We start from the raw sequence: 144,179 nt of genomic DNA on the forward strand, positions 1-144,179 counted from the left end.
ACAAACAAACTAGCAAAATAATTTTTCCATTCATAGTATTTGTACATGGTTCCTTCCAGGAAAACCCTTCTATTTGTTAAGCTCAAATGAAACTAGTTAGGAGGTAAAAAAAAAAAAAAAACAAAACAAGACACCCAAAAACAGAACAAAACAAAAAAAGAAAAAAAAAATCCAAAACCTAAAACAACTGAACACAAAACCCCACAAATTTCCCCCCAAACTCCAAAACAACCAATATGAGGGTTATACAATTGTCAACACTGAAAACAAGAAAACACACCTTTAGCAAAACCCCACAAATAAAAGTACTTTCCCAGAACACTATTTCCAGGGAGAAGAGAAAATCTTCTTCAACTTCCATGTCATCACTCACTGAAGAAAAATTTTATAGAAAATTTTATTCAACATACAACATTTTCCAGCAAAAAAAGGCAATATACAGGAAGAGTTGTTGTACACTGCGGCTACAGAAACAAAATAAAATACTGGAAAAAAATGTAAAATTAAGTGTGGATTGCTGATTCTATCTTTACTGCACTCAAAACTAGACACGCGGCTGGCATTAGCTCCAAAATAAAAGGAAGCAGTCTGGGGACTGAAATAAAACTACACACAATGAATATCAACATCAGTGAAATTCACTTGCAGACTCACCCAACAAAATTAACCTCCAAGTGTTAAATTGTACATGTTCATTCATTAAATATACAATTTCAGTTTTTCTTTTTTTCTTTTTTTTTTTTCTTCCTTTTTTATACAAAGTCAACAGCTTACTAAATACTAGTGAGCATGCCCCTCTGTGCTAAAAGGCTATTTCTTGTGTTTTCCCCATCTCTTCCCATGTTAACTAAATTAATGATATTTATAATCCTTTCACTTGCTTTTGCCAACTTTGAGTGTCATTCTGTTTCCCAGAAGATGGCATAATAAATTGCAACTGTATTCAACAATGGTTGATAATTTAATAAAAAGACCCAAATATCTCATTTTAGGAGTCAGGGCATCCACTTGGCAAAACAGGATGCAAAGTAGTGACTAAATTAAATGAAAACTAGTTCATTAAAAAAGATTCTATGCAGCTGGAGGAGACAAAAATCCCGAATAAGTGCCAACAATGTACACAATGAAGTAGAGATTGCTATTTATTGATGATGTGAGTTTTTTGCATTTACAAATGCACAAAAATGTCATTTAAAGTATAACTGAAGGAAATAAATCTGATGTGAGTCTAAACATAAGACTTACTAGCTGCAGTGATGGTGAATACCATACCAGGAAGGGCAGCCAGCCAGCTTATGCCATCTATAAACGTACTACAGACAAATATTTTGCCAATGTCAACTGTTCTACTAAACTCTTCCCTCATTATGCTGACAATTGCCTTGCATTACGTTTACCATAAAATAACTCTCATTGGCATCCAAGCTTTATAAAAACACCTTCATTTTGCTCAAAAAGGGCAGTCAATAGATACAGAGAAGCCAAACTGAACAGCCTCAACAAAATAAAATTAACATCAGCAGCAAATCCTCTTGCTGAAGACTTCAGATATAGTGCACGTGTACCAAAGTTCTACAGTTGTTAAAAAGGTGCACACACACACTTATTTTTGTCCCTTGCCTTGACAATCTGGTTAAGTAAGTCAGTTATGGATTTTAATAGCTTTTTCAAGGTAAGTGTAGCGACTTCTCTTTGGGGCTTTATTGAAATGGTCAAGCCCTAGCCATGGCCTTGGATGAGACATGTTGCCTAGAAAAGAAAAGAGAAAAAAAATGAAGTTTTTAAGAGTAAGTTGAAAAGACTCCTTTACACAAACTACTCATGCATGCCCCTGTTCAGTTTGCTAGGAATCATACAGCATGGAAGAGGGCTGCAGAACACTCTTATAATCCCCAGCCATAACAGCTGCTTTCCTGACCACAACTTTCCTCCCAGTAATATTTCTACAACTGTTTTCTGCATCAGGTAGCTTGTTTTCCTCCTCTTCAGTCACTTACAGGAGTTTATAGCAGTGAAGTATATGCTAAAGTTAAAAAACAACAAAAAACAACCCTTGCTTTTGCGATTTATAGCTAGAAGCATGCCAATTGAAGTCAACTGGAATACCACCTTTCACAGAAGTGCTAGGCGGTGCTTGAAAGAGGAAATCATAATCTAAATATGATAACCTATAGTATTTGCCACAGTATAAGTGATTGCTGCTGTATTAAGCTATTCTTATCACCTGGTTTAAGTAGGAACATTCTTAAAAACATGTAAAACGCAAATTATGAGTTTATTAAGAAATCATGTAACCGACCTTGTACTCATTTTCTGAGAAAAAAATTAGTCATATTTGGACTATGCAGAAACCATACAAAATTTTTCACGTGTTCAACCCAATATTGTTTTTACCTACTGCTAATTTTCATGAAAAAACACATTCCATGTACTTCTTGCAAATGGAAAATACTCCCTTTTAAAATGTCTTCAATGGAGAGCATCAAATGTTCTTTGAAGTGAAATGATAATGGCACAAACTAAATAGCCCCCCAGCAAGAGAGCACACTCCTATATTTCAGGACATCATCTGCAATCACTAAAGCATAAAACACTTGACCTTTCTGGTTGCCTGCATCTGCATTTTTGGTTGTATTTTCTTCAAATCAAAATAATTTTCCTTTTAGACGTAATGGTCAATGTCCAATGTAAAAGTACTGCCAATCTGGCTGAGATCACCTTAATGTCTTTTAAAGAAAGAAGTGAAATCATACGCTGTTAGCACAATTGTCATTAGAGTGCATCTTTACAAATGGAGAGGGACAGCATTGATTGACACCAACTATGTTGATAAAATTAGTGAAAGACAAACCTTCAGTTCAGTAAGTTCAGCACATGTTAAAATCTGGTATTTGTAGAAACTTGTGAGCCCTACACCTTGAAATACTATTTAGATAAGAAGTCATTAGGACATCATATCACCCAACAGGAGAATCTTGTGGGGAGTTAATTCTATCAAAGTTTATAATACCAAAAGGGCAAGTCTCAAATGGAAGCCCATTAGTCTCAGATTCCCTGCAGCTGCTTCAAACACTAAGTTCTCCCCTTTCCAATTTCTTCCATGTTTTGTACTTTTGACCTAGTTACCTAGTCTTTCACATTGCCTCAGCAATACTGGCTCTAGCTTTGCTCAGAAAGTCCAATAACTTGTTTTGGACTATTGCCTTCCCTTTCCCTGCACTCAGAAAGATGACTTAGAACAAAATCAGGACTCTGCCTGATCTGAACACACAAGAAAGGGCTTATATGCCCACTGACAAATGTCTACTTCTGAGTTAGTCATCCAGAGACCCCCCACAATGCGTGCAGAAAACCAGGTCCCCCCAGTGACATCAACCACACTTCCCTCTGCTCACTGATGGCCTGTTCACATGGAGACATCCAAAGTTTTGGCAAGTCCCCTCATATTCACAGACGTTAGCCTTAAACCTGGCTGTATGACATACCAATGAGATGACTTCTTGCTAGGTCCCTATAAAGTACTCATTAACACTACAGGCCTAATTCTATATGGATTTTCAAATAAATGGACAGTCACAGGAAATCTTTACAACTGTTATATAAGTCCAGAGCTTGAAAAACATCTGAGCAAATTTGGCAAATTTGGGGGGGAAGACAACTCATGACTTTCAATACAGCCCTAACTGCAATTTCAAGGATGTCATTTCCAACTAAAACTCCCCAAAGATGACTGTGATGAGACTCCTCAATGAATAACCTGGTTTCTTGCATGTGTATATTCCTCAGAGAATAACGCTTTAAATATCAGTTGAGTAAATAAGATGGTAGACCACCTCCACTGACAAATTCAGAACAGAGCCGAATTTGTAGTTTGGTGAATCTTGTCTAAAGAATCTAAAGAGCATCCTAGTCACATATGTAATATTCTTGTTAAATTCTACAGATTCGTTAAAGGTATCAGGAAAGAACAAGAAATGTCTTCAATGAATATGAGAACTCAAATACCTCTTTGTGGCACACTTAAGGAGCTTATGAGGATGCACCTTCTTATGTTTTAGGAGTAACATGAGCACCTACTCCAATAACAATGTGAGAATCAAATATACAAAGGAGAAGATGGGCAATACAGATACAGTGCAAGTAACAGAACTCTCTTCTATAAAGTATGCTGTATGGATATTTGACCCATTTGGTTGCTCAAATGCTGGTTGTTCAAACGCGAACTTTTAGCTCACAAGCAAACACTATGCAGTAATTTATATGTCTACAGAATACATGTATATATTCTCAAGACAAACAGTTAAGTGTGAATACAAGTATAGGCAAACACTTGCTTAGTTACTATATACAGTGTACTTGACATACAAAGAACAACTGATCTGTTTCTGCATTCTGAGTTAAGGATAACTGCCTTATAACTGGCAAACCTGACTTCAGCAGGTCAGAATAATAGTCAGACTGAGAACAACTCACCAGGTTGGGGCTCAAAATCTTTCAAGTTCACTTCATACTCATCTTCATTGAGATACTGGTGTCGGCCCATCATTACAATTGCAAATTTAAACTATGAAAAGGAAGAAAAATGTTAAGATACTGTACTGAAATAAAGCCTCTAAGTCTAACTTCACAGTATAAAACACAGCTGGTTATGAGTGGTATTCTTCAGGGGCTGATACCAAAGTCAATCCTGTTTAAGATCTTCATCAGCTACGTAGACAGCAGGATAAAATGAACAGTCAGGAAATCTTGAGACTGCATCTGGAATATTGTGTCCAGGTTCAGGCCCTCTAATGAAAGTGAGTTGGAAACAAACTGCAGCGGTTCCAGCAAAGGCCAGTAAGACAGTTAGCGGGCTGTAGCACGAGGCATAGAAGCAGCTAAGGGAAACGTTTATTTAACTCAGAGAACTAAAGGCTAACAGGAACATCCAGTCTTCCACCAACTGAAGGGTGATACAGTGAAGACTGAGGCAGACTTTTCCAAGAGGTGCACAGCAAAAGGACAAGAGGCTACTATCACAAGCTGCAAAAATGACAAATTCTGATAATTCTGATCTCAAGTAAGAAAAAGACCTTCACAATGACAGTGATATAGCTCTAAAATAACTGCTCAGAACATGGCAGAATTCCCACTCTTGGGAATATTTAAATTGCAACTAGGTAAAATCCTGAGCAACCTGACTTAACTTTAAGCTAGTTCTACTCTGAGCAGAAAACTAAAGTGCATGGCCTCTTGAGCTTCTGTACTATCCAAACTTTTTATAGGTTGTTCAGCTATTTTGCTTTTACACAGTACTAGTCCTACATGTTCTGCCTAATTATTCTCAGAAAGGTCATTAGGGCAAGCAACTGTTCTACTGATCAACATCTACACTTATCCCTAATTTACAGTTTTCCAACTTCTTGAAATAAACTTAAGAGTCTGCCTTCAGCAATAAAACTTCTTCCAACTTGCAATTACCTTTTCAAATTCTTTTTCTTGTATGTCCAGCATTGTCTGAATCCGCTTCATAACTTCTCTGAAGTGTTCACCCTAATGATTACAAGATTTTTAACATCAAAAAACAAAAGGGGTACTGTAAACATGTCCTACTTCAAGCTACATCAGAATACATTGCATATCTTAATCTCTCAGTTATTACCAAAATTACTGAAGTGTCAACACTACTACAATAGAGTACATACAATGTACAACTTTCTGTAAACTCGGCATCTGCGAGTCTTATCAATTCATCTTCATGCAATCTATCCCATAAATTGACTTGCTCAATATATACAAGTCAGGTTAAAGTTAAGAAACAAAGTTAGAAAATTAGCAGCAAAATAGGGATTTAAAAAATAATAATATGTACATTCTTAAGTGATCTTTCCTAAGCATATTGCTTCTTCAAACCTCTACAGCTGTGATGCTTCCCCTCAACTGGTAAATTTTATAGTATTTTTCTGCATGTTGTGTATATAAGCTGCTTGAAATATAATACCAGACAGTGTTAACTTAAAGATCAATAGAGCTATCTTAGGGAAATGCAGTCTCCACCAAAAATTAACACAAAGATTTTACTCTACATTGGTCAAAAATATGGAAATATGGTAAAATGACACAAAGATTCAGAGATTCATTTCTCACTCCAAAACTTTTATGAAACTATGTAATTTTCATATACACTAGCAAACAAAAACCAGAAAAATTATTTAAAAGCACAAGTGCTAACTGCCTTCACAAAAACACTTTCCTATTGAAAGAAATAGTGTGACACTTGGTTAGAGTAGCAACACATAAAAATTTAATATAAATTAAACTTTCAAAATTAGCTTTCATTCTTATATTAACTTCCAGCTCTGGAAGATAAAGCATACCAAATTATTAAAGTTATGAAATAAATTATAAAACGCAGTCATCTTAGAAAATGTTCAAGAAAGCAACCTCACTAATTTGTCATAATCATTTGTCTCAATAAGAAGCCGAACAACATTGGCTTCACCACTTCTGCCACTAAGTTTACATCGGAATTGCTAACACAGTATTAGAAATCAGATTCTACTTTTATTTTAATATTACATATACAGCATGTCAATCACCAGCTTGATGTTCACGACCTAAAAAGGCTCACTGAAACACTGAACAATCTGAGGACAATCAAAGGAGAATCAAGACAGTAAGGGATTTAACCACAAAAATGCATGTATGAGGCAGAACTTTTTTTTTTTCCCCTTTTTTTAAACAGGAACAATTTTTACGAACTCTATTTCTTTTACAGTATTTTAAGAAACATCAGAAAGATTATCACATAAGGAGAAAAGGGAGGCATATGTACCTGGTGTATCCTCAGCAAGAATGGAATTCCAAATGTCCCAAAAACCTCTTTGTGGAAATGTGCCACTGTGATTAGCATCTCATTTTCTTTATCTATATCTACCTGGTCCAGAGGAATTTCCTAGATACAGACATAAAATTAAGACTGCAATCAGCTAAAGATTCCACTAAAAAACCCAACATATTAAGTAACTAAATGCACAATTAATGTATTGTTACTGATGCAAAACAAGTCTATTTAAAAACAATTAAAGACAGACCTTTTTTTGACAGTGTCATCTCCCCACCCCCATTCATCTCTGTCACAACAACACTCGAGCTTCCCCTATTCAGTAAAATACTCTCTTGGCTTTCCTGGATGGCTTTTTTGACATGAAATCTTCCATCATCTGTAGTTATAAAAATATTACAGACCTTCTCTTGTCATCTTTTCATGACAGCTTTACATTGGAAGCTTACTATTCTTTTTTTTTTTTTTTTTTTTTTTTTATCTTTGAGGCAAGTTAACAGATTTGCAAGATGAAATGTTTAGAAAAATCACACTAAGTAACAAGATTTGACTTCAGAAGCTCTAACTTAAAAAGAAAAGGAAGCAGTCTTCTAGGATACGATTCTGCATATCAATGTGGGTTCCAAGCATGAAAATTTGCATGATGAGTCCCCATACAAATCTTGGAATTAATTATTGCTAAGAAGGCAAATGTTCTCAAGACAGGCCCTTGCCAATTGTTCATGTTTTGTTATATAAACATATGTAAAGATTGAAAGAATGGAACCATTACAGGGTAGGAGATGGAACAGAGATTTTAGAAGGATCATTTTTAAAATATATATGTATAATCATGTATTCTTGCTTGCTGCAAGTTGTCACAGTATTTGAAAAACAGAATCTAGGAAAAGACAATAACCACTTGAGATAATTTCTTCTTTCAAAGTTTTAAAGTTTCTTAAAGAAAGTAGTATTTACCTCTATTCGAAACGTTCGACTTGTTGCAGGTGACAAACACTCTAACAGCTCGTCTTCCTGATGGACACCAATTATTTTGTAACTTACAATTTCTAGCAGCCTTAAAAACACATGAACAGAAAAAAAAACATTAAAAGGGGAGGGATGAAGGGTGGTGAGGAAAAGACAAAAAACAATGCAACATTAGTTTCTCAAACCTTAAGAATTAGTATAGTCAGAACGTAAACAGATACTAGGATTGAATTTTCAATTTTAGCAGTGCAAGGGTTTTACTAATTTTTAAACTCTCTTTAAATGATCTCACTTTTCTCTCCTGAAAAGTGAACAGCATGAATTGGAAACAATTATTAAATTGTGAATTAATAGTTGAGATTGATGAATCTTAAGCATCTCAAGAATTTATTTTTTATTTCATGAACTTACATAGCTATGTAAGATTCCTATTTGTATTTAATAATAATTATCTTAAATGGGACTCCTGAATCTTTTAATTTTTTAACACAATATTAGACTTCATTACATAATAATAGTTTTCACAGTATTTTAAGTTCTATGGATACTTTTCTACATACAATCACATAGAGGAAATACAAAATCTTCCAGCTTTACCTTAATTTCCCTGAACCTTTTTCAGAGAGTTCTACAACTTTTTTACATTCTTCTAACAGGTCCCGCACACACCCATGCTTATCTGGATATACTGTTATTTCCTAGGTGGTATTTAGAACAGAAAAGTGATTAGAAAACCTGAAAGTGTAAACAACCATATTAAAGCACAGAAAACACTGGATTTTTCATCAAAAATCCATATTTAAAACATAAAAGTTACTGAAGTGAACAACTGCTTCAATATTTTATTTTTTTTTGTTAATAACTGGCATTGTTTTCTATAAGGTGCATCTCTGTTCTAACTTGGTGTTCTTCAGAGGCAGCAGAATGTACGAACATTCTTCTACAAAGAAATTATAACAAACAACAGCCAACCTCACTCACCTCTTCCCTAAACTGGCTATTTAGCCATATGCATTTAAAACTTCTTCTGTTTTCAAAGTCAGTTATTTTCATTTTGAGCTTAAAGAAGAAAAGAGAAACACTTTAGGCATACTTTGTACAGGGCAATTTTTTATTATTATTCACACTAACAAAAACAAAAAACTCGTACCTGTTGATAGTAAAGTTTTTTAGGTTGCCTAGGCTTGAAGAACTGCAGAAGATCTCTTAAAGTACCTTCATAATTATGCCTAAGAGGATTGCCAGGGCCATCCCTATAACTACAGAAGAAAAAAAGAAAAACAAACATCTCTTTGCAATCCATTGCTGCTCAGTAAATCAAAGTACCAAGAACATTTTTATTCCTGGCTACTAGTTTCACGTAATTGCTAGTACAGGCTAAGCAGCATTATATCCAATGCTTTACTGATTTTTAGAAACAGGCAAGCACAGGGCAACAGAAATACTATTGCTGTACATGTTAACTCACTTGGATGTTTAAGAGTTCACCTTTAATCCTGCAGAGTGGCAGACCTACATTCCTCTGAAACTACTAGTATAGCAGCACTGAAGTCACCTGATTTAGATTGTGAAAGGTTAATTTGTGGGGCCATATGACACAGCAAAATTCCAGAGTGACCGAAGCCCAGTAAACTACAGAGCTATCCATACTGATACAGGCTCCTTGATGAGGAAGGGAGAGACCTGAAGGTTTAACGATTCAAGAGCACTCTACATTTACATACATACAAAAAGTTTATACAATCTGTGTGCACGTTATTCCTGCAGAATATACCTATAGCTACTAGTATGCTGTTTTCTGCTGCAGTTGCAGTTTTCTATAGATTCAAATCCAGTTTTACACAACTGTGCCCAAAACCACCACTTCAAACAGAAACAACCCTTTTAGCAGCTCTGTGGGATCACTGTCATTGTACAGGGTCTGGACAGGATGAAGTTATCTTTCCTTATTTGCAGACTTCCAGGAAATAAATAGTAAAAATAAAAGTCAGAAACAAGTAGCTCCTGCATTTAAAGCTTTAACAGCAGCAAAAATCCTGCTTTCACATATGCACTTATTTCTGGCGTCCTCCATTCTAGACATCTGCATATTCTGAAATAGCACTTCCATTAGTTTAATAAACTTGACCCATACCATAAAGGCTCTGAAACAATTAATAATTTCAGAAATTTTAATTAAACAACAATTCTTTAAAATGCTTTTTTTTTTTTTAATTGTACTTACTACAATTCTTATAAAATGAACAATTCATGGGGTCTCTAGAGCCAACCACTGTAATAGTGAATTGTCTATGAAACTTGCTGCGTGGCCCGGAATGTTAACATTATAACGATAAAAAATTAGTTTACAACATGAAAAAGCTACAAATTAACTGAAACCTACTTATTTTGGGGCTAAGTATTTTAAATAATACTTTAGACGCAGAACACCAAACTAGAAAATTTGTCTTACCCTTGAGACTTGAAAAACTGTAATAACATTGGATCCGTATTAAGTCTTTGTGCAACTGTCTTTGCAACCTGCAAACAAAAATTTGTTTAAGTTCTGTGTTTTTTCAGACAGTTGTGGCACTGCTCTACAGTCATACAACCACAGAATGCTTAAGGTTGGAAGGTCATTTTTAAGGTTGGAAGGTCATTTTCTAGAGGTCATTTGGTCCAACCCCAATCATTCATTATTCTACTTCAAAAATGTCATGCTAGAGAAATAATGGGAGAGACCCACTATGTCTACTCCAAGAAAAGAAGAAACTACTATTGCTAGCTTCTGAACAAGTGACCCAGAGTAAGAAAGAAAGGGAATGGGAGGGGAACATGTCTCTAATTACAATAAATCACTGTCACCAAAGGGCCACAACAATAGCTGTACTCCTCTTGTTTTTCATTATAATATTTTTTAGGAAACCTGTATTCTTTGTTCTTTGAAGATTTTCACTGTTCTTTAATTCACTCAAAGGAAATTTGCTTGCTGTGTTATATCACCATGTTGTTCCCATCAATATTTTCATGCCACAGCATGAACTCCAATTAATAAAATAATATTATTATTATTTTTTTTTTTTTTTTAAGTATTTTCTTCTCAGAAGCATTAGTGGTTTTCTTATTTTTTTTTTCTTACCATAATGCAAGAAGTGTACAAGAATGTATCTACTCTTCCCTAAAAATATTTATAACATGCTTTTGAACTAATGCAGAAGTCACTTCCAGCACAAGGAAATAAATGCAAAGAAACAAATAGGGTACGTGCCTGAAAGTAGTTCATTCTATTGGATAAAGTAACTACAAAGCCAGGGTCATTGGGGATGGTTTTATCACAGAAAATGACATCCACTCGATGATAGAGGTCTCTGAAGTATTCCTTAGCTGTTGGTAGTTCACTGTTATCATTTTCTGGATCGTCCCTACAAGAGCAGACAAATGATAACACCATTACACATTACATTGTTATAGATACACGTAGCTAGGGCTCTTAAACAGGTTCTACAGTAAATCAGTGACAGTTGAGAAATACAGAAATAAAGTTAAGAAACCTTTTTAAGGAGCCACCACTTGTACACAGTATAATTAATACAGTCAGTAGTGACTCACACCCTTGAGTATTTCTGTGCAGTGCACGAGTCAATGCACTTGCACACCGTGCTCTCTCATTTGGCAATCTGGCAATAGACACTTCCACTCATTTCACAGCAGCATTCTAACAACGCTCTTCCCTCCCTCTCCACCCTGGCACATTAGTGTGTGTCTTTATTAATGCTGCCAAAACTTTCTGTATACCCCTGTATCAATTGCTTTGCACAGAGGCCAGATGTACAACAGCACTCCTTGAACCACAGAAGCAAAACAACCTGCACAGATGCTGGTTTGGGTCACTACTGACCGGTACCCCTATCTTCTCAGCAGAGAAATAGCACCAGGGTACAAGCTGTGCACTTACCCAAAAGTCAGCAGCCAGCCAAAGGTGCATAACACCAACTGGGTCAACAGGGAATGCGAGTTCCAAGGCATGACATGAGAAATACATTCATCTCACATAATCTGGGGTAAGAGTGCTGAAGATAGACTAGCTGGCTTCCACCCACTGTCAGCCCATGGAGAGAAACAGAGCAACACAGTTGGGTGTGACCATCAGGAGTGAGAGCATTGAAATGCTGATTTATAGCCCTGACAAGCTTAGGAAAGATCCCTTTAATGTATAAAGAAGCAGGAGTTCTCCTGTTGCCTTAGAGAAAACTCCAGTCGAAGCACCAGTACACCCAAGAGTTGCATACACTCAGGCAAACTGGGAGCATCTCATCACCGCAGACCAATATGGAACTTAAAGTGAGCATGAATAAAAGGAAAAATGGAGAGGAGTTCAGTTCTAAGTTGAAAGGAGCTCCAAGTCAAGAGCCTTGTACAGCACTGGTGGTACAGAACCCAAGGTCTGAAATTCTGGTAGGCTCTTCACTGTTTGGGTTACAGTGGCTCCAAGTAAAAAGCTGCAGAACGCAGAAGTAATGCTGAACCACACTCTTTGGTAATAGTGAGATGTATTTCAGTATTTATGAGCATTAGTTTTCTAAACTAGGATGAATTTCCTTAAATTATGTAAAGTTATAATTAAACAGCTATTGATATTTTTTTAATTTCCCCTTTGAATGAACAAGTGAGAACTGCTGAGAATGTCTACTGCTGGAAAACTATACTTTTCTCCTGTTAGAGCACTAAATTAAAGGAAGTTCTGTTTTCAAAGTGAACCAGGTGATTTAATTCCAATCATAAGCCTGCCCCTTAAAATACATACTTCTGAAACACTATGATGTCACCATCCATGAGTTCATCAAGGGCTTTATCAAGAGATACATCATAGTCTTGAATCCTTTCTGTTAAATTGGGTTTAACTTCCTGCAACAAAAAAACAAAAATTGTTTATCACACAGAATGAACAAGAGACAAAAACAAAAGTCACAATAGTAAACGTAATCAGACAAGATAAAAGTTATCTTCTTTCAACTGAAAGAAGTGTGCGTGTATACTTTTTTTTTTTTTTTTTTTTTTAATTAAATGCAATCTTAGGTAAGGTTCACAGCCACCTCATTATTATGGATGAAAATGCTTATTTTACCAATACTTTACCTTAGGATTCTCACTCAAGTTATCTTAAAGTATTTTATCATTCAGTATTATTATACCACTGAAATTTTGTAAATTTCAGATTAATTTTCTACTCATGCAGCTTCCAGAAAGATTGGAGAATACTAAGCATGCTTACTAATTTTAATAATACAGTATTTTTGTAAAGGAACACACACAAAAAAGACAAAGCCCAAACAAATGTTTATATTATAAAATTATATATATACATATTATTTTTACTTGTAGGATAACCTCCTGAGATAAAAGCACCTGCCTATAACTAGAAACAAATGCAACCCTGACCAGTAAAGGAGTAAAAACGTTTTACGTATTGTAAGGTGCATGTGATTTTTGAAAAGAAATACATACAGCAGTACCTGACAGGTCTGCTTTATAGCATGGAACTGCATGTGTGCCCCTGGAACCACCAGAGAGAACAGCAGGACAGCTAACAAAACAAAAAACCAGTTCCTTGTTCTTACTATAATAAGAACTTTGCCTTGGCAAGATCTGTACCTTCGGTACTCATTAAATACAGCAGTTGCAAAGATTTGTTAACATATTTCTATTACAGAAATAGTAAAGTATTTTGTCTGCTGACTTTGAACTTGTGGAAGGAAGGAAGAAGATGCAACATTTTCTCAACTCATCCGTCTAAGAGGGGCACTGAAAATACAACGGCCAATAATGTTGGCATCATAGCTCCTCTAACACTGAGATTTGGAGGATATGCACAGATTTAGTATTAGCAAAGTTGTACATGTAGGAGTTTGTGTAGAGATTTTTTTTTGTTGTGGTTTTTAAAGCCTCAGACTTCTAGTTTTCTAATTTTAAATCTGTTCCAAAGTTCACTATCTGCTGATACTCTCTTGCAGCACTGTAGACCTCAAAACTACTAGTTAGAGTACTTATGACTTATAAATTATTGCTGTTTTTTTTTTTTTTAACCAATAAAACTTTTTTTTCCCCACCCTCTAGCTACAGAATGTAAGGGACAAAAATGGTAAATCATAATACTTTACCACTTTACTTGATCAAGTCAAAATATTCATCCCTTCAGTTCTCAGGAAAAATGTATTGGTTTGACAGAACCTTGTTAACAGATTTGTGCCTCACAGTGTATTATAACATACGTGTACATTATTAGTCACTTTTATGCACCTTTTAAATATTGAGCTCCAATTTTCAAGTAGTGTTTCACCATTTGGTTTCTTTTAGATTGACCGGTTTCTTTTAAAGAGTTGGGAACACTAGTAATGTACTTAAGTATATAAGATAACACAGTGAAACAGATGTGCAATATCAAAAGTTCAGAAATGTGCATTTTGATTCATGGAATAATTTTCATTTGAAGGAACCACTGAAGGCCTTTAGCTAAACCTCCTACTATAAGCAGAGATAACTTCCAGTTTAGAGCAGTTTGCTCGAGGCCTCATTCCTTCAGGTGCTGGAAATGTCCCAGATTGCAACTCCACAGACTCTCCTGATGCAAGTGTTCCCTTCTGTGTGAATGACTGGATTTATGAGTGACAGAACTGTGTCTGTGTTGTACATGAAAACGTTAGGTCACAACTGCCATGCTAAGCTTTGCATCTCAACCTACTTGGTTATTTCTTTGTTATTATCCACAATTTAGAACATTATCAAACAGTGGTCCATCCTTAAGAAAAAGACCCCAAAATTTGCTACCGGTACAGCAATAATGATTTTTACAATAAACAAGTCTATTGATCCAAACCTCATAGAGGATAAGGTTAGTTTCTTGTGGAAATCCTGCTCTCTCACACATAACTGGAAGCAAGTCACCTAGTGGAAAAGAAAAGGAGTGTGAAATGCATTGCACTGTAACTGCTTGCAAGACCTATCTGTGAAGTAACAGAGAATCTATTTTCTTTTGTTCTGGTTAAATAGTTTTAAAATGCCTTTCTAAGGAATGGAACCTTCTAGGCTAAAGCTGCCCCAGATATTTAATATCTGGGTTAAATATTGAAATTTAACCCAGAGAGAGATTTTAAGGTTTTCTTCCACTTCATCTGAACAACAACAACAAAAAAATGTGCAAGGCCATCCAAGATCAAGGAAATTAAATTACAATATTCCTTCTTCAGAGATGGATTTTTATTTTTATTTTTATTTTTTTTGAAATCACATGGATAAAATGCAAAAATATGAAGCACTGTACAAATCAACAGAGTGCGATATTCAAAATGACAAAGTATCTTAACTTGGTGGCCACTTGTTGAATTCTTTAAATGGATCCATATGAAAACCAAGGCTCACAGCTAAGTAAACCCAAGCAGCTATTCTCAGGCTACCATTGTGACAATGAGTACAAGAGTACTCAGATTGCATATGACTATTTTAAGAGTGATTGCAAAGGTCCATTCAGCAAAATAACCTGAAATAAAAAAAAAACAAACTGAGGAGCAATATCATATCACAAAACTTTACAGTAAGTCTGAAACAACTTTTTATGTTCAGCAACACCTGAAGAATACTGTTAAACTAAAAAAAAAACAAAAAAAAAAAACCTGCCAGCCAATGCTGCGTTAAGGCAAAACTGTCAGGCTTGCAGAAAGTTTGTTTCACTGACAACACGGGAAAGAAAACCGTACCAGAGAACCAGCACTGGTGTTGGAAGAAATCAAAATTCCACTCTGTGGCCTACATTTGACTTCAACAAAACAACTAATTATTAAAAATAAATTAGATATACAATCCATCGTCTCTAAAATTTTTCAATTATAATAATGAATTTGAATTTCAGAACTCACGTATTTTACAGGATATAGGTGTGTAGATATGTCCACAATAATTCAAACTCCGAGTCTTCGGATCATACATTTTCAGGAACAACATTACATCATCTAGAAATTAAGACAAGATTTATTTTTTTTTCTAAGGAGTATTTGACTATGTTTGGAAATAGTCACCCAAGTACTTTTCTTTAAACAGCAAAGTGTGTCTTTCCTTTATTCATTTAATTAATGCCTTTAAAATATTCTTAAATACTGAATTTATATAAATCTACCTGCATTTATGAAAAATTATTCAGTGATTCTAAAAGCATTTGAAACACACCTTGCACTTAAAGAAGAATCAAAGAAAAAAAAAGCACAAGACAAACTAATTTCAGCACTGTAGTTTGATGGGTACATCATTGACATCATTGAAAAACACAAGTACACAAGGTTTCTTGACATAATATCCGAAGTATTTTGCATTTGCTCGAGTTTTAGCATATATGCTTACGATCTTTATCGAACTTGGGTAATGTTGCTCCAGTAGCAGCCATCTCTGGATCTACTGTTTCCAAAAATATTGTCCATGGATTTTCATTGTCACTGAGCTCAATCATCTATGTAGATGTGGAAGAAGAAAAAAGTCTCTAGAGAACGTAATATAAACTAATATCTGCATTTTCATCAGATAGGAGAACTTTCTGACATACTTTATGAGTGAGATTTTTTTTCTTTTAGCTGCACTAGTGACAGAAAGTTTATGAGAAGAGAAACAATAACAGAAAAAAATTAAAGAGTTTTAATGAAGCACAAATGATAGGTTTTACTTAAAATGGAGCTATTTCTTTTTCATTTAAAAGTATACCTACAGTCATCTCTGTTATAGCAAGAAAATTACTTCACTCTATAAAAATAGAGGACAGGGAAACCAATCCCTTTCTTGTGGCATTTAAGCACAACGTTTTACATCTTAAGTGATACATTTTGTTAAATCCATTGCTTCTGCCCAAATAATAGACGACTAAAAAGACATTTATGTTTAAAATCTAGGATATAAACCATTATCATGTCTTTTCTTCATGGAAGAATTATGCACCACAATCCCCCTTTCCACCTCAATCAACCCACTATAGCCAAAATCTTCTCAAATATGAAACTTTACCAGACAAAGGCTAAATTAAAACGCTTAAAAATCTGATGTCCCAAAGTTAGAATCTGAAATCCAAGAATCATGGACGACATACATGTTACTTATCAATGAATACTTACTGTTTTATTGCCATCTGCTTCATTATCTAACATTGCAGGTCTTTTCGTTCCATTGCTTCTTGCTTGCATTGGCCATAATCTGATCTGATCCTGTGGAAATCCCTGCAATAAATAAAAGTTGTGACAGGAAACAAAAACGATTAAGATATTTTTATTAAACCAAACAGAACTTCTATTTTAAAAGGTCTAAACTATGACTGCTGCTAATACATGGAGAAGATAAAAACTAACATATCATAATATACTAAAATAGATAGCCAGTCACAGAAAGCTTACCATTGTTTGAGAGAGGTTTTGAACAAATTCCGTAAGCGTGGAGTTTTTTAATACTTTGAAAACAGTATACTTCACTTTTTCTTCATCGTACATATCATTGCCTTGGTGGCCACAGAACTGATCCTCTGCTACTATCTGAAAAATTACATTTAAAGGTTACTATTTGTATTACTCAGCTCCACAATACAATATTTTCTTTTGATGCTTTCCTATGCAGTGTCATTGACTCTATTGTTGGCATCACATTGCTGACACTATTTGTGTTATCATGAAGAAAATTTGAAAGCATACAGATTACAATGGAATTTAAAAATTGTGAATCAAATCAGTGTAAGTAATCAATGTACAAATCCTGAACAATAAGACACCAGTTGCACTTAGATCCCAATCTTGGAAACATGTACATGTTCTAAAAATTCTAAAAATGTTGGCGCTTAAAAAAAGGCTTATTTTTATTTTGTGCAATACACAGAGGATGACCTAAAACATTCCCTGCATCTGCTACAACTCCCATGTATTCTTTTTTAACAGAGAAAGTCCACACAACTCTGCTAATCTCTCCACTGGAAATAGCTCTAGTGTAAATGTAGTATGGAACAAGCCAACCTTTACCAATAGCTCTACATAAGAACTCTAGAAAGAACATGCAAAGAAACATGGAAGCAAATGGAAAATGGGTTTTATTTTCTTCTGCCAGATGGGCTCTGGAAAGAGCCCTAAACAGGGTTCCTTAAGGCAATTCATAACAATCTAGTCCATCTGGCTTTTCCAAAGAGATAATTGCAAATATAAGCACTCTCTCCTTCTGCTTCTACTTGATGAGCTGAGTTTGGCAGAAGTCCAGCCTTGCTGCCTATGGCAAGATACATTCTAATTTTAGAAAATAATTCCTGAAGGAGATAAAAGTGCAGTGGCAGGGCAGCCATTTAAAATAACCTACTCATTTTCCTTTCACCTGAACTTACTATTTTTCCTTGCAAGTAACTTTTCACAGCCTTCTAGAGAAAACAGAAGTGCCTGTAACATGCTTTTATTTCCCAGCACTGTACAATTTGTTTCATCAGTACTCAGTGCACATGTAAATATACTTACAGGCACTGAAATTATTTCAGTTCAAATGCTACTTCCAACACATATTCAAGAGTTGAAAATATTCTGAATTTATTTGGAAGACAATTGTAACTTGATCTATTTCAAAAGCTGACCTGCACTTGCATGTAGAGATGAGCTTCCTGCCTCTCCTTCCTCTTTTGAGCCTCTATTCTTTTCTCTTCTTGTAGCCTTTCTACAAGTTGTTGAGGAATATCATGGTCCGTAACAGGCTGCAAAACTTCACCTACAAGACAAATTTTGTTATGTCATTCTGAAATTTACATCAAACAGGGTTTTCATGCACAATTGACTTTTCTCTGAAGAAAAAAAAAAACCTGCCTTTTTCATCTTTTAATTAAAAACATGATTTGATATCATCATGTTTTGGCAAAATAAGTATTTTCTATCCTGAGCCAAAATGCATGATTTCCATGAAATATGTATCACAGACTTCTGAATTAGATATTCACTTCAGGATTAAAAAAAAAAAATTTACCACCACCTGATTGTTTTTAATATACATATATCTACATATTTATAATGGATTGGATTTAATTTCCATGAGTCACTGATTTTTCATCCTATAAAACAATTAAGGATGAAGCACTCTGCTGATACACAGTCTTGTCTTACTGTGCTAAGACAAGATGCTGGAGGATTAGAACGCACTTTCTAGAAGTGAGAGAAAGTCTGGTCGATCCCCACAGAATCTATAGATGCCATCTATAACTAATGGAGCCCCTTTGTATAAGAAGGCTGTCAACAATTCAGAAATCAAATACATATCTAAATCCCTCTACCCTATCTAATTTGGAACACACACAGGGTATACATACTTAATTTTGATTCCCTGATGTAAACCAACATGTACGCATTAGTACAGTGTCGTACAGATAAGTCATCATCATGGCCTCCGTAGTTGTGTTCAATCGCTTCTTCCTTTGTACATCTTGATACAACATCATCATCAAATTTACACCACTAGAGAGAAAATTTTACATAAATATAACGTTTTACACAAAAACATGTTCTTGAATGATAAATTAATCCTATTTCTGGCATGCCTTTCAGCTCCAAGTAATTAAAATTTCTCTTCAAGCATCAAGAGTTTAGAAAATTCTACAGTTCGCTGTAATTTGTGTTACCTGCTATCTGCACTCAGCATAAGGGAGGCCATAAGTACCTCCGACTCATCTGAAAATCTTACACTGAATATCAAAAGCTTTTAGCCAGATAATTATACAAAGGATTCATCTCAAGACTATTCCTGAAGTATTTCACATTTCTATATGAAGTTCAGATAGCTGGCCTTATTTTTATTAAATAACACAATGCAACGATGCACCAAATACCTGGTAATTATTTGTAAATTTGACATAGTTTACAGGAAATTTTAAATAAAACCAATAAAACCGATTAATAGTGAAAAGACAAATAGAAACAAATTCACAGTAAAACCTGACTGCTCATTTTACTGTGAACAGTCATAGACACACAAAACCAGTAAGCTCAAGGGAAGAGGCACCTGACCCATAAACATCGAATCTGATCAAGTCATCTAAACCTGTAACAGACATGCAAAGACACTGAATTTATGAGTCACAGAAACATTAGGAAGACTCATATTTGCTTCAGCATTAAGTCTGAGAAATGCTGGATAAAAGTTGCTCACTGTAGAAATTCAGCACACAGACAGAAGACTGAAGGGCTTCCCTTAGTCTTTTGCCAAAAGCCAACAGCAAATATAAAGGTGCTCTCTTAATAAGGCAGGTGATGCCTCCAAATGCAAACTTCTCCCCTAAAGAGCAAAAGAAAACTAGACATGAGGGCTGCTGCTTTGTCTTTGTAAATCCAAAGCAAGTTTCCCAAATATGTTAGAATAGAAACAACAATGACAAGTATCAACCTACAAACTACATCAAACAGAGATATGACTTCACTAACTGACCATGCCAGTACTCTCTTCTGTTAGAGAAAGAAGAGCTGCAAAGTTTTTCCCATTATGAAAACTGCAAGGATCTATTTACATCACACAAATGTGTTTAGTTGTTTTTGAATACTCACTTTGCCATCACCCTTTGGATTTAAGTAAACAACATAATGTCCACCATGGTTATCTCCACTGTGTACTAGAACTGCATGAAGAATGTAATTTGCAGGATCTTTAGGATCTGTTTTTTGCAAAAATTCATCTAGTGGCAACTGTTCAGGGAACTCAAACCTAATTTTGAAGAAGAAAAAAACTACATTAAAAAACTACATTTGTTTGCATTATGTTTAAAACAACAGCTACAAATGGCAATTACAGTTCTGAATGACAAATTCAACACTTTAACATTCAATTCGGGGACCTCTAACATATGCCTGGACACACACCTCCCCCTTGGAACTGATTCAAAAATAGGATTTTGCCCTTATTAATTATTATTTATTATTATTATTGTTTACAAAAATACATTGGCTGGTCTAAATTCTACATCCAAAACTAAAAGCACATGAAGAAAAATGCACCAAAAAAATCCACCCCAAACTCACCTATCATTTATCTTGATGTTCTGGTCAGTCTGAGGATCATACATAAATCTCATGAGCTGTAGGTGTAATACTGGTGGCAATGTGAGAAACTTCACACCCTTCTCTGCCTCCTAGACGTTTTAAAGGAAACAGAGGGTTGAAATTGTAAGATTTTTAGCAATTTGACACACCTGCCTGCTGAAGATATTTTTCTTTAAACTTTTATTTTATAGACTTGACACCATAATGTGCAAAGAATAGTTAACTTCCACCCCAGTTTTGAACCATCTTAATGCTGCAGTCCTCCCATGAGCTCCTCCAGTAACATCATACAAGAAAACATTTCGTTTAAATTTAGGTCATTCATGAAGCACATGTGAACATAGCACTACGTTATGAGCAACTCAGGTATAAATGAAATTAAAAAGAATACTGAGGCAAAATCTCATTTCTGATCAATTCTGAATTTCGTGTCCACTGTATCCTGACAACAAATATTTCACTATTATGCTGCTTTCTGAGAACACCTAATAATATTTACCACATTACTGACAGAAACTGCTATAGGGAAGCTGCAAAAATAAGCTCTAGTAGAAAAAGAAAAATTGTAAAAGGACTACTACTCTCTACAGTGGATGCTGCAAAGTACAACTGAAAAGCTCAGAAATGTGCATGTGAACAGTCAAAATTCCACAGGTGCACTTGATGATGATATAGAAATTGCCTCTCTAAAGTAACTTTCAGAACTATGCTTTTTTGTTTGTTTGTTTGTTTTGTTTTACTAGACACAGAAAAGTGGGCCACTCTTAGAGAAAGGATTTGAATAATTTCTCAGTCTTGAAAATCAGTAGAGAATTTAACAGTAAAATCATTCTAGTCACTGAAACTGTTACAGGTACAAAACCAAAATTCACTGCTGAGTAGACTTTTAAAATCTAAGCTCTGTTTTGAGAAGTCTAACAGCAACTTAGAGAAGCTATGTACAAGCTTGCCTGAAGAGAAAAATGGCTAAGATCAGTTGATACAACCTAGAATGTAGGTATCAGTAGCAAAGTTTATTGGCCACTGTAGCTATGCTTTATCAAGGACACAAAAATAAAATTTAAAAAACAAATTAAAAGAAGAAAAATACCTGCAAGCCGTGTTCTCCTGCATCATACTTGTTATCACCATCCAACTGTTCCACTGCAACATAGTCAATGAAGGACTCAAAAACTAAATGAAAAGGATTGGGAATAATATGGAAAGAGGAAGAAAAAGTTAAGTTTACTCTAGCTAAGGGCTTAACATTATATTTATCAAATAACATTTTAAGACACTAGAACTTGTACTTGAGTATTTGGCTTTATAAAAATAAAAATTAAAGTTTTACATTGTTCAAGAATATCAAGAAACACACCAAAATTGGAGGGGTATAAAATTTCAAGATTTTAAAATCAGTTAGAACTGCCTGCCAAATGTATTCTCTCTACAACTGTTAAGTAGCAAACTAGATAATTTTGTTTGCTTGAGTCTTACGCATCCTTTTTCATGTCTTGTATGCCAAATACTTGGTGACCACTGATAAATGATCAACGTCATGCTATTCTGATTAGTTTATTCTTTTTTTTTTTTTTCTTAATGCTATGGTCAGGCCTAACAATGAACCTATTACCCATAAGTTCATCTCCATATATAAATTATAACCTACAGCGATAACACTACTGTTATTAACATGTCACTGATGCACTTCCGTGACACTAGTAAAACCTCTAAATTCAAAGAGTTTCATGAAAATATCTCAGAGAATTAGGCGGGAAGGAACAGCGTAGTGAAAAGGGAGAAAGGGAAAAAGAGTAACATAAACAAAGACATTTTCTACAGAAAATGTTTTCAACGATCTGTCAAAAAGTAAGACCCATTCCTCTGAAATTAAAACAAGGATCCTTCAAAGTGATGAGCAACATCTAACCCATTTGAAATCAGCAGGCACTAAACAAACAGGTATTAAACCCATCTGGTAACAACAAAACAGAACAAAACAAACAGCCCAGCATGTTGAAGTGTTTGATTGGTGCATATCACAACGCATCACTTACTATTTTTCTTTCCCTTTATACTTAGTTGGATGTCATAATAATCTTCTATTCGTTCAGATCGGTAGTCTACATGTTTACATTGGATATAAGACTGTAAACAAAAACAAACACCATAGAATTTCAATGTACGCAAATAACAGAGTTAATTTTAAGAAGTACTAACAGGTTAAATACATACCACCATCTTCCCTCTGAACAATTTAGGAATAGTGCCTTCTACACATGTGCCTTTCATTTTATTTTCCACGTTATCAAGCAGCTGAAAGAAAGATTAGTTTTTACATAGGATAAACATGCACAGTTGCTAAATTCAGTCATCACATACAAATGATTACTATACTGATTAAACTAATTCATTTGCATAAAAACAAAGTTTTAGTCTATTCATACTGGCATCTCCTTTTTTAGTCCTCCAAATTCTCTTCTTTCCCCTAGAAAATGTTTTGAGGGCTACCCCAGCTACCGTCTTTTGGGTTTGGAAAACCTCACAAATTAAGTGATGCACCTGCATGTTCAAAGTTGCATTCCTCTCTACAGCAATATAAGGATCACTAGAATAGGTGTGTTCTATTTATTTTCTACCTTCCCTATCCTTCACAAACTCCTCACCCTCAAAAGGTCACAATTAATCCCATTCTTAAAAGAGAGAAATAAACCAAGGCACATAGCCTTAATTTAATCAGTTAAGCATCACTATTACTAGGAATGTTACTGTATTGTATTATATACACACAATATCAAGAGACAATTCTATGATACATGAGTAAGAAATAGCAAAAACATACCACTCGACATAATTCCTGGACATCATGTTGCATGAAGCTGTCTAAAGTTTCCCACCTTTGTAAGGCAAATCAATAGAAAAATTACTATACCATAAAGAAAATTTACAGCTCAGAAGTAATTTTCATTTCTTCTCATACCAGGAATTTAATATATAGCAAGATGTATAGACTAAGATTTAGTACTGCCTGGTGAGCATGCTTTTTAGTTCTACAGCATTTACTTGGCCTACAGCCTGCTTCTAAAGCCATTTTTCCTTTCAGTAAGCCCAGCTCAGAGGAGGAAGGGGCAGTGAACCTGTGGGACATTTTGGCAGCTGCTTTGCACGCACCTGCCTTTTCTTTCTGTGGTCCTGGTAACAGGAAAGCAGCCCATGCCACTGGAAGAGGCCAGGGTCAGGCAGTTGGTAACAGAATTTTTCTGATCTAAAAACTTTTTGCAGTTCATGTCAAAAACTCAAGAGAAGACCTTGGACCAACTCACTTCTGTCAGAAAAGTTCCCACAACAAACTTCTAGCTGCCTCTGTACAGAGCGCCCTTCAGGTGCAGCTAAGCAGTGCTCAGGGCTTATTTGTGCACATCAGAGGAAGCAACTGGACTTATCCTGGCTCCTTTGTACTCATCTGAACAGTTACTCTTGGATTCACAGTAACTCCAAGGATGTAGCCAGCTGCCTGAACACCACCTGTACCGTATGTACATTTGCAAGCAGTTGTGCGAATGAAGGAACGAGTGCAACATAGTCAAAATGCCTCCACAGTAGCCGAAATGGTACACTGCAGCAAAGATGTTCAGTGCTACTACCTTAAATAAAAGGGAAAAAGCATAAAGGAGCTGTTTTTAGTTTCACTGTGAAATACTTGCTCCTCAAAACTCTTTATATTTAAAAAGCATCCTTGAGTTCAAGTCTCTGACAATTCCTTTTGCAACAGCCATCACTCCCACTATATAAAAAAGGCTATATTTACCGTAGGCTTCAGCTCCTGTGTGAGCCAAAGGTTCAGCCCTGGCTCTTGAAGCCAGAAGCACAGGGCTGATCAGGAGCAATACTAACTTTATTTTCCCCTCCCACTCTCTTCTCAGTGACTCATCTGCATTGTCACATTGCAGCATGCTGCTCCCAAAAGCATGCCAAAACAACTGTGTGGGGGTCCCCACTGGAACAAGATCAATGAAGTAATCCATTGGGTAATTAAGAATGGAAAATAGCCTCCTGAATCTCCAAGCCTTAAATGCTTGCCAGCTTGAAGGACAAAAATCAAAGAAAAGGTTACATACTAATATTAGGACTTTTAAAAAGGAGGTCCTGCAGACAGCATCACTTTCTGCTGAAAAAATCCAAACTTATTTAGATTCTACAGAAACTCATAATACCCAATAAATATACACAGCATATAGCTAGGTCTCACAAGGTCAGAACCCTCCCTCTCTGACTTAAAGGAGGAAAAAGAGCAAATCTTCAACCACATTCAGAAGTTCCTTCCCAAGAACAAAGGCAGGCATGAGCACATTTTCAGAAGCTTACTCTCAGATACAAAATTAAGCATGTGCAACACCCTCAGGAAAGATCTCCTCATGCACCTGAGGATGACACAGTTAAGATACTAACTCAAGATGAAGTATTTATGATATCAGCAAGTCTTTATAGGACAGCAGGAGTGCTGATAAACTAAGCATACAATGTACCAGTTGGAAGAGGATACCACCAGATAAAGATACAGCACTGAGGTTACATTTTAATGTAACCTCAATGTAACAATGTAACAAAATTTCATTTTAAAGTCACCTCAAAACATGAAAAGAAAAGGAGAATAGCTGTAAGGTTACGAGAATTTTATCAGGACAGACCTCTTCTACAAGTTTTAGCAGAAGCTGCAGGATCAGAGACCTCAGAAATGTGACTGTCATGCTGACCACTAGGACAGCTATGTGATCATGTAAGATCGTATAATTTAATTTTCTAACTTGTTTTCAAACAAAAAATCCTTTCAATACTATTACAAAGGATTAGTTTATAAATACAGATGTAGCAAAATAATGCAAACAATAATCTTTTAGAATAATTTTTAGCTAAAAACCCTCCAAATTCATAGGATGTGCAAAGAGAAAGCTTGTAGAGGTTATGCTAATCTTCATCTTCTCTCAACTTCTGCTCAACCAAAATATCAAACTAGTGTAAAAAACAAACAACAAAAACATCCTCAACACAGCTATATTGTGTAATTCTGTCTTCCACATATCTGTACATTCTAGATTTAAAATTATACGTTGTAACACTGTCTCACAAGAATTGGTACCAGACCAAAGAAATACTGGGCAACAAACTGGATACTGGGGAAAAATTAAAGTAAAAACCAAGCTTTTAATAGATGCATTATGAAGGAAAAGAGGGTGCAAGAGTAAAGAAATCGCGAAGAAATATTTTGTGTGTGTGCTCTGACACCTTCAGTTCACACCATGGGTATTCCTTTTAAGCTTTAAATCATGAAACAGAATATGGGATAAGCGTTTCTAAACTGTGGACAGGCAAAAAGACATGCATCTTTGACGTATAATAACAAAGCATTACAACAGTCATCAGTGCTGAACTAACAATCTGGAAATGCAAGTTACTGTTATTTCCCTAGATTGAAAAACAGAAACAACTCAGACACTAACAATACACGAACTTCAATATTTCAGCGATGCGTTTTGTTCTCAATCCTACTTAGATAAATGTGTCACAACTTTCAGGTAACACGAACCCCAATCCCACTACTGATTTGTTTGATGACTGTGTACCTCCCACCAATCTGACTTTTGGATCATCCAGCTTTAGGAACGATTATTACTAAAAACCTATCCAACTAAACTGAAAAACTAGCAGTTAACATATTGTATTAATATTTCTCTGCACTTCTCTAAGAAGTCTAGTTTAAATAAAGCCTTTTTAAATAAATGCTATATGAAAACAAAAAATAATTGAAATTTCTGAAACTTACCCAAAAGATTTTGTTAACTTTTTAGTTCCAACTGGTTTGTCACTATGTTGTAGCTCATAAAACACTCTTTGCAATGCTAGAGGAACACTTTTGGATGAATCATCTCCTTCAGTGGGCATCATGTACACTGCCTGAAAAAGTATTCAGTTCAATTAGTATCTATGGAAAAGTTCATTGCTCATATTGTTGAATACATCCTTTCCTCTTCAGTGACTTACTTCATATAACTCCATTTAATCACTCCAAAAGAGTCTGAAAAAAAATCTTTTACTGTAGTGTAAAAATATTAATTGTCTGGAATCACTCTTCTTAGAGCACAGTGGTTAAAGGGATCTGAACAGACTCCATTCACGGGAACGTTATCTAAATAGTTAAACTCCACCCTAGAAAAGTAAATACACCGAAGCATTCAAAACACATGAACAATTTATCACGCTTTGTATGCCTATGCAATCATCACAGTAGGACCAGATACACCGAACAACACTATAGGATTTTAAAAATAGTATTGCTTTTGTGCTTTAGCTTGGTTCTGTGTGAATACTGCCATCTCCATTGGGGGAAAACAACACATGGAAGTACAAACAGCATCAATCAGGAACACAGAAAGGGTCTACGTGCAGGAGAAGGATGCCAAAGGACACTCAGATTCTCCGATACATTCCTTCCTACTTAACATCACCAGTGGTAGCAACTGAAGTAAAAGCTCAACAATTCAATTCACTGATTCTACCAAACCAGGAAGGATTGCAAACAAAAGTTACACAACTAGACCAACAGGCCTTCAGAAAGTTCGAACTGGCAGTGAAATGAGATTCATTGAAGAAATTGTACACCAATATATCTAGGGAAAAGTAACAGCAAAGAAAAGGTATTGACTGAGAAATGCTCATTTAAAAATTGCGACTGTAAAAAGAAAACAGAGGCAACTTCAAAAGGAGATAACACTTGAAATAATAGACTCTGATATTAAGTAGTATAAGAGAAACATCCTGTTAAGAAACAGGAATATTGCCAGCTGAGTTTTTGCCTGTGAAACAAGAGAAGCATACAGCTTTGTGCACGAAGCACTGAACTGGACCTCAGCTCCTCTCACTCCATTTCTGTCAGCCTAGATTTCAGATGTGTTCAGCACATCCACCCTGCGCCTTATGTTCCCTGCGTACAGAACGAGGTTGGTACTTCCAGTGTGTTGCTCAACTGCTGGGGTAAACACATTCGTTGTTAACACAAATGCTCAGTGCAGAGGTAATGGGAGCTACAAGATAGACATTAGATACAGACACGGCTGACAGAAAAATACAACTTAATGTCAAACAAAAAAATGCCAAAAAAAAGGCAATAAAATATGTTAAGATATTGACTGGCCAGTTAAGATTTAAAAATTTCTGAACGTCCACAATATGAGTTTTCAAACATGCAGAAACAAACACTTGAAGGATGAGAACTCTATGAGACTATCAGCAGACCAACCACAGTAGTAAGATGAAATAAAACAAACTGAAGTTCCTTCGTAACTTTTTACTGAAATACTGATTAGTTTGGCAAGGAAAGCAAACCCCTGACATTTGGATTTTTAAAAAAAGTTAATTATGCAACAGTAAAGCAATGTGATAATTTGCGTCATTTTATTTCTTTTTGAATTTTATATTTTACTTTCAAAATTTAGCAGTAAACTGAGATGATATAAAATAAAAACAAGACTGAACACTAGTAGCATTTAAATTTACATTTGTAGTTAGTTGTGAACTACATTGTCAAGAGCAATATCTACAGACCTAGAAGGGCAAACACGCTCAGGCGCCTTCCCAGTTGAGTTCCACGTATCTCCATGAACGGAGACCCACAAGCTCTCTACACACGCTAACATTAAGTTTGACCACCCTGATTGTGAAGCACTGTCAGAATCTTGCAGAATTAACTTAACCTCTCCCCAACCCCAGCTTATGAACCCTTTTATAAGCTGGTTGTCGCTGGCCCAAAGAAGAAACAGGAAATACCTGAGTGACCAAGTTTCAAATCCATCTTTCAAATCTAATCAGCCTGTATTAATTGTTTTTTATAACTTGTAAACAACCACTCATAAAAAGCAAAAATTTAAGAAGTTGCTTGCTATGTTTAGGCAAACAGGATTTGAAAATCACATAAGGAAAAAAATCAAATGTAACTAGTGCAGATACATGTTCTTAAAATACTTTCCGTATATATTTGCCAATAATAAGTATTCGAATGCTATTGTCATGAACATTCTTTGTGACAAACCCAAGATGATACTATAGCAGGCTAAAAGTCAACCTAGTGATTGTCACTATAGCTATCTCCTTCCAAAATGAGATAAATGGGAGTTCAGAATAGTGTGATGATTAAACAAAATCAGGTCCTTTGCATTTAGTTCTTATTTGGTTTCCTCTTGTACTATCTGGATGACTAAATCCTTTCCTGTATCTCTCAAATAATATTAAATCATTTATTTAAAATTTATTTATAATGACTTCATTCCAGATGCAATTGGATAAAAGCACCAGTTTTATTTCTTCTGAAGTTCTAATATTTTACTACAGACTGACATCTAACATACAGCCTGCCTTTGGTTTTTCCTTCTGTATGTGTATATAAGCACAACTGAAGAACACATCTCAAAAAGCTTAAGTGTTTCTTCAAGCTAAAACAAACCACAATCCTTTACAAACCTTTATTTTCACGTTTAGCCCTCACAAACTTTGAAAACTTGATCTCAAGATCAAGGAGTCAGGCATTTCGATCCATTAGAAAAAAGCAGCATCTTTAACACCTGAGAAGTTCCCTCAGGAAATGAACACACAAGAATGACAGGAACATGTAGAGGCAATGGCTAAAAGCAACAGACTGGGATACAAGGAAAATTTTATATTTTTATGTCGTAAAAGAATGCTACAGACAAGCTTGAAGACAGTGCTTAGAGTCAAAGACAGTTACTTAAAGAAGGGAAGAAAGCACTGTGCATGACATTTGAAGGTATGGTAAAATATATTAGCTAAATCATTAGCTAAATTAAGGAGAACAGATCAGGGAGAAATGTATTGCACCTATACTTGAAATTTTAGCATTGTTATGTAAATGTTCTGCAACATGCTCACAACCTGTAGGGAATTCTTCCAAGAGAACCAGCAAAGAATTTTAACTGACTGGCTGAAGCAACACTGACTGACTGGCTGGGGGCACTGATGACAGGCACAGGAAACAACATGAAGCGGTCTGAGACCAAATCTGGACTCCCCACTGTCCTTTGTTAGAGTAGACTGAACTTAGGTGCGCATTACCCGTCACAAAGATATGTCCTGCTTTATTCCCTACCACAGAAGCCACCCGGCTGCTAACAAAGGGAAGTTTTGTTTCAAGTACCAAGGAACCCTCTAACTGCTGTTTGGAAACAGAGCAAAGAAGGAAAGATGTCTGCATTCATCCTCTCCCACGCTTCATCAGAGGGTTTGACTTCCCATAAATATACGCTTGCACTTGATATTGTTCGTGCTTTCCCAGCTCTATTCCTGACAGCATTTTCTCTGTTAACAAACCTCTGAATAACAGTAATAAAAATAATTATTTCTCATAAGTATGGAGGATTAACAGAAATAATGGAATTGGTGATAATTAGCTGTTTTTAAAGGAACAAATTTGTTCAAAGTGAAAATAAATATGTTGTAGAAATTCATGTTTGTTTGTTTGGTTGGTTGGTTTTTCAGACCAGATAGGTAGTGATTCTTCTTTATCTGTAGTGACAGCAAGTGAGTACCAAAACCTGCCTAAAACAACCACTACTGGTTCTTTTGGTTTGGGGGACTCTGAAAATCTGAAGAATAAGCAGAGAATTAGGCATCCAGTACCATCTCCATTAAGGTATCTGCAGTTACCAGCTAGTAAATTAAGCTCTCTCATATGGTTGCTATCCAGACATTAACAATCCCTAACAGCTGGTATTTATTTTACAGCCTGGGGAAGAAGTGCAGGGGAATGCCTGAGAAGACTAGTTCAATTGAAACAAAACTGTATCACAAAAAGCATTTCGTCACAGAACAAGTTTTCTTTGTGGTACATACTGATTTACTGGCTGCAAGACATTCTAGAAAGGAAACACTCAATTGGATTAGATGTAGCTCTTATAAAAACACATTTTTCTTTCAAGAAATATGAGGTTGTCCAAAAAAAAAAAAAAAATGCACAAACATTATGAATGCTGAGCAAAAACCAGGCATTATAACAAATAAGCTGAATGGGTAAGTTACACCTCTTGTTAAAAAAAAAAAAAAAAAAAAAAGAAACAGGTGCACAACATAAAACAAGTCAAGTACTTATTTCTTGTGCATGGCATTGGTAAAATCTCAGTTACAGTCTACTGAAGCTCAACATGCCATTTTTTTGAAACTCTGAAGAGTAAGCAGCACACTGTAAAAGAGAAAAAAAAAATCCCAACTGGGGCTCTTACAGGCCACTGTCTTATTATTATTTGTATCACAGTGAAGAATAGGTATAGGAGAAATAGGTACTGGAGAAGAGAAAGCTTAATGGAACAACCTAGCACACACAAAAAAGAAGTCAGAATTCTTCATTTTCACTAAGAGATACAACAGGTGCAAATGGCAAGAACACAAAAAACTTAGGTAAAACTACAAGAACAAAATACAACAGAACACTAAGAATGGCAAAATAAACTTCAAAAATAGTTGAGAGTGAAGTGTTTATTATTATTATTTGTAAAGAATAATAGTAACTAGTAACAGTAGAAGGATAAAGTAGGATCAATAGGACACTCCAATAAACTAAATGGTACCAAGTAGTATAATCTTCTAACTAGCCACGCTTCAATAAAGTAATTTACGTTTTTTACCCCATTAAGGCTACTGCACTATTTTGAAATTAAACATTATCTTGTGCATTTCATCCTGTTTCAGTGAAATATTTATTAAACGCATACTCCAAAATTTTACTCCTTCCAGCAAAGAAGTACCATCTGCAGTAAATAAGAAAACATATGAATGAAGCAAATATAAAAGCTGTTTAAATTGCTGAAATTATAATGCTTTCCCATCACTACAAAGATTCAAACCACAACAGCAGAAAATTCAGCTATACAATATAAATTAAAAGACAGAACAAATGAACCTCACAGGACGTACTTATTTATCTTTTTATGTTGTTTATGGGCTGAGAAGTCATAAGTAAGTTTTCTAGTTTAACTATTTAAAGAAAGGAAAATGACTTTCCTCCCATCTGCAAGAAGTAGAATCAGTCTTTGTTTTCCCTTCAACAATTCAAAGCAACATTCGCACATAAGAAAGTCTAGGAAACACCCCTTCACTCAGGTTTTTCTACCAGGTATTCTGACTACATTCACAAAAAAAAACAAGAGCCTATGCTCAAACTAGAAAAGGAAACTTGGGGTTGAAGTGCAGGAAGCAAGACGTGCATCAGCATGTCACCACTTCCGTAATAGGATAAAGGAGGCAAAAGGAATAGAGATGCATTCTGAAGCATTTAAATATAAATGTTCTAGATATTTCAATTAGCAATGTCATTTTTTCCACATACTAATTACCTTTCGTAGTTGATTTGTGAAAAATAAAGTCTGTAACAAACTGTTCATGTAACAAGTTGCTCCCTGGTTCTTCAAGCCAACATATCCTGTGTGCTTCTTTGAATCCCACCTGGAAAATAGCAGTTAAAAAAAAAAAAAAAGAATTTTATTAACTGTAAAGAGCACTTCTTCTAAGGTAGCACTGCTGGTAGGTATCAGCTACTCTTCACTATTACTTAAGGTTCAAAAAAACAGACTACATATGCTTTCCTACTGCCTGCTAGATTTTCTTTGTCAAGATGCTCTATATGGTGGAAAAAATATTTATTATGAAAGTGTACTGAAATCCAAAGCTATCCTTTTAAAAGCAAGTCTGCATTCAAGTAGAACCAATTTGTTTAGAAGTGACGTGAAGCAGAATGACTCAGACAAAGCAGTTTTAAAACTGTAAACCAAGGGAAGATAGATAGGAGAGTCACCTGACTGTATCTGAAACTCTTATCAGTTGTAAGACCAGAAATATAGAGGCTACATTAGCAGACACATTAAATCACAAATTAATTTGTACAGAAGTAAAAGTTCTACAACACTGTAATATTAATTGAAGTTTAATCTTGACAAAAATGTGTATGACTGACGAAAAATACTGCTTGCAAGAAATAATCAAGTAAACGTGACAAAGTGTCTAATAAGCTACAACTATTAATAACAAAGTACTTGAAAACCTCAATGATGTAAAAATATTAAAATTAAGAATTATTTTTGAACAAAGATACTTACGCCACTCCATGTGGAGCATCTGCTTGAACGTAGACTTCAAAAGTAACTTTGTCCTCTTCTATAAAGCCTTTTTCAGGATCAGTAACTTCCTGTAAAACCAGAATGACACAGGAATATGAGAACTGCAGAACTTCTCTATATTACAAGATGACTGTCGTGAAGCATCCAGTTAGGCATTGCCTAATTTCCAAGCCTAACCTACCAGTAATAATAAACTGAAGGGAAAAAAGAAGAACATTGGCAAAGCTGTTTTTCAGCTTAATACACTTAGTTCTTTTTTAATGTCTCAATACAGGAAACTTGTTCCTGGCTTTTAAGGTTTTACAGTACTATTTCAATTTCCTGTAGATAATAAGAATCCGTAATCAGAAGTTGGGCTTCTACTTGAAGAACATTATTCCAGCCAGATGAAAGATTAGAGGGCCAGCCTTTGAAAAGGCTTAAAAAGCTGTCTCAACTTAAGATAAGCCTTAGCAGTATTATTAGTGCATTAAAGTATCTATATACATATACAAATAACACATGGAAACAGAAGAAAGTCTGCATTGCTTCAGAATGATGATGCCACTTCCCCCTCCCCCCCAATAGGCAGATACACAGAAAATAACAGTGAAGGAATGTTTATGTCATACTGAAAGTAATATCAATCTATAATAACTAAGTACGGGAATTCATATGAAACTGAAAATAAATCTTCAGCAATGATTAAAAAACAGCTTAAAAAAAAAATCTATAGGTATCTCAGGATCCAGGAGTGCAAGTTCAATATTGTATCTATAACATAATAGATTAATGTACGTCCAAATACTTACACTCCAGGCCATGAAGTTGGAAAAGCCCCAGTCATTTTCCTTATGAAAGAACAAGTGACTAATACGACGGCTGAATGATTTTTCATCATCTTTGTAGTTTATTATCTTGAGAACTGCTTGCGCGTGACAAGACCACGACCTATAAACACAGAAGACACATTTGAAACTCATTCAAAACCAGCTTTTTATAGTCATTAAAACATTTTGTTAGTTGGTTGGGTTTTTTTTGGTACCTTACTTTCACATTTTTATTTTTTCTTATTAGATGTTAAGATTTGGTTAATTATTTTCAAGGGTATGAATTCCTGGGGGCTTCTGAGGGTGTATTATGAACCTGAAGCTGCAACAGAGGTTCTCTTAAGGCAACAATATTACTAATAAAGTACTGCTGGGCAAGCACAGGTAACAGTAGTTTAAGAAGCTAACTGATCTCAAGGTAAGCTGTTTCTAACCTACTTCAGCACGGATGGGTAAGCCAACTGAAGGTGGTCTTGGTGTCTCCAGAGTGTGGTAACTCAGCCTCTAAGGAAAGGAAGAGATTCTTCTGCGTTCCCTCCCACCAGATAAATTCCGCTATCCTCTTAATCTGTCTTCAGTAGCATTTCATTGTGACCAGTCCTGTTAAAATTCATCTCGCTTATGCAAAACGATCAGACTGAACAGTTCAAACAATGCCTTGTCACTGCCTCATACAGTGGCACGAGTGCTCCATCAGCTGTGCCTTGTTTGATATACTTTTAAAGATCACATTATTCTTTCCCTGTGATTAAACGTGTGTGAGATGAGCATTCACCTCTTAGGTTACAAAAACGATGTGAAAAAACAACTGCTGTTATGCACTGAGCTGCAAACTGTGCAAGATTTCATGCAAGAATAAAGTTATCTTACTGGAAAAGATACCTTTGAGACATCTGCTCTCTAGCTGGATAAGGTGCAGTAAATGCCTAGAAATTTTATTTACCTTCCTAATTTCCTGCATTATTTGCCAAAGGGGTAAAAGATAGCCAATTTTGTTTGGCATAAAGGAATCTAAGAACATGTCCATGTCCTCATATTGGCCAATGAGCAATGAACTCTGTTTAGGAGATACCTCAATGCACTGTTCTGCCTCAGCTGCTAAGAATTACCTGCTCATGCTATTTACAGGCAGGATTTATAGCTCAGCAAGGCTACTGAAACTCCAGCAGCTCTTCAATTTGAAGTAAACTCAGGACTTCTCACATGCTAAGACAACTGTCAGTCAAAGACTTCCCTCCAGCAATCAAACAGATATATATATATATATAAATTCTACCACAAACTTGCCTAAAGACTTATATGCCACTTTTTTTTTTAATTTTTATTTTTATTTTTGAAGGGAGGGCAGGACAGGACATGACTCAAAATCTGACAAGCATTCTTTCCTCTCAAAGAAAGATTGGTAGATATTTCTTTTTCCACAGATGTCTTCATTTCTTGCAATACAGATTAAGTAGTATCAAATGAAGACTTGTAAAATAATTAAAAGTGTCTTACGTGGAGTCGGATTCAGCATTGCACTGTAGGAAGAATCCTACACTTTTTTGGTGTGGTCTGTCCGGGTAGAGTCGTGGCATAACCATGATCTTCCATGGCAAATTCCGTACAAAGCAGGGAGGACTGAGAACTGACTCGCTCAATCTGTTGAAGCGTTCGACTGTAAACTGAAATGTTGCTTCTGATCGCCAACTTGTATCTGTAAAGTACACAAATACATGCAGAGAGCATTTGAAAGATCTGATGGTTTGCCCTTCAAAATAATTTTCAAAAATCCTGCAACATGGGTGTGTTTTCTGTAGTGAGATTCTGAAAGCAACCAAAAGTCCAAAATCCAGTGTCGTTTAACTCTTTAGCAACTGAAGTTTCAATTTTCTTATTTTGAAAAACACACTGCAACAGCATTCAGGAAAACAACATTGAAAGACACATTCCTTCTGTACTGTTTCTTCTTAAATCATTTTATTACTAGAATTTGCTACCACTTGAGTTTCTTCTAAAGCTGTAGGTACAGTAAGACAGAAATATCGAATGCGTTACAACAAAAATCACATCCCACTACCTCCCCTTGTTCTGCAGTGTCTTCACAGATCAGTTCAAGTCAGTTGTTGGCATGAACCAAGACATTTGAAGGATTTTCACAATCTGTTCTACTGGCCTGTCAATACCAAGTCACCACTTAGCTGGTTTCTGGTTGCAAGAGTATTTTTTCTAAAACAGATCAACCTCATACTTTTCTTTGACTTTCCTATCAGATAAATGAAGAATTTTTTCAAGACTAGGGTCCTGTTGCTCTTGTATGCAAGTTTTAGAGATTTTTAGCGGTCTAAAAGTTAAATCAGACAGTTTTTAATGTTGCTTATTTTGACACACAAACTAATTTTGCCTTCTTCCCACATCCCGGCTTCTTCATATACCACAATCTGTTCCACTTCTGTTGTACAAAGCTGTAACAGGGTGCTGGAGACTGCGACAGCTTCAGGAAGGCACAAGACTGGGCTCTTTTTTGTTGTGACATGCCTCATATTGTATATAGGGAGAAAAAACTTGCAACTTCTCTCAACATTTTCACAAGGCAAGGAACACGTACAGTGCGTGCACGTGACGCTCCCCTCCTTTTACTTTCATGGCTCCAACTTAACATCTGCAGAACATGGCAAGATTTGCTTCTGGGTGTGGGTAAGTACGAGCAGCACAGGGGGTGGCACACGGCATGCGGGGTCCCAACGTTATTCCCATGTCACCCACAGGGGTGCAGAACTGGAGCAGATGTGTCACATGCAGTGACACCCGAAGCCAAAAGCACTGAGGTACAAGGAACCAGAAACTGGACCATCAAATTAGTGACAAGGTGCACAGTATACAACAAAGGTTGCGTTTTGGTACTTGCAAAGCAGTCTTTCACTTGGAATGCTTTGTGTAACACCAAAGATTGTGTTGAATGGTGCTTTTTTTTTTTTTTTTTTTTTTTTTTTAATGCAGGCAAGTCCTGGTTGCTACCTTGTTTAAGAAACTAAACTCTTTTGATTACAACATGCAACAGTGTAAAGATTATACACTTCACAAAGAAAATTACAAATTTTGTCCCTAACTGTGCAGAAGCTTTGACAGGTTTCATTCTTCGCCCTTGCAAAATGGTTTTCTTTCCAAGCAGTTATTCTACTGCTGATTTTGATCTTGGCAACAACAGTTGGTCTTATTATCCCTAAGCTTTCCTAATTAGATCTCAAAAGTAGCAGCACTACAACAGAAACCAGCCAACCGATCTGCTTCCTCTCCCCTCCACACCTGTAATAGCCTTGGTAATACTCAGTGCTCTCAGCTTCCTCAACAACAGAAGAGTTCAAAGGATTGCCTTCTCCTCCTTTTCCCTACACACAAGTATAGCTAACCAGTAGTTTATCACCTACTTTGCACCTGTTTCCTACCCATTTTACTCACTGCTTGTTGAGAGAATTCAGGCAGCTGCTGTTCTACCAGCAAAGCAGCTCCACGCTTACAAGCTTCTTTGCAGACACAAAGAAAATCCTTTAAAGAGTTAACAATTTAAGAATCAGTCTTGCATCATGTTTCTCAGAACAGCTCGAGAACGCCTCCCTGTTCACTACCAAGATCAGTCCTTTTGGACTTGGTTTAGGCGTCCAAAAAACGAGCAGACCAAGTTTGCTTTCTGCCTCCCTTAATGCAGCTTTCAGAGCACTTCAGTACAAGGATGCAGCAGTGCTGCCACGTTATCTGCTAAAAAAAAAAAAAAAAAAAGGCAGCCCACGCAGCATCTGCAGATGCTTCAGAGCAAGTTTGCCTGTATTTCTTGATTCTTTTCAGGAAAGCCTGTGTGTGAGACCTCACCAGGGAAGGGCACTCTTCTCGGTAGAATATTTGAACAATCACTAGAAACCACTCCACAGAAATTCAACCTCGCAGCAAAGGTCAACCCTAAAATAGAAGTTTCTTTATGAATACAAACAATCCCTAAAAACAACAACCTTATTTTCCTTCCAGAAAGTCCACATTTTTAACAAGTGCAATTGATTAAAAACAAGAATTGTATTTAAAAGAAATTTCTAAATGCTAAGTCTGATTAATATATTGAGCACATAAGCAAAACCTTTATTCAACACCACAAACATATCCAACAACTTCTAATAAAAGGCTGCAACTGGCAGCAGGATAATTTCTTAGTGACTGGCAAGTAAGGCTTTCATAAATCATTGAAATATAAATATGACACATGAACTTAAACACAAGACAAAAAGAACAGACCCAGCTAACAATGCCTGCTGAAATTCCATGCAATGGATTGTGTTTGGTAGGTGGAAAAGGTTTGGTCACCAGTGAGATGAATGTCACGCATAACATCGTGATACAACAAAGATCCTTCAAATCAGAGATCCAAATACAGAACATGATGCGTTTCAAGACTTTGTACATGTTTAAGTATTTTTACCTTTGAGAAAAGCAGATTTTTCTCTTAGTAGATGTTGCTACCTTTAAAGTACACTGGGCTCATTAAAATATTTTGAATGTGAATTATTAATGGAGAAATTGACTGGATATTCTCTGAATATTTCAATAGTGATCCAAATACAGCATGCAATACTAGCATATGGCTAAGACTTATGCTTCTGAAACCCTCCTAGCCTCCGTAATTCTTCACCAAAATGAGACTCAGTGGGTAATTTCAATGCTGTGAGTTTATTTTGCTAGAGACCTTCTGCCTGAACCTCAGCTTCAGAGGGAATTTATTCTATTTACTGATTGGAATGCTGATGCACTTCCAAAACAAATTTGATCAGAGCCCCCTTTTTATTATTTGCAAATGTATACATATATTTGCAAAACTGCTATTCCACCTCACAAGGCTTGGTTCATGGAGTCCTTGTCTGTACAAAGCATGGCACACTCCTTCAGCTGGTTCTTTTTAATTGCCAAGACATCATACAGGGCAACACCAGGTTACAGTCAAACCCCTTGTAAGAATACAGCTCTGTCTGAAAGTCCAGTTGGCGGTCCACTGCTGCCCCAATCACATGTTACAATGCCAACAGAGAGCTACCTAGCAAAAGGGATGAAAGCTGCACTTTTCCCACTTTATCAGTCTTTTTTTTTTTTTTTGTGGTCTAAGCATGAGGAAAAAATCACCTTAAAAGTTTCCTGAACTCAGAAATTCACTAGAAAGTTGGTCTCTATGATCCAGTAAGCAGCATCAACATTTTATCCTGCTTTTCACTGTTGCAGAAACCATTTAACTCACTTGTGAATATTCTTACTGAAGCAGTGTCTGAATTCTCTTCAAGCATTGCTTTTCAGCTCAGATTAGTCTCACTGCTACAAAAAACAGCAGTGGAAAACAGCATGTTTAAAGAGGCCAGTGCCTCCTCCCTGCATTTTTCCTATCTTGTGAATCTCCCACGCTGTCCATTACGCATATACACCATGCTGCAAACCAGGATAGCCTAGGAACAAACAGCAAGGCAGCAATTGCACTGATGTGTAAGTAATGCAACAACAAGCAACTAATCTGGTTTACAAGGCTTGGAAAGGGCATCATTCACTTATGTGATGCAAGTCTTCAGGAATGTTTTTGCAATTACGTTTTGCAATAACCCTACTTTCTATCTGTGTCAATGTAGAAGTATCATAACACCAAGATGTATCCAGACACTCCTTAATCAAACATGATAGTCAAGAAATACCAGAGTAGTGCTAAATCATCACATTTTACCCCTGAAAGGTGTCCCACAGCAGAATGGACCAAAGCTCTTGACCAAACTTGAAGTCCACCACGACATTAGTACTGCCACAAACACAGAAGCTTTCACAAGCCTTTTGCTGAATGCTTTCAGATACTTCTTTTCCTACAGCAGCACACTGATTGTCTGAGATAACTCAAATATTTGGTAGATGACAACTTTGTTACTGTAGCTTTTTGATTAAAAAGTCAACGTCATTCTGAATGAAGAGAGGTGCATAGCTGATTACTTGCCATCTTTGATGCAGCCTGGGCTTCAGTAGCTGCTTCAGCAGCTTAACTTCCTTTTGCTTAATTTGTGCAAGTATATGCGGTCAAACATCTGGAAAATTTTTTGTAATAACTGACCAATAATATTAGCTACTGGCTACACTGGTTCACTGCTATCAGGTCTTCTAGCTATAAACACTTTTACCAGGAGCATGAAATTCAGAGCCATCCTTGCCAGTCAATCCACTTGATCTCCTCTTGCTACCCAAATACCAGGACCCAAAAAAAGATGCATAACATCTTTTAACAGCAGGTAACTTGGTTTTGATCAAGACAAAAAAAAAAATCTCTTTTAGTCTTGGTTAATTACTCTTGAATTCCCGATTTGAGAAATCAAAGGCCCCCTTGAATGACAATCAACAAAAACAACAACAAAAACATAAGCTAAACAGACATGTTTACTTTTTTGCAATAATCTGATCTTAGGAAGCTTTATCTTTGCCAGTGTTAGAGAGGCAAGTCAACCATGAGATGTTTCTGTCTTGAATTTAAACCATATTCTGTTCATGGAACACTACCGTTTTTTATCAGCATTCCATCTGCTATTGGGTTCCTTGAACACATGACAGCAAGCACTTTTTTTGCCCTTTACACTCAATTTGTGTTTTTTTTCCTCAAACAAAAAACACAAAACACTATCCACAAATATTTCAGCATGTCTTTGAGTACGTAAGACTTCCTAACTCTCACAAGACAGCATGGGACAGAGAATCAGAGAGAAACAGGTCCCATTCAGATTTTGTCTCCTTTCCCCCAGTTTAATTTTTAGTTCTTTGAAACAGGAGCAGTTTCTCCTCCTAATATCTTATGATAAGAAATAGTATTACATACTTTCTTCACTAGATATAACAGATTTAAGTGAATTAAAAATGTGTTATCTTTCTTTAAGTAAGGCTATACATATCTACTTATAGTAGAAAGAAAGTTTACACCTTAATTTTTATTTAGCAAGCCAAACAAAAATTAAAAACCTAACTGCTTTCCCCTTTCATTAACAGGGCAGTAGTACAGACTCGTTCCCTTGCAAATCACAAATGAAAGTACATGAGAGTTGGGGGGAGAAGTGTTCCTCAGACGAATAGTTAGCAGTGACTGATCATAACTGATCACAGCTGCCACCTGACAACAGCATAGGACAGATAAGAACTCTAAACGTCCTGAAGGGATTGCATAACTGACAAAATTACAATTCAGCAAAGCACCAGCTGCAGTGTGTTTAAAGGAATATATCACAAAATATAACAACAAACAGTATCACTTCCTGCAATTTTTAAATGAAAAAAGAAAAACAAGTAACAAACCCTCAGATGCCTAATCCTACTGTATAGCTAGGTCATAAGAACACCTAAACAGAAAAAAAGCAATAACTACTGAGGCTTTAATTTTCTAGTGAGCTGTAGTTTAGAGGACACACAAGACATGGAGCATTTTGTTCTTAAACTCCTAAAAATAAAGAAATAAGCAAGCTGCATGTTTTCATCAAATATTTACATACCATCTTCCATGTCTTCTTCGGTGTTGTTATGTCCATCAGCCATTGCTACATTCCCATTAATGACAGGATTTTGAGTAATTCTTGGAGGATCATCTGCATCTCCAGCTAACACAGAAAAATAAAAATATGTATATTATTCAGCTGTATTAACATTTCTATCTCCAGCAATGTTTACGAGATAGACAAGACACAAAAGGCATGCTTTTTCCTGCAGAGCAGTATCCACTGAAGCTGTAGTGCAACTATTGCACAGGTATGCATCTAACTGTAAAATTCCTCAAAGAGATAGACACTTAAGGATTGAGCAAAAAGTCCATGTTAATACAGAACACAAATATAAAAAACAACTTGATTCTTAAACTTGCAAATGGCATTACACTCAGTATTTCTTAATCATGTCTTGTAAAAAAAAAAAAAATGAACCTTTAAATGGCTTTTTTTCCTGCCATTCCACCTTTTTATAGATATACTTCTAACATCAGACATGTACATTAACAATCTACTTCAAGTCTTCTTCAGTGCCACTGCTTTTTAAAGGAAAACTAAACTTTTAATTAAAGTTGTGTTTTTAAATCTTACTTGGAAAACTTTGGAAGGAAAATCCTTTCCCCTCTCAGGATCATCTTAGAGGTAAGATTTTGCAGTTTCTAGCCACTATTGCTACTAAGTTTTGCTATGATAACCATTTTAAACATGTAAATGCCACTAAAACAGGAGATGTGAAACAACTCTGTGAATCATAGAACAGAGTTTCAGAGATGAATTGCTTCAGCATCTTCCCGATGAACCCAACAACAGAACACCACTTTGCTGCACTGCTCTGCACCAGAAGCTGACTGATCACTTCAGCACAGTTACTGCCATGTGCTTTTCCTCCATATACATTCTTGAACAAACGCTTTCCCATTACGGAATCAAAACTCGGCCCTCCTTTGCTGCCAGCCCATGGGCACACATGACCCCAGAGGAAGAAGCCCGTGGGCAGCCCCCAGTCAGCGGCCACCCGGCGCCTCCCCGCGCCCCGTCAGCACCTTGGACAGCAGTACCCGCTTGGCCCAGGCACCCACAGCCCCCAGTGCCCAGAGGAGGAGCGGGGCTGGGGACTGGGCGTTTGGGGGGATTGGGACAGGGGACAGGTCACTCGGGCCCCTCCTCCACACACTGCTCTCCCTTTGCCCGTTTCGTGCCAGAGGAGCGACTAGAAGAACGTGCACTCACTGCACGATGCTCACCGACCCTGGACGTCCTGAGAAGCCAGAGCTGAGGCCAAAGCTGCTGCCAGCTCAGTGAGAAGCAAGGTAGCATTGGGCTGCCTCAATCCTCCCATCACGTTGGGTGTTGCTGCCTTCTTGCAGTTCACAGTACAGAAGGAAAGAGATGCAAACGACAGGCGTTCCTACCCTGGTGTTACTGCAGCAGCAGCTCTGCGAGGAAACCCCCAGAACAAACAGCCTCTGCCTTGGGCATCAGCAGAAACCCACCTGAGGTTTGTTCCTGGACCAGACACAAACGACCATAAACTGTGACACTGACCCCTGACTATCAGAGGCCTGGTGGGTTACAGCACATCTCACCGAGGCGTGAGTGCTATTTAAATGCTGCAGACGCACAGCATGCAGTGCCCAGACTAAAGTGTGTGCCTTCCTCACCTCTCCTGAGAAGGATGATAGCAGGATCAGTTATGAAGCAAAGTCTGGGTTGCACTAGACAGAGGTTTGCAGAAGATTAAAGAAGCCCATCCTGGTAGGCATCAATACCAGCAATGCTACAGCACAGAAAGTTCAAATAAAAAGAACCCAACTACAACAGAATCAGGGAGGGAGAGGTTTAAACTGCTGCAATTCAAGAAGAGGGTGACAAAAAGGAGAGTAAAAAGTACAGATCACTAAGTTTATTTCCACAGCTTGCTGCCTTTTTTTTTTTTTTTTCCTTTTTTCTTTTTTTTTTTTTTTCTTTTTTGTTTAACAGCACAGAACAAGCCTAAGAAGGAAGCCATCCATCCTCTGGGTCACTTCTCCTCCCTGGGAGCACCCAGCCTGCTCGCAGCCATACTGCTGCTCACACACCGAACTGGAACAATCAAAGCCCAGTATCAAAGTTGCCATCAAGCTAACTTCATATCCAGAAACAAATTGAAGCAAACCGTTGAGGAATAGCTGGTTCTTCACCAACAAACTATTTTTCTCGCAGAGAATTTAAATGTTGAAATCATGTTTTATTGGGAAATATCCATCCTTAGCCAACTCTAGAGCTGTCTGTGAGATACCGCTCTACGATCCGCACGCCTGGGAGCAGCGTGCAGGGAGAAAACACAAGCTATCACAGCAAAAGCAATCAACTGAAAAGATACAAGAGATGCAGCTTCTGAGAGATACTACTTAGTGATAAGATAAACTGAATCACAATGCATGCTGCTGCTGCTTCTCCTGACAGATATTGACACACATTTTGTAACACAGCCTTAAGATAGAGAAGACAGATAATAGTAACAAATGTTTTCGGCTGCTGTGAATAAAGGAAGTTTATGATTTCTAATAAAACTCAACAATTACTGTAAATGCTTTGCACAAAGCAAACATAGACCTTGTTTAAGAGATTTGCTAGCAAGCAGTATGACAACATGTGTTTTTGAACCAAGCATTGAAGTATTGATGTCTTTCTCTGTTGTCCTTAAGAGGAAAGAAATGTCAAATTGCACCAAGATTTAATTTAAAAAAAACAAAAAACAAAAAACAAACAAACAAACAAACAAAAAAACAACAAAAAAAACCACACCACCAAAAACCAAAACTTTTCTTAGCCTCAAGCCAAAGAGTTCTTAGCATTGTACAAGGCTGGATGAAGAAAAAACACCTGTCCACACAGGTCAGGAAGGCCTTCCTCCCGAACACACTGCTGTCTTCAGCACAGCTTAAACCACATTGGGTCAACACCACCCAAGTCATGTCACCCGTCAGTTCCTAGACCAGAACAAACAGTTGTAATTGTATCCTTGAAATAAAGGCACAAAATAATCAACCAAAATTTAACATAAACCACATAAATGAAGAAGGTAGTACAACAAAGCATAAAATGGCCTTATGAATAAGGAGTGTCTTCAACTCCTGAAATACAGTACTACAAAATACTAAATTACTGTAGCCTCCAATACTTTAGACAGTGTCAGTAAAGAACACTCGTTTTCTATCTCCTAAAATGCAACACTTACAACTGTTTAGATATTGTATTATTAGAAAAAAGAATGTAGGACACGACAAACAGTGATGACAAGTCAAACATTGAGGGTTGTACGCAGTTTTCTATCTATTCATGCTACTGCACTACTAAGAAACAAAACAGCTCCGGATGTTCGAAGAGGGTTTCAGCAGTTTGGAGGTTCTGTTAGCATCTGAAAAGACACACTTCAGATACTAGCAAGTTTGAGCAAAACAGCTTTTGCTTATTTTCTGAAAGATCACAAATGTTGAAGTGAATCAAGTCTAAGAAACTGGCGTATGCAACCAGAAAGACAGTGGGACATGACAGTACAGTTTAGGAAAGTGATGAGAAGCAAGTCACCTTACACAGATAAGTTACTGGATCATACACGAATTACTGTGCATCAAATTACTGTGTACTCATCACTCATTAACGAAGTCTATCACTAAAGAGTTCAGATGAAAGCCTGAAAGCAAAGTGGTTATTCGAAAGTCAGAATTCTCTGGAGCTACAATTATGCCCAAGGATGCCAGCTCTGACGGAAAGCATTTTTTAAAATCTCCTCATTATGGACAGTGACCTCAACATCAACATAGGTAAATACTCACAATGTTAAGTAATCAGAATGAAAATAGCAAAATGATTGAGAAAGCCTGGACTCAAGAAAGCTCTTCAGATGGATTCAGCTGGTTTAGTAGGATGAACTCAGTGTCACTGTAAGATGTATTGCTCTATTGTTTTACTGTTCACAATGATTCAAATCTACAGGGAAAGAAAACTCAAAGAATGTTGTATTTTTTTCCTGTTTATGAGAAAGCAAAAAAAGATTTTGTCAAGATAATGTGGCCTCTGAAACAATATGAGGCCTGTTATATTTGTACTGAAAAACATGGAGAATTTCATGCATCTCCAAGATACAGGATAGGTAGCTCAGCAGCAAACGTGCTTCCAGTCACAGGTAAGCAAAAGCCACAGACTGACCCCGCTATGGCAGCAGTTATCTGATAGCAGTATTCTGCCATAGTTTAAGGCTGACAGCAGCGAGCTACTAACCTCACAGGTTTCAGTCATGACTCGTGTGATACCAAGTACTCACATTTTGAAAGATTACAGTGCTTCTCATTAGCTTTTGGATCTGGCAGCGAGAGAGAAGAAACTGAAGCAGTCTCCGTAGCAGGTTATGAAAAAATTCTGTTTCCTTTTGAGGTTAAACAGACCACAGTTTTGGAATAGCAGTGACACTAAAAACTTATGGTTTATCATGTATGGTTGCCTCATGATGGCAACCACCAGCATTGACTTCCCCGTGTCTCTACGGTTCATACAGACCTCCATGCAGAACCTCCACGACTACTCCAGAAAGGACAAGCAAGAAGCTCCGGCGTTTACAAGGCAAAGGAAAGTCCTACGGCTGCTTGCTACTGGCAGCAGCCTCAGGAGCTGCCCTGCGATGCTTCAAGATGCAGGATTCTGCCTTTATGGGGAGAACAGTGAAAAGACCAGCCTTTCTCCCCCACTGCTGAGTGTTCCAGAATCTCAGCCTTTGTTACTTCACGGAAGACTTTAAAATGCCTTTTAATACCTTTTTAAAAACACGGACTATGCAAATCTCACTTAAAAATTAGTGAAATCAGTCTTGCAGCAGTCAGATTACACCAGCATCAGAGGGTATCAACCACGTGCTGAACATAAAAGCTTAGGCCAACTTTCCATCTCAGTGCCAGAATTCATTGGACCACTTGAAGTTGGAAAAGGACTTTCTGAGGCAGCTTTGCTGAACTGCTGGTCCACAGTGCTTATCACAAGTCCTTTTCAATTTAGGGAAATACGGTATCTTTACAGGATTTTTTAAAGTAGCTATATTAAAATGCATTAGGGAGTACATGATTCAAAATACCACTACCACATTGATAATACCACACAGCTGAAAAACAAAAACAAACAAAAGCCACACCATTGCTAGAAATCATCCTGAAACAGAGCTCAGTGATTTTAAGTGCTATTTTAAATAATCGTGTCTTCTGCCACCACACTGACCTCTACTAGACACTGATGAGACCCATTCCAATAACCTTAAAGAATATTACTTCTTGAAAGCAAACAAGAAACTTCCAACAATGTGGAGAAGATGAAAGAATAAATATCCACCTTCCATGGGAAACGATTGTGCAGACAGGCTACTTCACAGCCCTCTGCAGCAAAGATTCCCCAAACCGTAAGTGGTGTGCAGGAAGTCTACTGAGTCAGTGGAACCGGGTTTTATACAATTACACTAGAAGTTTACAAAAAAGTCTGTGGGTTTCCAGTGACCTGCTCCCCAGGAGCCTGGAAAGCCCTGCTGTGAAGGCAGAGTACCAGGCACCACTCCCAGGAGGCAGGGGGTTAAACACACAGCAGACACAAACAAACAAGTTGCGTGATCTCAAGAAACTTAACTTACAACACCCAATCTTTGAACAACTAGAACTGTTCAAAGAAAAGATTTATAAAATATTCCTTGGATGGAAGAAAGCGACCAGCTTGCTCTGGAAGAATTCAGTCTTTCAGATGTGAGAGAAAATATTTGGCCTCTAATCCCTACCTGCAGTTAGCGTACAAGCACTACTTCTTACCTGCACAAAGGGACTCAGGAGAAAGCAAATTAAGCAAAAAGTGTGCTACAGCTCCATTTTTTAAGGCACTCTGAGGTTGCTGTAATGAAAACGTGAAAATGCAACAACCAATTTCCATACTTTGACTGCCTTTCAAAAGGCATCCAAAAAATAAAGCAGGTGCCACCCCCAAACATTTTCAAAAGATGGAATAAAGAGATGGAACTCAAGTCGGCCAGGTAGAGGAGGAAGGAAAAAAAGTAGCTATATCAGTAAGATCCTGAAGACTGATGTGAAGGTATAGATTGTTGCTGCTACAGATGTTTCCATGACTTGTAAAAAAAATCATGCAATTACAGCAAAGAGTTTTCATATTAGCAATATGGTGGGCAATTTGTGCCCCCCCCCCCCCCCATTTTCTTTTAATTTTTATATTTTTCCTTCCCTTTTTCATTACTTGATTCATTGTCAAACGGTACTGTGTGCAAGCCCTTAAACTAGAAAGCTATAAAGGACACTAAGTAAAACCTAAGGAGAAGCATCAGAAGGCAAGAGGTGAGCTCGCACGTGAAGAAACAAAATGTGTTGTGGTCACAGGAGGAGAAATGACGTGTAGTGAGGGAGGGAGCCATTGTTTAATGGTCCTTGGTGCTTTCAAAATTTGCCTTAGCGAATTTAGTAGAAAGAAAATAGAAAAGACATTTATTCACTAAAGAGAGAACAAGTAGCCAATGTTAGTTCTTTAAAAAAAATAGAGTTATACAGAAGTCTCTTGCCCTGTAGCTGTCATCTGAAACAAATAATTATTGCACTATTGACTGAATTGCAAATCCCCCACAGTCAGAAACGATGCTACGCAAGACAGTAAATGAAGAAAACATTATTGGGATGGGAAAACTTCCTGGAAGCAGACTCATCCCTGCCATGCCTACAGAACATTTAACAATGACTAGACAGACAGTAATGCTGTAGCCACCGCTTATTACACTGATCAATCATTATATTGCTGTTGTCTTGTATTCCTATCATTACATCTGCCTGTTAAAGAGAACATTTTGACAAAATACAGGACGGCAAGAGTGTTTTTATGGCATGTCAGTGTACCTAATGAATCCAAAAAGGTATGATCTTAGTAAGTTACAGGATTGTTACATCCTCAGATAAACCAGAATTACTCCCCTAAGAAACTTCTGAACACCAAACGTGCATGAGAGACATACTGTGGTAAATAATATCTGAAACGTCATCCTACTAAGAAAGCTATCATTACTTGAAAGTAAAAGGGAGGTACAATGGAACTTCACGAATAGAAAAGTAGCTGAGAACAAACAGCCTACATAGAAGCGATTCCCTGAATTAGGCAGATAAATGAGTTGCTGCAGCAAATTGCTTATATTTAGAGATAACATTTTGTTTTGTAAAATGCTTATCAGTATGCTGAAGCCTTAAAAAGGCGACTAATTTTTTTATAGACATATATAAATCATTTAAGGTATTATCAATACAATTATTCAGTGGATCAAAAGCTGCCATTTAAGAAGTCACCACACCTCCCCAAATTTACTAAACCAAGCAGTGACTAAATTACTGCCAGCTTTCAGCAGTTTAACTCATCGCTTTATGAATAATTCAGTGTCAAATGAAAGACTGCATGAACCAGAGTTCAGCTTGGACACTAGCAACACACCTATAATTATCCAACATATTTACAACTTTATACTTCTGCTGGAGCAGTTTCTACAGATTGCTTTCTCAACGTATTTTAAGAAAATTTTCACACACTTTTAAAGCTCGAAGTGTTTAATAACTTGGGGTACGCAACAATACCAGCGTGACTTTTTTCTTCAATACAGTGATATTTCTCTGAAAGATGCCAACCTCTCACTAACCTGTTTTTACCCCTTCCACAGTGCCACAAGCTCCTCAGCAGTCATCTGGGCAAGAGAAAGTCTGCTGAGAATCACTCCATAGTTTGTTTTATTAGTCTGCTGAGCTTTGCTAGCTTAGGTTACATGTGCAGAAAACTACTGGACCCGGAAGAAAAAGGAAAGACGACTGCTTCTGGCTCCTATGTAGTACTCAAAACAGTAAACAGAACAGTTGACAAGACAAATAATTTTCTTTCACGACACGGAAAGGCTGAAACATCAGAAGTATCACGACCTATTATTGCAACAACCACTGGACTTTCACTGCCTTCTGTTCACGCATCTAGAGGAGCACGGCTAGAGAAGCAACCATCCTAACTCGTTAAGTCTTGTCTCTGCACATTCCAGAGATGATAGCATGATTACATTTTTGCTGAAGACAAGGCACTTGATCCCAACCTACTGAACACACCCTAAACAATGTGTTTTTCCAGTATCACACCCCTCTTCATGTTTTACTGCTCTACTGACTAATTAATTGACTTATCTCTTGCAACAACAAACACTAATCTCTTCGGCAATCATCACTAGAAGGGCTGAAAACCTACTTAAAGAAAAGTGAACTTCTAACATAGGGAAAATGATGCATTCTCAACTGAAGCCAGGGCAGTCCAAGCATCACGGAGCACTTCTGTTTACCTGTGACGCTACACTCAGCATGCCGCAGTGCTGTGATCACATTCTTTGTGTTTTAAAGAGATACAAATTAATAATTAAATAAGCTTATTTGGGTAGTACTATGAACACATTATGGGGCTCATGATTATGCTCCCTTTAGCCTGATAAACTTCTCTTTCAAGTTTAGAAAAGCATACAGCTCCACCACCTGAGCCAGCCTAATTTTGACCTGTCAGTCAGCTACATACATACCCAGAACTCACCTCTGTATCATCTTGGCTGAGTACACTTCTCAGATTCTAAAGTTCTGGGTTATTAAAGCAAAATACCATGGCTGAATTCTTGCTACAAACTTAGAGCAACAAAAAACCTTTGCACTTGTAACAATAATAAAGAATATTACTTTACCCTTTCTTAAAATGAGGGTTAGTATGATTATATACAGTACTTGTACAACGAGCTCTGGAAGGTAGGATGATTTTGTGTAGTTACTTTTGTAACCTAGTTAAAACATCATTAGCCATCACTTTAATTTCTGAAATACTCATTGAGGATGCATTTGTGCTTACAGGAATCACTAATTGTGCTGCTCACTGCTAAACACTGTCTGGGCATACACTGAGCTTTCCTGACACCAGTGGCAGCATGGAGAGGTAGCATGGGCACAGGAAGTCTGATTTTGTCATAATACTGACATGATTTTCTGAAACTGAAAACATAGTTCGTCTGCCCATGTTAGAGTTTAAAAGCAAACCCAATTTTCCAGCAGAGAGCATTAGTGGATAATACAGATTTTGCACTGCAGTGACACTAGCACACGGGATGGGGGGATGACACGACGTGGACCACTTTTAGCCTCATACCTTGTCTGTAAGTAGGACTATCAGTAATTTCTTGCCCAGGGTCTGTTTAGAAAAAACACCACCACCACACCATTAACAGATCACTCCACGCTAGACGAAGTGCAGTCTATGCACATCGGAGACTTCACACCTGAGATCCAACACCATCGGCACTTCTTCCCATGACTCAGAAGTGCTTTTAGTGGTCTTCCTTTACCATCACAGGTTTGCTAGCACTGATTGTGTTCCATCTCTTCTTTACACACTGCAACATGCAGAAAAATGGGGCAGGACACAGGGCAGGACCACAGAAATCTGATGTGCTTGTTACAGGCTCTCAGTAGTTCTGAGAGCAGCCTAGTAAAAAGGAAAGGCAAACAAACCAGACTCCGGAGAACAACCTTAAATACTGTTATGTGAGAAAGAAAGAAAATGGAGTTAATGGTATTTCTTTCTCATTGGAGAACACAAGCAACTCTAAATCTAGGCTTTTGTGCTGAGCTGTGAAGGAGTCTAAATCAATTGTGCTCACAAGAAATGACTCCTCTTAGCCTAATTATGCAACTACTAAACCTGTTTTAAAGGTAACTATTACAGCATAGCAGCTATAACCACAAGCCAAGTCACCTACAGACTTGGTCTGGCAGATCTATGGCAAGTTTCTGATGTGTAAACACTGCTTGGTACCCAGAGCATGGGGACCTAGGACACTTAAGCATCATGCACGTACTGCTCAGTTTGGATGCACAGGTAGGAGGTCTTGGGACCTGCTATCCACAGTATCTGACTGCATTGTTCTTGAAGTGGTACTTGTATAAAAAACAACTGCCACGGGCTCTAATTAAGCGTGCTGAATGCTACAATGATCTGAACTATTACACGGAAGCAAAGAGATACGCTTTGTTTTTATAAGGGAGAACTGTACATGCTGCTGTGTGTGCTGGTTTGTCTTGTACACTTAGCTTTTATTTTGTAGTTAAAACGAATTCAGAATGAGGGCAGAGAAAACAGAGTAGATATATTCATTCCCCGTTCAGAAAAGGTGACTAAATGAGGGTAAGGAACATGCCAGACAGAACCTGGGGCAGGGAGACAAAGGATGCCCAAGAAAATGATTATTTTCCACTTGCAAAGTAAGGGGCATTACATTAAATTCCATGAAATTTAAATTACGGTAGGCAAGCAAATAAAATAATTTTTCAAGAATCACATGAAATATACAGAGGATGCTGTGGAGCTCAAGCCACCTTACTAGCACTTTTTGTCTCAGAAGCAGCGGTGTGGGTTCAAAACAGGAGGTCCACAAAGCAGAGTGCTACCAGCGGCATGGGGGAGGCCTGGTGGGGACAAGGAGCAGTGGTGGGGAGGGACGCTACTGGGGGTGTCCTGCCAGGCCCCAGGTCTTACAGCTCAGGGACATCCTGGCCTGTGGATGGTGCCTCTGCTTTTGAAAATTCCCTGTGAGGGTGTCCCTCACTTTTCAAATCAGCACACATCGCCGGAGTTTACAAGATCCCGGCAAAGAGTGCCACCGTTTAGCTGTCGTACAAAATAACTCTTTCTTTTTGTTTTCAACCTACCCTCTGATGTTGCATTTGACATTCTCCAGTTCTTAAACTGCTGCTTCTTCTCCTTCTGCTACTTGTGCCTTCCAGGCTTTTATCGTATCTTTCCTCAGTTATCCATGAAGGTAGTGCCAGACAGCTGCTTCCTAGTCTATATAGTCGTTACAGCTACAACAGCCATTTAACACTTTTGATGATTTTTATTTTCCTTGTTGCACTTTTTTTTTTTCCTGGACCTTTTCAAAATAGAGAAAAAAAGCAAAAAAGCAAGGCTGTTAAACCAGGCTGCACTCAGTATTCAAGATGCAGAACCACGGTGAACTTATACAAAGCATATATTATTCCCATTCACTTCCAAAAGCAAAGAAATAAATGGAAGATGACTCCATCAAAAGCTGTTAAAACACGAGGAGGCAGCCTAGGGAGCTTCAGAAAACCCTCAGGGCGCGGGCAGTGGAGAAGTGAGTGCTCCATGGCTTAACATTCACCATAGGCATCTGCTGCTGACAACCCTCAAGACACAAGGCACCAGGTTACACACAATGTTTGCTTAATACAGGATGCCTGATCTTACGGAGATATGTGGGGTTTCTATAAGAAGCTTTTGACCCAAAAAATCTGTAAACAGCCTAAACAGGAACAGCATAGGAAAAAAAATCCAAGGTTCCTAACTCAGAAGACAGTTTTAGACCATCTATAATCCTTAGTGTGAATACAACTTTGGTGTTCAGACTAACGGAGCACCTGGGTTGTTTCCCTTCCACTTCCAGAAAAGCAATCCCGGCTGCTGGGGCGCACCCACGTGGAAGGGCTTTGGGGCGCAGGCTGAGCCCCGGCTCCCCACCCAGCCCTGTACCCAGCGTGGGGGCCTCCCCTCCCATGACTCCCTCCAATTCCCTCTGAAGGTTTCCTCCTCACTCGACCTGTGGCCATGGGGCGCTGAGCTGGGCCTGCGGGCATCCAGCCCCTCAAGATGCAGCCAGTGCTGGGGTCATGGTTACACGTGGGGGTTAACGACAACAAAAGCCCTGAATGATTTCAGGCCTTTACGGGAACTGACATACATGCACACATCCACGCCTGCCAAAGGAGGAGCTCGTAAGGTTTCCTCAGAAAGGCAAGGAGCGCTGCCACCAAAAGCATTATTTCCTCGTGGAATTCAGTTTGCAGCATGTTTAGGTTTAATAACACAAGTTGCGAGCAAACATATTCGTAAGCGATGATTTTAAGAGATTCCTACTACAAAAATCTGTGCTTTGGGTTAATCTCACCATTCATTTTCACTGTAATTAACAAAAAGTAATTATGCTGTCATCTAAAACTAACAACCGCAGAGTGAGCAAAACAAGAAACGTTCCCTTTTCAGAAGGGATGCTTTATGATGGGCTAGAACAAAACAGTTTCTTGTCCAAAATGCAGATTACAGAATTTCTATATTCCACCAGTTCCCCAAATTCCGGAAAGATATTGTTCCCATGAGTTTTTGAGGTTGTTATTTAATAAGCTAAGTTTCCAGATCTCCCTTGTTAGCACTTTTCCACGTTTGATAAAAACTTCAGCTGGACAACAACAACAAGCAGAAAAGGACAGACCTGGCTCTGTTCAGCCTGAAGAAAAGAAGACCAAGGGGGAATCTTATTAATGTTCATAAATCCCATATGCGTGGGAGACAGAGGGATTTGGCCAACCTCCTTTCCGTTGTTTGTGGGGACAGGACAAGGGGCAATGGCCACAAAATGGAGCCCAGGCAGTTCTGCACCAACATGCGAAAGAACTTCTTCATGGTGAGGGTGACGGAGCACTGGGACAGGCTGCCCAGGGAGGTTACTGGGTCTCCTTCTCTGGAGATATTCAAGGCCTGTCTGGACGCCTACCTGGGCAGCCTGCTCTGGGGAACTTGCTTTGGCAGGGGGGTTGGACCCGATGATCTCGTGAGGTCCCTTCCAACCCCTACAGTTCTGTGTAGAAAACCCATCCTGCACGTCAGAAGTAGGCCCATTTGGGCAGCAGTTTCCACAAAGATTTTTGGGGTCTGGCCACTCCCAAGAAACCACAGCCATTACACTTCTGGCTAGCATTAATTTAATGAATCATCTGCCGAGTGGCTGCTCTGCCTTTTCAGTCCTTGCAGTACAAATGCTGGCAATCACTGAAAAAGCCTTAACACGGGACTGAATCCAGAGTCTTCCTCGGTCTTCACAACAGAATCAGCAGGTCCCAGCGCAGTTTAGGCTTTGCTCAGCATTCACTTTTACATAAGATTTAAACTTGATTTTCCCTTTCATTCTGACAGTAACCTATTTTTTTCCACTGCAGTGCTACTGTGGGCAAATAATTACTTGGGCTCCAAGAAAGAGGTGGTTATTGCTGGAAAGCGTCTGAACATCAGCTTCTCCTTACTGCTTTAAAAATGGAATTTACTACACTGAAAACATCCAAACACCAGCAGGCACCAACATCAGTATTAAACCATGTTGATTATTTCATACTATCTACATGAAGAACACCTCTCTTTGTTTAAAGAAAGTTAAGCCACAGCTCCAAAACCCTTTCCTGTAGAAACTTTAGGACTCGCTGGCATGGGCTTCCATTATTTACAGAGGAATTCATAGAAGACTGCAGGACAGGAATTTTCTAATTCTCACTTAAACACTCCATTGACAATTTTATCGCTTTTTTTGTCAGCAGCTTGAAGCCTTTTTTTTTTTTCCCCTTTTGAATGAAAACATAAGAAAACTTTTAAGAAGTAACCAAAAAGTTTTTCCTGTTTGACTACTCAAGCGTTAAACATCCACCCAATTGTTCTGGTGCCAAAGGGCTGCCACAGGACCACATAGCCAACTTCTCATATTTGTTAAGCAAACACAATCAGAAAAGAAGTATACTTTGTATTTTAGAGAAAACAATATACGTACACAGAAGGCACAATGCTGCAGACATTTTGAGGCCAGATTTCTCTTCCAAAACCTAATGTAAATGCACCAAAATCAATGAGGCAGAAATACTGCTGTAGATGCCCCCATATCTGCACCAGCTGAGAACAGCTACACTCAGGTCTCCAAAAATCAAGCATCTTGGAAAACAAACAAGAATGAAAAGAATACCTACTGATAAACACTGCAACACCTGTAAATCAGCAACCATTTTAATGTGATTCTTTATCACAGACACAGCTTCTTGAACTGTACACATCATGCAGTATCATTTGTAGCTGCACGCCTCAAAAATACATGGTTTATGCAAACTGTGCAAAAAAAACTATTTTAGAAACAGAAATTTGAGAGACATTCAAGAAATGAGGCCATCCACCTAAGCAATTTAGATTTCACCTTGCAGTCCAACCAAGTGACTGACAGGTGTGGAGGTGATGCTTTGGACAGATTTTGTTTTATACGATGGGGCTCTTGCATATTGCAGCTCTCTCATTAATGCCCCGATGTGTCAGAACCCCAAATAACTATTTCTCCATAACCCTCTCTCCAACCCATTCCAAGGTTAAGAGCACTTCATGTCCTCCACAGTCTTTTCTCCCCTGAAAGGCATTGGATTTCCCTCCATCAGGAGCCACCCCACTGCACCTGCAGCGCCCTCCCAGTACCTCCAGCTGATTGGAGGCAGCATTTCAAAGTGTCCATGCCACATGCTGAGGAACATTTAGCTCTTTACTTCAGAGCCTTCCTGATAAAGCTTTAGTTTAGTTTTCTTTAAGAATGGAGAAAGAATACCAAGTTGGACACAAATTTTATCCCTTTGAAAAGCCAGTCACCTCACATGGGGCAATGCTAACAACTAGCACACTGCTGAGCAAAACTGCATTCTGAAGAGTGAGTTTTACTTTACTGTTTACACATTTGTTGTGTATTTGCTTTCTTATTTATTGCATATTTCATTTGTTGCTCCACGAGCCAAGCCCTCAGACTGTATTTCAATAGCATTCTGGACAACCATTCTCAGAGCACAAAGCCAACAAAACAGACTTGAAAATGTGTTTTAGAGCAGCTGACTACTGCATGTCAGCCACTGAATTAAATCTTTCTTACGCTCTGCAAAACACACTAATTCCACAAATACACTCCCAATCTCAATACTCTATTCTTTCTGGCAAATCTTCCTAACTACTGCTATTTTTGCTCCATTGCTTGCACCACTCATCTGAAGCAAATTTTGAGGACTTCCAAAATTAATTACTGCCTTCCTGCTTTGCCTCTGGCAAGAAGCTGGTACAAACATCACCACCAAATTAAGCTGTATCTCAACCCCCTTATTCTATTGATGATGAATGGTTCTTCCTTTGTCTCAGGAAACCCGTAAGTCCCAAAAGTCTTCTCCCCACCCTTTATTTTCCTCTCAAATGATATATCGCTTGTGGCTTGTGTCATCATCAGACATTACAAACGAGGTGACTGCTCACGCACCGCTGGAACAGAAACCCTTACTGGTTGCACTCTTCTTTCTAGGCCACTTACACTTCTAGCTGTACCTTTATCCCACAGATGCTGTCAGTATTTTATGTATATCCTTGGAGCATGAAAAAGCAGATTTATTTTTTCCAGTCCTCCCCATTACTGGATCCTCAGTGCATTTCCTCTCTTCTTCCCAGACTCCTTTTCCATGACTTGGAAACCTAACACTTTTCCTTGGAGGAACAGAGAAATGGTGAGTGTAGGATAGGGCAAGGCAGCTGATCAGAAGAGAGGACAAAAAACAAATGCAGAGAGAGAGGTATACCACAAACTGTTCAGAATGAAATTCCTGACACTTTAAAAAAAACAACAACAACAACAAAAACGTATTATTCAATTAAGAATCTATACAGATTTATTTCTCCTTTCAGAAGCAGTCAGGACACAAAATAAGGAATCTTCCTTAAGAAATAAAGTTCATTAAAAACATCGACAGCTAGTATAAATCCTTTGAAGGTTTCTCATCTACAAGTTTTTTGTTTGTTTGTTAACACCATGAAATAACAGAATTGAAGCAAAGAGTTCCAATTTGAATGCCATTACATTCAAGTTTGGGAAAAGGAAAGGAAACAAAACCCAGACGTTATGGGTCAAAGTCAGAGTAAGATACGGATTTATGAAGGATTACAGAGTAGATTTGCAGAAGCAGCAATAGTTTAGCTGCAACTTTTATTCACAGTGAAGTACTCTTCCATTTCTATGGGATACTCTATTCCATTTCTGCAAGGAAAAGACATGCCATGCCACGCTTCTGCAGTAAAGAATAAGAAGATATAAGAGAGAAAAAGAATTAAGACAAGATAGACTTGAGGCTGAAAGGAGAATGCTTTTTTTGCTGGAGGTTACTGGGGGGAGAAGCTGCACTCTGGGGCAGAGCACTCAGACCTGCAAAAGAACCAGCAAAAACAAACCCTTTGATATGATATTCAGTTATTTCACCTCCTTATAAGCACCTGGGTTTTTGTAAGTGGCAATATGTTGTGTTTACTGGTGTGGCAACACAACACTGGCATACTTTTAACAGCTAAGCTACACAAAAGGAAATTCATCTGTGCACATGTAACAGGAGAGCCTTTCTTTACCTGTTTCAGCTTGTTCACTAAGGCCAACAGACATGATACACCGTCTATAGTTTTACCTAGCAGATACACCTGTTTTTTTCCTACTACATCCTTTGACCATTAAAATGTTAAAATAAAGAAATAAACACACATGCCATTTGATTAGCTCATATGGCTAAGTTTATGTATTTTAATACTCCTGTGGATGCTTTATTCCTGATGCATTTTCAGCACATTTTAAGATCAAAGAAACCCCCCAAAACAAGAAGAGAGAGACAAAGGATGAGTGAGCAGATGTCTGTCTCACTTGGGCTTGGATTGCCTTGGTAAACAAGAGACAGCTCTAAACATCCAAATGATAACCTGTGGGATGCTAGACATCTCCTGGACTTTATTAGGCTGTCTACTGTGCTCTAGGAACTTGCCTCTCTAGCAAGGCCCTGGGATTTATCCCATACACTGTTGTATGGCAGAAGAGAAGTCATCCACCGCAAGGACCATGCTGCACACAGATACCCTGCTCATTAGTACTGCGCTGGATGATCCAGGACAAAAATAGCGTGCCTTCATCAAACAAACCGCTGCCAGTACCACCCTCTGCCCTATTACAGTATTTGGTAAGTATTGAAACAGAATGCATGACCCCAGAACACAAAGGGAATCCTTCCAATATCACTTATTAGACGCTTTGTTTCTAGATTTTATTATCAGTCCTACCATTGTCCCTACCTAATAGCTGCAGTGTTCACAGCCAATTTTTTTTTTTTTTTTTAAAGTTCTTTATTTTCATTCTTCCCTCTTCTGCAAATATCAGTAGCAACAAACTCCTCCTGAGTTCCACAGGCACACAGAAATGCTGGAACTGCAGCAGTACTTACTTCCTAGCACTCAGTCCAATCCAGCATTCCTGAAGTCCAACTGCACTTCAAGTCACCACAACCTTCCTTCCCTGATCTACCGATTCCTAACTCCCCCTGAGCTTTGGTTCCCCAGGGAGCATCCACTTGAACATGGGAGCCCAGCTGCAGGGGAACCAGAAAGGCTGTCCCAGATCCACCCACCAAACGCTTCCCCTTCCAGCCCAGCCCATCCATTTGCACACATGCAAACTAAAATTCATGACACTGGTGTCCAAAGCACTCTGGCAAAATTATGGGATCCTTCTATGTGGGAAGTTAAGAACCTGTATTAAGTGACAACCTCCAGTTCCATGGTAGCATTGCATGTGCTGGATTAATTGCACGATGCAAGCCCTGCTCTAGGGATGGCTTTATATGTCATTTTTCTATTTAGTTTATTGAATGTACTTTTGTTTGTTTTTAAGGAATACCATTTTGAGCATTGCTGGGCACGCAAAGTTTTCATTTGATTTATGTTACCAATTTTAATAAAGATGCAAGTAAGTCAAAGATTGGAGCAGATAAGAGGTAGCTTTTTCAGTCTGTTCTGCAAGCAGGGAGTAAAACCAGAAACAGCAAGATTTTTTTCTTTAGTATTATTTTACTATTACTACTATTATTCTTGCAATGGTCCTTTACATGAATCCTTTATCCAGGACGAAAGCCGAGACCGCTACCCTTCAGTTCCTGTGCTGGTGCACTTGGTTTGTCAGGTCTCCAGCAGAGCTCCCTGGCAGCAGCCCAGGAGCCAGCCAGAGCTTCTCAACACCCAACTCTCATGCATCCACTTATGTGGTTCCTAATCCTTGTGATTCCTTATCGTAGGGTGAAAATGAAGTCAGGGGGAGGAAAGCAGTAGACAAAAAGCACATTAGTTCTAGGTCATTTAAGTATTTTTGAGACCAGATTGTGTTTTTGAGCTTTGATTAGAAAGGAGGAGAGGATTGGTAGAAATCAAGGCACGCACACATCCCCGGAAGAGCTGTTGCTGGCTACACTGGTACTGTAAACTTCTTCAGTAGTAATCTACATTTCAGTATAGCTGTAGCAGCCTAACTCCAATCCTCATATTTGATCACTGCTTGAAAAAAATGTATCCAAGATAACCGGCAGGGCCCTGGGGAATGGGAGATGCATCTCTCGCTACTGCAACAAGTGGAACTATAGCATTTTATTTTCTCTTAAATCTCACAAGACAGTTAAACAACCTGGCTAGGCCAAAAACCTAAATTATTCAGGTGTGTCCAGGTACTGAACTACCATTAAAATGTTACTTTAAAACAACTTGTGCTGCTGGTGAATAGAAGAGACACAATCTGAACACTCCTGAGCAGACGAGCAGGCAGCTGCATACCCTCACCCCCCAACACATGACCTACAGTTACAGATCCCAATAAATGGCAGAGAAATGTGGTAGGGCAAGGAAAGTGTTCCAGCTCCCAGAAAACAAATGCCTCAGCCAATATAATCAGGAGTCCTTTAAATATGTTAACTTGACGAGTTGGGTTTCTATAGCGCTAGAAATTCGGCGTTATCCGTCCGAGCACAGATGCCACTCCTAGCCTGGCAGGGGATCAAGGCACTATCTGAGTGGCAGCAGGGAAGAAGGAACTGATACCCCTCTAGCCTCTTCTCTGTTTGGGTCTGAAGAGCACCTAGACAGGGCTGCCACCAAAACCGAGGGACTCTGCCCATAAAATAAAAGCAGGAGATCCCAGGCTGCCCACTTCACCAGGCACTCTTCTGAACTCAACCAGGATGTAGGCCAAAATTATTATTTTCAAAGTAGTGACCTATTTTCAGAGCTTGTTCTCCCAAGGCACCCTCATCTAGGAAACAGCGGCTTAAAGTAGGCTTCTGCCATCCCCAGAACAATTCACCCAGCTTAGAGACTGCTCCTAAGGAAAGAGTGCTGCCAGAGGCAGGGTGATGGGCAGGTTAACTGGTGTTGCACACCAGGCAGCTATGGGCAAGCGAGGCACCCCCAGCTGGAGAGCCACATTACCAAATTAGCCCCCCACCAAATGTCTGAGCATGATATAGAAAACAAAAGTGAAACACAAAAGTGAAACACCACCAAGAATGGGTTTAACACTCAGAAGTTAACTAGCTTCTCATGGTATACAGCACTCTGATATTTAGGGCAGAAATGACCCATTAATTGCTCTACAATTCCAATAGCTTTAAAAAAATGTCTTAGATCAGAACACACAAACATCTCTTTATTGACAGAGTTGTATTCTGCCAAAATCTCAAATATTTTTACTGTCTGCCCATCCTTTGATTTAATAAAGCATGCAGCTGAGGTGCTTAATGTGCATTTCAAGGTATATTAAGACAAGAGATCAAAAATGAACATTAGCCTCGTTTTCCTCTGCCAATATTTTACTCAAGCTACACTAACTAGACCCAGTCTAGCATTAAGATAGTTTTGTATTCCCAAATCTAACCTGTAAATAAGGTGCAAACAGCAAAAGATACTTTAACTTTAAAATGACCAAAATTACATGCATCTCCTCCTATAACCTGTTTATTTCTGAGAAATGTTTAACTCTGAACTCTCCTAAACAGCCTGCTACAAACTTGTAAGATCCAACCACATTTTGGAAACTGGCAGGTCTTGTTTAGGTGAGGACAATTAAACTGGCCAGAGAGCTAGGCTCATGGAAAAGCCACAGTAAGCACTAATGCCAGGTCTGAATATGACCTTGAAATTTTTTAATCACTGTATTAGAAGAAGAGCTGGCTTGGGCAGGAGGTTTCCCTCCTTCCCAAATATTACACTGTGATTGCTGGAGATCTTAATACGTACTTTAATCTAAAAATAGTAACCCATTTAGTATAGGTGAGAAAGCTGAAGATCCTTCAGATGTATGTTCAAGTTGGAGAATTCAGGAGTATTTTTAGCTCCAAGGAATGCCCTTGTGCAAAAAAAAAAAAAAAAAAAAAAAAGATATTCAGAAGCAGACCTATAATGGGAACAATTTCATCCCCAGACGTGGTTCGCATCTGAACAACATTCAATTTTTATAATGGTAAAAGCAGGTGTCAGTAGTAAGAACTAAGTTTTTATTTACTACTCATCCTTGTCACCTTGCTACAGCCCTGTCTCCTAATGCATTTACTGGGGGAGAAAGGTCCCAGTGTCAAACAAAGGTTCTTGGGAAAGTTAAAGAAGTTATAGCAGTTATCAACAGCTTAGGAGTTCTCTCTCTGTCTCTCTCCTGCCTCCTCAGTCAAGCTGGCCCACTTGTTTGTTAGGCCAAACAATAACCTAGACCAGTGAACTGAGCTAGGTTAAAAATAAACCCAGAATAAGGAAGTTACTTTAAATTTCATTCTCTTCATTCATCTTATTTACCACGTACTCCCCCATACAGTTGTGACAGTGCAAGTGAGGGGGGCAAAAGAGAGGTGTAGAGGTGAAACACTGCTCCAGAAGATACCTGTTCTCTGCAGGAGGGTCAGCATGAACTGTACACAAACTCTTCTCCTGGCCCTCAGTAGCATGTAAATAGTAATCTTAAAAAAAAGTCAGGTTTAGCACCCAGATGAAAATCCAAACCTTTCCCTGCAGCTTTTGCCCAGTACTGGGTCAGGCTCCTCATCCTTATAGACACTGGTGTCCAGTGGGCAGCTGCACGCAGGAGATGTTCAGCATCGCTGAGCGCAGCGAGGTCTGGCAGCATGCACATCACATCTGCTAACTGCGAGCAGGCTTCTGCTGTACTCGTTTAAGCAAAAGTTAGGTCCCAATAATGGTATTTTTGAAGAAGTGGGCCTTGATGGTGTGCTCTGTGTTGAAGTCAGTGCTACCAGCGTAGCTCGACTCACAGAGGGATGTGTGCACGCTGAGGCTCACGCTCAGACAATTTGCTCATTACAATCAATCCAGTACTGCAATTCCCCATGGGTTTTGTTCTTCACAGGTGCCACAAAGTATCTAAATGTTGACTCAACGTGAATTCAAGTTATCAAGGTCCATTTATACAAATGATTCCAGTGCAGGAATGCTTTTGTAAGATGACCAGCAGACACTTGCTGACGAGAACCACTGGAGGCACGGTCTCTCACTGCATTAGTGTCAGCACCTCTCAGTTTGTTATATTGAAGGCTGACGAAAGGTCTTAATGAATTAGTTGAAATGTCTTCTTAACCCAGCAAGAGGTCACTGACCACAGCAGCTGAGGTTTCATGCTGAGCCTGCAGGTCTGCAGATACATGCTGTGGGTCTGCATGCAAAGACAAGGATGATCAGGGGCTGCTTAGGGGCAGCAGTAGGTGAAACAAGATCCATGGCTGCACAGCTTCCCACATGTTCTTCCCTTCCTTCTGTGCCATTACCAAGATCACGAGACTCCTTCCCCAGCAGAGATGCATTGCTAGGCAGATGAATTACAGAGCACTCCTTCCTCCAGAGAGGAACCCCAATAATCCCTTCCCAAAACAGATCCCATCCCTCCCATGCCAACCCTTTCCTACTTCGGAAGCTACACTTCAGGGCGGAGGGTGTAAGCCAAAGCATAAGCTGATGTACACAAGTTGAAGAACAAGACAAATCTGCTGAGAACAATAAAGTATCTTAAAATCAGTACGAAACTGACATGACACATTTGAAGAAACAAGCAGTTATCAAATTCTGCGGTCGAGATTTTAAAATACAATGTTTAAAAAAATCATTAAGTTGCTATTTCTGGCAGATTCCGGTTTGATTTAACTACTACTTAATTCCTCAGCTGTAAGGACACCTTAAAGGAAGAAAAAAAAAGCACATGCTTATGGTTACCACCTTTGTGGCATGACTGAGATACTGCACAGCACTGTACTAGTTTTTAAGGGGATCGCATTATAGGTGCAGGGTTGAAATCCAAGTAGCATCTGAAACAGTCACACTGAAATAGAGGAGCTGAAAACCACACAGGAAGAATGAGCAGAGGGAAAGGAAAGCAGAAGAGAATTGTGAAACACCACTGCTGCAATTGCTACTAGCAAGGAGGGTTTTGCATGTGGTTTGTGACCCATTCTTTAATTCATATAATTTACAGACACACTTGAGTTACCTCTGTGTTCAAACTGTGAATAGTATCTATTCTCCTCCAGAAATTACCTTCGACCTTCAATGTCATTAAGTAACACTTGACTAGGTGAACAACTCTTCAGAATAGGTTAGCTCTTTCCCAAAGAAGAAGGAAATGCAGCTCTCCATAGCTTGATTTAATGAACAATTAAATAGTATTCACACAGCCTGTGCTTAAGCAGATCCAGAATTCAAAACTCCCTTTAAGAAAAATTACATCTCACGTTGTCTTCAGATTTGAAGCCTGTAAACCTATATAACAGCATCTGAGCGTCTAGACATCTCTAAAATCCATAACAGAAGCAAAACAGCCATTTATCTAAATAGAATAGTTAAGGCATGCTGTGAAGGCAAACTTGTGTCTAAAAACTGTTAGCTGATTACAGTTACCAGAAATATCCCGGCAGTACGTAACTGAGATGTATTGCATGACTATTAAACAGCAACCACGAGGAGCTGGCTGCAGCAGAACAGCCTGGGCTTACAGGCATGAAGGAAGAATGCAACTTTTTCTCTACATCCAAATGTAATGCTTCTGTTCTTAAAAAAAAATTAAAATAAAATAAAAAAAAAGACACACAGAAGATGCAGAAACCACCTTGCCTACCAGGACTGCCAACTGTGCCTTGACTGCCCAAAACAAAATGTATTTCTAGGCAAGAAAAAAAAGGGTTGGGGGGGCAACTTACCATCACCTGACCAGTAACCTCTTCATTCTTTTCCAAGAATCAGAGAGCAGTGATACAAAGAAACACAACAGGTCACTGCTGAAATACTGCAGAGTCCTTAATGCACTTCCACACAAATACCCATCCAGTTGCAGGGGCTGCGGCACCCCAACAGGAACGGGATCAGTGATGGTCAGCATCGCAGCTGCTGGACAAAACAGCAACGTGCATCCCGTGATGCTTGCAAATCCAGGTACCAGCAGCAGGGCAGCCACAGCCTTCCTGCTCCTGCGACCTGACCTGCGCACCAGACCGTTCATACCGGCACAGGCCACAGCCACGTGTTACCCCATGTGTTACCCCCACATCCAGCGCAGCGGAGAGGGGCAGAACACAAGCTGAAAGCACCCTGCCTGGAGCAGAGCAGCCCAGACACAGCACCAATCCCCCCCATGGCCACAGCAGCCATGTGGGAGATGCTCAGGAGTGCAGAAGGATCATCGCATGGCCTAGAGGTGAGATCCTGCCTGCAGCCTCAGCGCAAGATTCACACCAATAACTTCCTATCAAGGCAAAGAAAAATGCATTGATCTTACACAGAGACTCTTAAAAATATAATTCCCTAAATTTCCATCATTTCTTAAATAACGTCTCTGCATATTAAGTGTTTTACCAATGCACTTACTATACATGTAAATTCTGTGCCTTTTTAACTGAAGAATTGGCCATTTTAACAAAGAAATACCCACTACTGAACCCTGATCTATTTAACAGGAAGAATATTAACTCACAGAGATGGATTTGGAATTTAGAACTGCCACTAAGTTTGAACAGACTTTCACACACTCCTGCTTTTATCCAAACCTCCATCCAAGTTCTGCTGGCCAATGCCAGTGATGTTAGAAAACAGACCTCTGAAAAATACAGGAAGCAAAATCTCTACTGGGGAAACACAACTATTCCTTTTTTCTTTTTTTTTTTTTTTAAACAGAGCTCAAAAGAAGTCCATCCAATTGTTATACTCGTATAACGTTGCAGTTAGAGCCCTAAAGAAAAGTTTTCTTTAGATCTTGATAAAAACGCACATGGACAGCTAGAGATGTATTTTTCAAGAACACTATTTCAGTTGCACCTTGCGAAATCACTAGACAATCAAGCTTAGAGCTATGGCAAACACTATTATCAATGATACTCCTACACATCCTTTCAGATTTACAGAAGGAAAAGGGAAATTAGGAAAAACAGCATTAAGATTTTTCACAGACTTTACATTTAAATCAAGTATTATAGGAATGCAATCAACCCCTTAGCATACAAAACATAGAAGTTCTGTTTTCCACCTCTTTTAGGGAGTTACATATAAAAGCTGACTGCATTTAAAAAATAATATGAATCCTATCTCCCAGGCCACAAACTACTGTGGCCCTGCTATAGACCTGCTCGGAGCTTTCCTCTCACAGGACATTTCAGCTCATTATTCACACTGTCTTCCACTGGCTTGCAATACGCTTTGGAGCTGTCAAGGTGCTGGTTTCATTGTGGGACCCCAGGTGTTCAGGCCACCTGGAAGGCCACCTCGCACACCAGCGTCCACACAGGAGCAAGCTGAGACGCTGGTGCCTTCCCTGCCCCGGTCCAAGGGATGCTCCGGGCACATCTCTGCAGGGCAGCGCTCTGGAGCTCGCTTTGTGGCAGCAGGCAAGGAGAGCTGGACTTGCCAGTGCTGGGTGTCCCAGCCTCCTGAGATGCTTGGTGCAACAAACTGTCATGGCTTTGCTTAAATCTTCACAATTAAACGGGTCAGGAATGACTTATTGCACTAATGCCAAACACCAATTAAAACCAAACTGAGACATGCTATGCTGCTTACATCACAGGATTTTAGTTTTACCAAAATTTACCATCTTTATTCTATGCTATTTTAAGTGATTTTGCTTGACAAATACACGCATGCTGTTACACTGAACAATCAAGCTGTGTTATTCTGGATGCACATTAAGTCCAGCACAAACCAGTCTTCAGGTGTGCTTTTGTACTCTGAAAAGTACTCCAAAGAGCACCTAGGCATCATAGTGAGAGATGCGGAAGAGTGAAATGGCCTTCCCCAAGCTGCAAATATTCAGTACAGTTTAGCTGTTCTCCAAGTCTATCCACTTATTTCCATCTGAATTGTTTCTGGTCAACAAAAGCTCAACCACCTAGTGAAAGTACGCAATATAAAGCAGAACCACACGGGATTTCCAAGCTGACCATTCCTCATTTTGCTGGCAATTCATTCAAAACCTATTCTGATCTCTCAGCATTTCTAAACCCACAGAGCTTGTTTTACTACAATCAGTAAGCATAGGTCAAAAAAGGGGTTAGCAGAAATATTGAAATGCAAGTGTTAAGTTCAAACCTGCAACACTGTGCACAGATACATTATGCTACAGCTGTTGCCACTGATTGGGTGCACTTTTACTCTGCACATACAGCTTTTTGCTAGTGTATCAGGATACAACACTAAAACTATCTGAGCAAAATGCACTAAGTATCTGAAGTACTAATAAAGGAAGATTTTAAAGAACTACCCTGAGTATTTAATAACTTGATAAATAACATAACCAGCCTACAGCCCCCAATCTACACACCAAGGCATTTTATATTAAATGTTAATCTGCTGGTTACATCAAACTAGCACCTAACAGATTTTCTATATATACTAATATGCATAAATCTGTGTTTGAAAAGGAAAAAAAAAAAAAAAAAGACGCTGCAGTTTACTCATACCTTTTATTGCAAGCTACCCAGTACTTTCCTCCTTTACAATCAACATTTTACAGCCACGAGATACAAAGTTAAGCTAAAACAACTCATCTAAGACATCTCAAAGCACAAACTAAAGCAAACAATGCCCTGTTTTAAATGTATAATCACTTAAGAAAAAAGTGGGTGCTTCACAAGCTCTAAACCAGTTCATTTTCACCCTTAGCCCAAATATTGAATGATGTCATGCAAGATGTACTGGCTGAACTGGTTTAACTGCCACAGGCTGGATGCACTGCGCAGATTTTTTGTGATAAATTATTCTGCAGCTCTGAAACCCATTCAGTTAGTCTCAATCAACCATCTCCATCTGCGGTTTTAGAGTTCGGGGCTATGCTGCTTTTACACACAACTTGCTCCATCACTAAATACAGCGACCGAGTCCGATATGCAGCAGATTTTGCGTCTGTTCTGAATTCAACCAGCAGCAAGCAACAGTTGGGATAGAGCAAGGAGCTCTGATACGTACTGGGACGTGCTGCATCCTGAAGAGCGCTACCTGTTTCCTTCTGCATTTTACATGCATTTACCATTACTTGATTTAGTTCACTTCTCCTTCACAGAAAGTTTACTAAATCTGAGAGCTTTTTAAGCACTTATTTGACAAAGAAAGCACAGAAGAGAACCAGAGATAGTCGGCATTCTTCTGAAGTCCCCTCCGTGCCATCTCCTCACAGCTGGCACGGAGCCGCTCTCCAGGAGGGATGCAATGCACGCCACTTCCCAAGGCCAGGCTTGCCGTTTCCAGAGGCACTACACATTATCATTACAGGGCATAAGAGACCAGGCCTGGTTCTTCACTCTAGCCATAACCTTGGAATTAACTTAATTTTGCTTGTTGTCTGCTGCATCAGCGCTTTTATCACCCCTCACTTGAGCATCATCCATTTCTTGGAAAAACATGAAGGCTGGAGAGGGGAGGGGGCAGGAAGAAGAGAAAAACGAGCAGGTACTTGTGTTCACATGATGAACCTGGCCTGCGTGTTCTCCTTGCGAACATACAGCCCCCTTCCTCAGCACGGGGCTGGAAGCAGTGCCGAGGACAGTGGAGGAGCTCAGGGAAGAGGGATACGGGCCATCAGGAGCAAGGCACACCAGGGCAGGCAAGAAAAGGACTGAGCCCCGTATTATGTAAGCAGCTGATACCAAAGTGACAGGGATGGAGAACACTAATGAGGACAAAATACTAGAGTATTCAGAAGACGGGCAAAAAAAGCGTTATGGATTTGTGTCCAATCTCCTACAATGGGACAGAAATCCAGTAAATGCTGTCAGCAGCCAACAAAACACGGATGAACAGCAAGGGCCGCAAACTTGCCATTGCGTGGACGCTGCGAAAAAGCATGATTTTAAATTTTTCTTACACACACACAGACATCTCCTCCTTTCTAAATAGCTTGCATCGTTTCACCTGGAATCCAAATCTCAGCATTAAACTAGCCTAAGTAGGGAAATGCTCAGAGGACAGCAGCACCAGGGAGGATGCAGGGCTGCACAAGGAAAATACAAGCCTGCAACCTCAGCTACCCATCACCACGTGTCCAAAGGCTACACTACGCCTGCTACATCTGAAACGAAGCAGCCCTAATGCGAAACATACATATGTACACAACTACAGGCAGAGGCTGAAACTACAAAGAGGCAAATTCAAACTATAAACAAGGGAAACCTCCAGTTATTAAGCTGCAAATGAGACTTTCCATGGAGGCAATGAAAGAACCTTATGAAATACGTAACTGTAGATTTGTATTAAGCCAAGTTCTTTGAAGCTCAACGAGACACATTTGTGCAAAGAAGTTCCCAAGGAGGCATACAGAACACAGGGGGATTTGGGTTTGATTACACCTCACAGAGCAGCTCACCAGCAACTGAGCAACCCTAACTCTTTGCATGATAAAGCAGCCTACGTAGCCTACCTTCAGTACAGAAAAAAATAGTATTTGTTTTTTTCCACTAAACTTATCTAGTATATAAACAAATAAAATATTCTGTGGAATAATTCACTAAATTAACATCTTGAGAGGGCAATTATCTCAAAGTCGGGCACTGATGGCTAACGCGCACACTCCCAGGATGTCTCAGTGCAAAGGCAGCCGCTGAACCAGAATCACATGCTTTATGCAGCAGTGGCTGAGGGGTGCTGGCAAAATCCATTACTACTGACATAATTTGGTAAAGACAGGCTGCTTGAGGTGGCAGTTTTCTTGTTCCTTCCCATCCCGATGCCAAACCTTCACCGTATTAATATAACACTAAACAAGGCTGCAGGGAGAACCAAGTTAAAAAGCAAAGAACAAAGCTACATTAAAAAAAAAAAAAAAAAATCAATTCCAATCACTTTATGGTGACAAGAAGTTGCGCTAGCACAAATGTTGGGGAAGGGTACAAGAAGAGAATCATCAGCAGCAAATGCTGTTTTCTAGCTAAGGAAGCTCTCGTGTTTAGCTGAAGGGACAAAATGTTTTTCTACACTTCACATAGATTTGGTGCTTCTCTGTCCATGCATCACTACCACTGTACCTTAGTAAGGCTAAAGCTGATTTCAAACACAACATCCACATGAAGACTACATATACATAGAGGTGATTCACAACATCACATTATTCTAGCCAAATTGGAGGAAGGTGAGCCTGTATCACACATGGTCGTCTGGAGTAGATACCTGCCCCTCATCCAGGCTGTCATCGCTTCTTTAGTTCATGATGCAGAGATTAAGCAGCTTTCCTTTCTAGAGGGTACGTCTCCCTCACTCCTGAAGTCTGACAGCCCCGTGCACGCTACTCTCACTTAGTGTCCACAAGATCAATGAAGAGTACAATATTCACAAGGGAAAGGGAAGGGAGAAAAACCCTGGACAAGAGAGCAGACGCTCAGAATATCATATCCGCTTAATCCTGAAGAATTTAATTCCATGCTTTTATTACTGCTTGATAGTTATTTTATTCATTAAGAACTGTTCATCTAGTATAGGTGTACAGAGAACAAGCATGCCTTCACATAGCTTGAAGCCAAGAAGTGCAATTTTCCACTGTGCATTCTTCACATACCTCCTAAATCTAGTGTGATCACTCAGTGAAGAATGGCATCTGACACTGTTTTATGCACGTTAAAATTAAGCTAAATACATACTATTAAATATTTTCCTCACTGCTTGAAAACATCTCTCCTGTGGAAGCATGACCACCCATACATAAGATGACGAACAATGTTTTACACAAAATAGAATGTATACCCAGGACATCTACTTTTAATAAAAGTTAGCAATAACCTGATCTCAGCAATTTGGTAAGCTTCACATTTCAAGGGGTGGAAAAAAGCATTTAAAAAGAGCCTCCAAAGGTTGAACAATTTTTGTTTTGCACACAGACAGGTCAGTAAACTCTCACAAATTAGCGAGCTCATAGTATCATCCTGAATCAGCTGAGCACAGCCTAATAGATTGCAAATAGACTTCTGAGGCAACGCTGCATTCCTAGGGATGCTGTGCTGATGTACACAGACAGCTTCCTTGCCCCTCCAAAGGAGCATAAGGTCTGCACAACCATCAGAGGGACTTCCACGTGCATTTTGGGCTTCTGTTTCCCCACTGACACAGGGGATGCAATCCTTAGAGGTGCATGGCACCTTTAACTGAATGAAGGTGTTCAGCATTTCACAGCATGCCCAGCATGGTAGAACACCAAACCCATAAAAAAAATCAAAATAAAAACATCAGGTAGTCAATAGCATTATGAACTTGAAAAGGATTTTGAGAAAGCAGATTGCTAAAGGCTATCAAAGTTTGCCGGAAAATATATCCCACAAAACGTTAATGTGCGCGCATGCATGCACACAAACAAATATGAAGCATTTTTAAAATCTTTTGTATTGGTCACTGAGTACATAATTGCCAATTTGGAGATTTTTCCAAAAAAAAAAATCAGTTCAATAGCAAATAGGTTTTAGCTATAATTTTAGGAAATAGAGATTTACATTCAAAAAAGCAAGGCTTCCTGTAATGACCTTTTAATCTTGAAAGGGAGCCACACAGTTACTGTGACAAACTCCTACTAAAACACCTTTGCTACTTGTAATTTCCAGGCCTGTTATTTAGTAGAAATATACATCTGCTACGTCAATTTCCGTGGTTCACAAGTGGAATGCCCTGTGTCGAGTTACCTTACTGCTAATCCAAATACTTATAACAAGACGTGTGCATTCACGGCCAGCCACCCTAAACAAGATTTAGGCAATATTTTGACCTCCAAGCCAAACCCCATGGGCACACGCAGCGCCGTGCCTGCCCTGCCCGACGGAGCGACCCCCGACGTGCTGTTTGCCCAAAAGAGCTGCACGGGGCTGAGCTCGTAGTTTGCAAGAGGGGGGAGGGGGAACAAAAAACAAAACAAAACAAAAAAACAAGGGCAGCAGGCGAGAAAGGCCGGGGGGACCGCTCGGGAGCAGCCCGCACACGCAGTGCCTCCTTCCCGAGCGCGGCGCAGCTGCATGACGGTGCAGGATGAGGGCCGGCGGCTCGCGGGCGCTACACATGGGCAGCGCTCAGCCCCCGCCGACCCCGCGCTAGGCCCGGCCGGGCGCGTTTGCTGTAAATAACCCCGGGAGGAGGGTTAATTAAAAATGGCGAGCAGCGTGGCTGCGCGCATACAATGAGCGGCCCCGCACCGGCCCCGGCCCCGGCCCGGCGCTGCTCGAGCCCGCCCCGAGGGGGGCGGCGGGGAGGCCCCGGCCCCCCCCCATTCATCCCCGGCCAACGCGGAGCCCCCTCCGGCTCCCCCCGCCCCGCTGCAAAGCAGGCCCCGGGCCGCCCCCCCCCGCCCCCAGCCTCCCGCCGGGCATCGGCGTCGCCTCCCGCGGGAGCGCGACCCCCCCCCGTCCCCGTGCCGAGCCGCAGGGATCCGGGCACCCGCAGCGCCCCCGGCCCATGCGGGAGGCTCCCGGGGCCCCGCCGAGCCCGGAGCCCCGCGCAGCCGGCCCGGGGAGCCGAGCCCCTGCTGCCCGGCCGCTCCCCCCCGGCGGTTCGCGTTCTTGCAGCGAGCCCCCCCCCAGTCCCCCGCTCCCCCTGCGCCCCCCTGCCCCTCGCACGCTGCTCCCAGCCTCAACTTTCCTCGCTCGGCGCCTCCCGCCGCCGACTCGCCCGCCCGAGCTCTCCCGGCCCCGGCCGCCCATGTTTGCAGAGGAGAGAAAGGGCCGGGCGCCCGTGCACCGGGGCCGGGCGCCGGGGGCCGAGGAGGGGAGCTCCCGGGGGGGAGCCGGGCTGCGGGGGAGCCCCGGGAGCCCGCGGCGAGGCTGGGGGAGAGCGGGGGGGAACTCGGCGCGGAGTTGAGGGCCCGGGGCCCAGCCTCACCTTCCATCTCCATGTCCTCGGGCTCGCTCAGCTGCTGCTCCCCGGGCTTCTGGTGCTGCTGCTGCTGCTGCTGATGGTGGTTCATGTCGGGCTGCGCTCGGGGCTGGGGCTCGGCGGCGGCGGCCTGGGCCTTTCCCGCGGGGGGCTGCGGGCCTGCGTCGGGAGGGGCAGGGGCGGAGGAGCGGCGGGGCCCGGGCAGCGGCCGGGACTGGGCACCCGCCTCGGGGGGCTGCGGCTGGGCTCCGGCGGGCAGGGAGCGGGCAGCCGGGGGAGGCAGCGAGACGCGCACGTATTTGCTCGCTATTCGCCCAATCTCGGCGGCGGCACCCGGTCGGGGGAAAGGGGTGGGGAGGAGGGACCGGCCGGGGGTGGCGGCTTCCCCGGGGGCCGGCGGGGAGGGGAGGGGACCGGGACGAGGGAGGGGGGGAGGGGAGGGGGGGGGGGAGCCGGGAGATCAGGAGTCAGGGCCCGGCGGCTGCGCCCGCCGCTTCCCCCTCCCCCGGCGAGGTGTCCCCGGCGCTGCGAAGTCGGGGAGGCGCCGCGGGGCCCCTCCTCTGCCCTCCCGGCCCCCCCAGCGCCCCGGCACCGCCGCCCGGCTCGCTGCTCCCGGCCCGCGGGCCGCCCCCGTCGCCCGTGGCCCGGCGCGCTGGTGCCGCTCGGCCGCCGCCAGCGCTCTGCGCCTCAAAATGGCGGCTGCGGTAAGCGCCGTGAAATGTCACATCCGCATGAGGGGCAGGCGGCCCAGCGAGCCGGGGAGGGGGAGGCAGCGCCGCGGCCGCGCCGGGAACAGCAGCCGCTGCCGCCGCCGCCGCCGCCACAGGAGGCCGGGGAGGCGGAGCCACAGGGGCCCCGCCGCCGCCGCGGCCTCCCCGCGGGCCGCCGCCACCTGCGCGCGGCCCCGCGCCCCGGCCGGGCCGGGCAGGGCAGGGCAGGGCCGCGGCCTCCCCGCGGGCGGCTCGGGAGCGCCGGGGCTCGGGGGAGCCGCCGGGGGTCGGGGCTCGGGGCACGGCCGCACGCGGGGGAAGCTGCGGCCGAGGCGGGCCCGGCTCAGGGCTCGGCCCCCCCCGGCCCGCGCGGCTCCGGGCTGCGGGGCGTGGGGGGCGCGGGCGGGGGGCTGGGGGCGGCGGGGGGAGCGGGCACCGGAGGGGGCCTGGGGACGGGGCCCGGCCCTGCCCTGCCTGCGGCCCGCTGCGTTTCGTGGGCCCCGCGCGGGGGGCGGGCCCTGCGTGGAGTTGGTTTTTGTACGCTGGAAAGGGCAGGGAAGGGTGCGGATGAACAGGTAACGCCTGGGCAGCCCACAGCTAGGGCGGCGGAGGAAGCAAATTCATCGAGGTGTGGAAGAGTAGGTGGGAGACTGCAGAGAGGGCCCTGTAATGCGTGGCGTTAGCCGAGCAGGATTTAATTCGCAGCAGTGGGAAAACGGGGCAGGAGGATAGCCTGAAGGGAAATGCCCAGGACGTGCAAGATTGGGCTTCCTGAAGGGACTGAAAATGTTCCCCAGCGGGCAGTGCTGCTCTGATTGCAAGTGGATAAGTGATCTATGAGTTTGTTTATTTTTCCAGTTTATAAAATGAGCAAATCACACCCAATCTGGGGGACAAACCCAGTCTGTCTGAGCTCCAGCTGGTCCCTTTTCAGCAACACAGGACTCTGCAGGGTGGGCAGGACAGGAAAATAATGTCCCACATCTGAAGCCTTGCCTTAAGTAGTAAAAATCCAGAGCTAGAATGTGGAAAAATAATGGAGGCTGAAGATATTAGTGGGAAGATCAGCTTCTGAAAACAGTTTGATAGTTTGCCTTCTAAATAGGACGTTCTGACGACATCCTGTTGTTCCTCTCAATTCTCAAAAGCTGTTTAAAGAAAAATCATTTACAAGCATTTTCTTGATACTGACCTGGGCAAAAACATGAAAATCTACAAAACCCAGGTTACCGATAAAGAGGGAGATGGGATCCGGTTTAGGACAGAGGTCTATGCACAGATCTTTCATTTCTGAATGTCCTAAGCTTTGAATTCCGCACTGCAGCCTTTCCCTATCGTTACCTCCCTGAACAATTGTTCTTTCCTAATGACTTCCATTCCAACCTCCTAAATCATATGCAGGTTTAAACTCATCCCTCTGTCCTTCCTCCACAAGTGATTCCCAATACAGGATGAACGAGTATGTCACAACGAGGAGATCGCTACAGATTATTACCTGATTCTTCAGCCACAGACAGCGAGGTTGTAAGCAAGGACCAACTGAGCAAAAACAATTTCACTGTTTAGGAGCAAGTCCCTAAAGACAGTCAAGCTAATTCATCATAAGCATTAAATTTATTTATTTTTTTTACATATGAAAATTTCTCAGTTTCAGATATTTTTCAGGCAGCTATGTTTTCCAAAGTTATTGGCTTCTCCTGCTGTTTTAGGGGAGCAGAAATTGGCAAAAGGCATCTGCACAAATCCTTTGCTGTGGAGAGAGCAGTGTGGAAGAGGGGCAGGAATTTTTGTCATCAACTGGACGATGCATAGTCAGCTTATGAAGATGGAATGCCGCAATCAAGCAGTGCCATTTCTATATATTTATAGTTTAAGTGAACTTTTCGGGGTCCAGATACAAGGCAGACTTAAGTATCTTGTAACGTTTTGAAGAAAAAAAAAAAAACACTTGTGAAAATATATCATTTACATTGTGTGAATATAGCTATAAGTAAAAAAAAAAAATCTATTGAAAATTGATTCAGGTCCTCGTATTTAAGAGGGAATAAATGTTGTGTGTATAATCATCTCAAAATGCATTTTTGAAATAAATGGTAAGCATTTTGCACAGCCAGCCAGTGGTTGTAGCACTGCGATTTGATTGTTTTTGGACAGGAAATACAAATTTTATCAATTGCCAAGCCTAAGGTGAAGTCCAGATCTCAACATATGCTAACATTTTATCCCAACTACATGAAGCATACTTCTGCAAAGTATTTCTGGCCTGTTGCCACTCCCTTCTGAAACTTTCTGCTGTTCACCTCTCCCCAGTACAAGACACAAAAGCTCCATCCTTTAAAGGAAAGGATGGTCACCTTTTATATAACTGCTTGGCCATATCATCGCTGCCAGCGTTTGGCTTAGCCTCTACCTCAGCAGTGATATCCAATCACTTATTTATCCAGCTGTTCCATAAATACCTTCTGTTTTCATAAGAAATCCATTTTTGCACTGCATGCCCCATCTTTAACAGCCACATCCCTCTGCAGATGATTGCTGCCTCCTGCAGTTCTGATGGTAAATTCCATACGTGGAAGGTTCGGCAAACACCTGAGAAGGGTTACTGATATTTAAAAAAAAAAAAATTAAGCTCACGAATGGGGACGTGATGAATACAGTCTATGTATCCATTGCTATCAGTTTTATTCTTGTCCTTCCTTTCTCACTCCTTCCTTTCATTTTCTACGCCCACTTATTGAATCTTGTCTAAATTTAGGCCTCTATCCTGTAAACTAATCCAGTCCCTGTTGGCCCTTATGCCCACACAAAGCACTGGGGAATTTGGTAATGCTGCACCTGAGCAAGGGATTTTGTCCTCCAGGCCCAAGCTGTATACTAGTAGGCAAAGGAGATTCCCTGTTTTGTACCGGCTGGGTCAATAGGGCTGTCAGACAGGCTGCAGCCTCCCAGCATTCCCTCCACATTACTCATCGTAATGAGAGATGAAGTTAAAGAGGCGCTATCATCTTTAAAATGCCATTGAAGAAATGGGCTTCATTTCATGAAGCTGACCTGCTCCTGAGCCTCACCGAAATTAAAAATAAATCCAACTCGGTCTGTTTATTTTTAAAACACTCACAAAGCCAGTGTTAGGCTGCCTGAGTGCCAGGCCGAGCACCGAACCAGGCAGCCCCGTGTCTCTGCTGCCTGTCTGTCCTCCAGGTGAGATCCTGGCTGGGCTGGAGCCGGGGAGGCTTTGTCCTGCCCTGCTGCTGCCCCGTGCTCCAAAAGGCCACGTTGTCTTCAGCAGGCTTCAAGTGGCCACAGTAGCCACCCATGGCTTCAGATGGCCACCACAGGGTAAACTGTAGAGGGGAACACCACAGCAAACTGGGCTGAAGGAAAGGAGGATGCTGCCCCATGGCAGAATATCCTGGACCAGGAGCACTTGTGCCAGTCTGCTGATTTCCTCCCAGCTCCTCAGCTCCATCAGGACATCTTGCCTCCCACTTGGCTCTGTTTGCTGCTCTCACTTCAGCACAGACGTCCTCCCGTGGCCAGGCTCTATGCTTCCAGCACCACTTGTGGTGCCCCGTAATGCGTGCAGGTGGCCAAGTCTATAATTAAGGAAATTTATATCTGTGTAATGACAGAAGGGCAATTACACCAGCACACACCCTTAATATAGATGCACTAAACCAGCAAAACTGGGGTTACCACTTGTGCGTATTCTGCCATGTTTCTGGATTAATATATATTAATGCAAACGTGCCCCTGTGCCAGCAGCATGCTTCCTCAGGATGTTGAGTTTGCACTCATGGGACCGTATGCACAGTTATACCATCCTATACCTCTTAAAGTCATGAGTTAAAGTGTGCTGGAGGCTGCCTTTCCCACTCAGGCAGCTGCTTCTGGTCTCATGGTTTTGCTTCTTCCACGATCAGAGACACTTAGTAATACAGTGATAAAAGTAAGTGAAAATATTCTCGCTGTTGCCAGAAGCTCTCCATTCCCTTGTTCATGGTTCTTTTGGTGCTTTTCCACATTGCTGATACTGCACTGCATCTAGAGAGTGAAAGGTGGATCCTCGGGCACCTTATTCAGGGAGTCAAAAGTCAAACGTTTTGAGACAAGACCTTCCAGCTGAAGCAGGTGATCAGCTGCTCTTGTGAACACCTTCAAGCTGAGTGTGGGGAAGAAAATCATGAGGTTGCTGGAGCACATGAGACAGGAAGGCAATAGGCAGAAAAAGTCACTAAAGGTACAGAATTGGATGCAAAAACTCAATAATTTATTTGGCTGCAATGCATGTGTCTAACTGTAACAACTTGGTGCACAGCTAGTGGGATGGAGAGCATCTCATGTCTCTATGAATGTGTTTTCCACATTTTCTAACCCTCAAAATCCTGCAATAAGTCTGGACTTTCGTATTTTTTTTCTTTCCACAAAGTGACAAATAGCTCCCAATAACCCCAGTATTTCTCTGTGCTGGATCCAACACCCTCTGGAAATGCCTTCCAACTGAAATTATTCTGTGATTCTTTAATTAGCCAGCAATTTCTACACAGTTTGCAGGTACTTAATGTTTCAGTCTTCTACCTGCTCATTATTTATTTATTTTTAGTATCTGACAGACAGGCAGACTGTGCCATAATATAAGTTCTGCTTTCACAGGAAAATTGTGTAAAAATACATAATGACAAATTTTATTTTACAGATTTTTTCAATTCAGAGATTTTTGGTCTGATGATTCCTCTTTAACTGAATAACAATTATATTTTAAGAAGATATATAAATCATTATTCCTTAATAAAAGGTGGGAAATCCATTATGTCTGAATGCATCCCACAGTTCAAAGCTTTACATGATTTAAGGTATACTTTGAGTGATTCCCAAAGCCACGTCCTTCGTATGACTTTCACAGGGTCAAGACATACATTAAAAAAAGAAAAAAAGCAAAAACCATGAGGTTTAATTTTCACATTAAAAACTAGCCTGTTATTATAAAGAGGCGTGTTCACATCTGAGCTGCTAGGTGGTGACCCAGTCTCTGTTTACCATCTTTGAAAAGTCAGATGATCCCTTTTTCTCATCAAATTTTGTTGGACACAGTAAACTGAAGTTAAGTGTTACCAGTGATGTACATCCATAGTGAAATAAGCAATGGAAGGTACTCTACTGGTTCATAATTATATACTATAATTATAATTAATTATACTATAATTAATTAAATAAGGCTACCCATAAAAATTGTGTCTTACTCTGAGGAGAAGGCAGAAGGTGAAGCTGCAAAGTATCTGAAATTAGGTATATTTGCAACAGCCCTTTTTAAAGTGAATTCATTATTAGTGGAAGATAGGGACTGCCAGTAAGAAAACCGATGCTTCCTGTGCAGCTTGCATTGTTATGCTGAAGCGCCTTGACCCACAGAGGTTCTCAAAATGCTTGTAATGCCGTGTTTGAATAATCCGTACAACTCTTTCTCTGTAAGGGAGATGAGGTGCTTAAGATCACCGTATTTACAAATGGGCAGGAAAAGATTAAGTGACTTGTTGTACACCACAGGTCATACACCAGCTAACTCACTGTCAGAGCCAGAATGTGAGCTGTGAATATATTAAAGCAGAAATGAGTTACATGGTCTGGGTTTTGCTTGTTTCTTTGTTACTTTCTTTGCTTTTAAAAAAAAAAAAAAAAAAAAAAAAAGATAATGATGGTTTCTTTGCTGTGGCCATCCATGTATCACATATGTAGTTATAAGGGCAGATCCTTCCAGCATGTGTCCCAATAGGCCATGCACTTGCAGCTTCATAATCCCTCTGCATATTGCTATTGTGGGACTGGACACATCCACAGCAAGGTGGCACAGAGTAGCGGGATGAAAATCAGGGGAATTCTTCTGTTGTGGCATAGCAACTGATCACACTTTGTGCAATTTTCCTAATTTTTAAGTCTCTTCACTTCTGGCATCAAAAGGCAAAGAGCACCTGCAGTGGTATTTGACCGCTTGTCCATTCATCTGTGGAGGATAACAAAGTTGTTTCTGTGCCATCTTCCCTGGGGGCTCTTGAGGACAACAAGAAGATAAACATTCTGGTTAAGGTATCAGGTTGAGACTTATGAGAGGACACTTGAGTTCCTGGCTTTGTCACAGACCTCCTCTGTGACACCAACTCTGCAAAGCACCAGGTGGCTGATCCAGAAGAACACAACACAGATTTAACCTGGGTCTTGCTAACATCGGAGTTGTGTATCCATAAATGTCAATTTATTTAGTCAATTTAGTGGGAAAGGTCACAGACATGGGCAGGTACTGTCTGTGCTAAATAAGATGCTTCCTTATGTTCACTAGGTCTGCCAGGTGTTAGTGCTCCTAAGCAAAGGTAGCTTATTATGTTCAAGTGAAAATAAACATAAAATATAATATGAGAAATCAGAGTGCTTAAAGATTTAAACTATTTCTCCTTCCTGCAATCACCTCCCTTTGCCTGGCTGCACATCACATTCCCACTTGGATACTGAGTTTAGCTTTTGTACATCCAGAAGCAGCTGTCAGCCCAGGCTTAGGCACTGGGACCTACAGTGCCGTATCTCCAGTGCCCTTTCCTTACCTCCTTACTCTGTCTTCCTCCTTAGAAGAAAAACCTACACCCACAAATTCTTTTTCTTTCTTTCTTTCTTTCTTTCTTTCTTTCTTTCTTTCTTTCTTTCTTTCTTTCTTTCTTTCTTTCTTTCTTTCTTTCTTTCAGGAGGCCACATTAACAATTACCTCTATTCTGATACCAATTCTTCTTCACCCTGGTCTTCACTTTATCCTGATGAGTTAAAAACTGTGAAAACAGGTCTGGGGCAGCATAAGCATAGGTGATGCTAGGACTACATTGAATGGTTATCATATTAGAATTATCTGTCATATAGTAAGGAGCAGCTCTGATTTCTTTCTATGTAGCATGTACAGTCTGGCAGAGTTCAGTACAAAGGTAGGAACCGATCCTGCAATTTGATCAGCCTGGGTAAACCCAATGAAGTCAGTGGATGGATTCCAGTACTGAAGATTAATTTTGTAACCCGCCTAGTAATCAAACTTCACAAAATCTCTCAGCGATTAAATAAAATGGTAACTGAGATCTGCATTGTCATTTTTACTTCAAATGAATGTTCTAGCATTGGTTGAATTAATCATTTGTTTTGAGTGGCAGAGAAAAAATCCTAGAGAGGGAATAAATAAGAACAAGTGAATCAAATAACAAAAAGGATTTTTTTAAAGATAAACTTGGGAAGATACATCTTTTGCTTTGCAATGAACAAAACCAGGTCCTAGAAGACATGTCTGTTTCTATCACTCTCAAATGTGAGCCCTGATCCTGCAGGGAGCTCTGTGCAGACAGATCCAGGAAGCAATGTGGTCTTCTTCAGTATGTTGAGATTTGATTTCAGGTCAGAAATTCCCAGTAAAATAGACAAAAGTGTTTTTTCTCCACTTAGTTTTTGTATGTATGTGAAAGGAGTATCAGAATTATGAAGCTTCACTGTCCCTACAAAAAAAACTGCTGAAGTGAAAGCCCTCTGGTTTTTGATAAAGATATGACTGTTGAATTTTTCCCAAATAAGGCTGTCTCCAAAGTATTATTAGGAATTTGAGTTCAGCAGGAGGAAGAAAAAGTTTGATTAGAGACCCTTGGCCTCTGATTGTTCAGATTTCAGACCCTATTATCATAGCCATCGTTCTGGTTTCCCTATGCTCTGTGTCAGCTAGCAAAGCTGGAGAGGTCAAAGTGCAAGCAAGCCAAAAACCCAGGACAGAATAAAAAAGGTATCTTTGCTCTTTCTTCATAAATCAATAACAAATAAATGAGATGTGGGATTTTTTCCTCCCCTTTAAGACAATTTTCAGAGGGCTATTTAAACAGCAATGATCACTCCAGATATTTGAGTAGAGACTGAGAATTAATTGCTGGAAAACTGCCGCTATATGTGGGGTCTGTGGAGGAGGAGTTCCTCACACCAGCAATGCCAGAATTGTGCTATGTTGCAGCGGGGAGGAAGACACCAATTAGACTAATAGAAAGAGCAGGGCTGGGAGCATAGAGATAAACATCTGGAAGGTTCCCTCGGGCAATTCCATTTGAAGACTTAAAAATAGGAAGGATGAATTTAACTGCAATCCCGAAATGGAACTGAAACTGGGAGATTTGTTTGCAGGTGGAATCACATAATTGTAGTTCGTCCTATTATCAGCAATAGTTTACATTTAGGGGAGTTTGGGAAGCTGGGCTTTTAAAGAACATGGACTGAGAACTGACAATAGGCCGTGGGAGGCAAGATGAGAGCATGGATTAACATTTCCACAGTGGTGAAGTCAAAGCCAAATGTGGCATCCAACTACCTTTATTTGTTCTCAATATTTAGCAATGAATATTAATTATATTTAAAGCAAGCTGTTTTGTTATTTGAATATGAGCATTAAGTATTAGTTGGTGCTAACATCACAGCTTAAAGCAGCTGGTGCTAACATTGCAGCTTAAAGCAGTCTGTCATTCTTTCGGAATGCCTTGCTTTCTAGGCAGCCCATCCCATCTCCAGTGTCCTGATAGCGAGGGATCCTTTCACTAAAAGTAAATTGTGGCTAAGGTTATTGTTGTCGTTGTTGTTTTTTAGCAAGATTAAAGCATTTAATTTCTTTGAGAAAGTTTAGGGAAAATGTTCTTTTGGGCTGTTTTGGATATATTGCATTTGAAATAAACCTGGTGCGTGATGTGTTAGTGGTAGGGTTTGGGGAGAAAAGAGAGTTAAAAGTTTAATTTTTTAGATATGCTATGCTTAGAAATCCTTAAGTTGATAATTTATAAAGATAGCCTGTGGTCAGACTTCTTGGTCTGAGATCCTTAGTATAAGATATTTTTCAATAACCTTTTTGCTTGATCCTTGATGTCTGCAGTTGCTGCATTAAGCAAAAGGCAGGATTCCTATGTTCATCATTTACCTTTTCCACCAAACATATGTTTATTTATATTACATACATAGATTATATAACCCCCTCCCCCCCCCATTATTTCTTCCTGATTGAACCTGGCAAAGGAGGTCCTTGCAGAATCACCAGTACTCTGCCAATGTTGAAGGCTGTTGCCTTAAGTGATGTGATGCCTGTAGGAACCTGTTTTGACACAATTTGCCTGGCTTCTCTGGAGGCTACTTCAGTGTTTTGGCAAACTGCAGTTATTGGTACTCATTTTACTTTTTGCCTCAATCCTCAAGGTGCCTTGATAAATTTAAGAAGCTTTTCTTTAATATATTTTTAAGCAGTTTCTTCTACAAAAGCATTAATTGGGTGCTTAATGGGCTAGCTTTTTCGTATTTCCATCCATAGGCCCAATAAACTATCACCATCAAATTGGAAGATTCTGCCAAATGTTAGCTCACTGACTCATCCAAGTGTTCCTTTCATGGCAGAGAAAAGGAATTATTTTTTATTAACAGGATTTCATGCTTCTGAATAGCTTCAAGTAGATCAGACCCAGAGGTCCTTCACAGCAGAAGCTGAAGGAGCAAAAGCCATTTTCCAACACAGATCAAGTCCCAAGAGGTTGGAATATTTAACTCACCTTGTCAGAAGCTTTCTAACAAAGGCAAGTCTTCTAACTCTGGCCTCAGATCAGAACAAGTGGGAGATTTTGAATGCTCTTAGCTGGTTTTCAAATCTGGAAAGACCTACAGCTGCAAATAAAGGACTGCCACTTTTATTTGATGATTCTTTGGCAATTCAGTCCATCAGAACCTAAAGCTTAAAACACTAACCTTCCCCAATCCACATGGGAAGCAGTACAACCAAGTAGTCAGGCTTCTCAAAGTAAAAACGCCCAGTTTTACCTAAACTGAATTCCTCCAGGGTAGACTCTTGAGACTTTTTATACATTCATATGGCAATGTGTATTTTTGAAACCTTCTACTAAGAGCTCTCTTCTAGGATCTTTATGGAGTCTGCCATCACTGACTTCATTCGAACCACTCACTTTGTGGTTTCTTATATACTTTCTTGGTGGCATCAAGTGAGATTCACACATCAAACAGTTATCTTTTAGATGTTACATAGTAGAGTGCTGCAGAGGACTCATCTGAGAATCACTGCAAGGATGAGACTTGAGCTACTTTGCCATTTCTGCCCTGCATGTTCTAATAAAACATTATTATTATTGTTGTTGTTATTGTAAAAAACAGTTGTAAAGGGCTTGAGTGAACTAAAGTACTTGGAAGGTCCATCTACCTTACTGTCTCACTTGGTATCAACACAACAAGCAGCTTTGCTACCAATACCTTGTCTAACTGCTAAGCTGCTCCAGTACATTTTGTTTTTATAACCTGTCTGGCCTGAAGTTTGAAATCATGTCAAATTGCATTTGATCTGAAGGAAAGCAGTCCCCACTGTGTTTCTTGGGGATATTTTCATCCAAGACAACTGCAAGTTAGCTACATGGTGCATGCTCCACACATTCACAAAACCACTATGATTTAGATTTAGTCTACAGCAAGAGATCCTATTTTAGTCATCCTGTGCTGTGGAAATTGTTTCCAAGATTATAGGAATCAAGCTGTTCAACACAGCAGAAACTTCATCTGTTGCAGGATAACATTACTTAACTCTGAGTTTTGCTTTAGTCTTGCATGCATCGTTCAGAGTTAGAAACGCTGTGCTGGAATTTACTCCGAGTTGCCTCACCTTTTCTTTCAAATATGACTGCCTTTATATACATTCCTTTCCCCTATGAATTCCACCTTTACATGGCTTTTCTTATTGTTGTGTCTTCTTTTTTCTCACCTCCTGACACTTCAGGGGTAAGAATCCAGACAGATCTCTGGAAAGGGCCAGCCACTCACCAGAATTTACTGCTCTGAAGAGACTGTTCACCTCTGTCCTATTGTTGGAGAGTCTCTGATAAGATATTGATTTTGTAACTTCTGTATTGCTCTGTCAGACTTTCTTCCCCTTCCCATCCTCTTTTATGTTTTGCCCTACTTGAACGGTTTATCTCACTGGTAAAACATTAATGCCTGCTCATATCTGGAGCTGCACAGAGCAGCCGATCCAGATGTGGAGACCACCAGTTTGTGCTTGGCACTAGTACCAAGCCACCAGTATATGGGCCCAAACATCTCAGGATTTCAAAGAGTTGCATTTATCTCATTCTGAGAAGTCAAGAAGTAGGACTGAGAATCTTCAGTGAGATGAGAATCTGAATATTCTCTGCAAATGTGAAAATTACAGGTTAGTAACTTTTTTTAGGCATTTGCTTGATTACACAATCAATTCTTTTTGACATGTTGCTAATATAGTGTAAGATGCCATTAGGTATTTGCAGCATTAAAGCTTAACCAAAACCAGAGAACAAGTCAATAACTACCCATGCATAAGTCAATGCAGATATGGATTATTCTACGAAATCTCGATTATCTACAGAAATAAAAGAAAACAACAACAACACGGTTCTGAGAATTTGAGTAAATGTAAGAGAAGTGAGCACATTTTTCAAAACCTTTAGGGAGAGTACGTGAAAAATGTGTTACAAGAGCTACTTATTAAATCGTGGACATATCTTTCAAGTGAAAGGGTAGAAGCCTGTCTCTTAAAATAGTTTAAAATATTAAGAATCAATTCTGCACTAGCAGATTGGACAGACTGAAGTACTGGTGACCCAGACACTTGGAACTGGAGGAAGGCAACAATGCCTGTAGCCAGCACAGCTGCAGCTCCAAGAGAATGAGTTGCAAGGCCTACGGCTCATGCACACCTATTCAGTGGGAATATTCCCATGCATAAATTTACACACACACATTTGCAGACCTGCAAACCTAATGTGATTGATGTCTTCCTCTCTGTATGCTATAATTTGAAAGCTGAATACAGTTTATAATAAAGGGAGTGCTATTTAAACATGAAGGTGACTTGATGTTTAAATAGGTTACATTTTGAGGATGCTTTCAACCTGTTACTGGTCAGTTCTCTATACAATAGCTAGACACTAGTTTCAAGGAAGCTGGAAACTTTTTCCAGTCCACCATCCTCATTTCCTATGTTTCTGAACAGAAATTCATAACAAGGTCACACAGTCCCAGAAACATTATACTGAAAGGGTCACTGCATTTAAAGAGGTCACTACTGTTAGTCACCATTCCTATCCTTTTGCTGGATGTCACTGCCCTCAAAGCAAGGACAGCTCACCCACCTGTGAATTAGCGCTTGGACTACTGCAGTTCTGTATTAAGGCCAGCCCAGGCTTGAGTTATTTTCCTTTAGGGTACTGGGCTGACCACAGTGGCAATCCAGGACCAGGTTCCCCAGATAATCAGAAGTCTGTGCCTTGGAAAGGAGTAAGGCCACGGGCTGGAGGCAGTGAAACCTCTGGTTTAATCTGCTGCACCAAGTGTGTTGGAGCTTCATTAAGCATCAGGTAGTAGTAGTGATAGAGAGGGGCTGTACTACATGAGAGATACTAGAGGCCAGCATAATCTGGAATAGCATAATTTTACACTCCAGAGCTGAATTTTGGGGGGTTGTGTAGAACTGGAAATATGGATAGGCTATTTTTGAACCTTGCTAAGCTAAAAGTTGAGGATTGGCTATTTAGAAATTAATGGGACATCCTAAATTGTCTTCAACCCCAACAGATGAGACATAAAAGTAAAGGAATTATCTGATACACATGACAGAATGACAGCAGAGGAGGAGGAGCTGCAGGTGGAAAGACCCTAGCTGGTTTTTAAAGGATTGCAAGAAGTCAATCTTGCAATCTTTGCAAAAAATTTCTGCATTTTTTTTTCTGCAAAAAATTGCAGAAACAGCTGCAGGCTGTGGGAGTCAGAGCCTGAGTGGAGGGAGCTACAGCTGAGCGTGGTGGTGGAGGAGGTAGGAGTGGAAGCCCGGGCCTACCCACTGCCCGAGGGGAAGGGAATTTCCATGCGTAGGCAGAAGTCCCGGAGGGGAAGGATAAAATAGCAGAGATGGGGGTTCCTGAGAGCAGGGAAGCCCACACATGTATCCAGATCCCTGTGACAGGGTGCAGCTCTGAAGAGAGACACACTTGTTTCATGTGGATGTCACTTTGCAGTTTGATGGTGCATGCCTAGCACATGGTTTTCTGCCACCTGGTAGTTGGTGTGGTCTGAAGCACTGCAAGGAAAGTGCTATTTCACAGAGACATGTGCAAACACATGCTCCTTGTGCAATGCTTATGTTCCCACATTTACCCTCAGTTCTTTCTTTTGGGTTCATTACTTTTTCTTCCCCTTTATTTTGGGAGAAAAAAAAAATCACAGTTTTTGCAAAAAGATTACACCACCATGTTATAATCATAAGGGAAGCCAGACCTTTTCGAAACTTAATTCTTCAAGAGCACTTTGAAAATTCCAACCAGAAAACATTTATGAGAAACTGGAGGAAGCAAGAGCTGGTTAAGAAGTCATTTCTGAAGATTTGAAAATTTGAGAAGACAAATAGCAATAACCTGCATGAATGAGAAAGGCCTATTGGTCCTTATTTTGTTGTTCTTCCTGTTCTTCTGGCTCCATCAGCTCTGTGCCAGTCCCTGCCTGCAGGAGCTTCCTCATTCTTTCCCTGTTATTTTTGAATCCACCTCTTTCAATTTCCCAAAGACAGAACGTAAAACCGATTGATCAATGAAATAATGAACCTCATGTTTCATAATGCCAAACAAACATTTCTAGAGCAGAATCAAGGATCATTGTGGAAACACCAGCCTGCACCAAAGGCAAGAAAGAGATGGCCAGACTCAGCAGCAGCAAAGCGTACAGAGCTCATTCTCCTTTCTTGAGAATTAAGTCTTTTTGAAAGTCTTTCTGTAGAAAATTTTATTTTCATTTGTTTTCCTAGACTGATGATGTATGATTCTTCCTGTGTTATTTATGGAGAGATTATTTGGCCACATGATTATCTAACACAACAACCAATTACATACTTATTGTACTAATTGAGAGTTTGTGTACAGAAAAATTACCATAGAAATTATATGAAATGAGCTCATCTCAGTGAAACAGAGGGAGACAGAGGAAGACATGCTATTAGAGCAGGAAGAGCATAGACAATGTCTTTCCATCTCGATTTGTCATCTTGTTTTGCATTAGCAGATGCAATGATTCTCTTTCAAAAAACACATTTGGTGAAATGCAAGAAAATCTGTAGTTTATTAGATGCTCATGTATGGCATTTCTTAAATTAAACAATGACATGAATAAAGTCCTTGTGGTCTGTATTTGTTGCTAAATGTTTTTACTATGCAAAGGACACTGAATGGGGATGTTACAAATGGAAGGTGCATTTGTGTGATGTTTTGCAGTCAGCAGCCTGGTGTTGCCTTCTCTGTTTGGGACAGTTCCTTAACCCTTATGCTAGAAACACAAATGTTTAACTACTGCAGGAACAGTTCCCAAGAAATTATGTTTGTGAGACATCTATGGCATTCCTGTTGGGAAATGTGCATCTTACCTTAATGGTTTAATGGGGAAGCAGAAAAATAGGATCAATAGGTGAAAGAAGCACAAAAGTATAAGAGCAACCCGTAGGTAATTTTACTTTGTTCTAGGGGAATCTTGTATCAGAAAAGCAAAATGGTTCTGCCATGCATCTGGAATTCAAAATTCACAATTTCAGACTACCAATCCCCAAACAATTTGCTGCCAGGGTTATCTCTCTCTTAGAATGTTGCTGGTGAGCAGGAAGAAATGCCAGCTGTTTCAAGAACAAAGGGAATAGGGCAGTGAGGTAAAAAATTGAGGAGTTCTGCAATTTGTTTCCCACTCTAATAAAAATAATAATAATAAAAAAAAGGTAAGCACCAAAATAACAATTATAAATTTATTTTTCTTGTTTTTCTTTTAAAACTAGTTCCTTAAACTTTACGTTGTTGTATACCAAACAGGACAGTATATCAGTATAGGTACACTGTTACTGTCTACAGGCTTAAGAGAAAGAAGGAAAGACAGTTGTTACCATCACCAAAAATATCAACACAGAACTAAGGTTAAAGGAAGACGCTCAAAAATTATAACAGGAAGCAAAAAATTACTAACCTCTTAACATTCTTGTCTTTCACAGAGAGTGCTGTCAGGAGCAAGCCCCCAAGCGTGAGCACACCTCAGCTCATCCGCCAGCACCAGCCCGTCCTGTGGGGAGAGCATGGGGCAGCAAATGGGTGAATGCAGGTCCCTCTCCTGGAGAGCTGTAAGGTAATCCAATAACAAAATTACCAAAATATCATCTTTAACGTGCTACAGGCCTTGCAAGCTAAATCCTCAACTGTCATAGAACTGAACAGTTCAATGAAGGCAATACATACACGTCAATCCAGTCCACTGGAGGTTGTTTATACAGAACAGCGTATGAATCTTGCCAATCTCAAGTGACACTACATTCCTGGAGAAGCACAAAGAAGTGGAAAACAATGTGTCATAAACGCATTTGTAGTAATCCAGCAGAGTCAGGTAACTTTCCCATAGCCTCAGTGGTGGCCATAAACCTGGCCTGCACTGCCAGTGAGCGCCGAGCGCTGTCATGAAACACAGAGGTGGTCATTGCTGGCCAACTCCTGGTCACTTGTCCGTTCATTATATTTTGCATATCTCAGATGATCTGTTCACTAAGAGCTTTATAAGGGCAAGTTGTGCTTGGGCCGATGGAAACGCAGCCATCGGTGGTATTATTTTGGAGGTTTGAGGGCAGCTCAGTGGCTGGGGTGAAACCAGTGCGCCCAGAAGGCCCCTCTGCCTCCTGCTGCCCACAGTGCCCGCTGTGAGGTGCTGGAGGACGGCCCTGGCCCTGCCTCCCTGATCCCACAGGCACTGTGGCTGGGCAGCGTGTTGCCGTCTGGTGTGTATAGCAGATGAGATGATTCCTGAGCTGGACAGGCCGCATTACTTGTGACTGCCTGTGTCAAGGCTAAAATGTGCCCACCTGCTTTCAGTGGTGAGGAGGTGCCCTCTGCACTGGCCTATGGCACTCTTGTGTGTAGAGCTGGGCTGAACCCCATATGGTGCCAGCCAGGTGAGGTGGGAAGCCCACCCTTCCTGCCGCCTCCTGCCTTTCTCCCCTGAGGAAAATTCACTCACTGTTCACAGGAGAGGCAAGATCAGCCCTCAAACCAGTGAATCTGCGGTGCTTCTAAGGGCTTGGGGGACAAGTTTCCCCCCAAAACCTCGTTCTGCGATATGTATGTGCACACATATACATTCGTGGTATGCACTAACTCACAGACAGCCCCGATTAACCCATTTGAGGGGCTCTACATGATCAACACAGCCATGGGTACTCCTCACACCTCTGCCCAGCCCTGGAGCCTGCTTCTCACACTGCCCCAAAAAGTCCTGTCTGTATGTCATTCCCCAGCCAAAACTCCAGGGTATTCAACCCAGTTCCCTGTGGAGATAAGGCACACGTGTGCCTCTGTTGCCAGGTTCAGTCAAATTTGACAGTAAGGCCCCAAAGATTTTATTTTATTTTTCTAAATTTTGCTTGAGTGCAGCCATCTCTTCCTTTACCATCTTACTTAGCCCTAATTGACTCTATTTTAACACCATTCTTGCCTGTCTTCCCTTATTTCTCAATGGGTTGCCATGCTGCAGAGAGCAAAGGAAGCAGACTCCTCCATGCATTCCCTGTTCCTTCCCTGGGGATCACTCTCTTCCCAAACTGCTAGCAGATTGAGATGTCTGGCGTCCAGAGGAGGGGGAAAAACCACTTGCTCTCGCAGTCCCAATGCCACTTTTTGCCTCCTCTTTCAAAGCAGGTTGGCTGAGCTCGCTGGCTGCAAGCACACAGTCAATTAGCTGTTGTATGGCTGGATTCAGATGTAAAGAGCTGGGGACTATCAGTTCAGGATGCCACAGTGTTATTGTTACTGTGCTGGCATAGAGAGGCACCTATGTGCTTTTACACTCAAACTCTGGCTCACATGAGGGAGGTTAAACTTCTGAGAAACTTTATTATATAGATATATATATATTTTTTTCTTATTCTACAGGCTGCAACATAGTGAATTAAACTTCTAGAAAAATTGGCTGTGAACTTTTTTTTTGCAATGTTCAATGGTTCGACTCAGCAAAACAATCAAAGGGCAAGGCAGAGGCATGCCTTTTCATTGCCTGCTATAAACCATCAAACTCAGACTTTGCACCACGTAGAAGTCTGTGTTATAAACAAGCTCAGCTGCTATCATATTACCATCCTGAGGCTGATTTATATAAACTGCCTTTGGAGATCTGATTAGGCTCAAAAAAACCCATACACCACATAGGCAGACCAAATTGCTGGAAGTAAATTTTTAGTAACACCACTAATTATTCAGGTGTCTACTATTGGGAAATCTCTGGTTCAGGAAAGTTGCATGCACTTTCTGGAAAGCTTTAGGAGGCAAATAATCAATAGACTTTTTTTTTTTTTTTTCTTTTTTCTTTGAAGAGGTTGTATCTCTATTCTGTACATGCTGTATATTCAGGAGCAGTAAGTTCAGTTCTTTAAATTGCTGGAGGGACAAATAAATATATTGTAATGTTAAGGTAGTGTACAAGGGGGGTCTTTTTAATTTATGCCATGGAAGGAATATGTATAGCTGGTGAAATTCAAAGGATTTTCAGGAATACTTGCAGGGGTCATGATCAGGACTACTTTAAATGAACATCCACTCTTCATCTTCAACTATAAAAAGAGTTTCTATCAAAGCATAGAAGAAAAAGAGCACTGTTTCTTCTACTCAACATGATATATATATATGTCCATGATATAACTCCACCTCACAAAAATTTTTGGGGCAAAGACTCCCTCCTTATTTATGTGGAGATCCAGACATATCTATGGCTGAGAATATATTAACTCATACTTGTTCAAATGGCAGTGCAGTGACAAAAATCAAAGAGACTTAGCTGCTTAAAAAATGCTGAAAGCTGCCCAAAATTAAGTTCCCAAAGGTGCTGCTTCATGCATTGGTTCTAGCCCAGTGTTACTCAAAAAGTAGTACAAATGTGCTAACCTTTATCAGTCAGAAGTCTCTGCTGTCCTGGATTCCCATGCAATTGAAAGCAGAGCCATCTGCAACAATGGGAGCTTTATTTATCCCGCACAATTGCTGCCAAGGCAGTCCTGGGACTTCCATGAGACTGCTATGAATATGTTTGGAGTGGGATGAATCTGTCAAAGCGCTGCTAAACTGCTGTGTCACCAGTCTCAGGTCTGCCGGCTGGCTGCACTGACGGGCAGTTTTTGTGCAGGGTTATTAAGGAAATTTTAAAGCTTTTAGGAGACTGAAATAGCAGTCAGTATTCAGTCCGCCTGCCCTGGTAGAGACTCATGATTGCTCTACCCTCTAGAGGCAGTGGAGAGGATGTAATTGCTGCTGCTAGGACAGATGATGAAGATTTAAGGTAGGGACTATGGTCTGCACCCAGCCCTGCATCCTGCACATACGGCTCCCACTGAGGACGCCGGGAATTTTGAGAAGTAAGGAATGAAGAGATGAGGAAAGAGTAAAAATGTGAAGCATTTTGTATAGTCTTTCTGCTGACTCCCTGGACCTCATTATGAGATTGTACATTCTTTTCATTATTCAAGGTGACAGCAGGTGTGTACCCGAGGAACAAGAATTTAAGTCTTTGTTTTTGTCAGGGACATTCAGCACTTTCAAATATGCTGCAGAGCATTTATCAGCTGCAGCATGGGAGAAATCTGTGGCCTCCTGAGTGTCCTACTGAACTGGTCATAATCTTGTTTGCCTCTCTAATACGACTTACTTCTTCCCTGGACTAAGAGTCACCCTGTTCTCACAGGAGACGATGATGAAACTAAATCTGCTTTCCAGCCTGTAGGACTCCCTAAAGAAGAGTGATTTGCTGGCAAGTCAGGACTTGGTAGTAGCAGCAGCTGTACTGATAAGTTCACACAGAATAAGCTCCACAGTTCAGAAGCCTTCTTGAAGGACGTTATTACCAGGCTTAGGTAGCAGTGAGAATTTAGGAGCATCAAACTGATAACCTACCTAGAAAGCTCAACTGATTGCATCCCAGAAGATGGAGCCATTAAAGCAGAAGGACTCAAGCACTCTACATCCTAAGACATCTTGGCATCTTCAGTCATACAATATTTAACTGCCTCACAGCTGGGAAAAGCTCTGGGTCATTCTTACAAGGGGTATATCCAAATATTCACTGAAAATAAAGTATCAGAGTGAATTTTATGGAGACTAATATAATTCCTCTTTTGTGAATGTGCCTTTTTGTTTATGTACCCTTCCTGGCTCCTCAGTAAATAGACTCTCTAGACCTGAGGCTGAATCAAAGTTCAGACAAGGACAGGACTGCTTTTGGTGACCACAACTTAAAGAAATAGGGGACAACAAAACAGTGTGGAAGTTATTCTCTGAGGTGATTCTGTCCTTATTTTTTAATGGGCTGAAAAGACAGAATCAATAAACAAATAAAAGATAAAAAGAAATTTTATATTAACTGTAAACTTAGTTACTTGAACTCTTGCCAGAGTGAAGATGAGAACTTTTTAAACAGCCAGATTCCATGCATGAGTGCTTCTGCTCATGGACAAACATAAATGATTGCTCATGAAACAACCACTCAGCTCTATGGTTAGAATTTGGATAATTAAGGATTGTGAGGGCATATTTCTTAGCATATAACCCTCCGTCTGAGAAAAACACATAGAAACTTTGGTATGACAGAGCAAATGTGAAAGGCAGGTGCATGCCAAGCTTGAGAACTTGGGAAAAACAAAACAAGAACAAGAACAACAACAAGAACAACAACAACAACAACAAACAGCATATATTCTACTACCAGCATTAAATTTGTGCTTATTTTTAAAGATGCATATTGAAGTGAGGGTTGTTGGTGAATATTTCCTACCAGGAGTAAGTCTAGGCTACTTATCGGGATTGGCTTGCAGAGGCCAGACAGAGCAGTGAGGGGAAGCTTACACCAAAGGATTCTTCTGCCAGATTTTGAACATTTCAACTTGGCTTTGAAGATACAACCTTGTCCTGATGTGCAGTTGCAGTATCCCAAGATAGGGTCCTCCATGTGAGGCAATTGGTGTGGGTTTCCCCAGGTGGTCTCCATCATTAACTGCACCACACTCCAAAGGCAGAGTTGATCACAAGTAAAGTGATGGATATAAAGGCAAACTTTGAGATGCACTGCCCAGGCAAAAGGAACTTGTAATTGATCCAGAATTAGAGCCCAGTGTGAAGCCCAGAGCATTGCTGTGACAAACCCCTAACATGCTAACTGTGACAAACTTCTAAGCAATGTGTGTAGATATAGCCAAAGTTTGTGTGCAACATTTGGCTGTTATTTCTACCTTGAGACACATTGCAGTTATTCAGGAAGGACTGTATCACAGCTTGTAAGACCATATATGTAAGGTAGGCAGTGCATGCAAGGTCATGGGTGTAAGAGGAGCATTCTCCCTAGTTACCAGATGCCTGGGAGAGTCTGTGTCATCCTGACACCAAGAGCAACAAATCCCAGTGTCATAAGTCAAAGGAAAGCAAAACCTGTAGATTGACAGTGGCTCAGAGATGTTTAGCAGTTCCCTAAACATTAATTTCTCCCTAGCATCATCACCTTGGTTTGCGTAAGGTTGTTTGCTTTTCATTTTGGTTTAAACCTCCATTACTTCTGGCATAGCGTCAAAATGTGAGGCCCTTAGACAACAGCTTGTTCACCTTCTGCCTCTAATCCCAAATCCCAAAGTGTAAGACATCTTTTGGGGGGAAGATAAAAATGTACTGCTGTGCTTTATGAAGAGACTATAAGGTTCAATCAGGCTCTAGTGAAAAGATAAGATGCAAACCTCAGCAGTAAATAAGGGTTAAAGTGCTCTCAGGAGGTGATGGGAATGGTCTACAGCGAGGAGCTCAACATTCACCTCCTCTTGCTTTGTTTTAGCCATGTTGCTCTCTAAACGTGTATAGTAGTTTGTGTCCTAAGAAGTTTACACTTCTACAGTTCTACAACTATTACAGGCAATTATAATACAATGCTTAAATATTAGGACAGTCATTTTACAGTGATAACTGATAGGTGTTGGAAGGCTTTTAGTGGAGAAATGGATATTTGGAGTGCAGCTTTATGAAAGATAAGAGGTCACCAGTGATAAAGCAGAAATATCAGTATTAGTGTACAAAATGATATAAAAATTTCTGTTAGTGTGAAAAGTAATAAAATAATTGTCATTGAGCAAAGTAACACAAGGACCAATGCAAAATATTTTTTCAGTCCTCCCAGATTCAGAAGTATCAGATAAGTAATTTTAATTCCTTCATTATGAATAAAATGGCATAGTCTGCATCCCCTCTCTTAAAAAGATAGACTAGTATTTTTTCTCATAATGTTTTGGAAGTGTAAGCATCCTGATCTCTGACTGACATTAAGTGTCCCCAAATAAAGTTACAGTAATGTCACTGGATATTACCTCAAGAGCAGGCAGGAATAGGAACAAAAGTTCAATTTAAGCTGAGTTGACAGAGATGGATGTGGAGCTGTGTCTGAGGAGTACTCAAGGCCAGAGCAATGCACAGTTTCCAGGCTTTATTTGAGTTCTTTCTGCTGGTTAGAATTGCTAATAATACATTGATATGGTCGAATAGCATAAAGTATCAAATGAAAATAGTCTTTCAGGTAAAATTTGCTACCAATCTTGTTACAAGTGAGGTGAAAGGCTTTAAAGAAACATTGACTCAACAAATTGAAGCTGTCTATTTTCTGCCCAGAATTTTCTTTTTAAGAAACTTTGCCAAAACTCCTGATTTTTTAAGTAATATTCCTTATTTTAATAAAGAGCATAAGCCAGAATTTCAGGCTCTGATACAGCAGGATTTCTTCTTTAAGTGTGCACCGTGTCTACCCAGCAGCCACACATGGATGTGGTCTTCCAGTGCCAGCCCCTGCTCTGAATCTCCCATCCTATTCTGAATATGACGGAGCACAAAGCCTTAAATCATGCTGCCAGGGACAACAATGTGACATAAGCATTATGACTCACTCTTGTGATCTGTTAAAGAAGGACATAAATATTACACAGCTTGTCTCAATTCTAAAATACAAAAGTTGTGAGTTTTTAGGGTTTCTGAATTCAGTGCAAGGCAGAGACATAGGCAAACTGCATCATATTTCTGTGAACTGGCAGTTCCACTTCTTTTATGGTAGGTATTTTTCATTCCTTTGACCAAAACTGGGGAAAGTAGTCTTTCCATTCACCTCCTATTCTGCCTCCCAAAAAAAAAAAAAAAAAAAAAAAAAAAAAGTTTGAGTAGAACTTTTCTGATGCTGCCAAAAACTGATATAGCACATAAAATACAGCACTATCACACAATACAAATCAGTCATAAGGCATCTCATTCCTGGTGCATACATGCTATGCAATGGTGAAGTGATTGCACTCCTCAGGTTCCAGAGGTTACACAGGTTACAAACCAGGTGGTAGGCTGCTATCTGCCATCCTTGCTCATGGAAAGTACAAGTAGTCATGGGAGTGAGGTGTTATTCAAAGTGAATATGAACGAGTAAACAGTTCTGATCTAGTGTGTGCATTTTTAAGAATGAAACCTTCTGCAGGTGAGTTTCTCCTGACTGTGTGCTCCCTGGAAGCTGAGACATGCTCCAGAGGTGACTACCGGGAATAGAAGCGGAGGACTCAGATTAGATTTCAGTCAAACATCAACAGCTAGGAGACAATGGAGATCTTTATTTCCTACCAGCAACACTGCGTTTGGGCCAGAACACAGCACTGGACTCAAATTCCTGTGGGATTTTCTGGAGAGCTTCAGCCTCCCAACCTCTTTTGCTGTTATGCATAAAACAAATAACATTTTTATTTGTGGTACATATCAACTTGCTTAGAACAATACAAGAAAAGAAAACACAGCCCTGCTTCCTTTTTTTGGTAAGTTTTCAGAGCAGTATGGTCTAATAGTTCATCCAAAAAAATACAAAGGAATGTGACACTCACTCCCTTGGCGGCAGGATGGAAGGCTGATTTAACTGGAAAGCCAACTCTTGACAACAGAGAAGTTCCTTTCCTGGGCAGTACCAAACATAGAGTTTCACATCCTTGGCTGTTACAAAGGAGATTTATACTCTACCAGAAACCATCCCTATCTTTTCCAGGTTGACTCCAATAGCGAAGATGAAAGGCAAAAACGTTAAGGAGGAACCAAGATACTAAAAAGGTTAGTATTTATAGCACTGACCTGTAACAGATTCAGACAGATAAACTCCTACCATCAAATGGCTTGGTTATCTGAAGGGCCTATATGCCGACAGAAGGCCACTGGCATCAGACACCAGAATTGTTTGTGAGCGGGAGGCACAGCTTGTGATCTTGGGAGCCAAGTGCACCCAGGGCACTCATAAACCACCATCCTTACCTGACTTCTCTGTCAGACCGATACATGGTGACTCCTCAGATCAAAGGTAAGGCCCCACTCCTCATTTGCATAAAATAAAACTAGTTGCATGTGCTCTATCAGGAAAGGTACAGTTAGAAGCACTGGCGATAATAGATAACAGTGCTGTGTGCTGGGCATTAAGCGTAAACCAGGGATCCTGGCATGCTGCCACCGCCAACTGCCACACCATAAAGGTGCGATAGTGCTGGCTATGGCAGTGAGCCCTCTCAGCGGCACTGCTGGCACCAGTACCCTTAATGGCAGATGTGCGGCTAAACGGCTTATGTGATATCAGTCTCCTCTCCTCTCCTCTCCTCTCCTCTCCTCTCCTCTCCTCTCCTCTCCTCTCCTCTCCTCTCCTCTCCTCTCCTCTCCTCTCCTCTCCTCTCCTCTCCTCTCCTCTCCTCTCCTCTCCTCTCCTCTCCTCTCCTCTCCTCTCCTCTCCTCTCCTTTGTCGTGGATGAAGCAGAGTGTGGTGGTCTTCAGGCCAGGAATCCTTATCCTCGTTTACCTCTTCCTCACAAGGTAAAGAACTGACTGATTTTCATCTGATGACTTAAGAAGTAATTTACTATACTTTGATTGCCTAAGATTTTATATTTTGTCTATTAATATCCTCACAAAGGAGAAGTAAATACAGGTAGATGACAAGGGAAAGCAGCTTGAACCAAGCAGAAACCCTTAGTGATAGCAATTTTATCACTCCTATTTCAGAAGATGCTTGAATATTGCAGAAAATGGTAGAACGGAAGTGAGAAGACACAAAAAGGCACTGCAGCTTTATGGATGAACTGCAAACCACAACATCAGGACAGTTCTATCCCAAAAAAGAAAACCCTGTCCCTTAACTGTTCTATGTTGCACTCAGTGCGACTGGTCTGTGTTGCAATGTTTCACACTGATGATGGTGGCTAAATTTTACCTCTGGTCAGAATAAAGCACACCCCAGCAACACAGCACAGTTCATTTTCCTGTCCGTGTGTGCACAGCATGCACTCTATGTAATGAAGGATAATTATGTCAGTACATAATTACAGATAAAAAAGCAGTGAGTGCAATGCCAGAGATGAGATCAGTATGGCAATCCTGAAGAGATATATATCCACCTGGCATATGGTTTAAGGTCAGGCCTGGGACTAGGGTCAAGAAGCTACTTCTTTCACCAAACTGTTGCATGACCATGAGGAGGGCATTTCACTTTTTTTTTTTTTTTTTTTTTTTCCCCATTTCCCATGTGATGCAAATTAAGGTGATTTTTCAGATGAATATCATTTCTCTGCGGAGGACCTATGAAAAACTCAGGCAATGTTTGAATCATTTAAATGTTCTTTCCCAAATATCCTCTATCAAAGTTTACAGAGCTGCACAAAGGCTGGGAGACTTACAGGAGTTTAAAGGGAGTATTTATAAATCAACTAAGTACTGATTGATAGACAATATACAGATATTCAGAGTCTATAACTCCAAAGACAAAGCAGATTTGTAGAGGAAAACGTAATCAGAACAGGTCTACTGGAACTATGAGAGAAAAAGTAAAACGTTTTGCAGTTTTTCTTTTGTTGGGATATATGGGTTTTCATATTGGAATGAACACTTACTACCTAATAGATTTAGACTATGACCATATAAAACATTTAAAGGTAAGAAACAGTCCTTACTTGATGAGAGGTTGCCTTGTTCCACATATTACTGAAGGCTAGACAGGAGCATTAAATCATTTATTAGACCAAATATATATTTTTTTGCATCTGAAAAGGCATTAAATTTTGAGCTGATGCCCCCCTACTGTTAACAATTGGCTCCTTGTTTCTCTTTTTGAAATTGCTTGGCTTTACCATTAAACTGTTTGCTAATACACATTTTTCCTATGTCTCTTTCTGTGATCTATGGTTTTGAGACCTCATCCAGTCTTTTAAAACCAGTGGAAAATCCTTATTAAAAACAATTTTCTGTCTGCTCAGACCATTTATTTATGAATGAATAAACAAAAATACCTCACAGGAGCAAAAAGCTTACCCCAAATAGGTTCAGATACCTGTAAACATATGGGACTGCTACATGGCTATCCATTCACAGATAGCGTAAAGCACATGTTCCATCCTTCTTCCCTCCTGCTTTCTCACCAGGAGACGAGGAGATCACAGATCTAGAGGCAGCCAGGAGCAGGTTGCCCAAGGAGGTGGTGAAGTCACTGTCCCTGGGGGTGTTTAAAGAAAGGTTGGACGTGGTTCTCTGGGACATGGTTTAGCGGGTGATATTGGTGGCAGGGAGACAGTTGGACCAGATGGTCTTGGAGGTTTTTTCCAGCCTTAATGATTGTATGATCAAAAGGAGGGCTACAAAGGAACACGTTCACAACTGCACGATGTGCACAGAACTGCACTAACTTTCAAGGGAGCTGGCTGAGACAAGTCAGCCCAGCCACACAGCTGAACATGGAAAAAACAGGGGCATTGTTAAAAACCATTCCTTTGTATGAAATTCCTTTGTGTTTACTTCTCCAAAACACTTTTTAAAGGCCATTCATATAATGCTGGAACAAGAATAGGAAATGCCTTGCCTCAGACTTCCTGTTGTCAAAGCAAAAAATAATCCAATATCCTTCTGCCTGCGAGCTGGTGTGGGCCCAAAATGCACTTTGCTGTGGCACAGGGGCCTCCAGACAGGCTCCTGGAGCAGGACCATGGTACTGGTGTGGCACAGCTGGGAACACACCCTCTGCAATGGGCACCACACCACGCCTGCTCTTCCGGGTCATCTTTTATTTTTAATTCACACAGTCAGGGGAATGGAGAGAGGAAGAGGCGGGTGTTACACTGAGTTGAAGTCCAAAGAGCATTGTTTTCTCATTATGACCATTGTTTTGCCATCATGGATAATTATAATCTGACATCTCAAATCTTTTTTTTTTTTTTTTTTTTTTTTTTTTAACTGCACCAAGGCACTGAAGCCAGAGACTCCTTGGTGACAACCCAGGAGATGTCTGTTGTTCTTCCTGACTGTGTGACTGTGTATGTTATTTTATGGGGATTCTAGGGTATTGCTGTGGACACGCCAGATATTAAAACTTCATTATACTTGTGTTTGCAAAACAGATCTCAATCACTCTCCATCTTAGACAATTACCCTGGCAGGCAGATTCTGGAGAAATAACAGCCAAAAAGAATGAAAACACTTTTCAATTGCTTTGTTGAAGAAGTGAAATCTGATGCAAATTCACTTAGTCAGCCAAAATACTCTAACGCACCCATATTCCCAGGGAGGTACTTTTCCAATTTTCTAAAGTCAAGCTACTTGTTCCTCCTAAACTACTTTTTCCAACTCTAGCTATATTATGAAGGGAAATGTTTTACCTGAAAACTACACCAGCACATAGATCCTCAACATGAAGCAGGGAGGTGTGTTCCATCCTCACCCTTGGCAGCCTTTCCTGTGTGATCGCATGCTGAAGGGAGAAGTGCGAAGCACTGCTGATCCTGCTCCTGTGAACAGAGGGCTCAGGTGGTCAACGCTCGAGATTCAGTGCAAAAACCTCTTGACATTAAGAATTACCAAGGCTCTGATAATTTCTGATATCTTCTAGTCCCATGAAAAAAAATCATGCAATTTGGCTGGAGCTACTGATTGATTCTCACTTCCCAAACTGGTAGCATTAATGTGGCAGGGCTACCATGAATGTACTGCAGAAAAAAAACCTAGTGATATCTACCATAATTGTCTCAATTTCATGGACACCATGGTCTGGTATTTCTGTCATTTTGCAAATCTGAATTCTTTGGGCTGTCAGTGTCTGCTGGGACCTCCTTTACCAAAGGACACCAAGTGCAGGTCTGTCCTAACTGCCAGCCAGTTCTGTTTGTCTTTGCATTATCTTTCCTCATGCACCATGCAGCCACTTTTATTTCATGCAGGTATTTAGTGCAAATCTTGGAAGCAATTAGTTTTCATGCTGAGTTTTTCAGCCACTGGAAACAAGACTAGTCAGTGGTGAGACCTTTAACTGGGATCTACCTTCTGTGATTAAAGCAAGACTCCTTCCAGGAGGTTCAGGAGATATCACTTTTATGACAGCTATTTCACTAATTAATATTGCTGGAACATTTTCTTGCCTCAGAGAAGATAAACTCCTTTTATTGTTTCTGTCCCTAAAGAGGGCAGTAACCCCTTGACTCTGGAGAATTGACTTCTAAAAAAATTGGAACTAAATGGGCTGAGTTCTGCCACTGCTATCCAGCTCTTGGGCATCAGATGAATTCCCAGATTAGCAGCAAAGCATCCCCAAGGCCACCTCATCTAGCACCTCTGAAAGGGACATGTGAGACTTGCTATGCAGACTAATCCCTAAAACTGGGAGAAGGTGTCTCAGCCTTCAGTATAGCATGAGTTCCTATACCAGTTTGCAGTTTGCCATATTACCAGCATGCTCCTTATACTAACAATGTTCTGTGTCTGTCAAGCAAACATTGAATGGGCATGTAGGAAATGGGTCTGCAAAAAGTCCTTCCTCATATTTTGTGTCTGCCAGCAAGAGTTCTGCTGAAAAATGTTTCCTTGTGAGATGGGGGAATTCATTCTGACTTCCTGGAGAAGGGTGGCTTCAGTCCTTATGGAGCTATATACGACTTCTGAGTCCCTGAAGGTAGCTGAAGGCAAGTACAGTGCCAGAAGGCTCACATTCGCTAGAGAGGGGTCTATCTTTCCACTAGAAAGTTTTAGGGCAGATGAAAATAATGATATCTTGGTGAATTGATTTGTGCAGATAATGCATGTGTACATTTCTGTTCTGCTATTGAGAGCCATCTGCCTGTCACGCAAAGCCCTTGCTCCAGGCACAGGTGTGGGCAGGCACCACCACTGTGCCCAGTCCCAACTCTGGATGGTCCTGGGAAGATGTGTGCCTTCCCTGTTTGTTTGTTTGTTTGTTTGTTTTTTTATCAAGAAAATCCTGAGGTGGGATAAAAGCTTAATCACAACCAGCCCATGTCTAAGGAGCACACGTTTTTGACAAGTGGATATGATCTGCCTGTCCCCGTGCAGGTGACCTGCTGTGTCTGAGACCACCTCCCAGGACCACAGCCCCACATAGCACCCTGCAGCCCCAGGGCTGGCTGCTGCTGCATGGAGAGGGATTTCCTCTCCTGGTCCACCTGATGTAGTGCTCTGTATGGGAAAGCTGATGTTCAGGTTTCATGCTAGATTACTACCCAAAATTATTCAGAAACTTCTTTTACAGTAAACAAATTATAAATTGACATTTGCTTCCCAGAAAGCTCCATTCAAATCATGGGGAAACCTTTCATTAAATCTCATCATGGAGGTCATGGAGCGCTATCATGTTATCTCACTAGGATGTAACATAGGAATGCTTTCCGGTTCTCTCCTCATTCTCTCTGCAGTAGGATCCCACTTGCCCAAAGACAGTCCAAACAAGACCCTAACTGCAGCCAGGTCCGTAGATCTGTCTGCTCACAACCCCTTTCCCAAAGACAGGAGCAGTGCCTGCTGCCTCCTACAGAAGTAGCCCTCTTTCTGTGGTTTGCAGGGCAGCTCCCAGGAGAGCAGCCTCTGGTTTCACCAAGCGTTCATCCCAGGGTGAAGCTTACAGATGGGGTGCTCGCTTCCCTGCAGCTACCCACAAATGCGTATCCAAGTGTGACCCTAAGCGCCCAGCTGCAGGCCAGAAGATACCACCGGTAGCACCAGACGACAACCTGTATCACCAGCAAGAGCAGTCCCTGCAGCTGCCTGGACAGCAGCAGGCCCTGGTATCATGTCCTCCCATGGGTGCTGTGCCTTTGTCCCCCACCCTGCACCTGTCCTCCCTGCCTTGGGCATGAAGCTGGGCACAGCAGCGCTGCCCCATGTGGGGCTGCCTGGGGAGGGCCACCCCCAAACACCATCCAGGCAGTTTGGAGGCAAAATATCAGGAGAACCCTCACAGAGGTGACCTAGATGCTTATTGTGATTTTCTTAAACACTTGCATCACTTAAAGAAAGTGCTGCTGGTGCCCAGGCTGTGGGTCACCCCATTTGTAGAGCCACATCTGGGGGCCTCCTCTGCTCTTTGCTCTGGGCTTTGCAGGACTTTGCACCATCTTGGTGGCACAAGCTGCAGGGCAGAGCAGGCCTCTTCTCTCATCAGGTATTTTCTTAGGAACTTTGTTTGATCCGAAATGCATGATATTTGAAATTCCTGAAAACTAAGAGTACAGAAACACCCTTAGGCCCATGAGATATAAAGGGTGCGAGTGAATTACTTGGTTTAGTTTTGGTTTAGTGGCATTTAACATATTGTATTTTAGGACTGATGACTGGATGACATGAGCGACAGTGACGTAATTCTCCCATGTCAGCTGGCTTTGTGCCTTTGCCAGTCTAGCAGTTCACCACGGCACTGACTTCAATGAATTAGGAAATTTATGAGAGATCGCTACTCTCCCTTAGTGGCTGTAATTTTCCAAAACTGCCAAAAGATAAATCGACATCACAAATGGCTGAATTCCACGTTTCACATCTCAAATCTCAGTGGCCAATAGATGTTTATTTATTGAGCAGAGTTGAGCACTTGAGCAGAGGGTTGAGCAGAGGTGTTTGCTACAAGCACAGAGCCAGCATCTCTGTGCGTGCTTGCTAAACCCCCTCAACAGGACAAACCTGGCAGAGCATCACGGTATAGGCAAAGCTTGGTTGTGCTCCCCATAGCTGGGAGCAGATCTGAGTTGATCATAGGCCTCTGGGCTCTGCTGTAGGGTGGGATTTAATGACAGACATAATCTGACCTAATGGCAGTGATTTCCAAAGCACTCAACATTATTGTGCATACCTTTTCAATCTTCTTTCTTTCCTAAATACACATGCTGCCTTTTACATTTGTTCTCCTGGCTAATCACACAGTCCCTGGAGCAGTCAAAGTAAACAGGCTGTCTTTAAAGAGAATGAACGCAGGGCTGAGTCATTTTACGGCAGGGCAAGAAGACAAAACCGCAGAGCTTGGGTCCCAGCCCTGTGGTCACCCTTTTCAGTCCCCAGTGCAGCACTTATATCCTTAGTGCCTCAGTTTCCCTGTCCATGAAATGGAACTTATCATATCTGTCTAACATCAGACTGTGAAGTGGCTTTAACAATGAAACTAGATAAATGTTATCTGAACTAAATGGATATTTTCAGGTGAAATTAAAAATTTTAATATGTTTATAAGACATTGTAACTTATTTGAACCTGAAGGTGCTGGAAGTCATTGGTTTAAGTGTTATTTAAATTGACATAATTGAAAAAATTACATATAATTGGAAGATATTCCCTTCCCCCTAACAGGTAAGTAAAGTGGGTTTTTATGTGAAAGGTCAGCATTAAGTTCTGTGAAAACTACTTCTTCCCAGAAAGCATAACTTATCCACTACTTATCCCAAGAATATCTTTTTTGGAAGCATTTTCAATATCATTTAGTCATTCATGATCATATTTTAATTTTGTTATTTCCTCAGAAAGACATAGAAGCCAGTTGTAAAGCTGCACAATGAAAAAAAAGTCAAACTTGGGTTAAAACTATAAGTAGCTCCATTTGGATTTTGAATATTGTTCTAGATATACCATATATGGAGCAAGGCACTAAGATCCTGAGCCAAGGGTGACGTAATACCTACAAACACACTGGATAGAAATATTTCTGGTGAGGAATTGTCCATTGTTTAGGCCTCTCACACTTCTTTAAAGTAATAAAAAGGTTGTTGTAACAAACCAGTCCCGTTCTCAGCCCTTACCAGATGGTTTTTGCAGCTCCCCAGTGCTGAAAAGCTGACAGGAGCTTGCTATGGTAGGAGGCCATGGGACAGACCCAAATGTCTGCTGTCCATTTTGGTCTGCAATGTAAATACCTCACTGAAACACAACATCTCTGCTGTAAAGAGATTTTCTGATGCTGTGACCATGAGGAAGTGGCTTTCATTGAAACATGACAATGACTCTGTTGTATTAAACCTGCTTTTGATTAACAGCGGGTAATAGCATCACAGTGTGACAATGGATGGTTTCTGCACGCCCTGTTCCCACAAAGCACCTGGCGCATAGGATACAACCACACAGACACAGCTTGGTCTCCACTGCTGGCCTGAGGTTCTGTTCTCTTTCACTTGATGGCTGTATGAGAGGACCAGCTCTATCCTTCCCTCCAAGCTGGCGCTAGTAGGGAGCTACCAACCATCAAGCAGCAGCTGCCATGGATGCCCCCTTTCTAGAAATCCTGCTGAAAGATAAAGAAAAGCTCTACCTCGGCACAAGGTTTTTCAAAGGTGAACCCAGTGATGCAGGAAGGGGAACCTCCTCAAAGCTGATGAATTCATCTCAAGTTTGCAAAGCCAGCTTTGATGTTAGAGTCAGGCTTTGAAAGGGCCATCTCTCTTCTGGCCCCTGGAGAGAAGAAAGTTTGATTGTTTCAGCCACAGGCAATGGCACCAATATAAACAGTGTGTACAACGACAAATGCTCTGTATCTTAGCACATTCATACTTCAAGAGTCACCAACAGGGATTTAAACACATCTGAGTGCTCAGCAGGCACTGGGAAGGACAGAAGATTGTGTTTAAACAAACGTTTGCAGTCTTGCTGTAACAAGAATCACTGACAATTAAAAAAAGTTAGCTTGCAAGTAGCTTGGTACTAGCTATTGTATGCAAGCCCCCTTTGTACGTGAGGGTCCTAGCCCGCCAAATGTTGTTTTATGTAAAATGAGTGAATGCTACCAACCAGTGCATATGCTGCTCTGTGTGCCACCGTCCCAAGTCAATCGTGGTCCATCTTCGCAGACGCTAAAAATAGTGCATGTTGAGATTTGCAAACTTAAAGCAGTAAATAAAAGCTCTCAGTCTGGAGCTCTTGTAATTAAAAGGTGACTTTTGGTGTATCCCTGCTGGGGAAGCTAGCCGGGGGGGAGGGCAGCTGTTTGCCCAAAAAGTGTGAGCTGAGATGGGTGGGGGATGTCTGCTTAACAGCCCGCATTCCTGGGCTCTGCCAGCTCCCTTTATCTTCCGATCTTAATGTTGAGAACAAACAACCATTTGTACTTGAAGCAGGCTGGCTGATGAGACAGGCATTTCAGGTGTACAAGTCCTACAGTGCTGCCAATTTGTAATTACCGCACCAGGCATTTCGCAATATTTTGCTTTTTTTTTTTTTTTTTTTTTTTTTTTTTTTTTTTTTTTTTTTTTTTTCCAAAGCTGCAATCTCATCAATTTGTGAGAATTTCAGCCCAGATTTCACATGATTATTGTTATTTTTTTCTAACATGCAGCTTGCTGTTTCAGAGGAGGTGAAAGTGATTTCAGAAGACCTGTGATTTTAGAAGCAGTGCTCTTGTACTAATCATTATGGACTGAGGCAGGGAATTGCTCTCCAGATGACCCCCACCAGCCTGAAGAGCAACTTCCCCCATATTCCTCCCTGGGAAGTTCAGGGATGAAGTGGACACACACGGTGTGGTATCACTGGATCACAGCATCACAGCGGGGCTGAGGCTCCCCGGGCCTGTCTGCTCCCCCTGCCCCAGCAGGGCCACCCCGAGCAGGGGGCCCAGGCCCATGTCCAGGCGACTTTGGGAGACCTGCGAGGAGACTCCACAGCCTCTGTGGGCAGCCTGGGTCAGGCCTCAGTCATCCTCACAGGAAAGAAGTGTTCCCTGAACAGCATAAAGTTTGGAAAGCAGGAAGAGAAGAAGAAATGTACTGCTCCACTTGCAGAAGCGCTGTGTACAGCAGCCACTTTGCACAAGAGCAGCTGGTCGCAAGGTTTAGTCCAGCAATAGGCCCCTCAGTATTTCTTTGGATTTTCATGTTGCCTTTACTGGCCTTTCTCAGGAGGTGTTTCTGGGTATGTGTGCGCTCTCCACACCAGCTGAAATGGACATGAGGTGGTCACACATCCCCTGTGATCAGTGGGCACCCTCAGGGTGGCTGTGCCAAGGTGGGGCTCCAGCCCCTCCAGGCCTGCGGCAGCAGCACCAGGCCTGCTCCGGGCCTCCTTGAAGCGGCAGAATCCTCCAGAGCAAAAGAAGTTAATTGCAGTCACAGCTATTTTTTTTTATTTCGTCTGCTTCCAGGGTAAATACTACAGTATGAGGTGTTATTTTCCTCACTGCACCATTGAAATGCCCATCTGCCAGAGAAGATGTTGGGAAAAACTTTGGTATTTTGCCACAACCTCACAGAATTGGCACTGCCAGCACTTCTTTCGAATACAAACAGGTCAGAGTACTGACCAACATAGTATTGGAAACAAAGAGATGTTTGGAAGCTGCAGTTCAAAACAGGATATTGAAAAAATGTGGTGCTAGAACTTGTACAAAAGATTTGTTCATATCTGCAAGTGTCAGAGGATACAGAAACTCTCCTCTTCTGCAACAAAATTGGCATCAGATAGGGACATTTTCCTGTATGCTGTGCATGGCTGTGCCTCACAGGACACAGGTACTAATGAGGCTGACCAAAAGCTAAGATTTACATGAAAATGCCATCAAGTGCATAAGTAAAAGTTGTGTAGAAAGCCCAGTTTTATGGCCCACCTTGACACATTTATAACAATGCTGAGAAACTGCTTACTTGTCAGGGTACCTAGAGGGTACAAATTTTATCATGGTTTCTCAGAAAGAGGTCTGAGCGTCAGCTGTAGGAAGGGAATATGGAGCTTAAAAGACATGAGATGAGAGGCGGATAAGCAAAGATTCCCCATGGTGTCTCCTCCAGCCAAGGGGCGAAGGCAGGGGCACTGAGCTGAGAGAGGCTGCAGGTGCCTTTGGAAGGCCGCAGCTTCCAGACACTGAGGCCAAGTGATGCAGGAGCCATTCACTCCTATGTCTTTCATTATTAATAATAATTTATCCTGTGCTCAGAAGTGTGTTAGATATGAAGACATAACAAGTACAGGATGCATAAAGCTGTTTCTATAGTGAGTACAATTCTTTCCCAGTCATGTAATGTAAAAATAAACAACTCTTAGACAGAAGAAACTCTTTCTCCATAGAGACCTAAATGTTGGCAGATGCAGCAAAGTATGTACTGTGAACCATATTTCTCTATAGAGAAGGGTTGGGCTAAAGTGTGTCAGCTCCATCAACCCAGGCTGAAAAAAAATTGCTAGGTTCATAAGAGAAAATCAACTGACAAGATGAAAATGCAGTAGGTGGAAATTAGCAGCTAACTGTGCTCACACTCGTGTGCGTGGAAGATAACTGGCGATCACTGTCCAGGCAGATCTGTAAAAGGAAGCTAAGGAGAAGGTGCAGGCAGAAAAGTATTAAAAAAGAATAAGGATAGGAGTGAATATAGCTAGAATAAGACCCAGGTTATCATACCCAAAGGAGACCCAAAGCAGTGTACAAGCCCAAAGCAGTGTGCACAACAAACTGCAGTCCATGGAAAGATCAAAAGATGACAATATTGCAATTAAGATTTTTTTTTTTTTTTTTTTTTTTTAATTTTGTATCTATTAAGGGGGTTAATGGCTCCACTGAGAAAGGCTTGAACTTTGTGCTGTGCCATCCCATGATGGTGTGGATGGGCAGTGAGGATCATGTCACTGTTACTGCAATTTTATGTTACAGGTGCTAGAAGAGACACAAGTGACAAGGAGGATGTTGTTCTTCACAGGGATTTAGCTTCCTTTATACAGCATCCAGTTTTTTTAGAGTGAACTTCATTTACAAACATCATTATCTGAGGATATGTTTTATACTCAGATCTAACATATGTAACCTCTGCATTTTTTCCATTTTGTCCAAGCTTTGGAAAAAGAAAAAAAAGAAAAAAAAAAAAAAAGCAATAGCATCTGTACCTTTACTCTCATAAAGGAATAAAATCATCCTATTAGAAAACATTATCACAATATATCTTTTAACTGGATAACTTAACAAAGTTTTTGAAACTTTCGTTTCAACCTTTGTATGGCTAAATACTATCATCTGTTTTCCCAGAAGCAAGAAGTACCCAGAAGTTGAATTATTCCTGTCTTGAGAAAACCAGCTGCAAAATAACCAGTTTGGGAGCTCACTTCTGGGTGCAGGGACAGCAACCCATACTAGTACACTGCCACATGGCCAGAATGCAGAGCTGTGACAGGCTTGGCCAGCAGAGCCATGTGCAGTAGACATCACCTTTTATCAATGAAACTTGCTGAAGTGCTCTCAGTCTTGAGATTTTCCCCTTATTGTTGCACTTTTCCATTTGAAAACAGTAACACATTTTATATTTTTTCCAGACAGAATCACTGCTGACCTCACTGAGATCTCTGCAGAGGGGCTGGGAGGCATTACTGGACCTTTTTAAATGGCTTATTTTGGATATTCAGTTATTTTTGCACATGCACATACACACTGGCACTATATATATATTTAATTTTGGCACAAGAAATAAATCTAGCAATGGGCTCCATTATTTCATAGTCCTTTTCCCCCTGGCTAGTGTGTAGCAGCAGAGTCCATGGTGTTCTGTGTCCCACCCAAAAGCCAGCAACCTTTCCCTACTAAGAGCTAGTGCAGCCCAAGTAACCTGGAGGAGAGGCTCTGAAACTGCCCACTCTTTCAGGATTTCTCTCTGTAGTATTTCTCTAATTCACTCGTTACATTACTCATGTATTATTTTGCTGATGTCTATAATGTCATTAGTGCTAAAGTCATATTTATGTTCAATTAATAAATAAACTCATACATTATTTATTTTCCTACATTGAAGAGCCTGGGGGTGCTGGTGTAATAACCCATGTAGTGCTATTTATTTTAGAGTGGAGCAGAACTTTATATATGTATATATATATTTTGGTTTATTTTGTAGTCAGAATTTATTTTGGAGCACAATCACTTGCTGGAATTTCTGAATGTATTTTCAGTCCATTTAAAACATACTAATAGTACAGCAAGTGACCACCGCTCTCCTTCTCTATAGGTGGCTGTTAAGCTAAAGTAATGAGAAGGATTGTTAGCCTAAAGTTACCAGAAATCATTGTGAAATGGCCAGAGAAATATCATTTTCACCCACAGCTCCTGACCCGGGGGTGTACACTGGGAATACTTCTCTAACCTAGGGAAGCGCCGGCTGCGTGGTTTGGTGCCCGGTTGGGACACTTGGCACAGCTTCGCATCACAAGCATCCCCCCCACACCTGACTTGTGTCCGCGCTGCTGGAAAATCGCCCAAATTTGCCCGGCCGGCGGCGTGGGAGCACCCACGGGCAGGCGGCGGCAGGGGGCAGCAGCGGGCGGCGGGGCCACGGCACCCCGGGCCCCAGCCCCAGCCCCAAACCCCCAGCTCCGTCCCCGAGCCCCCAACCCCAAACCCAAGCCCCCAGCCCCGGCCCCGAGCCCCTCGGTAGTGTCCCAGCCTTACGCCCTGCGGAGCCGCTGCTGCCGCTGGCTTTGAGGAGCAGCACCGCTACCAGGGCTGTGTGAGAGGGATAAAGGCAGCCTTCCCTAATTGTGCCCAAAAAAAGCGATCTCCAGGAAGTTTCATGTATATTTTGAAAGAAGCAAAAAGGAAAAGCCCTCCAAAATATTACGACATAGATTTCACAGGGGACCCTTGTGTTCAGGGAGTTTAACAAAATCACGCGGCTATGCAGGCGATGAAAACCATGTTTATTCGCTAGGAGTTTGTTCAATATCATATTGTAAATCATGCAGTTCAAAATCTTAGCATTGTAGGGAATACCTGTGCGAAATGCACTTGTCCAATCTTTTATGAAGGAAATTATTGAGAAATGTAGGAAAATGTAAGTGTAATGAAGGGTGTGAACTAGGAAGGTGTTTGGTACATGACATACAAAGAAAATGGCAGACTTGGGAGCAAAAGCTCCCCTGATAAAAAAAGAACATCCTAGCACAGATTAAGCCAGCTTCTTGAAACCAGAAACCCGCAGGGCAGAGCTTGCCTCCTGAGTCCACTCCTGCCATCTCATTCTGCCTGGGGGGGTCGCTTTGTCACAGCCACCAAGCAGAGCTCCTCAAAGCATGAAGAGTCACAGGTGGGAAGTGAGCTTTGGGAAACAGGGGCACTACTGTGCCATGACTACAGCATTCAAAGAAATGTTCTGTTTCTTACAAGAAGCAGCAGATTTTTGATGAGTGAAAAAGAAGAACCTTTGCTGAGGATTTGAAGATTCACTGCCAAAAGTACAAGATGAAGGTCAGCTCTGGTTTGGGCTCTATCTTCTGCCAGCAGAGTTGCTTGGGGAAGCAAAGGCAGCAGAGCCATGTATGAACAGAGCAGGGGAATGGCAGGCACACAGCTGGATTGCTGACACACGTGTCCACCCTGTGCATTCAGAGCAAAGTGGAAAAATAGCTTGTGAAATATTCCCAGTCTGGGATTGTGGACATTCTGGAAAATAGTGAATTGGAACAATCTGCTTGAAGTAAGACAACGAGTTTGATGTAGGTTGTAGGATTATAAGCTTTAAATGTAGCTTTGGAGGAAAGTGCAGCAGCTATTGCTCTGTCACACTGGCAGTACTTCACCTTCCCATGAAACATCTGTCCTTCTGTGACATGCTGCACAAGTAGTATCTGGAGATCTTGCTCAGATTTACTGTGTGGATTTTTTTTTTTTTTTTTTTTCCAAAGAATCTGCTCTTCCAAGGAATTTACGTGGGAAAAAGTGTGGTTTCAGGCCAGGCACAAGTTCTCTATTATTAAAGCAAGATTACTGTGTGAAACCATTGCTTCGTGGTTTCACACCACTGCTTCAGAAGTGTCAGCCAGTGTGGTGCTGGTGGACCAGAGGCTGAAGGCCATGTGTCTTTCTAGGACTATGCCAGCTGCGATCAGGGGAAGCTTACACAAACAACTGTGTGCCCCAGCTAATGTCTGGAAATGAGTATGTTGCTCTGGGAAAAATGCTTTGAGATCTTCCAGTAGAAGACAACGATCTTATCCCTTTATTAAATCTGCAGTTTAAAGAGGGATTTAGGGTATAACTGCTTAAGAAAACATATGACTTCTTACATTCTACAGATAGACAATTCGATTAAAATTATTATTTTTTTATCTATTTTGTTAGGTGGCTTTGTGCAGTCTACTTCTTTCTGGGGAGCTGTTCTGACTTCCCTGTGGAGTGCTGCAGTGACACCCAGAGGGACCGCCCAAGACTGAGGCCAACACCATGCAAGACACTTATGCTGAAGTGAGCTATAGCACCTCATAGGACTGACCATCTGAATAGGTGATCCACACATAATGAGAAGGTTAACTACATTTTACTGACCCCTAACTGAAATAGAGGCCTGTGGGTGTGTGAGCAGAGCCACCCCAGATTAGAGGTGTCAGGAGGCTGCTCTGTGCATGCATCTGCTGCTCCTGGTGGCTGCCTTGAAGTAAGGAGGCTGGCGGGCACTGGTGAATCCACTCATCACACGGGTGGTTGGATGAGCACTAATGGCAGCACAAAGGAGGGGCTAGGTGTTAGATATAAGATGCTGCTGGTCTGTTTCCCAAGATAAAGCAGCCTGATGATTTAACTGTGAGGTCAATGGGGGCAGGATCTGTTACGATATTGTCACACTCCTCACAGATGGTATGGGACATCCCACCAGGACAGGGGGCTCTGCTCCTGATCCTGCTGAGTAGTGGCATTCCCTGGTCATGTCCCAAGGGATGTCACCAGCAGGGGTGGCTTCCCCAGCAGTGGCTGTCGAGGAGTCCAGTCCCAGCAATTCCCCCTCTGGGCTGTTCCCACCCTGCAGCCACTGAGATGGGGAGGGAACATCTGCCAGGGGCAACAGCCAGCCCTCTCCTCTTCACATGCTGCCAGCAAGCTTGTGAAATTTGCATCAGACACTGGGTAAGGTGTTATCTGGAGTACAGAATGTACCTCTGACAATGGTCTGTTTGAACAAAAATCTCCCCAAAACATAGCATGAACTGTGCAATTGCCAGTGCTCCTTCCCAGAGGAACCACTTGCTCCAAACGCCAAGGACCTGGCAGTGGGGCAGTACCCACCAACTGCTTACCTTCAGAGCAGAGTTTACTCAGCTAAGGCTGCTCTTCTCCCGCAGTTAGCAGCTTGCAAGGTGGAGGGACTTTCTGCCACTGATACTGTGCATCGAATTTATGGTGAATGGCATGTTCTGCATCCTGTGGAATTCAGCTTCATAACACAAGCAGATGATCAGCTGAATCCTTTTCTCTCCATCGGCTGTCTGTGCACTAGTTGGAGTCTGCATTATTTCCTTCCTTGAGTTGCTACTAAATAGTTTGAATACTCCAGGACCCAGAGCAAGCTCAGCTCTCTCATATTTTTATCTATCCAGCCTCAGTAGATTTAAAAACAATGGGCGATTTTTAAACTGACAGAATAATCATTTCTTGTTTATTCTACCAGCGTGCTCAGGAGCATGGTCTGAGCCAACATGTCACAGCTATTCTGTTGTTAATCGAATTAGGCACGCTCAGGTGGTGCCAATAAACTGCACCATGTAGCCATGTGTGCTGCTTGGTAAACATTAGTAAAGTTTAACATCAAAAATTTACACTGGCCCATGTCTGCTTTGGTTTCACAGGAACTTCCCTCAGGGCAGAAGGTGTGCATATCTCAAGATTTTCAGTCGGTGCTGGTGATACTGGGTGGGCCGTCAGCTGCATCTTCAAGCAGCCTGCCTGCCAGAGAGCACCTGGGTAAACGTGGTGTGTGTCTGAAACACAGTCTCACCAGACTTGTGAGCAGTTTTTAAGTAGGTCAAGTAACTTTGAGCATCACGTCTCAGATCAGACCTTCCTGTGCAGGAGGTTTTATTTATAGCCATAGCTGTATAGATACAGATGCAGAGGTACAGATACAGCCTTCAGCATTCACGGGGGAGTGGTTGATTCTCATTAGACACTTGGACCCAATTCCTTTGGGATTTCTCACCTTAGGGTGTTGCCAGGGACTGTTGTATTGTATGCAGGTGGAAAGTGACAAGCACTATATAACCAAATTATAAAATGAACCAAGTCATTTGATATTTGAAAGAAAAAACACTTTTCCTAGTGCTCATCATTTATTAAAACCTGAAATCAAGAGCTGAATATTTATAGTTTACTTTTGTTCCTCTTTCTTGAGCTCTCTAGACAAACATTTTGTTCAGTTGGCCTAAAAAATTAGCTCCACATGCAGAAAGAACAAATCTGAAATGCTTTTCCGGATTTATTTTCTCTTGGAAGAAACTAAGAGTTTTGCCCACTGATGAGCCTGTTTTTTTTTCCAGCTCGCTACCTTTCTGGCGCTTCTTCACTTTGGGTTTTTCTCTTGCACTACAATGCTGTGATGCTTGGGGCCCATGCTAGCAGGGATGCTCGGTGCACCCCTTCCCTGGGGCTGTCACACATTGGTGCAGGACTTCTCAGCTACAAAGACATGTGCATGTACTGCAGAAAAACCCTTTCCTGCAGAGCAGGTGAAGACCTGGAGATGTCCTAGAGCACAGAAAGGAGTTTGAAGTTTTGTCACCTGTATATCCAAAGCCCCAAACATCCTCACCAGAATGGGCTTTGGGAATTCGGCCCTTCTCTGTGAACAGCCTCTGAGACCACTGGATAAAGTGTCCAAGACACACATTTAGTCAGAAAAGCTCAAAGATTTGTGATTTTTGACACCATATTGTGTAAAGCACCTCTCAGACTGTCATGCTGGAGTCACAGCTGTGTTAATCTGCAGAAGCACCCAACACTCCTCTGTGTCGATGGCTCTGTGAACACAGAAATGCTTGTGAACAATTAAGCTCGCGATACTTTTCCTTTTTATTTTTTTCAGGATTTTGGCAGATCCCATCCCATCACGCACATGCAGTAACACCTATTGTGCATGTGCTGCAGCTCTGCATGCTGTCAGATTCAATTTCTTTATTCCTGGCTGACAAACATACGAAACAACCTCTGCAGCAGTCCAGTATAAACAGCTACATGCACACAGGCATTCTGCTGTGCTTTCAAAAGGCAAGCAGCTGTATACAGGCTCCAGCGAGGATCTCCCACTCGCTGTTTGCACACCAACCTGCCCCATGCTCCAGCACTCCTAGGCCCCCTGAACACCTATGGGGCAGGAGAGTGGCCTTTCCTGTCCAGGTGGGGAACCAAGAATCACAAGGTGAGCAGGAAGCTTGACTAAGAAGGGGAAGAGGGCAGTCGGTGAGAATTCATCTCCTTAGCATGGGCTGTTCCTTGGGCTGCTTTCTACAGACTTTAATAGTAACTACTTCATGCTTTAAGTGACATGCCAAAGCAGAAACACTTTTGTGCTTGTAGTTACTGCATAGCGATGCATACAGTCAAGTTTTGGAATGGAAACGCTCTGCATAAAGGCACATACTTGGTAGGAAACCCAGTGGCAAAAAGAAAAGCTGAACCACCGCTTCTCTGCACTGCTGCAGTTCACAGATTCTGGTGCAATGCCCCCCCCCCCCCCCCCCCCCCCCCAAAAAAAAAAAAAAAAAAAAAAAAAAGAGTTGTTTTATTTACACATGCAACTGGAAAAAACCCTGGCTAGGGCTGCATGTGGGGTACTTCAAGAACCAGCAATCGGTGAAGGCAGCAGCCCCAGGTCAAAGCTGGTACAGGGAAGACAAGAGGTGGGGATGCTGGCTCATGTGACACAAAGCAACCGAGTTCCTCATTGTCGTGCACGTTCGTTCGGAAGGGCTCAGCACTGCGGGGCAGATAAACCAGACATCCACAGACCTGACCTGCCAGCTGCACGTGTCAGGAGCACAGCGGACTAACATCATGCATGCAAGGACTGTGCTCCTGTGGAAAAAGATACTCCAGAGGCAGGGTGTCAATCCTGATGGAACAGCTTGAAGCTTAGCATTTTCTCCAGGCTGTTGAAATGGAAGTTACTGTCTTCCACACTTTTTTCTCTGCTTAAATAATCATTTCAAGTCAGAAGACACCATTAGGAAAATCTGCTTTGTGCACAGCGGGGAGTTTTACACAAGGAAGCATAAACTGCCCAGAAAAGCAGAGTATCCACACTGCACTTCAGCATAACAGGATTTTCCTTCTGGCACTTAAAAGAACACTTGTTCATCAGTAAGAAGCAAGCAAGTGGCTTGCTATACACCTCCTGCAACATATACAATTATACAATACAGCAATGCTTTGCAATTACACAGCCTTTTTCATTCAAATGCAACAAATCATTTTGCAAGTGTTCATTAAGTAACTTGCACAGCATCCTCACTGATAAAACACACATGTTAATTGTGTCTCAACCACAGGCCGAGGCACAGAAAGATTTGGGGACCTGCTCAGGGCCACACTTTGATGATCAGTAGGAAACACATCTTCCCTCTCATTATCTAATGGCAGTTCCTATATGCAACTTTCTCTGTTCAGATTTTAAATACAGATGACTGATGCCATCTTTCTGTTCCAGTTGGAAAAACCTTATGTGTCAAATTTTGAATGTGAAAATACCATATTTGATACAATATATACCATAAAAAGAAATTATGCTAATAAGAACTTGCAAATTCATAGACCTTTAAATCCTGAAGCATCTCAAAGAGTTCTTCCCTGCATATTTACGATTTTCACTTTGCCACCTCTGAAGTGGAACAAAACCTCCCCTTAGTAGCACACAGCAACACTGCATGGGAAGTGAAGAACCATATCCGAGAACAGGGATGAGAATGAGAAGGGATTTATACCCAGAAACAGGGCACTGCTTCAACGGAAGGCTCGACTGAGAATTCCAATTTATTTTTCCCTGCTTACCTGCAACACTGTTATGAAAATCTGCCTGATTTTCCACTTGGCACTGAGCAGAGAACTTCAGCCCCAAGTTCTGTTATGGGAAGAGCAAAGTGTCTGGTCACTTCACCTAACCGTGTCCTTCTGGAGCACAAAGCGCCGCACGCTCCCAGACAGGCAGAAGGAAGAAAGCTATGTACAGTGCAATTTGTTGAAAATGATCCCATAATATATCATTCCCCAGCAGCTTTGGTTTTATTCATAAAGGGACAGATGAGCAGTATTAATTAACAAAGAGTCATTATTAGAAACGGATGAAATGTTGGACTTGGAAAGTCCACAAACCGCAGCTTGCTGGAGCTTGGGAATGTGCCCCAGGGCAGAGCTGCTCTGTCCTTGCCTCGCTGTTTGAGGAAGACATTAACCTGTCCAGACCTTTGCTCTGACCTGCTAATGTAGTTTTTATAGTGAGAACTTAAGGGATTCCTAAGTCAGAAAATACCCAGACCACTGTGTCCATTGGCTACCAAAGAATCCAGTCCTTTTATTTCTGTTTCCCCCGTATTCGCAGTGAAATTCTCTGTTGTTTCAGTCGCCTTTGGATGATCAGGTGTATTTTTTCTAACATACGCAAACATTTACTGCCAAAACAGCTGCAGCACTCTCAAGCCAGAGGATGGCAACTCCACAGCAGGGTGGGAGGAATGGATGGAGAGGGTATTCCTCATCTGCTTCAGCGCTAGGTTCACTGTCCCAGCTTCTGTCCTCAGTGGATGCCATACACATTAAACATTTTGACTTTTTACTGTGTGCATGGGTGAAGGATATGAATGCTCAGATGACTGGGTAAGGTGAGAGACAATGTCTCAGACTGCTTCAGCAATGTCTGGACCTAACGAGATGTTATTGCTCTGCCACTACTGCCTTATGTTTCGGTACAGCATTGTTCCCAGTCTGTTTGAGAAAGACAATATGAATTCAAAACTGGTTCAGATGTGGTACAGCACAAATCCCTGCTGTCAGTGGCTACAGATTAAGGAGTGATTTATTGTAAACTACATGACTTACTCCATGTAAAGCAAAGACACTGAGCTGCAAAGAGCAAAGGTCATTGTGAGGGCTAACCATCATCTTTGGATTTGGGCCTCCACCAGTAACATGGGCACAGCTAATACGGAACATGCAAAAAGGACCAGAAAGAGACGAAAATCTCCTCATTCTGCTTCTTCCCAAATTCTAGTCTTCCAACTGAAAACACCCCCAGGGAAAACCAGTGCAGAAGAATTAACCAAGACACTAGAGGAGAACACTAACAGTCCCTTTGGCATCCAATTCTTTCTTTTCTTTTGTTGTTGTTTCCCAATACTTTGGATTTACTGCCTTCCTGCTCTCTCTGATGAGCAACCTCTTTGAAAGACAAGTGTCAGGGAAGGACAGCAACTGCTTACTGTTTCTCCTTTCTCCTTTTACCAGCTCCCTGTGCGACACTTCCTGCCACTCAAAGGTCTGATGAAGATAACTACTTGACCTTTCTTCTGCACCAGGGAAGGAGGAATCACTGCTCAGTTCTCCTCTCCCATGCACAGTCTGTTTAAATGCGGAGTTTCTCTTCTATTTTTTAATTCTGTGTCCTCTACTGAAAGTCATCACAGCTTGTAATTTAGGCAAATAAGTTCTAAATTTTCAGATCTCGTTAACCAAGGCTGGAGTTTCTTAATGAGGGAAGTTAAGAGTAGCACTTTTGTTTGATTTTCATTTCAGAGCATAGAAGAGGACTCCAGAAGTTAAATGCTAATTTTATTAGATTATTATCCATTGAAATACACTGAGATTGGTGTAATAACTCAACTAATGGCATCTGTAATTATTTGATTACTGTTGCTGAACTCTGGAGCTGTGCATATTAAAAATATTCTACACTAAGATAAAGCCAAAGAATAATCTAACAGTCATGAATTCAGGTAGAACAGCTATAAAAAATGTATTTGCAGTATTAAGCCTTCAAAATGAAAAAACATCAATATAACTCCTGTTTTCCCATCTCTAACTCATGTGATGCTTCTAGGCTATTCAGAGAAACATATTACTATTTCAAACAGATTAACTTCTTCTTCTTTTTTTTTTTTTTTTCCTCTTATTTTTCAAAGTAGTTAAGTATCTGTATATTGAAACAAATCTCCTGCACCATCCTCATTCCAAACACACTTAGTGTTGCCAACTGTGGCACATCATGAGTCAAGATACTAAACCTGTTCTAGATGAGGTATTTCTTTACCCATATATATATATATAGTAATATATATATATTTTATTATTTTTTTCCCCACTGATTCACAGCTAAGGACCTGGCACACTGCTGCTAGACAAGAGAAATGAATACAAATACTCCTTTTTAAGGGAAAACATGATGTGCCGTGTGGACTGGAACAATTCAATTAAAACAAATAAAAAAAGAGCAAGAGCAGCAAAGCTTCAGAAAAAGAACTAGAAGAATTCACAGCAGGCAGAGAAGTGTATTAAACACCTGATCACATTGCTCCTCCTCTGTGATGATTTGGTCTAAGAAAACCCCAAATCCAAAGCTAACTCACAAAATATCTAACAAGACCAAATGGGTGCCACTGAAAACACGTCACAGGTACCTTTGAGCCAGGATTTACTCATAGTAAACATGAAGCTACCAAACTTGTCCTGCCAGGAGTGGTCAGGTGCAGGCTCTTCAAAACTCTGACAGAGTTAAGCTGGCAAAGAAAACCAAATAAACCCTTCAGATGTTGCAAAGCACAAAAATTTCCAGTGTGAGCAGCCCCTCCAGGTCCTGCAGGCTGCCATGCCCTGGGCTTCCAGCAGACCTTCCTGGTTTTGCACAAGGGTATTTTAATGGAGATTGGGAGTTTCCTGGATGGCAAAGACACATACCCATGGGGCTGGCAGCATGCTGACACAGCCTTCTGCAGCTGTGCTCCTAATGGGGACACAGAGAATTAACAATAAATTTGAACTGAGTTGTTTAAGCATGCTTGTTCATTCTATATGTTGTACTTATGGTTGTATGCATTTATGATTACACATTTATGATTTTCCCCATCATCTGAGCAAATAATTTCTCCTTAGCAAAGGCCAATGTCTAAAAAAAACCTCCCTCCCTTCTCTTTCCTCTGTTTCCTCCCCAAAATACAATCTAAAGGAGAAGGGGTAAGTTAGCTAGTATTCCACCTACAAAAGAAAAGAACAATTTAAACCACAATATTTGGCTGTCGTTTCTTAATGACATGACATTGATTCAAGCCTGCTCTGTCACCAGGATGTGTCTCACCACCTCCACATCACATGTGAGCAGTGAGCCAGTTCAGGGAACCGATCGGACTGAAAACTAGTATTTTTCAAGCACAATAAGATAAAACAAGTAGTTTTCAAGCTGATCTAGTTTGCTATGGGGTACATGATTGTAAATGCTGACATAAGAGAAACGGGGGTTAAGTTTGTATGGGAGAGGACCAGGTGACTGCCCTAATTTTGGTTAAATGTGGCTTTGTTTTTTCACTGCCCCCATCTCCCAGGAAATGAAATAGGAGAGAGCTTAAAAGCTAAAAGTAGGCAGAGGTGACCCAAACTGCCTAGAGCTGCAAAGCCAGAACCAGAACTTCAAATGTGGAGTCAAATGCAAAGAAAATACAGGGGGAATTTTTTTTTAAAGAAATGAAACATATCCCATTTCCATGTTTATTGGATGGATTCAAAGGTCTGTTTCTGTTCTGTTCCCAAGAGTAAAATACGGGAAGAGTTACAGAACATTTGCTGACAACAACGGACTATAGCTGGGGGGGTGGGGGGGAATATGTTCTGGAGTAAGCTCTCCAACATCCTCATAAATCCACACTGGAACAGACTATAACCATTGTATTTCCAAGACTGTTACAACAGAGCACAGCAGGACATACTCTCACCATAGCAACTCAGAGAATTGCCCCATCCAAGTGTGTTTCCAGTCTCTGCAACACCAATCTTCCCCTGTCCTTGCTTCTCAAAGAAAATTGATATATTTGGGTCTTTAAATAGCACTTGAAGCCTGAGTCCCAGCTCCAATGCCACTTAAAGTCCTCAGTACCCTACAAACAACAGCAACAGGAAGCGTTAGTAACATCTCTCTTATGCTGCAGGGAGGTATTGAAAAATGGGGTCAAACATGGGAAAGAGTCCTTCAAATTCCTTCAGTACACATCGACCCTATGGGGCCCAGCGCTCTCTCTTTATAGAGCATAGTGGAAAGGTTGCACAGAATCACAGAATTGTCTAGGTTGGAAGAGACCTCCAAGATCACCGAGTCCAACCTCTGACCTAACACTAACCAATCCTCCACTAAACCATATCACTAAGCTTTACATCTAAATGTCTTTTAAAGACCTCCAGGGATGGTGACTCCACCACTTCCCTGGGCAGCCCATTCCAATGCCTAACAACCCTTTCGGTAAATAAGTTTTTCCTAATATCCAACCTAAACCTCCCCTGGTGCAACTTTAGCCCATTCCCCATTATCCTGTCACCAGGCATGTGGGAGAACAGACCAACCCCCACCTCGCTACAGCCTCCTTTAAGGTACTTATAGAGAGCGATAAGGTCGCCCCTGAGCCTCCTTTTCTTCAGGCTGAACAATCCCAGCTCCCTCAGCCGCTCCTCATAGGACTTGTTCTCCAGACCCCTCACCAGCTTCATTTCCCTTCTCTGGACTCGCTCGAGCACCTCGATGTCCTTCTTGTAGCGAGGGGCCCAAAACTGAACACAGTACTCGAGGTGCGGCCTCACCAGAGCCGAGTACAGGGGGACGATCCCTGCTGGACACACTGCTTCTGATACAAGCCAGGATGCTGTTGGCCTTCTTGGCCACCTGAGCACACTGCTGGCTCATATTCAGCCGACTATCCACCATCACTCCCAGGTCCTTCTCTGCCAGGCAGCTTTCCAACCACTCATCTCCCAGCCTGTAGCTCTGCTTGGGGTTGTTGTGGCCCAGGTGCAGGACCCGGCACTTGGCCTTGTTGAACTTCATGCATTTGGCCTCAGCCCATCGGTCCAGCCTATCCAATGACCTGTTTAATGACCTGTTGGGGCTGCATGGGATGTGGTTTTAACTGTGCTCCTCCCAACGTTACCCTCCTAGCTAGCCCTTGATGAAGGGGTCCCAGTTCAGGGCTTGCCCTTGATGGAGGTGATTTTGGACAGACAGTGGCTGGGATGGTGAGAGATGACATTCAGGCTCACGCACAGCCCTACTCCCCCTGCCCCTACTTCTGGCACATGCCAGCCAGGCAGCTGGAGGTGATAAGGCCATGTTATGTCTGTTAATCCAGAACTGGTCTGTTAGACTGATCATTCTTTAGTATTTCAGTAGTGTTTCATTCTAAAGATTTCGTTAAAACTTCATGACAAACACCTCTTTCTTGTGTAATTTTCCTGGGGAAAGAAGACATTTCATTGCATGCTTACAGTGTGAATAGGACACCACTCTTACTTTCCTTGAACTAGAAAAAAAAGCATTTCAGAAGAGAAACCACATACATCATCCCCTGAAACTGATAAGCTAGTCCTTAGTTCCTACAAACAGGAATTACTCTGTTAACTTCCCCAGCTTACTGTCATGTCCTGTTTACTCAGGACAAACTAATAAGAAGATTTTAAAGAACTGGCAATATTGTGATCCCCGAAGAGATGGTCTTAATTCCATGCTTGTTATGGAATAGAAATTTATTATCTCCTTTACATAGGTGGATAATTTAGCAGAGAAGCTAGAAGACCCATTTTTGGGAGTTCTGTGTGTCCTACTCCCACACAAACTAAATGAAATCTTCCCTGGCCAGGGTCCCACGAGATTACTGGTATTCAAACAACTATTGAATCCTCCAATAGCCGAGCTGCAGAACTGCAAATATTATATTTAGCACTTCAAATGCTTTAAACTCGAACAGTCAGTCCTTACAACACGGGAGTAGGTGGTTTGATTTATTTTTTTTGTCTACAAATTAGAAGAGTGTGGGGAGAGATGTGCCTTTTGAAAAAATATGGTCAAGCAAGAAAGGACATTGCTGCTTAAGTTGGAATCAGAGATTTTGTATCTATCTCTGTCCATATTACTGATCACCTCTAGGCACATGCATTATAGGCATGCTTGCTCGTGTAAAGAAACATTTCAGTCAAATTCAGGTGTCCTTGAGCAAGCAAAACGCCAGTGGCTTCAGTGGGGTTCTGCTGAGCCTCAAAGTTTTATCCAGGAGTTTGCTTTTCATGGCTTATTAGGCCTGCTAATCCCACTGAAAATGCCTCCTACAGAGCTCTGTAGGCACAGCTGAATCAGGCCCTCCTGCACTCCTGTTCATGTGCATCTAGTCCAGTTGTGGGACCTGTGAGTGCACCTGGGACAACCTCAGCTGTAGGACCAATGTGTGCTACTAGATAAAGGGAGGAAAATTATTCTTGTTTGTAACAGCATCAGGTGCAAAAACATTACGGAATCCCTGCTTTTCAAAGCTATCTCCAGCAGTATAAAATGAGACTTGTTATGACAGTACCCAAAAATGTTATGTACCTGCCTACCTGCCACCCTGTACTCTACCCGCCACCCAGTTTCTTCACAAAAGAAGCATTGAGTTACACAACATTACGAGATGTATGCAGGTAAATGTATGACAGAAAAATAAAGTTATTGGGATGGGACACTTCAGGTAGAAACAAAAAAACTCTGAGCACAGGGTTAACACAAGAAATATTCCTGCTGTCTGTGATTTCCAAACACTCTGCAAAACCTGATACAGTAAGCTACTTTTTCTCCTATAGTCTATGATGCTCTAAAAAAAAAAAAAAAAAAAAAAAAAAAAAAAAAAAAAAAAGAAGACCTAAATACCTAAATGCTGATGTGATTTGTAACTGCCTTTGAGAGCATGCAGGCAACCTCCTGTAGACCTTTGGCATCCCGCTGATCCTTCAACTAATGAGCGACACTAAGTGGTGGAGGGCCTGCCAGCGGCAGCAATTCAGATAGTGCCAAATATCTCAACATCACTCCACAAGATCTCATGGAGACTTCTGCTTTCATTTATACTCTATTAAGGATTTTTAAAAGTCTTGGCTTCCTGTCTCATGAAGGCACAGGAGCAAGTCATGTACTCTACAAGCAAAGGAAACTCCACTCAGATGACCCACACAAGACGGCTTTTTCCAATATTTCATTTATTCTGTAGCCTTTTTGTTTTATAGGCCAGTCATATATCTGCACTAAGTGATTCAGACACTTTACAGTTAGACTTTGACCTGCAGTAATCAGAGATTATTGGATATTGCTTCTCCTCATGAACTGAATCTGCAGCCTTGGACCTGGCTTTGTGACTGGGTTTTGGGTAAAAACTTCCAAATTGGGCCAATAGTTATGGTAATCCCTTACTACTGACAATACTAGCTTCTGTATACACTAATAAACTTGTGTTATTAGACAGAGCAGTCAGCTGCTCATTCATTGTGTATCATGAAAATATGATACTGTCTTTTTTCTTCCTTTGTGTTTTAATTGCTAGTCTTTCACATCAGAGATTGTCTTTATTTGTGTACAACACACAGCAACAGGATCTTGTTCTTGAATATTATTGGGCTATGCAGAAATCATTTTTATTTCTGATGATGCACTGGAGATTTGAATCTGGGAAAAAGAAAAAGAAAAAGAAAAAAAAAAAGTACTATTAACAAGCAGAGTTCTCCTTTCTGAGTGGGTCCTAAGGCATGAAGAAACATCAGGCTGCTCTGGAGTCCCAAGCAAAAGAACAACTGCATATTCACCATGTGCTTTACCTTGCTTTGCAAGAAACAGCATTTATTTCAGAATGAAACACATGGCAAGGTACCACCCAGTAAAAGTGAAAACTAAGTCTGCTTGGTAGGACTGGAATTCACACGTCAATGACCTGCACTTCTGTGCAGATGTGTGGCCTTTCTGACAAAAGGAGTCTTGCTCCTTGTCTGGACTGTGTAATCATCTCAGTAACAGAGCCTCCATGTGAGGTTTTGAGAATCTTGTTCCCACCGAGTCAAACTGCTTTTCAACATAATCTGGGAAAGAAATAGTTTTATCCTATTTCCCTTCTTTCCTGCTTCACGGGTTTTCTTCTTGTTCAGGTTATTCAGTGAGGAATAGTAGTAACAAGTCAATATATACATGTATAAAAGCCTAATGGATTACATCAATAACAGGTTAAACAGTCTTGATTATCTGGTATGCTACAGTCAGCGTGCCATGTTCTTTGTAAGCCAGACTTCTCAGAGATACCTGCTGCTGGTTTGCTCCTGCTTACTTCAGCTTGACTTGGGCTGAAAACTTTTGCCTGAGAAACATTGCAATTTCCAGTCGAGCAATTTCCTTCCCTGCTTCCCTGCTTTTATTTGCTTTTTATTATTATTTTTTTATTTTTATTTTTATTTTTATTTTTTAGGATAGCATACCTAGAGTCTGATCCCAAAGGACAAAATAGAGAGGAGAAATGAAAATACTGTCACTCAGGTTATTTTTAAGCTTTGGTGAAATGAATAGCTGTTCTCTTCAGTTCCCCCAGTAGCCTAACCCATTATGAAAGTTCTCTTGTACAAGTATTCACAATTTTGGCCATAGCACTGAGGAACCATTTTCATGTCTACAATCAACCATCGAAACATTTAAATATTAAAAAATATTAGTGTTCCCTTTGAATACATACCAGTCAATAAACCCTCCTCCTCTCCCAATTCTGTATTTTCCTATTTAAAAAATGTTTTTAATTATTTATCATTAAATTCAACTCCCAGTTAGAGTCTGCATAAGGGAATAAAACAAGTCTTCAGAGCCTTTTACAATTAGCATACCCTCATCATGCTCCAGTAATTATCTCCCCAGAGACTTCAGTTGGGATGCCACACTTCTCTCATCACTACCATGCTCCCATGGGGAAAATTAAGAGGCAAAACACCAAGATTACTCAGGTGCCACAATTGCCGTGCACAAATCATTGATCTTTTAGTCTTTTTGCATTTGACTCTAGCCAACAAATGACTTACCAGCAACCAATAACAGCACAGCTGTGTTTGTTCCAGGCCACTTATGGCAGGTCATGATGGATTAGCACAGAACTTGTTCTTTATTTACAGAGAGGAAAAAGTCTTTAATAAATCAATTTTGCTTCACTTCTTTCCCAGGTCCCTATCTTCTTCCCTTTTTACCTTCATGTGGCATAAAGAAGTTAGTGTTGACCACATGAAAGTTCTTTAATCCATCCTATCAAAAATGACATTTTCTCATTTTATGAACTACATGTAATTAAAATTTCTAAATCTGATCACATGCAGGAAAATTCAATACGCCAGTTCTCAACTATGCTAAGTGTCTTCCCACTACCGTCCCAGAAATTGCTTCAGTACAACTCCAATGTTACCCATCACCATTGATGTAATACATGTAGAAAGGCAAACAACCCTCTTAAAATCTCAGCAGTTTCTATCATATGTAGATATTTCCAAGAACTCTGTGTATCCAGGTTTCTCTAAACTAAACCAGGAAATTTGGCTGCTGTATTTTTACTCAAGATTATGTAACCTAGTGATGGCTTACATCTCCCTGCTTGATTTATACTGAATGGGCATCAGTCATAGCCAAATTTCAGGACTGCATGCTTGATAAATCATGACTAACACTACATTGTATTGCAGTAACCAACTGTTTATTTCAAAGTTGCCAACATTATGCAACTCTACAAATATTCAGAAAAACAGATGTGTTTCAAACAAAGTCCAGGATAACCACGTTCCCTGCTACACCAAGCTACATACACTCACTTCTGATCTCACACCTTACAGAGAGCAACTGCGAAGCCCGCTGAAGTTGACAGAAGCATTTCTGCTCACCTTTTGATCAAGGTCTGATAAGAAGGATTTAGTATCCTATTTATGGGAATCATACTTGACCGCAATCCCATCACACATTCCTATTTGATGCCTTCCAATCCTTAAACAAATTAATAACCTAAAGAATGAATGTTTCCAAGTTGTAGGTAGTTTGTAAGAAATGATATTCAGTGGAGTGGATAGTTGATTTTTCTTTCGTTCCTTTTTTCCCTTAACACAGTTGCACAGGAGAAAAATTCAGTTCTCACAATAATACATACTAACTGGCTTACTGCTCAATATATGACTTACAAAGCAGAATTTTATTTATTGTCAACATTTAAGCTTTTATTTATTTATTTATTTTATTATTATTATTATTTTTGTAGTCTTTGTACATTCATAAAGGACCAATAGCTTGTCCCTAAGCCTATTCCTAAGCCTGGTGAAGTTATTAATCCTAAAGATGGACTTGACAGAGCCATACCTAAAACGAAAAATAATATCCATGCTTCTGTGTACATACATTAAAAAAGCCAATGCCACAACTTCAGGTTAGAACACATGCACAGAGGCATGGATACTTTCCTCCTGTCTACTTACGTGCAGTAGCATAGCATAACCCACAAGCAGGATTTCTCTTGTCTCAGTGGTCTAAATAAGATGATAGCCTGCAGCTTTAGTTTTTAGTAGTCTTCAAAGATCAAAAAAAACACCGCACATGCAGTTCTCCTAACTATTTCTTCATGCCATCTCCTCCTCCACTACATATGCTTTTAGGCCTGATTACTCGTATGTTTTGGAAAGTTGTACAAAGATCCAGGTTCAAAATGAGAACGAGTATGGACTGAATGAAAAAGACTGTCCAGAGAGGAAACAATTCATAATGTTTGTGTTTCCAACATGTAGTGGTTTTGGGTCAGATGGGTATGCATTACTATCATTTTACGTATAACACCAGTTTAATAATATGGAAGAGCTGATCTGAAATCCACTTTTTCACATGCAGCCTTGGCTCTGCAGACTTTGGGCAGAGGATATAAAACCAGCTGCAGGCGTATTTAGACTTTGCACCAGAGCAAAAACAAACAAACAAAACAAAACCCCCAAACCACCCAAAAGATGAGAAATCCTGCTTGGTATATGAAGATTGGCCATAAAGCAATGGAAGGACGTTGGTTTTTATCATAATTCAGCCTGACCCATAAAATAACTTTTATGTCTTGGGAACAAAGTGATATAAACCTATTTTAATTCCACTTTAAACATCTCTAGAAGCATAAAGGACCTTGATGTTGCCCAACATCCTATATGACTCATAGTATATTGTGCTGCTCACAAGACTAGTACAAGAAAAACTAAGGAAGCATTCTTGGAACTGCTGTAGTTGACATCAACACCATCCAGGAATTTTGGTAATTAAGAACAGCACAACTAGCTTACGTTATATCTGTGAAGTAACTTTGACTCACTGAGTTCCTACCTTAGGGCTGCATTAGAAAACAAAACAAAACAAAACAAAAAAACAGTTAAACAAATGTTACAGCTAGCATGACAGTAAATTATATATCTATTGGTATCTAGCCTGTATCAATATTTCCAGCTCCAGAATAGGGAATTACATACTTCCACGGGTATCATGTTTGTGCTAAAATTAAGATGCAGTAACTAGCTCAGTTCCCCTCTTCACCTGAGTGTGTACTTGAGGTACAATTTCAGATATAAGCTTCTTCTTTTCTTTGGGATTGAAAGAAGTGGGTGGAGGCTTCACAGGAATTGCATCACCACTGTACTTCTCTTTCCCCTACTGAATCCACCGCCAGCCTCATCTCAGTCACGCACAAAACCCAGTCTTCTCCTAGGAAGCCAGAAGCTACCACGTCCCGTCCAGCCTCACGCCGGCGAAGGCTCCTCAATCTGACTTCCCTGCTCGTTCTTGGCCAGGCTGCCTTGGAGACAGCACCTCGCTGAAGTCATCCTCCTCCTTCCCCGCTCTGACACACACATTCAGTCGTCTTCCCCCAGGTCTCCTCACTGGGCTGAGGAAATTTCATCACTTGTGTTCCTCAGGCACTGCAGCAACGCCAGCAGTTCCCTGGCAGCTCTTGGAAACTACAACTCCCACCGTGCTGCACTCGGAGGGTGGCCGCAGCGCAGAGCTGAACCGGGCTCTGCCTTCAGAGTGTGCTGGCTGCTGGCCCTGGGGGGATCCCCGCTCCCAGAGGATCCCCGTTCCCCTGAGGGCGCTGCGTTATGTCGGCTGCTCTGTCACTGGAGCCGTTTGTTGAGCTCCAAGTGTTTCACAGAGGACACAGAGAGGCAAGCACAACGTGCCCGCCGACTCTTCGGTATTTCTGCATACAATCACGGCTTGTCTTGCACAGGGGCTTGGAGGGGCATGAGTGTGACTTGAGCAGTTAAGATGCGAACGTGATTTCCACAGCTTTATTTTGAAGAGCGTGAGGTAAATGAGGGGCTCAGACACAAAGGAACTCCGGTTGCCAACACCGGATCGGAACCGTGCCTCACGCCGCGCAAACGGACGATGCACAACGGCGACCCCCCGGCGGTGCAGCAGGGCCGCCCGGCAGCCATCTTCCCCGGGCAGCAGGGCCTGGGCCGGGCGGCGGCGGCGCCGTGCGGGGCGGGGACGAGCCCCGCCGCCGGGTCAGGGGGCGGCCGCCTGTCAGTGCCAGCAGCCGGGGGAAGCCCGAGGCGGGGCAACGCCTCGCCCGGCTCGGGGACGGCTCCGGCGCCAAGATGGCAGGACCGCCCCGCCCCGCCCTCACGGCCCCGCGCCGCCGCCGCCGCCGCCTCAGGGCCCCCGGGGCCGCTCAGGGCCGCGGTCCCGGCGGGGGGCGAGGGGCGGCCGCGGGCGGAGCCGCCTCAGGGCTGCCGCCAGCGGGAGGGGCAAGGCCGGGCCGACGGCCGGGGGGAGGGGGCGGGAAGGGAGCCCCACTGCGCCTGCGCCTGGCGGCCGGCGACGTCTGCGCACGGGTCTGTGACGCCATGACCAATCCGCGGCCCGCCCCCGCCCCTCGTGACGCGGCGCGTTGATGGGCGTGCGGGACAGCCAATGGAACGGGGCGCTGCCGTTCAAACCGGAGGTGCCGGGGCAACAGCGGCCAGTTGTGCTGCGGGGCGGGCGTTGGGCGGCGGCGCGTTCCCGGGCGGCTCCGCCGGGCTTTTACTGTGCTCGGGGCGGCGCCGGCGCTCAGTGTGTGCGCAGCCGACTGACGGAGCGGGCCGGGCCGCGCCCGGGAGCATGGGGGTGAGGTAGGGCCGGGCCGGGCGAGGAGGAAGAGGCAGAGGCGAGCGGGGCCGGCCGGCGGGGCCGGGCCTGCGCGGCGGGGTCGCGGAGCCGGCCGGAGGATGGAGGACAAGAAGGAGGAGGGCGAGGCGGAGATCCAGGAGCACGGCCCCGAGCACTGGTTCAGCAAGTGGGAGCGGCAGTGCCTGGCCGAGGCCGAGCAGGAGGAGGCGCTGGCCCCGGAGCTGCAGGACGAGGCGGCGGCGCAGCCCGAGCACAAGCAGCAGAAGCTCTGGCACCTCTTCCAGAACTCGGCCACCGCCGTGGCGCAGCTCTACAAGGGTGAGCGGGGACGGGGGGCGCCCGCCGGGGGGGGCTGGGGGTGGTGGGAAGGGCCGGGGACGAGGGGGCCGCCGGCCCCGAGCGAGGCCGGGCGGGGGCCGCGCACAGCGGAGGGGGGAGCCCGGCGGTGCGGGGCCGGGCCGGGAGGGGGGCCCCGGGGTCGGGAGCGGGGCCACAAAGGGGCTGCGGCGGCGACAGCGGCCTGGGCAGGGGGAGGAGCGGGCTTCCGGCCCGGGGCTCCGCGCCCGTCCATAGAGGCAGCCGGGAAAACAAAATGGCGTGAGGGGCGAGCCGCCGCCGCTGCCCGGCCCGCGCCCGTAGCGGCCCCCAGCGGAGGGGCCCGGGCCGGCTGCCGAGGCCCGGCCGGGGGCTCGGCCCCGGGGGGAGGCCGGAGAGGGCCACGGGGCGCCCGGGGGCGGCTCCGGGGGAGGGCGGCCTCGGCGGGGGGCCGCGCCCGGAGGGTGCCGGGCGGCGGGGGCGAGCCCCGCGGAGGGCCCGGGGAGCTGCGGGGGCGGGAGGGTTGGGGGGAGGCCGGCCCTGCCCGCGGCGGCTCCTGCCGCCCAGCCCGGGGAAGAGGCTCCGACAAAATGGCGAAGTGAGGGGCCGGCCCCATTGTGCGGCGGGGGCTGCGGGCGGGGGCAGGGCACGGCGCTTCCCCGTCGGGCTGCGGCCGCCGCCTCCGCCGTGCCCGGTGCCCCGGTCGGGGCCGCAGCCGGTCCGTCCCTCCCGGCCCCGCTCCCGAGTTGCCTTTGGAAGGTGGAACAAAATGGCGAAACCTAACATGGCCGTTCGGAGTTAGTGACTCCAAAATAAACAGCGTGTGTCCTTCCTTCCCTGCAGACCGGGTGTGCCAGCAGCCGGGGCTCTCCCTCTGGGTCCCCTTCCAGAATGCAGCCACTGCGGTCACCAACCTCTACAAAGGTAAGGGGCTGCTCCCACTGCCCTGGCAGCCCTCCTTGCCGAGTCCCACTCGGCCTCCTGCCTCGGCTTACTCATAAATAGGGACTGTTAATGTCTCTTATTCATGCTGATAAAATCTAACCCGAGACTGCTTCCTGAATCTTGCAAGTTTTCCCAGGGCCACTTTAGCTGACAGTAGTTGAATCTTTTCTGTTGCCTGATGCTAGTGATTAACAACTTAAAAGCTGTTTTATTCTGAGACCCTTGAAAGTGGGTGCTACTAATCTGCCTTGTGAATTCAAGGGGAGAGTGCAATAGCTTCTTTAGTACTGAAATTTCCTGCATATTGTGTATTTCATGGTGTATTAAATGTTGGGATATCAGTATGATAAATGCATATCTGTGAAGTATAAGTTAGGTTTAGTATTTGCAGAGTCCTGCATAGTTGCTTTGTGGCGAAAATAAAACTTGTTCTTGTGACAGTGAGGCTTCCTAAATAAGCCTCCTGGTTTATTTTAAGCACCTGAATCATGTAATGACTGTGTCTAGGGTGTCTATAAGAAAGCAATGTTAGCCAGAGCTTTGATAAGAATGCACTTTGTACGTGGCTGTGCTTTTGTGCTGTTTGACTATGCTTCTGTTGATCAAGGCCTGCTTCTGAACTCTGATGTTCTTTGGGTTGACATAAGAATTCTTTGCTGCAGAAGAATCAGTCAGTGGCTTCTAATTTGGTCAAAAGATTGTGCAGAAATAATTTGTTGGAGTAGAGGCTTGAATTGGCACAATATGAATCCCATTATTACTGTCTTCCATTACTGGGAAGAAACAGAGTAAGTTCCAAACTTGTTTTTCTGATAGAAGTTTTCCATACTTTTTGAGTTCTGGGGGTGTTTTTTCCTTGGTTTGTACAGTAATACTTGTATATCCTGCAAGTTTTTTGCTTGAGTTCCCTGGTTTGTGGGAATTGCTTTAAACAACTGAATTTAGTAATGTTTGTGATAGCTTATCATGTTTCTGACAAATGTGGTTAAAGCAAAGAGTAAATGAAGGTAAATAACCCTCACCGATAGAGACTTGACTCTCCTGCAAAAAGTGCATGTGAATATTGTATATGTGTGATAGGTCGTATAAAGGGGCATTAGTTAACAGCACAAAGTTGGCCTGAGAGAGTTGGTCACCAAAACATGGCCTGGGACACCAGTCATGTGAGCATGCAGCTGGAGTAGCAGTGGATATTTGTCTGTTTCACAAAATGTGTTGGCCTTTACAGCATCCTTGCTACGAAGTTTAAGGCTGCTTATTTTTGCTGAAATCAGTTGATTACTTTTGTTATAGGCAAAATGAGGCCTATCTTTCCCTGCAATAATGTGATTAACAGATGAATGAGTGGTTTGTCAAGTATTAGGGAAACTAGAATTTAAGTAGGAAGCAGTCTTCAGCCAGGTATGACTTAATACTTCAAAAAGTAGCTCTGGAAGTCTTTCCTTAGAATGGTCTCAGTGCTGAAGTAATACTACAGTCTGTCTTCAAATTTTCACTTAACCTCCTAAGTGGAGATATTTGAGAACATGCCTAGAACCATCTATGACCAATGTCATACCCCATAAGTTGGAGTTTCTTAAAGTGAATTTGCCTTTAGTGATAAACTGCTCATAAATATCCTGTGGCTTCTCGCATACTCAGATTTGATTTGGAAGAGTTTTGACAAAGCATTGTAGAATTACTTGGTATGGCTAAGGATTGCAAACTGTCTTGCTCCATTAACAGATTTCTGATTTGCTAACTGAGGCATCCAAAGCTTTACAGTAGCAACACAAGGAACAACGTGTTAGGAGAATGTCATGGTATCTTGAATATCAGTGTTTTTTTTCTTTAAAATAGATTAAAAGTTGAATATACCACAGTGTGCAGGTCTTGGATTGCCAGTCTCAGAATGGGTGCTGGTGATCAAGGCCTAACTGAAAGACAAGACAACAGACTTTCTTCCAGGTGGCAGTGAAGAAGTGAAGGTTTGTTTTCTAAGGTAGGGCTTGGAACTTCAGAGCACTGTAGAAAGTTTTAGTCATTAGAATGACTTTCTGAGCCTGTTGTTTACCTTATTAATAAAAGCTGTATTTTTGGTGGTGGTAGTACTTCATAATTGCAAAATGTAGGCAGCTTGACTGTGTGTGTATTTTGCCATCTGAACTTTGTAAACAAAGCAGCCATAGCTTTTAATGCAAGTCTAATCTTTCCCAGGGTAACAATGCTTGAAATTTGTCCAGGCTACATCAGTAGTCAGTGTTTGACCTCATAACAATTTCTAGTTAGCCCTTTGTTAAGTGTTCTTGTATACAAGAGCAGGTTGTTGATGTAAAGTTGGGCTCTTTATTTCTTAGGACTTTCTCAAGGTATTTCAGGAAGGGATTAAATGAATGCTGCCAGTTTCCAAACTAGCTTTTACTAGTGCATTGGAGTCTTAGATGCTGTGGAGCATAAAATGGCTGGAGGAGTGATCTGTTATGTTGCCATTGCTTTGACAGGAATTAGCAATTGTAAGTCTTCTAGTCCTTTGGTTACAAAGCAGCATAGGGAAAAATACTCAATAAAGAGTGCATGGAAGTAATGTGTTAATGTTCTCAGGGTACCTGTACAGCTTACAGTAAAGCCTTGCGGCTTTTAAAGTATGATTAGTTTGAGATGTTTCTGCTGGTAAGTTGTATTCTGTTTGGAGAGCATTTGGTAGTGTTGGTTTTAGTGGTCTCTTCTGGGGGTTGTGCACTGGTGACTTAAATGCCATTCTTAAACATTTTAAGTGATTATTCTTGATTTTTGTATGTGAGAACTAGGTTAGATGTATATGTCAGTTTGCCTGTAAACCAATGTCTTGAACAGCTGTTCTTAAATTTCTTAAAAGCTGGCTGCCCAGAACAGTATTACATTAGACTTCATTAGTAATGCAAGAATACAAAAAGCAGTTTTAATTAGCCTTGCCAGGTTAAAAAAATGTGGAAATAGAATAAGTGGAATTGGAATGGATACTATTTTGCTTTTAATGGAGTAAGAGCTAACATGGTGGCAGCTTCTACAAAATTGAAAGGGTTGCTGGCAAAGCTCTGAATCTATCTCAAGATAGGCATTTCTGAGTAGAGAAATACGGCTTGTCCCACCTCTTACTTTTCTGTGAAATTTTCTTGTTATTAAACTAGTAGCCAGAAATGTACTTACTGAAGTTTGAAAGCAATGCAAATAATTTAGGAGTGCCTTTTAGAGGTGAAATGTACTTTTGTACACAGATGACCATTAACATGAATGGGGAATTCAATTGCTTTTTGTAGCAGGTTTAATTACAAGCAGCACACTTCAAGCTTCTGTGTATTAAACTTTTAATGGGCCCTAAATAGGGAAAGAAAACTTGAGGCTTCCTTTGTGAATGTTGCTGCCTAATGGAAAGTCATTGGGGATACTGCTTTATTTTTTCAAAAACTATGGTCTCCTGCAAATTGTTTCTGCAGAGATCTTAAATTAGAGGGACTCTAAAGAAATTGAAAATTCCTTCTGTTGGAATTGAGAAAATGTTATTCCTTTATGTGGGTTTTTCTAACTGTGCTGATTTCCTTCAAGAACGCAGTCAAAACATGCAGCTGCTCCTTAAGCCAATACTTGTCTGTTAAGTACCTGTTTCAGACTGACCACCTCTGATCATAATGTTCATACAGTATGATTTACTAAATAGTGCTGTACTGTTGACATGTAGTATAGCAAATGTGCTATTTCTGTGGTGTTTGGGTTGTTAACTTTCTGACTTGTAACATTGGATGGGAAGTGGAACTCCTGTTAGTGTTCTGTTTTGGTTTAATATGCATCATTCCATAATGACAGGTAGAAGAAATGCTTAATGCTTATGGTTGACAGGAAGCCATATTGGTGATGTACCATGCTGTGTGTTTCACCTGTAACATGTACTAAGAATACTTTTCTGTCTTCTTGCAGAGAGTGTGGATGCCCATCAGCGAAGCTTTGATGTAGGAATTCAGATTGGCTATCAGCGTCGGAATAAGGATGTGTTAGCGTGGGTTAAAAAACGCAGAAGAACTATTCGTAGAGAAGACTTGATCAGCTTCCTATGTGGAAAAGTTCCTCCTCCAAGAAATTCTAGAGCTCCCCCAAGACTGACTGTAGTATCCCCTAACCGAGCTACTTCCACAGAAACTAGCTCATCTGTAGAGACTGATTTGCAACCCTTCCGTGAAGCCATAGCTCTGCATGGTAACAGTAATTTTTTCAATACTACTTGGTTAAAATTGGGTGGGGATTCTTAAAGTGTCTTCCTCTTATGCTTTGGCACTTGGTCACTGTAGGTGTCCTAATGTCATGTACCCGTGTTCCAGCTGAAGGTATTTACCTAATTCTCTAAGAGCAGTTCTGCATGTATAAAGCTTGTTAGTAACTAAAAAGTTGCATTGTCACATTTTGAGTAAGGAAAAGGTACTGTATAAAAATACACTTTGGATCCTAACAGAGTTCAGAGCTATAGAACTAAGTATCAACTTCTGGTAGCATTTCTGAAGCACAAAGAGACTTGGCATTTGTACCAATGCTAAAGTAAACAGAATTCTTGGAAAATTATAATACTATGCTAGCAACTAGTTAAATATTAAGTTTTGGCTAGTTGCAAGTAGCTAACAGATCTGTGCAGGGTAGGGGAGGTAATCCAATGTCTGGAATTTTGTCTTTGGGGAACCTTAACTCACTCTAGTGTCCTCTTTTTGTTCTGCACAAGTTAATACAGTGGTTTTCTGCTTCAAGAAGTACACTGGAAAGGGGTGTTGTAGGCTCACCTCACTGCAAGAGTCCTGTTCAGAACTCAGTTCTAGTTCCCTGTCTTAGTATGTGAGAATTCTGAAGACACTGAGCTTCCTTGCTGTCATCAGCAATGGTGGTGGTGTAGATTTTTCTAAGGTAAGGATGTTCAGTAGCTAGTTCTGCATTGAACTTCTTCCTTGCAAGTCATAAAATGTATTTAAGGTGAAAAGAAGCAGTTCACCTATGTATTTTGTCTTCTAAAAAATGCTGAAGGGTAGCAGATAGCTTGAAGTGTCAGTAGTTAGAACATTCATGAAGACTTCTAGATGAAACTCTAGAAATAACTCTGGAAGAATAAACAATCTGTACTGTATAATCCTCAGTGGGAATAGAATTAATGAGTTAACTAGATTAGTGGATTCCTGAAAATGCAGTCTTTGCTTCTGCTCTGTGGCAGTTTTTCAAGATACATAAGCCAGACACTGTTACTGTCTAGGTGACAGCCTCATACCAGCAGCCTGGTATTGTTTGCTGCTCTGTTGCCATTTCAATGAAGCATGCTGCTGCCACCTAGTCATGTAGTATTTGGCAGTTTTCCTTCTCATACTGGAGGCTGGTTAGAGAATTGTGTACCAGTACTGCTTATTCACTAGGTTAAGCTGATTTCATCAAGGCAACTGCTGCAGATGCATATCAATGCAGATAGTTCTCTCAAGCACAGTCAGCTTGTGTTTTCACTGGTAGTATAGTTATTTTCACAATCACAGAATTGAAGGGGTTGGAAGGGACCCTGAAAGATCATTGGGTCCAACCCCCCTGCCAGAACAGGTTCCTTAGAGCAGGTCCTTGTTTCTTAGCATCTGCTTGATAGAGGTATTTCATGGAAGTCACAAAACTGAAGGAGTAGTTAATGCAATATGAAAGACATAATGTTCAAGAGCACTGTGCGAAGTTCTCTGTCCTGTAATGCATTGTAGGGGCTGGAAGTGTATTTGCCATCAGGTGGTTGACAAGATTACATGTCTGTCACCTGGATTAATTTTTCCCCAATATCAGTTTATATCTGGTCTTTCTTACTACTTATGCTACTCCTTTAGTGACTAAGCTTGTGTTGGGCCCCATAATTGTTTTTAGGTTGTTGCTTTCAATGAGCATTCCTACATCTACTTCCTGTCCTTTAGGGAACTAGTGGCCAAACTACTCCTGAACTACTATCCTATTTATCATTGGTTTTCTCAGAACTATTTTTGAAACCTGTGAATGATCTGCAGGTGTTCATAATTTGAAGTACTTTGTAGGGCTGTGCATGTGCATTTTTGTCAGGCTGTTTAAATGTGATCTGCTTCTAAGCATTGTGAGAAAACTTGATGATAGTAGTAATCTTAGCAAGTGTTCAGGATTAAGGCTTTAAGCAGAGTTTTTGGCTACTGTGTAAAGAAGTGGCTTTTTATGCTGATAGGTTTCCTGTGGAAGTGGAGTATTTCCTCTATTGGTAGCACGGATGGGTTGAAACAGTTGGGGGTGATACTGAAATTTGCTGTTTTAAGCATGGTCTTGTTTAATGAAACAGATGAGCATGCATTTAAGGCACAAAATAAGCTATGAAGCTTTAAGCTGTAGCTGTGCATGAAAGTGTTCTAAACCTGTATTTTTAACCTTGCCTCCTCAGTGTTAAACCTCGTTTTATCTCGCCTATATTGTAGCTTAGCAAGATGGTTAATGGCTTTCTTGACAAAAGCTAGGGATTTCAAAACAAACTTCATTTTGTGATATTTGGGGAGGACTCTTTACAGTAGCTAAAAACAATGTTAAGGCAAGCTACACTTGGAAAAAGCTTTTATAGTATGTGATCTATCTCTTCACAGTGTAGTTATATCAGTAATGGACCTGTTACTGAAATCCTGTAGTGTAACTTACGGGTACTGTAGGATGAGTTTTTTGGAATGAACTAATATTGAGTCTACTCTGGCAAGTAGAAATGTTAGCCTTCCATTATTGTTGTACTGGAGGGTACCCTTGAAATCAAGTATGGCTAGAAACTCATTATTAAAGACTAACTTTTCAGATCTTAAACATTGAGCAGTTAGCTCAAGGTAATGTATGATCTCTTACCCAAAGGTCCAAGTGGATGTTTCTGAAACTTGAAGAGCTGCATCTAATGTCAATCAACTCTTTTAGATGTGATAATGAAAAATATTTTTGTTCAGCTCTTCAAAGTTGAGTTTTAACATCCACCTAACCCTAAATCATTCTTGCAGTTAGCATAGATGTAGATGCATTTTTATGTACTTCCTGAATGTGTATTAATGTATCCCAGTTCTGTAAAAGAAGACTTTCAAATAAAGATTACATCAAATTGAGCTGACAATAGTAAAATTCCCCAAAGTTGACATGTGCCTGGTTACTTCCTGTCTTGATATAGCTAACATGCTATGTTTGTCTGCAGGACTGCATGTTATGTGCTGGTGGTTCTCCACATACTGCTTGTAAATGATATTTGATTTTTAATCTGGGATGTTATCCATGCTCTACAAACTAGTCTTTCAGCATAATGGGAGAAAGTGCTATAACTTCAGCAAGACGTGAAGCAAGCCTAGGAAGGCAATATTGAAAAGCAGTGTACTTAATACTAAAAATGATGCAATGGGGTCAGCAGCACAGTTGAGGGAGTGTTACTGCTTTTGCTTTTTAGCTTTAATGTTGATGTATTTCACTAATTCAGTCCCCAACAGGTGGGGCAAACCCTTATGTTATTATGTGTATGTGTGTGGCTTGGTTCCTTTAAAACCCTAAACTTCCATTAGGTCTTACCTTGTCTTGAAATATTAAATTGCGATATAGAGTGTCTTTAGTTTAAAAAAAAAAGTGGTGAAGAAACAGCTGGTGGAAGTTGAAATGGGAGGACAGTACAGGTTAGTTTCCTAGGGTTTAAATTGGCATGAAGGTTCTGTATATGCCTGTCACAGGATTGTATGATGTGCTGCTGAAAGTTGGTCTATGAGCAGTTATGTAGAAGTACAGCATAGAAGGGTGAGAAGGATCTATGTATTGATCTGTATGTATCTTGGGTTAATTCCTGCTTTAGGTGAACTTAATGTGGATGTTCCTTTTGATACTTGCTGATTAAAACATCTGGAAAACAGTAGTTAATACTGCTCTGCTGAGCAGTAGTTAATCAGGATATGATCCTTTTGTAGTGACCTGAAGTAACTTATTGTGGATATACATGTATATAGTGCAGGTAAAACTTCAGCTTGCAGTTCATAAAGCTTCAGTTAAGTCAGTGCTAATATATACTATGACTGGAAATGAGAAGTTCTAAGCAGTGTGATGGTGTGAGCCATATTCCTACTTTTCCTAGTAGTGTTATAAAATGATCTAGATGCATTTTTCAGATGCAAGTAGGTTTTTGTGAAAAAAGGAAGAGCAGGAATAAGAATGTAAGTAGTAGTGTAAAGTATTTTGGATATGGCATGCAGTTCTGTAAGTTTTAAAAAGGAGAGAAATACATGTTTCTTAAGTGTCTGTGGTGAAGAAGATTTCTAATGTAGGAAGTGAGAGACTTCAGAGGTAAGTATGGGGTAAGGAAAGAACTAAAGCCTTAGTAGCTATTTGAATCTGTCCTGTTGTGTAGATAAAAACTAATGTGCCTGTGATTAGGTCCTGTTAATCACAGTATAGAAGTTTGAGGCTGTGAAATGGTGTTGCTAACAATCATGTAATCTTTCTTAGTATATCTATATTACTGCCTCCTTTACTGCTTTAAATGTTTAAATGCTTTGGTAGATGTGTTGAAATACATTGAAAACTTTATCTCAGAATAATTCACAATAAATGGGTTTTGAGATTCTTTTTACATGACCACTTCTTTACTAGAAGAAATGAACTGTGGATCATTGCTTCAAAAAGGTGCTCTGTCAACAAGAACCACGTCTCTTCAGTTGCATTGCTGAGTGTCTTTGAAGACACTGCTTCCATGAAATGGCAACTTGAGGTTTCAGTACATGCCTTGAATTTTCTTTGACTTTCCCATATTAGTTTGATTGCTTGGTCTTAAACTGTAATGCATTTGTAATGCTATGTAATACAGTAACTGCTAGTAACTGAGACAACAGACTCACAGAGTAACAATTTTAGTGTACTATGTAAAGACTTGCTTATTACATCAGTATTACTAAATGTTGGTACCAGATGCAAAATTAAACAGTAATAGAAGTATGATATAATGTCCTCAAGTTCTGATCTCTGTAGAAACTAAATCAAAATGACTCTTCTGCCTTTGGCACCAGGTTTGATTGAAGTTTTTACCTTCCAAATAGTTTCCTAGAGGGTGGTATTGAATTTAAATTTGCATTGGTTCAGTATTATGTAAATATTGAAGAATAAATGCCTGCTTGAGGCATTGCTTGCAAACCCTGTGTGTTTTAGAATGTGTTGCAGCATATTGGATATGTATTTTAATTCTAAATTTGTATCTATTGTTTAAAAATGCTCCTTACTTGATAAAGCTCTATTTAAAAACAGCTCTTGGGTGCCTAAAAACATGTTCATAGCTCACAGGACAGTTTTTTGTTTTATTTAGAATACACTTGTGATTTTTAAAAGAACACAATGACCATTTAATTAAGAGCTGCATGTAACAACAGTAGATAACTGATATAAGTAGTGTAAGCTGGTGATTCTCAGTGGAAGTAACAGTACTGAACCTGTGTTCAGAGCAGTTTGATTTGGAATCAGTGTGGGGAAGTTTTCACAAAGTATCAACTAGGCTTTGAAATGATGTCAGAACATCCACTCTCTGTGCTGTCAGTTTTTTCCAACTGAAATGCATGGGATGAACTCATGCTTTAAGGTATATTGTATCAGTTGAAATTAAACTTACTGCTGTCTTTGAATTGTGCAGTGATTTGTAACCTACCCAACTTTCTGCTCTTCAAGTACTTTCTGCCACTGTACATGGCAGATAACTACAGGATTCTAGTCAGGCTTTAAAACATGCTTCTTCGAAGTATGCACAGTATATCCTGTAATACTGAAAGAATGAGCTTTAATTATTAATTCAGCATTAATGTACAACAGTGAAATGGGTGGACCTGCCCCATCCTGATTTGTGTATTCACCTGCTGTCACTGCAGCTGGGTTTGGAAGCAATTTATCTTCTACCTGAGGTATTTAGTGGTTTTTTTTTTTTCTTAAACTCTTTGTCAGGAGATACTGTGTACTGTAGATAGCAGTCTAGGTGCTATTTCATAACTTGACAAGTGGTCAGGTTTCTGACTGGTTTGTTTAATGGCAGAGATATTCAGGGACCAAACCTGAAACAGAGGAGATTATCTAACTTAATACATGCTGACTGAGGGAATGTGTATGCTGTGTGCTGCATTTGTTGCAATGCAGCCTAGCTCTAGTAAAGAATAGGAATATCAGACTTTCAGAGCACACTTCTAATACTTTAATACCTACATGGAATGTAGTTCATCTGGTCAAGAAACATGCAGGATGTAAACTGTTCTGTCAACTGTTCTGCCAGGTAACTGAATTTCTCCTAACCCCAAAGCAGAGCTTGTGTATAAGGTAGCTTCTACAGCTGAGCTTCACGGAGCCTTTGAAGCCAGTTGTTTGACCTATTGGCAGCTGATAGGTAGGGTTGGGTTAGGCTTTACTTGTCCCTGTGTGGCTGCTGGCTGCCTAGCTGACTGCATATGATGTGGCAGTGCACACAGATCAGAGTGTGTGTGATGGCTGGACAAAGGTACAGGGTGCTTGTGACTGGTGAAGACATCGAAGAGCTCAAGATAGTCAGGGTTACTAATAAGGAAGTCCTATTGGAGAACTTAATTTACTTGTTCTCACTGCTAGAAAGTCTACTGATCTAGATCTTGTTCTGTCATTCTCACAATTCCTGCTGTGATAGTTTTCTAGGGCTAGTAGACTTTTGTACTCTTTAATATTGGTATGAAGCAGTTAGGACAGTGAAGATACTAAGCTCTTGCTTAGAGTATAGCCTGAATTTCAAGTAGAGAAGGACTATTAGTCTTGCATGTCCTGACCCTGTTTTGGAATGTCCTGTTCTTGCTAGCTAAGTTGTTACTGAGGAGATGTTTAAATCAGCATGATGTATCTACAAGAAATTTACTTTAAACAAGAAAAATAAACAGTAACACCCTGCTGTTGCTTTGCTTTATGTTCAGGTTACTTGTGACATTGTTTTGGATCAGAACTGCCAGTAGTAAATTTTGGGGGTTTGACATGTGGTTTTGCTTTGCTGATTAAATGCTCTTCTGAATACTAATGTGTTGGCTAATAGTGGTAGCCCTAAAGTAGTTTTTCATTATTTAAATGAGTTGCTGTGCAAATGTATCTATAATCTGATGTCATACTGCAGTTTTCTTCAGAATTAAGGGGACTTGATAAATAAACCCCTAGTAGGGAGACTTTCCTTCTGTGAAACTAATGGTTTAGGCTGAAGCCTTCACATTGGAGTAGCCTGTTCTGTGTGGTGTGTACACACTGCATAGCATGTCACTTGCTTATGGAGCTACCATTTATTGCAGTGTGCTGTTACAACCTCCTGTATAAGATCACTCTAAATATAAAAAGTGGTTCTTCTGATTTCTAGATGCACTAAATGCTGGGAAGGTGGACTAGACTTCAAATAAGTAGGTGTGGTACAAACAGAATGAAGTGCCTGTAATATATCACTAAGTTAACTCAGTATCATCCCTTCTACACAGAAGTGAACTTTCTTTACTGTTTGACCTAAATGCTCTTTCTGTTTTTCCCCCTAGGTCTTAGTGGTGCAATGGCTAGTATAAGTGTTCGCTCAAGTACCCCAGGCTCTCCTACTCACGTGAGCAGTGGCTCCAATGCTAGTCGAAGGAGAAATGGACTCCATGATGTTGATTTGAACACTTTCATATCAGAAGAAATGGCACTCCACTTGGACAATGGTGGAACTAGAAAGCGTACCTCAGCCCAGTGTGGCGATGTCATTACAGACTCACCAACTCATAAACGCAACAGAATGATCTAAACTGCAAAAATTTCAAACCCACCATGCTGCTTGAAAGCCACTTGATCCTCAGAGTACTATTGAAAAGGAAACATGAGGCCATCTTCCCATATTCACTGTTAAAGACAAATGAATTCAATAATTGCCATAAGAAGTTTTAGATATTACATTAGATGCCTCTTGTTACTGCGGCTTTCTTAAACTATATTCTTAGCAGAGGACATCAGATATTGTGTAGTAGTTAGCAAGATCATCATAGGTGAACATGTATCCGTTCCAAGGCTAAAAGTGACCTTACTTGTATTCTTAAAGGGAAAGGAAATTTCAGATGTTTATTTGGTTATAGAATGCTTTTTTTTGTCCTTTATTTCCTGCTGTGTTGAGTATTTGCTTAAACAGTATTGCCAGTTTGACTGAAATTGTCTACAACATGACTTGGCATCTTTGTCAAAACTGCAGGCTTCCATTTTTGCAGCACTGTACCATGCACCTAGTTTCTCTATAGTAACAGTGTGCAAGTTAAATATTGGACTGTACCCTTATTAGTTTTAAAAGCAGTTGATAATTCTGGTGATCGTGTGATAATGTAAAGAGGTGCTATGATGGTCATGCAATTAATACTTAATATTGAATCAATACAAGGATCTTTATTGGATTCACTTTGTGTGTTTTAGTGCTCTGAAGTAGCAATATTAAACTTCCCCAATTAACTTCATAGGCTTTTAAAACTTCAGTTTGAGGAAAATATATGTACTTATTGGTATTATCCTTGTGGTGGTAATACACAGTGCAGACTGCACCAGTGCTGACCTAAATTTAGAGGAAGATGTCCTGTAATTGGAAAATAGGCTTTTCTGTTCAGTATTAGTGGAGGGTAGGTTTTGTGTACACCCATATCCCATTTTACATTTCTTGTGAAGTAATTGCCCATTGCTGGGGAGGGGTGGGAGGAGAGGGAGTGCAGGGGAGTAGTTGGAAAAGGGGTGTTATCTTAACAAGTAAGACTTATGGTCATGTGGAAACTTGGGACTAACTTAAGGGTCTGTGTGATGCTATTTCCCTTGGGAGATGCACACAGGTTCTCTAAAGTGCTAAGAAAATAATTTAAAACTGGAAGTTAATTAAAGATCTGGATAAACATGCTGTAAGGCTGAATTAAAAAGGATAAATGGCTTTCTTTTCGTGTTGAGCTTACATTCATAGGATCAAACTCTGGCTGCCATAACTTAAGCATAATCTACAATTGAAATAAAGATCGAGATTGATCTGCAAATCAGTTTCTGAATGGGGAAGGATATGTCAAAGAACTTCTATGTAGCTACAAGAAGTATTTCCTTTTGGGTGGAGATTGAATTTCTGCCAAAGGAGGGGATAATACAGGAGGAATAGAACAATGAAGAGATCCAAACCTGCAAGTTGGGAAAGGGGTATTAGTGAGGTGGTATGCATGCCTAACTGGAAGCATATGCTGGTTTCTCTTACATGAAATCTAGCTATGCTAGATCCACAATACTAAATTCTGGTGTTCTAGCTAAGTTAAGGCACCTTGAGTTCTAATATACAGCTCTTCAAGACTTATGTTCTTGTACACTCAGATCTTTTTCGTATTATCTTCCCTGTTATTTGAGGCAGACTTAACTGTAGTCTTGTTCCTTTTTACCCTGATGTCCCTTCATTGGTGTTCTGTAGTCAAGGCAGGACAGCAATGATGCATTTAAAATTCTCAGAATTCAAGGCTCTTTAAGAGCAAGATTTCCTTGCTTTGTGGTGCTTCCATCAAATTTCT

General features: G+C 41.2%; 2 protein-coding genes across 2 annotated transcripts in view; one reads left to right on the top strand and one right to left on the bottom strand.

Moving 5' to 3' along the window:
- Positions 1 to 378: 378 nt before the first annotated feature.
- USP7 (ubiquitin specific peptidase 7) lies at positions 379 to 72,506 on the bottom strand. The gene is made up of 31 exons (XM_032197372.1): positions 72,376 to 72,506; positions 41,317 to 41,421; positions 35,300 to 35,498; positions 33,785 to 33,923; positions 32,973 to 33,061; positions 32,214 to 32,322; positions 26,642 to 26,772; positions 23,663 to 23,717; positions 23,056 to 23,136; positions 22,878 to 22,968; positions 21,932 to 22,014; positions 20,821 to 20,930; positions 20,350 to 20,506; positions 19,122 to 19,266; positions 18,399 to 18,529; positions 17,194 to 17,328; positions 16,918 to 17,019; positions 16,160 to 16,265; positions 15,682 to 15,774; positions 14,646 to 14,713; positions 12,576 to 12,676; positions 11,040 to 11,193; positions 10,245 to 10,312; positions 8,943 to 9,051; positions 8,774 to 8,851; positions 8,390 to 8,490; positions 7,781 to 7,880; positions 6,815 to 6,934; positions 5,461 to 5,532; positions 4,474 to 4,564; positions 379 to 1,749 (listed from the first exon to the last, which is right to left on the bottom strand). The coding sequence occupies exons 1-31, from the start codon at positions 72,458 to 72,460 to the stop codon at positions 1,643 to 1,645; spliced, it is 3,315 nt and encodes a 1,104-aa protein (XP_032053263.1). The 5' UTR covers positions 72,461 to 72,506; the 3' UTR covers positions 379 to 1,642.
- A 56,748-nt stretch (positions 72,507 to 129,254) lies between these two features.
- Positions 129,255 to 144,179, top strand: part of C15H16orf72 (chromosome 15 C16orf72 homolog) — a 16,281-nt gene continuing 1,356 nt past the window's right edge. The window contains exons 1-4 of the mRNA XM_032197332.1: positions 129,255 to 129,696; positions 130,537 to 130,617; positions 134,569 to 134,844; positions 142,170 to 144,179. The exon at positions 142,170 to 144,179 is cut by the window's right edge and continues 1,356 nt beyond it. Of these exons, the coding sequence (XP_032053223.1) occupies positions 129,477 to 129,696; positions 130,537 to 130,617; positions 134,569 to 134,844; positions 142,170 to 142,414 (822 nt within the window). The 5' untranslated portion in view covers positions 129,255 to 129,476 and the 3' untranslated portion in view covers positions 142,415 to 144,179. The remainder of the gene's footprint in view (positions 129,697 to 130,536; positions 130,618 to 134,568; positions 134,845 to 142,169) is intronic.

This window comes from Aythya fuligula, chromosome 15, assembly GCF_009819795.1.
Source record: "Aythya fuligula isolate bAytFul2 chromosome 15, bAytFul2.pri, whole genome shotgun sequence".
In the NCBI taxonomy this organism is placed as follows: domain Eukaryota; kingdom Metazoa; phylum Chordata; class Aves; order Anseriformes; family Anatidae; genus Aythya; species Aythya fuligula.

What these genes read in the sequence shown, in the direction of transcription:
- USP7 (XM_032197372.1), bottom strand. Translation starts at nt 72,460, where the DNA reads ATGAACCACCATCAGCAGCAGCAGCAGCAGCACCAGAAGCCCGGGGAG. An exon ending in CCAACTTCATGGCCTGGAGT is followed by an intron (nt 33,062 to 33,784) that starts GTAAGTATTTGG and finishes CTGGTTTTACAG; the next exon opens with GAAGTTACTGATCCTGAAAA. An exon ending in GATGCTCCACATGGAGTGGC is followed by an intron (nt 32,323 to 32,972) that starts GTAAGTATCTTT and finishes GCTATTTTCCAG; the next exon opens with GTGGGATTCAAAGAAGCACA.